This window comes from Leptidea sinapis, chromosome 43 (assembly GCF_905404315.1).
Source record: "Leptidea sinapis chromosome 43, ilLepSina1.1, whole genome shotgun sequence".
Taxonomy (NCBI): Eukaryota; Metazoa; Arthropoda; class Insecta; order Lepidoptera; family Pieridae; genus Leptidea; species Leptidea sinapis.
Window position 1 is genome coordinate 6173120 of NC_066307.1, and position 121896 is coordinate 6295015.

At 34.3% G+C, this 121896-nt stretch overlaps 2 protein-coding genes and 1 long non-coding RNA gene across 15 annotated transcripts in view; 1 reads left to right on the plus strand and 2 right to left on the minus strand.

The window, feature by feature from the left end:
* Positions 1–6937, minus strand: part of LOC126976995 (mucin-5AC-like) — a 21757-nt gene extending 14820 nt beyond the window's left edge. For 6 of the 9 annotated variants that reach the window (XM_050825617.1, XM_050825616.1, XM_050825618.1 and 3 more), the window contains exons 1-4: positions 5868–6937; positions 3100–3222; positions 1572–2555; positions 1029–1139 (exon numbers count right to left, since the gene is read on the minus strand). In XM_050825617.1, the coding sequence (XP_050681574.1) occupies positions 1029–1139; positions 1572–2555; positions 3100–3222; positions 5868–6659 (2010 nt within the window). In that variant the 5' untranslated portion in view covers positions 6660–6937. Of the gene's footprint in view, positions 709–1028; positions 1140–1571; positions 2556–2696; positions 3223–5867 lie in introns of those variants that run through there. The other 3 variants (XM_050825622.1, XM_050825624.1, XM_050825623.1) reach the window with 3 other exon arrangements.
* Positions 6938–55938: 49001 nt separating this feature from the next.
* Positions 55939–86241, minus strand: LOC126977033 (uncharacterized). 3 transcript variants are annotated; one of them, XR_007732076.1, is made up of 3 exons: positions 86161–86241; positions 85850–85939; positions 55939–56020 (listed from the first exon to the last, which is right to left on the minus strand). It is a non-coding gene; the product is annotated as an uncharacterized LOC126977033 (long non-coding RNA). The 3 variants fall into 3 exon arrangements; XR_007732077.1 differs by having other exon boundaries at positions 85850–85945; positions 86161–86223; XR_007732078.1 differs by having other exon boundaries at positions 85850–85927; positions 86161–86206.
* A 2575-nt stretch (positions 86242–88816) lies between these two features.
* On the plus strand, positions 88817–120450 carry LOC126976997 (phospholipase D2). 3 transcript variants are annotated; one of them, XM_050825627.1, is made up of 21 exons: positions 88817–88973; positions 89585–89782; positions 92502–92658; positions 93187–93471; positions 93906–94026; positions 96151–96302; positions 100256–100387; positions 101575–101723; positions 105062–105297; positions 106102–106206; positions 107854–107993; positions 109107–109268; positions 109816–110194; positions 110626–110725; positions 111114–111246; positions 113087–113195; positions 113682–113852; positions 114998–115164; positions 117304–117544; positions 118005–118208; positions 119124–120450. In XM_050825627.1, the coding sequence occupies exons 1-21, from the start codon at positions 88817–88819 to the stop codon at positions 119352–119354; spliced, it is 3729 nt and encodes a 1242-aa protein (XP_050681584.1). In that variant the 3' UTR covers positions 119355–120450. The 3 variants fall into 3 exon arrangements, with proteins under 3 accessions (XP_050681584.1, XP_050681586.1, XP_050681585.1); XM_050825629.1 differs by lacking the exons at positions 105062–105297; positions 106102–106206; positions 107854–107993; ... (8 more) ...; positions 118005–118208; positions 119124–120450 and having other exon boundaries at positions 88847–88973; positions 96151–96259; positions 101575–101592; XM_050825628.1 differs by lacking the exons at positions 105062–105297; positions 106102–106206; positions 107854–107993; ... (8 more) ...; positions 118005–118208; positions 119124–120450 and having other exon boundaries at positions 88848–88973; positions 96151–96291; positions 101575–101715.
* Positions 120451–121896: the final 1446 nt, after the last annotated feature.

Below are 121896 nucleotides of genomic sequence, written 5' to 3' on the forward strand. Positions count from 1 at the left end.
TATGTTGCCACGCACTATTGCACCCGTGCACATCGTTGCCGCTCTTCCATAGGTCAAGATACGTTGTCGAATCAGCTTTTTATCTTTTACAATATTAATTAGTTTGAAAATATTAATTTTTTGCTTCTCATTTTTCAATACAAAGTAAATTTATTATACTTCTGTGGACTAACATTACTTATTGCATTTAAGCGAATTCCATAAAGTATACAGTATTTCAATAATATTTTCTTTGTCTTTTTATTTAACTTAGCCCATCTTGGCGTGCAACCCTGGCTCTAACGGTATTGCGTACATATTTATATAATTAGCATTATAAAATGATTAATTATTGCGTTTTAATATATATCAGACACTCAGGTACTTAAAATAATTTTAATGTGATCGGATAATTTTACACCTAATCGAAAATAAAGCACAATTTTTATAAATGCAATTATATATATTTTACTTTATACTAGCTTATTTCTTAGAATAATGGTGTTAATGTGAATGAAATGAAAATATGATCGTGAAGCGATTATTTTATATCTAAATGATTCCATTAACCAGTTCTAGCGATGACTCGTAATACGTGGATGATGATGTGGTGTTCGTTCTTGGTGTAAATTCCGTAGTTACATCAAAAAATTCATCTCCAAACCATAGCGACTGCTCATCAGTCTTTGTCAACTGCTGGTGATCAGTGACGAAGAACTTCAGCCAAGCCTTAAGCAAGAAGAAACTACTTGTTATCATCTTTTATAATTATAGGTATGCTCATAAAGTCTCAATTATCATCATATTTTTACAACTACATTATACTAAAGAACACTTAAAAATTAAAGATACAATTACTTGTATGAATTGTGAGAAGAGTTAGTCGATGGTGAATGAATTTTGTTAGTTAGTGCCAATTTCATAAAGGGGATTTGGTCGAATCTTAGCGATGTAATTCTTGTTTTGTTTTTGGATAATTAAATTGTTGTTTTTGTATCTAGATTGTTGGTAAATATTCAAAATATGTTGTACGTGATTGCATTACTTACAGTTGAAGGTGTTACAGTGGGTACAGTTGGTTTGTAAAATGGTCTGTCAATATTTGATGCTCTGTATTTAGAACTAAACTTGTTTTTAGGTTTTTCGGGTTCCGGTGCTATCTGTAACATGTTGAGTTTGTAATGTTGATGAAAATGAGATAATTTGAATTACAGTTATGTATATAATGTAACAGTATTAATACGATTATACATATATATATACATATATATATATATATAGATAGAATAAATAAACAAGATCTTAATATATGGGCTGAATACCCTCAACGGTTTATGTACAAAACTTTAAAGTGTTTTATTTTAGAAATATAATTAAAGTCAAATTATTAGTTTAAAAATCAATTATTGATTAGGTAATCAAATTTTGATTCTTACCACAGGTAAATTTTATACCACTAAACAGTTACGTTATAAGCTTAATAATTGCAAACATACCCTTGCGTTTACCTTTGAATATAACATATTGCTCAAATGTCTCATTTGTAATATAGAATATTTTAAAATTGTTGAAACTTAATCTACGATACTTACGCTATTTTCTGGTACTTCAGTAGTTTTTGAGATTTTTCCGCCAATTTTTCTCTGATTCCTTTCTTTCAAATTATTGATAGTCTGTTGCTTTTCTTGAAAATTAGCAGATTTCCGTCCATAGTTCTTTGTCCGAAAATTTGTGATTGTTGGTGTGGTTACACTGGTGTTTTTATCGATGTACGATGAATCTAATTTTGCCTTATAATTTGCATGATACTTTTGAGTAGTCACGTCAGTGGCTAAATTTTTTTCACTTTCTTCTATACTGTTAACATTTGATCGCTCAGTATTATTATCATAAGTTTCTTTGTTATTCATAGAATAACCATTATCTACCTTTTTAGTATTCACGATAAAATTTTCATCGGAGTTGTTCGAACTTGTAAAAATTAAGGGAAACCCTGGAGAGTCATCACTTTTTTTGTCTGCAATTTTGGAATTAGAATCGTTTAGAACATCATTCAATGATGTCGATTCTGGACTCAGACTGATATTTCTTTGAAGATATTGTTTGGAGTAATATGAAGTTCTGGGTAATGTTGCACCCCGAGGTTTAAAAAAGCTTTCACTTTGAACTCTGTCGTTTTTTCTATTTACCGGTTCTTTGGTACTTTCTTTAAATGGATTATTTTTTCGTGTATAAAGTGAAGAACGAACAACTGGCTTTTTTGGTTCGGAATTTGATTCAACACGTTTCGTTTTTAGAATAGCATCAGTATTGGGAGTTGGAGTTGTACTTGCTTTAAATTTTCTACTAAATTTGTAGGGTCCTTCACTTGCAGGACGAAAAGTGCTTGAAGATTCTAAGCGTAAATTATTTACTCTTTGACTTTTGTTTCTCGGCAGGTAGGTTCCTCTAGGCTTATAATCAAAAGATTTGGTTTTTGGTGACTCCGATGACGAATAATTGGTGCTAACAGGTAAATCTATTTGTTTATCTAATACACTTTCATTATTTTGGTCTTTTTTTAGTTTCTTACGAAGCTGAAATTAGAATATCTATTAAATATTAATGCTAGTTTCCATACGAGAATATATCACCATATTTCACGTTCAAATAATATTTTTAACAATATAAATGTCTCAGAAATATTTTAACTATTTTTTAAAATGAAACAATATATATTTAAACTTTCATATGAATTTATTCTAAAGGATTCCAAACATTTCAGTGTTTATATCTCAAGTTGGTACATATATAATATCTGCAAGATAAGTACTGAGTAACAAAAATTGTGTTATGTTTCTGTTAGCGATAGTATAATAATATTATTAATTGTAGGTACATTGTATTTATAACCGCTACAATAAGAAATTGTAATTCGCTTGCAGTAGTTAATAATTCACATGTCAAATGTTTTGTGTTACAACAAAAACACCATTAAAATGTATTTCTAATATGTAAACATTTTTGATTATATTTTAATATTTTTTTTAAATATAAGAGTGTTCAGCATGGAAATTTTTTTTAAAAATCATATTAGTAAAGTAAATTACAGTTAAAATGATAGACCTGTTATAATATTACCCGAGAAACGTTATCTTTATCTGGGCCGGTTTGAAATTGTTGGATAGGTGTTGGATGAGTTTTAGATACTTTTTGTGATGCCTTCACTGACAAACTCTCGCCAGAAGGAGAGCTTATGTGTGTCTGAAAAATTGTAAGTATGTAAATTATGATCTGTGAATACTATTTTTTTTTTAATATACGACATTGCACAGGTGTTGGGCGTTCAATAAAAAATGAGAATACGTATGTTGCCGGTCACTTTAATTAAATCTTATTTATTTTTTTCATATAGGTAGTCGCATTATCACAGGAATATGATTTTTCTAAACCTAAACTCCTTACTACTCTATCCTTTCATATAATACTAATAAACTTCGGTGGAAATTCCTCCAGATTTGAATTTGGTGCACCAAAGTGCATCTTAAGAGTATGGTAGATCAACGTTGCACCTAAAGTATCCTGAAAATATTGATTATCTCTATCCGTACCGAAAACTTTCAGGAACAATTCAATTTCATCAATTTTTAACACGGTTGGACAAATTGAAAATAAAAAACTTCCATTTCTAAAAACAAGAGATCAATATTCCTACTTTACAGCCAGTATTTTCTTTTTTTTGGTTTCATAAGCGCATGGCGTCAATCTCATTCTCACTATTTGTTGAACGCCCCTCGTGAGCTTTTACCTCATGATAAGGCGACTGTGCCTGCTACTTCGTAAGTGGGGACTAAGTCTAGTAAGTCTAAGTCTTCTAAGTCTCAATAGACTTAGATATATCTATTTATATAAGATAAACGAGATGTGGCTTTGTTTATCCGTTAGTATGACAATTTTACCACTGTTTTAGTGTTATTCAATTAGGCACTCTGTACGACTAGTTTTAATGTACTTTTATATTCTCCAAAAATACTCTTTTCTATAAAATGTCAAAATACATTTTGAATTTCCAGGAACGTTCGCTAATAGTTATTTGCGCAATGTATAATATCACTATCATTATAGATTTAATAGAGTAATACAGAGAACAGAATTTAGCCTAGGCTACTATAAGATTGACATATATTAAGCGTACAGAGTATAACACTCCAAAAGAGTACTTAAAATATTGAATACTAAATTAATTTAGTTAAAATAACTACTAAATTAACTAAACAGCCAATCATGAAATTTTACACACACCTTGGGTAGTATATATTACGAATTTCATACGGACGTAGTCGCGGGCGAAATATAGTAATCGTATACTTAGTCTGGCCATAAATACTGTGACAATTAAAAATAAACAAAATATTACATTTGAATTTGGAATCTGCCATTTTTACATGATTGTTCATTGAGTTTTCTCACTTTGGCACCAATACATTGAAATTGCAATAAAAATAGAGTGGGGTGATAAAGAGAACCGAATCGCTGTGATTGCATAACACAAGGTAGGTATAGAGCCAAATAAAATTTTTAGAATTCTCCAAACGTGTGGTATCAGTAAAATGTTTGTGTACCGGGTTATTAATAGGTACAATGAGATCTCCTCTGTTTGTGACAGAAAAAGATCTGGCCGTCCACGTAGTGTTCGTAAAAAAAAGGTGGTCAAAGCAGTAAAAATTCCTGTCCGAAACCAAAAGATTTTATCTCGGAAGAGGAAGATAGCACCTAGAACCATGTCACGTTATTTAAAAGATGACTTAGGACTTGCAGCCTATAAGAGACGTACTGGTCATATGTTAACTGATAATTTAAAAAAGGACGGGTGGTAAAAATCGAAACAACTACTGAAGTGGTACGCAAAGGGAAGTCACAGAAAAATTTTGTTTACGGATGAGAACATTTTTACAATTGAGCAACATTTTAACAAACAAAATGACCGTGCTCAAAGGAAGCTTTCCAATTACTTTCGACAGTGTGCAACGTGCGCACTATCCGACTTCAGTGATGGTTTGGTGGGGTATTAGCTATGAAGGAGTGACTGAGCCATACTTTTGTGAAAAAGGTATCAAAACATCGGCACAAGTGTATCAAGATACCATTCTTGAGAAGGTAGTGAAACCCCTTAACAACACCATGTTCAATAACGAAGAATGGTCCTTCCAGCAAGACTCGGTGCCGTATAGTCATATGTAGTATATGTAGTCATACAGCTTGTTCTACGCAGTCTTGGTTGGAAAGGAACGTTTCAGACTTCATTGGAGCTGAAGACTGGCCGTCGTCTAGTCCCGATTTTAATCCGCTGAATTATGATTTATGGTCAGTTGTAGAGAGTACGGCTTGCTCTACACGCCACGATAATTTGGTGTCCCTAAAGCAATCCGTACGATTGGCAGTGAAGATTTTTCCCATAGAAAGAGTGCGTACTTCTATTGATAACTGGCCTCAAAGTTTGAAGGACTGTATTGCATGTAGTGGAGACCACTTCGAATAGGCTTTAATATTTTAAATTGTTTTATATTCATGTATTTAACTAACACACTGTAAAAGTTATAAATGTTATTTACAATAGATTTTTTTTCTTTGTTTCAGTATTTTTGGCAAGACTAGGTATAGCCTATCCATTAGCTAATAAACCAATCTTACTTTAATCAATTTTAATCAAGATCCTTCACGCTGTTCTTGAATTGAATAAGGGCATCAAAACAGACAGACCGAAAATAAACTCAGGAATCGCAGAATTGTGAGTGAAATTCGATATAACAATGTTACTATTCTTCATAAAATTAATATTCTGTTACAGAAAATAAAACTAAACATGGATCCTAATAAAAAATCTAAGATTTGCTACAATTAGTACTTACTGCATTTTTAGCTTGCAAAAGTGCCTTAAAACTTTCTGGATAGTTATCATCTTCACTTATCTCTTCTGAAATTTTAGTTTTAGTGACTACTGCAGTATGATGCTCACCGTTGCTTTTGTGTGGCCGTTTAACAACGATATGGCGTTTTGGTGAATTTGATAATACACTTTTATCAGTAGCATCTTTAACATCATTATTAGGTATAGTGAAATTTGTAGGTTTTTTCTCATTTTGGTTAGTGGAACTATCAATTTTTTGCATGATCTTAGAAGTTACTAGCCCTTCGCCGGTTAAATTTGTATCTGTTTGAGATGGTCGAGATTTATACCTTAACCTTCTTGAATTTCTTACGTCAACTGTTTTAATTGTAGTTTCTTCTCTAATTGAAGTAGTCATAGTATTTATTGTTCCTGAAGCAGCAAGATCAATAGGTTTTGTTCTTGTCTTTATATTTCCACGTGTCCGGATCGTAGGGATTTTTTCCATTGTACTCTGTGTTGAGCTTCGCCTGAATTGATTTGCTATTACTACATCATCAACAACAGTATCCTTAGATGTATCGGTTACATTTCCTAGCGAATTTTCTTCTCCTCTTGTGGTTTGTGTAACTAGTGTTTGTTCAGTAGGACCTCGTCGCCGTATTTGATTTGTAGATTCTATTTTATTACCATTGTATGACAGTGTTGATGATCTTCCTTCATCCATGTATACACTTGTTGCTGCTGTTGTACTTGATTGAATTAGATTTCTTCTTGAATTTTGTCTTGAGCGGATGATATTTTGGCGATTCATAGGTTTTTCCAATGAAGCTTCAGTATCCGCGAAACGGCTTTTGATTCTAGATTGCAGTCTTCTTGATTGTGATTGTTGGTTACGGTAAGGCTGAACAGTTGTTTCAGTACTTATCGCTGCTGAATCATTTTCTGAGAACCTACTTCGACCTCTTGTTCGGACTTGTGTTTTTGATTCTGGAACTCTCGTACTAGAGTCTGTTTCTTCACGTCTTCGAGCTCCTCTCGGTCGTAAAGTTGGTTGAACATCATCGGCCTTTGTCGTAGTTGGTCTTCTATTGTATCCGTCTCCCTGAAACAGTAAACTACACTGATTATTCCCAATAAATACTACAGGATCTGTCACATTTTTATATACATTAAAAGGACTATCTATATATCTATATTTAAGAGCCGAAAATGTTTTATTGTGTAGATCTTATGTTTAAATTTTAACTACCCATACACTCAACTTATAATAAATAATGTATAATTGTTTTGTTCAACTTAAATCTGTTGCAAAATGTTTTAAAATAATAAAACAGTATTAAGTAAGAAGAAGTAGCTAAATATATTTTAATACAAATTCAATTCGAAATCATTTGTGATTTTGTATGGGTTGTTTTGTCAGCCGATAAGGTAGTCGGAGTAGGATGGACCAAAGTAGTACTTGCAATTAAGTAACTTTATAGCATCTTCTGCCGCGTATATCACGGGGAGTGCTCAGTGAAGTTGGTCGGGTTGCTACCAACCAGCAGTTGAATTTCACCACCAGACATTTCGTTAAATGCGAAATTCTACCGGCATCATGATGACGTCTGGCATTCTACAACCGCTCGTTTTGCTTTGCAGGTACTTTTTAGAATCAATAATTGGCTTTAGTTTTCTTGAATCGATTCAAACTCCCAACTTAAAAGCTGGTAACGCATCTTTTGACCCTTGGTGTTGCAGATATTTTATTTTACTTTCATAGGGTGGCTAACAGCCGTTAATAGAAATACATATATCTACATTTCTACAGGTATTAAATAGTTTTTTAACGTTTTTACAAATGCTTAAACTAATTAAAGGCATTACTATGTACTAGGTTACTTTAGCATTTTTGCAATTTAAATTGACTTAAAGTAAAGTATACACATATTATATTGTCATTATATTAGTTTTCTGTGACTTGCAAATAATCTTGTATAATATGTTTCTTAACACTACCTAAACTGGAACAAAAAAGACCTATTTCGGATGATTTTAGTTTGTTAAAATTATTCGAAGTTCGTGGTAAATAGGAGTGTTATCTATAGTTTGTGCGCATGAGTGGAATATGGAGGAGATTCTTTTTTCTAGAATGTTGGTACGGAATATTCAGGTTTAGTTTAGATAACAAGGTTGGACTGTCAATCTTACCCTGATTATCGAGTACACTGAGTTTTGTAATCTGTTTTGGGAATTCTAAGCCTAAATTAAACTTATATCCATAGGCGGTTGCCATTTCCCATCATGTGAGCCGCTTCCCCGATTGCCCCCTTTTGTATTAAAAGTAATTTAAGTTTGTGGTGTCTGGTGGCGGTTTGTGGCTTTTCAGAACATAACACATTCAGAACAGAAGGCCTGTGATAGAGATAGAGATGCAAGAACATTAAACGATTTCGCTTAAGAATACTTTAAAATCGATAGTTGATACAAGTTCAAAGTCTAAAGAAGCATCAGTTAGTTTACTATATTATAAACCTTCAGGAAGTATTGTCTCACACCAACCTTTGTGTCCCCGACCCTGACTCGGAGAATCCTGTTAGAGGTTAAGTGTAGTGTATCAGTGCTTAGTAATCCAATATCCTTTGTAAGGATATGTCTGACGACATTAAAAATGTATATTGCAGCAAATTAAATCTTTTATTAACCATATGCAATAGGTAACATGTGAATTTAAGGAGACACACTTTAGAATCAAATTAACTAGAGACTTTTATAGCCTTTTTAGTTTTTAGCATGGAATGAAAACTATCATAATGTTACTTTTTATTTTTAAAATTTGTTTCTTTACAAATATTTTTGCAGTAAATTAAATCGCTACCACCGCTTCGAAATTAAGTGGTGCTCTTAGAGAGATGATACTGCACAAGAAAATCTTCCAATATTAGTTTTTTCGCCTTTTGAAAATAAGATTTACAGCAGAGCAGTTATTTTCATAGTATTATGTCCTATGGTATATTGCTATGGGGCAATACTAGCGATATCATTACCATCTTTGTACTGCAGAAGAGGGCTATTCGCGTTATTTATAACCTAGGTCCTAAAGAATCCTTGAGAGCAACATTTAAAGAAATAAACATATTGACTGTTGCCTCTCAATATATTCTTAATAATAAAATGTATGTCCATAGGCACATACCTAAGTGAATTTGCTAGAAACTGTATATATAAATATATATATAAACGTATAATGTAAATATTTTGTGAGGCGTTGTAAATGCTTTTACAACTCGATCCCAGATAATGTTCAAAATAAATGTACTACGAAATTCAAAAAAAATTGTTAAAAAACGTTTCTGTGGTAAAGGTTCCTATAACATAATTAACTTTCTTAATGATTGTTCGGAATAAAGTGACCGCCCACAGGCTATTAAATTATAGATTTTACATTGTATATTGTTATAAAAAAAATAATAATAGATATAAATATAAATGAAAAAAACTGCTGATATATGGGGCATATCTGTAAAAATAATAAGTTCTGTTATTGACGTCATAGCACCATCTAGCACTAGTTTTTAATAGCTGTATTGAACATGGCGTGTTTCCTGGCCTTCTGAAGTATAGTAAAATTACACCAATATTTAAATCGGGACTCACTTCTGACCCGAACAACTATCGCCCTGTTTCGGTGTTGCCGACCCTTAGTAAAATGTTTGAAAAAATTATTTTAAGCCACATGCTTACTCTCTTTAACACTTATAAGTTACTTTATATAAAACAATTTGGCTTTACTAGGGGACGCTCGACTACGGATGCAGGTGTTGAACCATCAGGAATATTTTTGAGGCCTGGGAGGAATCACAGAATGCACTTGGTATCTTCTGTGATTTATCTAAGGCTTTTGATTGTGTTCAACATTCAACGCTGGTCAGGAAGCTATGCCACTATGGTATAAGAGGATCTGCACTCGATCTTCTGATCTCATATTTAAATAATAGGATTCAGAGGGTCGAGGTGAATGGCAGGAGATCTCCTGGGACTCCTCTCGGTATGGGGGTACCACAAGGGTCTATATTGGACCCTTCCTCTTCCTAATTTATAGAAATGATCCACCTAACCTTGTAGAAAAAAAAACACAAGGTGGTATTGTTTGCGGATGACACTTCACTTATATTCAAAGTGAAACGAAGCCAAGTTTTGTATGACGAAGTAAACAATGCTCTATCTGACATCGAGTACTGGTTTAGCGCCAATAACTTATTGTTAAATAATCATAAAACCAAATATATTAAATTCACCGCGCCAAATGTCAAAAATGTAGATGAGAATATTTTATTAAATAGAGAGGTGTTCAAACCAGTGGAATCTGCTATATTTCTTGGCATTACTCTTGATTCCAAATTGCAGTGGGGCCCCCATATTGAAGGATTGGCGAATAGGCTTAGTTCTGCAGCATATGCGGTTAAGAAAATCAGACGGTTAACTGACATAGATACGGCGAGATTAGTATACTTTAGTTATTTTCATAGTATTATGTCCTATGGTATATTGTTGTAGGGCAGTGCGGCCGATATTAATACTATCTTTGTGCTGCAGAAGAGGGCTATTCGCGCGATTTATAACCTAGGTCCTAAAGAATCATTAAGAGAAAAATTTAAAGAAATAAACATTTTGACTGTTGCTTCTCAATACATTTTTGATAATGTTTTGTATGTTCATAAGCACATTGAGGAATTTTCTAGAAACTGTGACATTCATAATGATAACACGATGAACAAACATAAACTTGTTATGCCTACTACTCGGTTGGGTCGAGTTAGTAAGTCTTTTGTTGGGCGATGTATATGCTTCTACAATATGATCCCAGAAAATGTACAAAACAAATGTGTTACGAAATTTAAAAGAATGGTTAAAAAACGTTTGTGTGGGAAAAGTTATTATAACATAAACGATTTTCTTAATGACACCACGGACTGGGAATAAAGCGAACACCCTCAGGCTCTTTAATTATAAATGTTTATTGTACGATATTACATCGTAATCCATATTTAAGTATATTATTTAATCAAAACAAATCTTATCCATATTTTATATTAAAAAAAATGCCCGCTGAGTTTCTTGCGCCCATTCTTCTCAGGCAGTCTCTTTTGAATGGGTGGTAGATTTTGACGTTCAATAAGTGATTTTAAATCCTATTTTGATTAAAAATATTTGAATTTGAATATGGTTTGGTACGTATTACTAGGTCGCAACGATAATAAAGTCATAATATGATTACAAATAATTTTGAAAAACAAAATTTTATGTGCCGGTGCTCTAACCAACTGAGCTAACCGTTCGAGTGACGTATCGTTATAAATTCTCGTTTGCTTTGTTCAATTCTCAGGTTGTGGCTTCATCTACAGGATCTAGTTTGCAGTTGATAACCTGCTAACCCCAATATTTGCATATTAGGAAATTGACTTGAGATGTCGCTCTTTAAAATTCAAATTTTATTTGTGTATTAATCCTAGAAGTGAGGGTTATCACTTTAAAAACGTAACAAATTGTTTAGATAATGTGATTACATAAAGTACATGATCCGTTACAGAACAACCATATTGATTTCTACATCGAGTACATACTTAAGTGATACATTTGGTCACGAATCAGACCATAGATACAATCGCCACATGTCATTGTGTATTATTGACAACTATATATTAAGCTCGGAGATGTTAAAGCCTACATTAGGCTTGATTAGGCGGATTACGAGCACAATGTTACATAAATGCAACTACATATTACATCGAAACTTTGACCTCGAAAATTTATTTTACAGCGTTTATTTTTTTTTTGGACTAACAACGGCGTTTTTTTCTGCCATGAAGCAGTAATGTGTAAGCATTATTGTGTTTTGGTCTGAAGGGTGCCGTAGCTAGTGAAATTACTGGGCAAATGAGACTCAACATCTTATATCTCGAGGTAACGATCGCAATTGTATTGCCGCTCAGGATTTTTGTGTTTTTCAAGAATCCTGAGCGGCACTGCATTGTAATGGGCAGGGCATATCAATTACCATCAGATGAACGTCTTGATCGTCTCGTCCCTTATTTTCATAAAAAAAAGACGTATGGCACTCGGGGACTGCGCGGTAAAGCTATTGCATCGCATTTTTTGTCAACTTACGCAATTATAATTATTTATTTATTTTATTTATGCAGTATTTTTTTTTGTGCAATAAATTATTCTTATTCTTATTTTTCAAAATATTTTTAATATCTTACAATACCTACATGTAGGTTATTCAGGAATATTTATCATTTAAACTATAGGTTTATGGTAACTGAAATAAGATTTGATAATAGACAGACAACGGGACAGGTGAAACTAAATAAAAAGGCCCGTCATAATATTAAAAAAAAAGTGATAAAAAAAATAAAGAAATTAATAAAAATCAAGACGTACACCAGGCTCGAACCTGGGACCTTCAGCACAAAAATCATACGTGATAACCGCTGTTCCACGGCAACTGTAACGACCGTGGCGAAAGCTCAAGGCCCGCGATAGAAGCTATGCAATAGCTTAAAAAGTTCTAAGAGTCCTGAACATTTGGATGATGTTCGCTTTTTATATTTATTCCTTACTTCGACGTTCTCAATATCGCATGCAAAAATTATTATCACACTAATCGAATCAGTTCTCTATTGCTTTTTGGCAAGGTCGGAATCACACAATAGGAAGGAACCACAATAAGGTTTATTGTGGCTGTGGCCAGTGTGATTTCAGAAAAAAAGTTAAGTATAACTTAGTGGAATAAAACAGTTATTGAGTTCACAAAACTTTAAGGAATCTCATTGGCAGCGAAAGTGGTCTGGGTTGGTATCACTTTCATACAAAACCAGTCGACTTTCATCGTAAATGTGTAATAACATAGCACTACAGCTGATGTATGGTGTGTCTGTGGAATTATTTAACTGTGACTATACCACATTCATTCATTAATATATTTAACTTTTCCTACATTATATTATAAAAATTGTAAGACCTATATTATTTATAAAAAGCAGCTTGGTTGTGTAATTTTGAATTAAGAAATGTAATTAATAATAACACATTTTTTTTATCTTTTATTTATAAAAGGCCATAATATCTATAAATATATGCGTGTACGGTGTATGCGTGTAAAGTATTGTATACTTTACACGCATACACGCCTATTTTTACATAAAGTTACTATAATATTTAGTGAATAAATAAGTATTATTTTGTTGTGAATTAAGTATCTTTATATCAAACGATCCACAAGTCTACCAATAGACCAACGACTATACCATACGCACTGCGCAGAAATTGAGCTATTTATCAAATTTATAGGCTTGTTCGTGATAATGAGCCGAGAGGTTGACACTCAAGTGTCTTCTAATTCATGTTCTTTCAGTACATCACATACATAATTTATTTAAGCACAGTTTCATACGAACTAAATTATGTTGTGGGAGGATCTAAACGCCTCATTTAGAACAACTATTCTCACAGCAATACGCGTCTGAAGTCCCCGGCATATTGCATGAATACTCTCAACATGTGCTATGTAATTGATAAGATTTATTTGGCAGACAGATTTCAAGTCAATTACAAGTGATGGTCGAGGTAAGTTAAGGGTTCACCGCTGTGGCACAATTAAAATCTATTCGTATAATAAAAACGTGAAATTTGCGAACCTATCTAAGATTGCAAGAAAAAAACTACTGAAAGAAGCGAGAAATTGGTAAAAAAACACGCTTTGAAATTTTTGTCTGTTTATCGATTTGTTTGTAAGTTTGAACGCACTTCACGTAGAATTCGCTCTCTGGAGCCAAAATAAAAGAAATTAATGAAATTTTCCTTTGAGTAACATTCCTTACATTCTATTTTCATTTTAAGAATAAACATAGATATATTATATAATATAAAGCATACTATATATGAATTGTTTTTTCTTTCGATTATTAACTGATATTAATATTTTGTTATTTTGTAAAAAAAAGTTTCATTTGCATCGTGGTTCATAAACCACACAATATTTTTATTCAATTTCTTTTAGACGCTAGTAATTGATTTAAGTAATTTGTGTAAGAGTGTGGCAATATTATTATTATTATTATATTATATAATAAGGTGATGTAAAGAGTTTCCTTTAATTCTAGTAGTTTGAGACTATGTAACAGATGGTTCGGGATAACATCCTGTAAAGGACTATTGGAATTATATATACTTTATTTTGGATCCAGATTCTAGCCACTTCATCCTTCAGTTCAGTGTATTTGTTGATTTTTTCACTATTTAAAATATACTTTTTCAAATATAATTACGCGTTACCACAATGCTTCAAGTATTCAAATAATAAATGTCCATCCATGTTAGCTGGAAGACGTCCACTTCTAGACAAAGGCTTCCCCCACAGATCGCCATCTGGTCAAGATCGCCGGAGTAGGAGATTGTCGGTCCTTCTTGTGTGCCTACTAACACTACGTCTTAGATAGTCAATCATAACTCCACAGACTTTTATTTTTAACAAAAGTTACGAAAAATTTCATTTACTGTTTTGTAGAATTGCAAAATTTCAACAACGTCAATTATACTAATTGCGACCTATTTTAAGACAAAACCAGATTCAGTCTAGACTTAAGAAACAAAAGGTAGTATTCGAAAAACGAAATATTGTTAAGTAGGTTTATGCAAATTTTTATAGAAATTGCTGTATAGAAATCTATTTTCTTATTTTGAAGCTATATTTAACCGGTATTAGAAAATGTAGAGCTAACATAACTAAGTTATGTAACACTGACACTGACTAAGACAAAGGGCTGCCAATAATTATTATAATTCATGTGAATGTACTTTGAACTAATACGAGTAAGTAAGGCTTTAAATAAGCCCTTTTGAATCACCATTAGATAGTTCAATCAAGTTATTGAAATAACTGAATTAAAATAAGAGCTCGCGAGAAGAACATACAAGAAACTCAAGAGCCACTCTTAAACAATGAGTATTGTGGTGCTGTCAGGTCGTCTATACGATAGTATATTATACGGTGCTTTTACAGTAAATTAAGCTCGTACCTCTATAAGATTATATAAGTGGCTGGTATACGCAAAGGTTTTAGAAATTCATACCGGCTAGGATTCTAGTCCAAAATAAAATACCTGGCACAATATATTTGAAATTTCACTTTAATAATGTATGGTACGGTGCTACTAATGCACTATCTAATATATAAAATACTCATGTCGCGGTAGTTAAACTCCTTCGAAACGGCTTGACCGATTCTCATGAAATTTTGAGTGCTATTTTTCATCCCCTAAATGTTCAGGGTGGTCCACGGCGGTTTTTTTTTAAATCTTTTTGACATTTTTTTTAAATTTGTTTGATTATGAGTCAACATCAAAAAATACATACAACTTCAAATTTTCACCCATCTACGATCAACAGTTACTTCTGTATCGCGATTTTAATAACGGCAATACAACGTTTGCTGGGTCAGCTAGTATTATTATAACTTTCAGCCTATTGTCATATCGTCCAAGAATAAGTTACATTTACAGCGATATAGGCATGAGAGTCTAGTATATGCTGGAAGTGTTTCTAGCGCCGCTTCTTCTCTCTCAGAGCGCCAAGTTGTTTCCGAAGCGGTAGAATTAGAAATTACAACAAAAAGAATAGATTTAAAAAAAGTAAATGCCTTTTATATAAAAAAAAGTAAATATTTAATTAATAATTTAAAAAAATTTACAAATAACTGTGTTACCTACATTACTGGTGATCTACCCTTATCGTCCGCGGCAAATGGCAATACTACCACCACAACTATGAATGTCAGCCGCTAAAAATCAGTCCACTCATACCTACTGTTCTGATACGGTTTGCCGCTACAACGCTACGCCTTACGTCATTTTGTAATGCGTTACTGGTCAGATCGCATTGTCACTGGTAAAGGCAGGTAATGCAGCTTAACATCAAGTGGACAATAGGCTCGTACCGTTACTTACTCTTAAAATATATTTGAGTAGTAAATGCTGGCTATGTGAAGTCTGTAGCGCTAATATATCCGGTATTTAATATCATCACAAAAGATATCAAACATTATGAAAAATATTTTATTTTACAAAATATGAAACATTTAGAAACCTTAAATCGTTCTATTAATAACGATTTCATATACCACGGAGCATATTATGATGCTGTAAGTAAATTTTAACGCATGAATGCCCCAAAAATGGGAACATTGAGAATTAATGGGCCGACACTTTACATAGCCAGCTTAAATATCTGTTTTGTAACACATTGTTTCATACATTCTGTGTTTCGTATTAGTTTCTAAGTTTTGACCGACTTCCAAAAGAAGTAGAGGCTTTACTATTTTTTTTTATAGACAAATGAACGAACGGGATCACTCGGTGTTAAATGTTCACCGTCGCCCACATTCTCTTGCAACACCATAGGAATCACAGGAGCGTTGCCTTAACGAAGGTGTATGCGCTTTTTTAGAAGGTACCTATGTCGTATCGTCCCGAAAACACCGCACAAGGAAGCTGATTCCACAGCTTTGTAGTACGTGGAAGAAAGCTCCTTGAAAACCGCACTGTGGAGGACCCAGACACATCAGACCACACACAGAAGGTGAAATTCGGCGGCACGAATCAGGTGAAACAGCTCTTCAGAACACTCCCCGTGATAAATGTGATAGAAGACACACAATGAAGCGAATGGTTTAATGTCATGAAGACAAATTTTGAGTCGATTGTTTTTGGACATACATTAAAAAAAAATGATAATCTTATTTAATATCGATAGATATACTCCAATTAATTATAGAAATCTGAAGTTTTAATTTTAAAATAATTTTATGTCTTTTAAAAATATCTTAAAGTCGTTTGCGCCTCTCTCTCCCCAAGGGAAGGTCCTCTTCGATGAAGACATAGAAGGCAATTGCCCAAAGCCAACCTTAGGTGGTGTTTAGTAGGTAACCACGTAGGTCTTTATACGTGAGTCCCACATAACCAACGCAGGCATAGGCTGCGTTGGAATGCATGAGCATTCATCACGCTATTCCTACGCCTTCCCGTCGCTATCCCAGAGGGTAGCCCTTTTCATTTGTCTGGGATCAAAAAAAAAGCGTCAACACACTTCCGCCCCAACCGTTGACGAGTTAGGGCGTTACTCTGCCCGATTTCTGTTCGAATATTAGTCATTCGTAATTTATTCTTAGAAGCTTAATAAATTGATCTATTTGATTTAAGAGTTAATTATTTAAATGCTAGCTTGTTTGTGAATTTTTAGCAGGTGGTATTAAAATTTGTTATAATAGAATATATAATTACATTAGAATTTAACCTTAGCTCAAAAACTGAGAGCCGAGTAAAGAATACTTTAATACTAACTTGACATTTTACTGGGGTTTAAGATCTCCATTAAATTTTACCCCAACCTTTCTACTATATGTCAGGTCAACTATATGTTAAGTATCCTCAACTCGTATTCCCAATTAAATCGGCGATGATATTAATATTAATTACTCTATAGTCTGTTAGCGTCGTGTCGCCCACTTAATGCACCTTGACATTTGCTCCATATTAAGTATGGAAGCTCAAATTATGTAGTGCCTTGCAGATGTTATTATGTAATTCGTGTGATTGTATGACACGCTCAATATACATATATGGAAGTTGCATCTAAGGACCTTCCAAAAATACAGTTTATTTTTCTCTTTTTTTCATTATACGATCCACTGACAGGTCTGTTGTTTTTAATATTACATTCGAAGTAATAATAACATTATAAGCTGAAACACTGTGTATTAAAACAAATTTTCTCAATAAAAATCACCGAAGTACACCTTTCCGTGACGGATTCAACGTTAATAAATATTTGTTATTGATAACCCGAGCCTTTCGGGTTCCGTCCGAGAGTCCTGCATCACCCATAAATTTTGGTATAAATTAAATTTGTGCATTTAATCCCAGAAGTAAGGGATATCACTTAAAAATAACATTTCCCAGATAAACGAAGTATTATAAAACGCAACAAGAAGATCGTATTAAAGAGTCTTTTTGTTGGTCACTTAGATAAAAAGGTCAAATTTTGGTCAAATGGATGTAGTGATGAGAAAAGATTCGATAGATGAGAACCGAAATTAAATTATTATAAATAAATAAAATAAAATAAAAATAATCCAAAAAAATATGAAAAATTAACAGTGCCATCTGTTGAACAACAAACTCAGCTAATTTATAATTTAGTTTTTTTTTGTGTGTTAAAATATTTAAAATTAATAAATATTAATATTCATATCACCTAGTTATATAAGTTGTATTTACTAGGGAGCCTCTTATTTACAACACATATATAACATTAAAATTCAATACACTCAGTTAATAATGTTTCCGAAATACAATTAATTCCTAAACGATTGAATAGTTGTTTTTATTACTGTATTATTTTGGAAATTCAAGATATTTTTGATAATATATAAACATGCCATAAATGAATATCCATAATTAGGTATTGGTCAACTCAACATCCCACAAGCTGCCATATTAGAAGTTATGCAAAAGAGTGAGAATTGAGTCACGTAGGTTATTGAAATAAATTATATGAGAATTGGTAAACAAGCAGCACAAAAATCTAATAATCACGGTGAATAATAGGCACTACAATTTTATTAAAAATAAAAATCATAAGAATAAAAAACAGACAAGAGCAAGTCGGACCCCCGCACCGAGGGTCCGTACATATTATTAGGTACCTTTCTACTTACAAAAAGGGAAATGTTTTTTTTTCATTCTGCGTCATAAATCGTTAACTATCATATAATACCATAAAAATAATTAAAAATCTATTTAAGATTGTGCCAATGAAGCACTTCTTACGATACCCGACATGACACGGTTTAATTAATTCAAAATTTGGACTGCCATTCCTTGCATAAAGACCCTGTTTATAATTATGATTAAATTACAGGTATATAGTTTTCAGGCTTTTGCCTGTTGTATAAGATGGTATTATTTGCTAAATTTCATAGTTCTAGGTCAACGAAAAATAGCACATAAAACATGTTTCTCTTGAGAGTGTCGAAATACCTATATCTATCGTATAATAAAAGTGTGCATACTTTTGAAATTTGAGTAGTTGACACATAGGATAAAAAATAGTATCTGTTTTTTTTACTATCGTTACGAAGTTGACGTCAAACGTCGAACTTCAGCCATAATCATAGAATTTGATAGGTACCTACCGGCGTAAACTAATCCCGACTTTATGACTCACATGCTATGGTCGAGTATAGCATACTAATTAGGTTTTTATAAACAACTTGTTTATTATTTTGTGTGTTGATTATTACTACACTGTTCGAGAATAATCTTTAGAAGCCGCGATGTGTAAGATTATTTGCCGGCTTTTACAGAGTCGAGCTACAACGGCGACATTAAATGAACGCATGGGAAGAGCTACTTAACTGTAATCATAAAAAAATAAATTCATAATAAACAAAATGATTCAAATATATAAATAAATTTTTCCATTATTTCATTTCGGAACAACCTGTAAGTAATCTGGTAGCCGCGCGCTAGCGTAAGTACTAACGCCTACTTGTCCCATGCCCCGCCGTAGCAGAACTGGTAGGTGAGTAGCGCCCACCTAATTTATTTATGTATTAAATTATTAAACATTCGCACCATAACAACCCTGCAAAACTGGTCTGACAGTTTGACTGCGTTAAAACTAAGTTAGGATGATTTTTTTTTAAATAGATAATTTGTTTGTTTGAAAAATTCTATTATATACCTAAATTTTATTTATTTTTTATTACGGTTATAAAGTTTTTCCATTTTAGCGCCACTCTGTTCAATATTATGGTCTTTTCCGAATCCTGTAACCCTGATAGGTAGCAGTCTTAACAACAGACCTAAAATACAGTACTCAGAAACAAACCTGTTTTTAAACGTATTATTTTTGCTAGTAGGTATGTATCTGTACATATAATAAACTTAATAACCATAATATATATATAAAGGACCGATGACATAATATAATCCTTATATCTTAACCAGGGACAGCAGGATAATTAAAAAAAACTGACACACGATATAAAAATAATATAATATATAAAATATCAAAAAAGAGTGTGCCTTAACACAAAGGACTGTATTAAAATAAAATATAAATTTATAAACTTGTTCAAGAACGAAATGAAATTATAGAATAATCAATACATCACTCTCGTCACGCATTTATCAGCTTACTCTCCAAGTTTGTCAAAAAGTTTTACTTCAAAATAAGATGATGAGAAGAAATAAAGCCTTTTAATAATAATATGTATAGGTAAATTTTGATTTTTTTAATACGTATTGACATAAATTAATAATACGTCATAAAATAATTTAGTATTAAATATAGTATTATACCGGAAACAAAAACAAACTGCTGATCACCGTAATTGTAAATCAGTGGGAGGCACCTTTCCACAGGATGCCGGCTAGATTAGGGGTATCACAACGGCGCCTATTTCTGCCGGGAAGCAGTAATGTGTAAGCAATACTGTGTTTCGGTCTGAAGGACGCCGTAGTTTGTGAAATTACTGGGCAAATGAGACTTAACATCTTATGTCTCAAGTTGATGAGCGCAGTTGTAGTGCCGCTCAGTATTTTCGGGTTTTTCTAGAATCCTGAGCGGCACTGCATTGTAATGGGTAGGGTATATAAATTTGCATCAGCTGAACGACCTGCTCGACTCGTCCCTTATTGTCATAAAAAATATATATTAAAAGTCTTATGAAAATATAAATTATTATTAAGACGATGAGAAAGCTTGGATATGAATTGCCTTTGGATGGCTTGGAACGCTCTGTTTGTTTCGGTGAAACTGCTGAATCTATGCAAATAAAATGATAGAAGTTTTCAGTTGTCGTCACGGAAAAACTACAGGATGGATTTACAAATAAGCCATCTAAGTTTTATTCCTCAAAGCTGTAACTTTATATGATTTAAAAGAGTGGCCATGAGTTACTTGCTTGTTTGATTTCGATTTGAAATTGTTACTAATTATTTGCTACTTTTCTCTTATTTCTTTCCACCTGATTCCTGCCGCTAAATTCCACCTTCGCACGACACGCTACAAGTTAGGAAATCATCCCCACCATCTGCATGTGTGGCAGTCCTCCACGGTACGGTTTTCAACGAACTTTCTTCCACGTACGACATAGCTGTGGAATGAGCTTCCTTATACGGTGTTTCCGGGATGATACGACATGGGTATCTTCAAAAAATTTACGTACACCTTCCTTAAAGGCCGGCAACGCTCCTGTGTATCCTCTGGTGTTGCAAGAGAATGTGGGTGGCGGTGATCATTTAATACAAGGTGACCCGTACGCTCGTTTGTCCTTCTTTTCCATAAAAATACTTAAATTTATAACAGTAATCACTAACGATTGAGTAACCCGTTCACGTTCGTTTGGACTCCTAGTCCAAATAAAATACATAAGGTACCTAGATAGTTATATGTTTCTTTAGCTAATCATAAACGTAGATAAACTTTATCAAATCGAGAGGCGTTTCGTTTTGAAAGAGTTACATTTAAACGTATTGTTACATATAGTCACGACATTTGGAACGGAAACATTCGGACGTGTTATCAAGACGGAATCATCTGAAGACCTAGTTTCTATGTTCGAAAGTAAGTCTAGGTACGTATATTATTAATTATTGCATAATAACAATTAGCTGTATAATAGTGTCCATTAGCGATGATGAGATATGTCAAGAGCGAAGCGCGAAATTAAGAAGCAATTAGCGAAGGTACAAAGCAGCTGCTTCAATTAAATTTACAAATACAAATAATTATTAATAATTAGCAACAAGATTCACGAACAAGATCAACAGAATCACTAGATATTTACTTGATATTTTTTAAATATACGACTACAGTTCTATTTTTAACTTACATACATTCTTTTTAATAATATAGTGCTTATTTATTTTAAGGTTAAGGTTTCAATATTTGCATAGGTATTTTAAATAAGACATGTTCACAAAGACAAGTATTGCTTAGTTGCTAATTAAATCATAGTAATCTAGATTAAATGTGTGTTAATATGAAAAGATCATAAACAACGATTAGAATATTTGATTGAATTTTCTTTTTGTAATACGAATAGAAAATATTAATTTTCAAAACGTATATAACGATTTAATTTATTTGTATAAGTAGTATATTTATTAATTTTATTTTAATTATTAATTTTTAACTGTATAATAAATAGTAATTAAAATATTTTTTTCTGGAGATACACGCTATCATTAATTTTAACTAATTAATTAAAACACGGTGACGACAATTTTTCGACTAAGTCACTAATATAAATTGCAAAGAAAAGGGGACCCAAGTGAGAGCCTTGAGGTACAGCGGAACTGATTATATCCCTCTGAAGTATATCCCTTGAGTCCTCACTAATTGACTCCTGTTAAGCAGATATGATTCTACCTATCTTAAAAGATTTCCATGTACTCAATAACTACGTAACTTCGTCAATAACATATTACGGTTAACTTTATCAAAACCTTTGCTTAAATCTATATAAATTGATTCTAGTTACCTCTTTTAGCAAGTATACATGAATAATATACGTAATAATATATATATAATATACATAAATAATTTAAATGTGCGTGACAAGCTACGTCTTACACTCGCGATATGTATGTCACTTTGTTTTAGTGTGGCGTGTGTTGCTGAAAATGTGGTTAACAGTTCACTGCTATTTTTCTCGACGTATTCACAGCTGTCACTGTCTATCTAGACGTATAATTTATCTAGGCTATTTCATTCCCTTTGGATTTAGGATTTTATCACAAAGATTTGAGTGTAACTGAGTATCATTGATATTACATTAAACCATCAAGACGACAACTATATGTGTAAAATACAACACGTCCGTGAACATGCCATTAATTCTTATATAGACATAAAATTATATTAACATGACTTGAATAATTGAAACATTTAGATCTTAGATGTTATTTGAAAGTTTTAATGTAACTTGACCTTACTTAAAGTGATCATCAAATTGATTCAGGACAAGGGCAAATAGTGCATGAAGTTGAAAAACAAAGATGCATAACAGCTTTTACAATATTTTTCTATGACTTAAGCTCTGTTCTCAGTCAATGGACGACCGTAAAATATGGAATACGATGTAATATCGTACAATAAACAATTATAATTAAAGAGCCTGAGGGAGTCTGTGGTGTCAGAAAATCATTTATATTATAATAACCTTTCCCACACAAACGTTTTTTAACAATTATTTTAAATATCGTAACACATTTGTGTTATACATTTTCTGGGGTCATGTTGTTAAAGCATGTGCATCAGCCAATAAAAGACTTACTAACTAACTTAACTTACGAGTAGTAGGAGTAACTGATTATGAACTGCCATCATTTGTTACTGTAACAACATCTCGAGAACAATTCCATAATTTACTGAAAATGACGAGTAGCCGACTAAACGAAATAGTGTTTAAATAATGTTTCAGTCTCTTGCCAGATTTTGGCGAGACCACACGTCCTGAGTACGCCTCGTGTAGAGGTGAAACACCTGTCGAATTGTTTAAAGACAAATATTGGCGGAATTAACACTAAAGAAAACTCAAATCATTTGTATAATTATTGATTTCCGCAAAGTAACGCCAACGCCTACTTCAATAAATTTTCTTAAATCGGCAGGTATAGCCGAACAGGCGAAATTATACATCAAGTTGACCAAACTTCAACGTCTGGCAACCCAAAAGGTTTCGTTCGAAGTATTATTGTTTAAATATGTAGTGGTGAAAGCTTTAATAGACTTTTGCCTTTATGCTTCTTCCTCAAAAGTAATTCTCTACCTACTAATCTAGGACACATACTAGTTAGCGGAAATGATCGTATGTTAAACTGCGGCCATTAAAATAAATCTCACACTTTAAATTGCGTTCTGCATAATTAGAATATCAATTAAAATTTAAAGGTTGCGTACAATTTAAATGACGTCCAGTATTAGTACATCAGGCCTACTTAATTCATCAATGTATGAGGAAGGTAAGTATTGGGTAAACGGAGAAGGTTACCCAAATGTTTATTTCAGCAATTTCCTCTGAATATTTATTGGCAGATTAATGGAAAGGGTTTTTTACGTGCGTTAACTAACATGGGGGACAACTAAAAGTTTTGCACTTCAAGCTAATCGGAACTATTTGAATTTCGAATGTTATATTTTTTGAAACGTTGCAACCTTCTTAGTAATAAAAAAACAATTGGCGGGAAATCATTCGTCAATTTTTTTTTATTACACATTCTACGTACGCAACGAAAATGGAATTTAGTCGAAAAGATTTTAGTATAATTTTTTTATGATTTTAAAAGTTCTCTCTCTCCGCAAGACTATGCCTGCTTTTGGGAGAGAAGCACCTTGCTTGAGCACCGTGAGGCGATGGTTTGCTGAATTTGAGAGAGGTCAGGTTTCTTTACATGACGAATAACTTGAAGGGAGGCCTTCAAATGCCGTCAACGAAAACAGTGTGGCTACTGTTAAGCGGCTAATTGAAGAAAACCCGCGGATTACCTATGAGACAATTCGATGACTATTGGGGATTGGTATGAACCAAAAGCAGAAAATTTTACACGAAGAATTGAAAGTTCGGAAGCTTTGTTGTCGTTGTATACCTCATGATTGACAGCGGAGCAGAAGCGGGCTCGCGTGGAATGGTGCTCACAGATGCTAATGAAGTACGACCACGGACATTCTAATGCTTTAGAATCATCATCTGTGAGCACCATTCCACGCGAGCCCGCTTGTGACAATGTCACAAGCTGCTGCTTGTGGATTTATTGTTTTGAACCCGAAAAAAAACAGCAATCTTGTAAATGGGTGTTTGAAAATCAGAACAGGCCAACAAAAGTAAGGCAAGCGAGAAACCTCGGTAAAAAAATGATCGCGGGTCCCATCTGCACAATTCTTCTTGAAGATCAAAAGCGTGTTAATGCCGAGTGATAATCTACAATTTGTTTACCCAGGGTGTTAAAAAAAAGGTCGCGAAAGATGACCAAAAGGCCAACAAAACTAAGTCATTATAAGCTTCCGAAAAAGTACAACTCGTCACCCATCCTGAACATATCCCCGACCTAGCACCCTGTGATTTCTGTGTTTTCCCTAAAATCAAAGATTTGATGAGAGATACCTCTCACGTACTTTTACTTTTACCAATTCTGAAGAGGCAGTGATAGCGTTCAATCAGCTCATAGAAAACACGCCATCAGATTTGTGGTACTCCTGTTTTAAAAAATGGTTCGATTGCATGAAAAAATGTTTAAAATGTAAAGGAGAGTATTTTGAAAAGCTATAAAAAATAATAGTTTGGTTATAACATGTTGTTTTTTTAAGTAACACAAAACTTTTAGTGTGACCTACGTATACTAAGATTAAAGCTTGTTAAAGACTGTATAACTTGCTCTTCCTTTTATTAACTTTCTTTTTAGTTTGTTAAGTTAAGAATTTTGTTTTTATAATGTAAGTACTTAGATTATAATGGAGCTGACATGTACATACATATAAAAGCCCCTAAATAAATAAAGAAAAAAAAAGATTAAAGCTAATTTTGTATTTTACTAACCACTGACCTAAGAATAATAATAAGTATAACTATACACGAGTAAATAATTACACGGACAATTTAGGTGGCTTAGAATAATAACGCTCAGAACGATAGTTTCATTCATAGTTCCTGTCAATATAGAAGTAACATTAGAATTAATGTATGCGTCACGTACTTACATTCGCCAACACGTACACAGACATCCAAATAATGTGTTGCAAGTGAATAGACATTCCGCTAAATCTGTGAGAAATAATAGATTACATGTAATAAGAAAGAAGCGATAAAATAAAAATTCAGAACAATTTTTGAAGTGAAACTTCTTTAGAATCCTTATGATTTGAAACTCGATGAAACGAAAAACCGAGACGAGAGGGGTGCCGTTGCAAGCTTATTTATAAAACTTTTATTTTTAACTATTTCAACAATATGGATATCCTACCCGAGGTTCTCGACTGTGCGTAGAACAAAGGGATCATTTTTTAAATCCAAGTTGGCCACCACGGAAAATTATAATTTCAACAATATGGATATCGTATCCGAGGTTCTCGAGGGTGCAGATAACGAATTTGGGATCATATTTGAAATCCAAGATGGCCACCGTGCAAAATTGTTTTTGGGGCTATACGAATGCGTGGTGGTTATAATGCCAAACAACTAAAAGGCATCTTTCGGAAATTGTTGTACCACATGGAACTAAAATCGTTGAAATCGGGAAACTTTGTGCTAATGTACACGAAATACTAGAAAACGTCAGTTTTTTGATGTGTTCTTCATTTCTTCACTGCATAATATTAATACAAATGCTCCATCTTCACGGACTGATCATGCAAATGAGAATGAAAGAGACGGTTATATTATAGATAACTTAGAAGAAAATGGAGGCATGTCTTGTTTACTAGATCATAACTAGTTGTTAAATAAATAGTTGGATATATAGCTAGTTTTGTGATGAGGTCTCTGTGTCACCATTTAAAATGCTTAATTAACTTTGACTTTGAATAATTACAACATCATGTGTACTATAGCCTCCTATCAATATCTACCAATACACAACAAAAATATCCCAACGGAAGAACTCGGGGTAAACTTTCATAGCTGGCAATATTTTTTTATTGGCACCTGTTTTGTTTCCAAAATATTTTGCTGTTTTGACGAATGTATTCGCTTAAATTATAAGTAGTGAAATAGTACTTAGGTGTGAAATGTGATTTTTTTATCGTTATTTTTATTATGAGATGCGTTGTGAAACCATTTCACTGCACAGTAAATCATTTTTCAATTAAATTTCGCGCGCTGATTGTCATGGAACTTGACAGCGTGACACTGAGGCGGCGGAAAACGTATGTAGCCTTAAAAGGCCACATTGAAATTGCTTAATTTCGCTTGGGCCTACTCACGTTTTGAGCGTTATATTATTCTAAGTTCGGCGGTATAAAAGCTTAAACTGAGAATAACAGTTGTCAGAGCAGAGCTGATGTCACTTGTCACCTAAAAGACGAATAAAAATAAAAAAGCTGTCAATATTTGACATTTTACTCTATTATCCTACAAAATTAGCCGGCAACGCTCTTGTGATTCCTCTGGTGTTGCAGGAGAGTGTGGGCGGCGGTGATCACTTAACACCAGGTGACCCGTACGCTCGTTTGTCCTCCTATTCCATAAAAAAAAAAAAATGATATTTACATGACATTTCATGTCACGTTAGAAGAAACATCAGAACGTGGATTATTGTCTGCTTATACATTCGTTTGTGTGTAAAAGAATAATCTAAATGTTGCATTTCAAGGATCAAGATTATCATTTACTGATCTTAATTATAATAGCTACTTACGATTTAATATTACAAATATGTTACCGTTACTGACAATGACAAATGACATCAAAAATAATTCTAAAGGAATAAATTTTGAGAAAATAAATGCCTTTTATGCCTTTATGCCTTTTACCATAGAAGAATATAACTTATCAGTAACTTAAAAATTGCTGGCCTTAAAATAAGTATTTATAGATAACACTTCGAACCAAATATTATATTTCAATCAAAACATTAATTACACCTCAAGACCTAGAAATAAAACTTGAATAGATCCAATTTGCATTAAAAATGTAATTTAATGTTAGTAGTTTAATAATAATGATCGTTAGCCTAGTTTAGAATGAGGAAGTCTATTTAAATAGCACCGTCTCGATGTAACCTTAGTGGACGTTTACTTATAAAACTACTTAAGTCTAACACAGTTTTACTTATCAACGTAATTCATATCTATACTTATAGTAAAACATGTCTGTTTGTACGGGTTAATCTCTGAAACTGTTGGACCGATTTAATTGGAACTAAGCATTCTTCTTCTTCGTCGGATTACTCTACACAGAGCAGTCGTGGTCACGTCAAACGACGAACGATTCTACACCAGTTATCCCTGGCTGTTGCTTGTCTGGCACATGTGTTGTGGGGAGAATTGATTAGGGCTTGAGACTTAACATCTTATGTCTCAAGGTGACGAGCGCAATTGTAGTGCTGCTCAGAATATATGGGTTTTTCAAGAATCCTGACCATCACTGCATTATATAGGGTAGGGCGTATCAATTACCATCAGCTGAACGTCCTGCTCGTCTCGTGCCTTATTTTCATAAAAAAATAGTGCGTAAGTGTCCAATAATTTTATAAGATCGTAACAGAATCGTATATAATATAGTCTCTTCATGTAATCTTTAAAATACTTTTACTGCGCCTTGACATTTGAGCAAGCAATAAAATCTGCTGGTCCCGATCTGAATTTTAATTGGACGACATACAGATGTCACTTACAGCAGTGGCTTACTGTCAATGTCAACAACATTAATAAAAACTCAAATGTCATCAGATAGGAGGAGACGAAATTCTGTGAGGAAGCGAGTGCAATCCAAGGTAAACAGTAGCCATTTGATTTGTCACATAAAGACCAACAATATTAGATAAATCAAATAATCCTTACTTAGTAAGACGTTCAAAATGTTAATAAACAAATATTGTCCTAAAATGACATTATCAAAGTGTCGTTTGCTTTTCTAACCTTTTTTTGAGATTTCCAGTTAAGTGGGTTTACCTGACACCAAATTGGAATGAAATTCGTTATGAATTGCAAAAAATTGTTCTTCCTATTTTCATCTATTTTTAACCGACTTCAAAAAAGGAGGAGGTTCTCAATTCGTCGGTATGTTTTTTTTATGTTTGTTACCTCAAAACTTTCGACTGAGTGAACCGATTTTGATAATTCTTTTTTTATTTAAAAGCTGGTGCTTCCTGTGTGATCCCATTGTAATTCCATCCAGATCTAACAGTGGCATCCATGAGAAAAAAATTTAATAGTGTTTTTGAAGTCAGTTGTTTTTTTTGTAATATTTTTTTTTGCATTAAATAATTCTGGCTTGTTGATTAGATTAATAATAGGGCTTTGAGCTATGTAATTGCTGTTTTAGCGTACTGGATACTTTTGATTCAAATAAAACGTCTTAAGTGTAAACTTTGGTATCATAATAGCTAGAATAATATAAAATTAAAAAGTGTATATTATCATTATTTATTTTTTGGTTTTTCATTCGGCTTTAAAAATAAGGTGGATTCATTGAAAATACATAAAAAAAAATTAAAAAACTAACGCAACATAAACAGCTAGCAATACAAATGCTATGTATAAAGAGTATGCAAGAACAACTAATGCTGATGTTTTTGGTTTTATTCGCTTCTGTAAAGACAAAATTAACTTCAATTAAAAAAAATAAACCCCGAAGAAAATCGATAACTAATTATGAATTGAATATAATATTTGATGCTGATTCAATAAACTGACAAGAAATTAGTGCCATGTTTTGGTATTGAGCCGAGTGGTTAGCGATCCTACCTACTAAGCTAGAGGTCCTGGGTTCGAATCCCGGTAGGTGCAAGCATTTATATGATGAATATGGATGTTTGTTTCCGAGTCATGGATGTTTAAATGTATTTATGTATGTTTATATGTATGTTATATGAAATTATGTATGTTTATGTAAGTATATTGTATTAAATATATCATTGTCTTTTAACCCATAACACAGGCTATATATGCTTAACTTGGGGCAAGATAATTTGTGTAAAAAGTGTGTCAATATTATATTATTATTATGTTTTGGTATAAGAACTCCCACGATACTAACCCATTTGCATCACATAGGTATAAAAAGCTCGGTAACTGACCTAGAGACAGAAGCAGAAATGAAGGTAGTTTTGGGGTGAATAAAGTTACAAGTATTTTATTGGGCGATGTATATGCTTTTACAACATGATCCCAGAAAATGTACAAAACAAATGTGCTACCAAATTTAAAAGAATTGTTATAAAACGTTTGTGTGGTAGAGGTTATTATAACATGAATGATTTTCTTGATGATACCACAGATTGGTAATGGAACACCAATGGCTATTTAATTATAATTGTTTCTTGTACGATATTACATACATTGTAATGAAATTAAAAAAAAACGTTGAGTTTCTTGCGCCCGTTCTTCTCAGGTCTGACGCATGCTATTTCGAATGTGTGGTATTTTTGACGTTCAATAAGTGATTTGAAATCCTATTTTGAACAAAAATATTTGAAATTGAATAGTGACGGGTGATGATAAATGGATACGATGCAATCGCAAGCAAACATCGCAAAGATAGGCCCAGTGTGAAATGCTGTAATATGACCTAAAGCGAAGCTTACTGATAGAAAAATGATTGTTTGGTGGTAACTTCGGGATGTAATTCACTTCATCTTGCTCAGATCTGATGAAGCAACAGATTTATACTGTACTGAACATCAAACAATGATTGTGAATTTATCTTACCTCCCGTACTAGCCATTTTTAATGTTAACAGTAATGTAATGCAATGTAGTTAAGATGAAGTGTGCCAAAGAATTTAAGCTTGATATTTGTAATTGATATATTGTTGTAAGTTATGTTCCGCTAAGGACACTCGTGAGCGGATCATTTCAGGTTTTTCCAGCGGTCTTATTGACGATAGTTCGATCTGGTTAATCTTGACATTCGAGCTAATATTGTAATTAATATTTCTTATTCAAATGTCGTTCCGTAATTGATGGTTGTATCACAAGGCTGTCTAATAACGACACTACTGAGATGAAATATCTTTTATAAAGTACAAATAAACAAACATTTTATAATAGTTTTATTCATATTATTAGAATTTTTAGTTGCATTGGACAAACATGTAAATGTTTTTTGTATACCTGATGGAACGGGATCATTGTCCCAAACGTTCTTTAGCATTCGTATCTATCTGGGAACACCATTGAGTGAAATGTAATCCACAGTTTGATTGCATGTGGAATAACTCAACACATTCAGATGTGTAAATAATATTAACTACGAAGTAATCCTATCTATAAATACAAATGCATTTAGAATATACTTACAATTTATGAGATAATAATAATTATAAGTAGTTTCAAAGAAAAAATTAAAAAAGTAAAAGACTTAAGGCCGTACTTGGAAACGATTCTGTGTGTACAGTAACCAGGTAGCATGCAAAAGAAACCGAAAAGTTTTAGAGCGAGTCAAGTGCCAGCAGTTGAACCTTGAATTTGTGTCGTTCAGCTGCATTAACTCGGTAATTTCGGTAACTGCGAGTGCAGTACTTTTCATAGCAATTTATGTTTTAATACTCTGTGATGCAAACACTGCCAATATATAAAAAAATGTTTCAATATTATTAAATTCCAATACACGTTTTTTAGGTTACAAACTATATTTAATGAAAAGAACTGTTTGAACCACGGAAGGTTGAACGATATATCAAATACAAATATTGACTTACGGTTTAGTCTAGTTTTATATGCAACCGGTTGATGTACCTGAAAAAAAATAAGAATAAGTCTTTGTTTAAGCAAAAGAAAGAATAGTGCAGCTAGTGCTTGTCACTTTGCGGTTGAGTATCCAATGTTATTCGTCGACTTATTTAGAATGCTTTTGGGTAATCCATACGAGATATTTTAGTGGTGAATTACTTATTAACTGCTCTTTCCAGTTCTCTTTGAAGAAATTATATTTAATTTTTTTTATGATAATAACGGACGAGACGAGCAGAACTTGAAGCTGATGGTAATTGATACGCCCTGCCCATTAAAATGCATTGCCGCTTAGGATTCTTGAAAACCCAAAAATTCTGAGCGGTACTACAATTGCGCTCGTCACTTTGAGACGTAAGATGTTAAGTCTCATTTGCCCAGTAATTTCACTAGCTACGGCGCCCTTAACACCGAAACACAGTAATACTTATACATTACTTCTTCACGGGACAAATAGGCGCCGTTGTGGTACCCAGTATCTAGTCGGCATCCTGTGCAGAGGAGCCTCCCACTGGTAATGATACTAACATATTATAATAAGTAGTAAAACGTATAGCTTATTATTTTTCAGTTACCCACAAAATTATGGAACTGAATGGAAAACCGAACACCCTCATTCATAATATTAGACATAAAACGCCATAAACTTTTCACAACGAAGCGAAGAATTAAGTAATCTTTTAATGTCACAATATAAATTACACTCCTCGCGAGATAAATGATGTTTACAAATAAGGTCAAAAGGTACCAGGAGAGCATCAACGTAAAGGTGATAATATAAAAACCGAGCGGTGGGTAATTCCTTATGAAAGGAAAGGGCAAGGCGAACTGCACTGTAAGATCAAGTACTTGTTTGTGTAATTATGCTGTTTTTATATAACTAGAACTCCATTTTAATAATATAAATGCAGCTCTTCTGAATCGTATGACATTTCGCATAAAGCTAAATTGATTAATTTTCTTCATTTAGCATAAGATTAAAGCTATACTATGTTAGAAATGAGTTTATAATAAAAGGCATTTATTTTCTCAAAATTGATTCCTTTAGAATTCTTTTTGACGTTTGTTTAGTATGTTTGTTGCATCATTTTACATATTATATTGTAATTTGTAAATCGATGGAAATGTAAATCTTGATATAAAAGAGTGGCAATGAGTTTCTTGCTACTTCTTCTCACTAGCTCAACCCTTTACGAAGTAGCGGTAGATTCAATAAGAAAATATGTTTTTGACATTCATAAGTGTCATTTCCGTGACCTACATGAATAAAGTTATTTTTATTTGATTTGATTTGATTTTTGATGTCATTTCTAATATACTAGATACTACTACCGCTTTGGAAACAAATGGCGGTCTGAGAGAGAAGAAGCGGCGCAAGAAACTCTCACAGCATTTTTTTGCGCTCTTTTTAATAAAATTATACAATATTGTACTGTCATTGCTATTGCAATAAAAAAATCATAATGCAGTCCCAGGCTGTCCGATCACTTAGATATTAGTTTATTGTTTAAATAGTTGAACGTAAGCCTATTTACCTACTTATTATATTATTAATTGCTTTTATCCTATCTATATACCTCGGATGTTTATAAATTAAGGTTGTTAAATGATGCACGAAAGGTGAATCAAGCATAAAAACTAGGTTTTGTTTAATTGTTAATTTTTAAAAAGTCCCCGACAGTTTAATATCTTAATCTTGTAATGAGCACGCAGTTAGAATTTTTATTCATTTAATTCAAACTAAAAATTTATCATTAATATGTGATTCCCTGGAAACTGTTTCTTTTTTGTTTACGTAAGAGTGCAACTAATAGACTATCAACTATTAACCCACAAACACTTGGAACATTTTGGATCTAAGTTTTGATTCGCCATCCTCATGCTTCAGCATTTCCCCGGATAACTTTCAACTTTCCTTAAGATAATTATGTCCTTGGAGAGAAAACCACCCTAGACATAGTTTCCTTTATAAAAATTAGTAGAGGCTGTGTCATCGATGTGGCCATGTGTTTTCCATGAATACGTGTAAATCAATATTTTCATACATCACCACTTCATGCTATACTATATGCATTATACATAGTATAACATTTCATACTATATTACAGACCTACACTCTGTCATGTGATCTGTTTTGAGAATTACTAGATTTCTTTTCTAATAATAAATAATAAAATGTTATATTATCAATATAAAAGTTAAATTCGCCGTAGGTAAGTAACCTATATAACATTATACTTTTTCATTCGTTTTCTATTTCACGTGTATAATATTTTATTTATAAAATTATGATGTTTTTTCCCCAAGAGGAAAAACTAAGTAATTCTGAATGCCGTACTAAAGTACTGAAAAATCGCTTTACCTTTTTGCAATGTTTTTTAATGGTTAATTAAAAATTGAATTTTATACAAGTTTACCCGTATCACCCCAGTAATTTCCAAATGATATGAGTGATACAAAACACTTGTCTTAATTGTTGCAATTAGGAACATTTAGAGCAGACGTATTGTTCAGACGTTGGCCAACTTGAATTTAATAGTAAGATAAGATTTCGCAAAGTATTATTCAATTATCTTGCGTCTAGATCTGTAGCACTAACCTTTCACTGTTCTGTGGAGGGATCATCGCTACAGATACAAATACGGTTTAATTCGTTAATTGTTTCAAAGAAGATTTCAATAGTTTAATGCTCAAAATCAGCTACAAAGTCAGCCAAAGACCTCACTGAGGAAAGTAAATACGAATAGAAGATAAATTGCAAATTCTATGTCATCCAAGTGTTTTATAAAGGTTTAAATCATAGTAAATTAATGAATATTTGATTAAAATTATAATAGTCAGACAGACTACACATTCTTGAACTATGGAATAACAGACCGATACACGGGGAGAACTAATATCCTAGACACAGGGAAACTTAGTTAGAGCTCAGCCATGTACTAGTACATTGTTGTCATAATGTAGACTACATATCTACACTCCAGCAAAATATCAATTTTCTGGAAAGGCACCAGCTTTTATATCTGTTTAACATAAACCTACTGTCTGTATGTGCCTAGTTTATTTAAGAAGTCCTAGCAACAAAAACCTCGTACCTACTTGTCTAGATGCACTTACCAAACTTAAGTATGTAGGCTTCTTAATGTTTGTATCTAAAGGTTGTGATGTATAATGTTGTGTAGTAGGTATTATGAGTATGTAGTAACTTGTATATGGTTCCTTGTATAATACGTTTTCTTTTGAGACAAAATAAAATCTTTGTATTTTTGAAAAAAAAAAAACATTATAAACATGAACATGATGTGGTTTGTAGAGAAGATGAATGGAAGTATTAGATAAATTGGATGTGGATGGAAAACAAACATTAATTAAACAAACATTCCGTGGTGTGAAAATACAATTCCCAACGCATTGTTGAAACTGCTAAGGATCCACAAAATCGTCATTGCGAAACTCGTGGTAAGTGGTGGTCTTATGAAAACGCTTGGAAAGCTTTATGGCAATCACAGAACGAACATAATTATATATCAATTCGTGTCGTCAGTGTCATGCTAAACACATATGCCACAAAACATTTTGAGCTGTTTTTGGCTCAACTCAGAAGTTGCGTTTTGTTGAGCGTAACATATTTATAAATGTGACCATTTCGAAGCAAATTTTTGCCCTCATATCTTAGTTATACATTAAAAATACTAAATAGAACCTGATAAACATTTAAATCTCAACACCGGCAACTACAAATCTTACTACTACAATAGGACATTAAACTATCAAGGATCTCCTTAACGCTACAAAGACTCCAATTTAAAAAGATTGCAAATCCGGTTTATTATTAAACATTGCTGGCTGACTATTGGTTTTGAAGTGCTTATTTTGTAATTCATAATTATTGGTACTTTAGCAACTGCTCTATTTTTTGACACAAATTGCAATTATTTCATAACAACTACGGAGAAAAATATCTGGATCCGGTTTGTGGAGAAGGTGTCCTATGTAAGAAAGCCTCTCGCACCGTCTCCTTGGTTTTTATCAAAATTAACTGCTTTAGTCTTGTTTCCCTTCGCTCGGCTTCTTAATCATAATAATGGGAAAATAATCATAATAATCCAAAAATTTGGGACTACTTCGATATCCTCCAGTCTGTCTTGAGCAGCAGTGATATGAATGAAACACAGCACTCGTCTCCCCAATTTTTGTGCCTTCTGTCCATTCCATATTCTTTGATTTTCTACTTTGGTAATATGCAAACCACAATATATTAGGGTGCAATATTTTCTTGCTCAGCTATAGTTTTAATTTTGGAGCTCATCTTGAAGATGAGCTTGAGCCTTACCTATCTCTTTTAGAACCTAATATTCTAAAGGAGATTAAGAAGTTTATTTCATCTCTTATCTTCAGATATAATACAAAAGAGTTATAACGCTAATGCTAAAAAAGAAGTCACCAGTGACTGCGTGATAGCCGTCTGTTTCTCTGACTTTATAACTCACGAACATAATGTCCTAAAGCTTCAAGCAATGTTGCATACATTTTTTGGTTTACAAGCAAAATATTACGAGTATATTCGTTGCTCAGTAACCTTTTGATTTAAAGCTGAACTCTGCACAAAATATGATCAAACATATTATTCTGCGATACGTAGTTACTTCATTATTAGAGTATTAGTATAAAGACTACCTTAACTCTGAGGAAAAAATATAACAGTGACTGAATTTAAAATTTAGAGAATTTCAGAGAGGGGAATTAGTCGAAAAAATCCCTGAAAAACACCCGCTTGAATTATCGCTGATTCCCAAATTCATTGTATATAGTGGAATAAGATAAGTAAATAAGGTAGGTATTTATGAATGTCGTTGAGAAAGTTTTTTTTTTTTTGAAGATCTAAGGCTTGGAAAACTAAGAAGATTATCACCGTATGTTGAAAAGCAACCAAGCGGTTTAAATAAAGAATGAATTGCGTATTTTTTCAAAAATCGTAAACTGACACAACGGCTTACTAATGACAATCTGATGAGGTGAAATAGAGGTTAGTGTTCCCTATGTAAGCTTGCACGCTTAAAACCACAAAAGTTGTACCAAGAGAACTATTACATAATGCAACATAATTCTTTAAAATGATTGATCAATCATTGTACCATTAAGTACATTTAAATCTGCTAGACTAGACTTATTCTTTTAACTAGGTATCGAGAGGAAAAAATATAATGTTACTTGAAATATCAAGGTTGAAGGCTAGCCATTAAACTTTAAGTCGTGAAGGTTGGGAAATGGATTATACTTTATGTCTTAAAGAGAATAGCTGGTGCAATTAAAATCATTAGTGTATACAAAAACTTTAAAATGTCTATAGTGTTTTTCAAATGTTTACTTGCCGATCTATCTATGCCTTATTTAGTTCAGTTCAATTAAATCTACATGCAGAGGATAATCAGTAACGGTATTTATACACTGTTAAACCATATCGTTAAGTTTCATATCTGAAATGAAAAAGAATCATAAAATTTTACGAGTATCGAAGTGACATGACTACAAAGGGAGAAATCCAAAAATAACATCTTGATTTTAGTTTTGAATTTTTTGGTCGACATAGTGAATTTTAATCTTCTTTAGTAGCACTGCCTCTTGCACAATTTAAACATTTTCCCCGACAGAGTCACTAACTGGCATGCTGACACGAGAGTCTTTCGCAATGCTTTATATTTGTAATGTCTTAATAAAGAGCTTTTATTCAAACAAAATAAATCTTATAACTATATTTACAATACTAAGACTACATAAAATTTAAACTATTATTACGTGGAAGCGTACCAAGAATACTGGCAGCATTTCCACGTTGGATAGCTAGGCTGATCCGTTACCGAAATAGCTGCCAGCCCTTGGGTTTTCGGTAGCCTTATTGAGGCGCAAAGATAGTACTTTGAACAATCTCCGCGCCTCTGGGGCCCACGGGCAAAGTGTCTGTCATGTATGACTCATTGAGACCAACATATTTGCGACGCTTGCTGTCTTCGGCACTCGAAGCAGCAGCCCCAGCACCAACTGACGTAACTTGGACATGAGAAGGAGCCAGACTGTCGACGCAAGTCGCGTCCCACACCAGCAGCCGTCCCCGTGCCCAAGCCACCAGCGTCATTCCATCAGGACGCTTGCCATTGCGGCGGGTAACACCATTTGGCTCTAAGACAGCTGGTATAAATAAATAAGTAGATTGTTAAACAGTTAGCAATTCTTCAGGGAGATCTTTAGAAATTTTCTTTGTTCTGAGTATAATCGCGTCAGTCATGATCCTTCATTTGCTCTTAATTTTATTACCTATATTGTAAGTGTTGACCAATGGTCTGTAACGAGATAATATCGAACGCGCATGCGTCATGCGGTGAACGGGACTGTCTAACATTCACAATCACAAGGACTTCAGTTAAATAACATTTATCTCTTTATCAACTGTTTAACACACGACTAACTTGTAGACGGATCAAAGGATATTTCATACTCACTGACTCTCATTTACTGATATTAATATGTGTTATATTTCATTTTCATATCGTGACTGTTCTTGATATCATTTCAGTTATTAATACATTTGGAGTGAGTCATATGATAAATCTGCATTTTAAATTATATTTTTAATTAAAACTTAATCCTTACTCCTTCTTTGGCTTTACTTCCCTTGTGCGTCTTGCCTCCAACTCCAATGATATCTGTTCATAAAGCCTAATTGTCACTGGTTTCCCTCTTTCAATATTCTAAGCCTTCTCAGGTTTTTCCACAACACAATCTTTCCAACACATCTGCTTCGGGGTCTTTTCCATCGGGATACCCTTTGTAATCGTCTTGACAGCTCTATTGTCCACATTCGTTCGCTCAACCTAGCCTTTGATTTACTTGACCGAGATACTGTACGAGTCAACTTACATCTTGAAAAAGACACTAATAGACCCATCTACGGTCCAGTCCCAGTACTGTCCATCACCAGCAGTAGTGTCGTTTCTGCCGAGTCCTAATGTCGCAGCGTTGCTGGATATAAGTAAAGGAATGTAATAAACTTTTCACTTGGTCGGGCTGTCTTGAAAACTGCCAATTATCTTCTTCTTCTTAACTTCTTTAGGCGACTGGAGCTCTTTATAATGTTGGTATTATACGGACTGAGACATAAGCCATTACTTTCGGTTATGTAACACCCATTCGGGTAAAGTCGGCTCAAGTCGACTAGGATATCGAGATCAGTCAGAGCAATATGTACCAAATTAATTTATAATTACAAATATTATCTTAAATATTACATCTTTGTAAAAATAGGACAATACTACAAAAAATATTAAACACGGTATGTTTTCGAAATCATGTCTGGTAACAAAACTACCAGGGGATCATAGTCAATGAGCAGTGCCTACGTGAAAGTAGATCGTTCAAGTTGAGTTGTCGATTTATATTCACACTGGCTCCTCAACTTACTGTCGGGTTATGACTCGCAAATGTATACCATGTAATGCAATACGTACTACATAACTGTACATGGTCAAAAGATGTTTGCTGTTTACAAAACTGTTGTGCTTCACACTGTCCGTAAAAAATTAGCCAATACAAGCTGGATTTTAATAATGAAGTTTACATAAATTTAGGTGTTTGAAAGAAAATAGAGCGCATTCTGTTTCTTTGAGCATTCAAGATTAAATAAATTAGAGTGTTTGATATTAGCACTGAGCTGAGAAGTACTAAGCACGTTTATAAAAACTAAATATAAATACTAAGAATTGAAAGTCAAAAATTTTCAACATCTTGCACCTTCAGATTTCTACCTGTTTCGACCTTTTCCGTATACTTTCAACAGATTAACATCAAGTCAGGAGTGCGAAAAGTATCTGTCGCGTTTTATTGATCAGACGTCCCAAATTTTCTATAGAAACAAAATTATATCACTAAGTATTAGGTAAATGGCAAAAGTCTTCGAAGAAAATGGCATATAATAACTACTGTAATTAATAGATTTTCCGTATATTTATATATTTTATTATTATTGCTTTGATGATTTTTTTTTTAAATATATTTTTAACGAACCTAAGCAGTTGCTTATATTTTTCACGCACTTAATTTATTAGAAGGTGACAATTGAACATTAAGGTCCCTGTCCAAAAGCCTGCAGGGCGATTTCAGAATGTAATGAGGGTGTTAGCAAAATATTATCGCAACTGATTGGAAGAGAAACAACCTATACGCCAAACATCACACAAGGGAGTTATGTCACTCGAGGTATGTTCCAAAATCAGAATCGACTTTTGTATTAAATTACTTTTATCCAAATGTTTGCAAATTTTATTTCAGTACAATACTAGCGATAATAATAAATTACATTCCGAAGGGGCAATGAACCGCCAATTTAATGCATTTAAAGGCCGTGAGGTGTGGAATGTAAGGTTTCAGATTACTCCATTATTGTATATTTTATTGAATAGGAGGGTGAACCAGTCGAGTGACTTTCGTCGGCCTCTAAGGAAGATATCCAGCCAATTCTGCATAGTGAACCTGATGGTGAAACTTAATTTTTTATATGGCAGAGATAAATGCGGTAGAAGACACACTTTGAAGCGAAGTGTAACACTAAGTGATCTAGTCCGTCACAGAGCACTGGATCCCCACAAATCAAGCACCTCTGCATTGCAAGCGGTCAAATGGTTTGAGCTGTTACTGGGGTGTACCAGAATGAGCTGGTGATTGGGTTTTTCTTGTGTTTTACGTGCATTTGAATCTTCTGGAGCTTAAACTGAAAAAGGTTAATTTTAACCCATTTCGCGAGATTCATATAAGAGAGAGGACTCCATAGAAGATACAGTTTCTTCAGCCACTGGTCGGCGATTTTTCAGAGAGACCTGCATACCACGTGTATATGGCATCTCCAGTACAGTCATCCGCATAGCAATGCATGTTGGTGGCGTCCAACATATCATTGAGATGCAGAAGAAGCAGTGTAGGAGAAGGCACACAGTATTGGGAAACTCTAGCGTTCACGGGCTTCGGGTTCGAGTAAAGATCTATGAAACAACCTATATGCTGCGTCCAGTAGGAAGCAAGTGGTGCACTTATTTTAAATCTCGAGAAACACTAACGACGGTAGTTTCGAAAAAATCACCTTGTACCATACACGATCGTATACCTTTCGCTATATCTGATTTAACTCTTACTATAAATCAGACCATTGTTTACATAATAATACGATTTCAATTGACATTTAAATTAGCGATGGTTTTATGGGCTAATGGAAAATTTTATTCAAGTCCGTAACGATGACCTATAACGCTTACATCATGTTATAAAATAGTTTTATAACATTAAAATGATATTTCAAGCCGTAAACTGGGGTTAATTAATTATAATTCAGTTCATAATCGCTCACTTTCACCGGAGACCATTCCGTCGTGACGTCACATTATTTCTGCTTCGTTATGCGTCAGCGCACCGGAGACTTTATAACTGAATGTTGTTGATAATCACTTCAAACAGGTAGATATGGTAAAAACGGTAAGGCTCATTATGTCTGCCCATGGTACTGTGACAAGGGCGAACTAAGAAAAATAAGTTAATTATTGTGTGAGAGATGCGCACTTAAAATTATGAATAGTTGTCTTTTAAATAATGACATTGTAATAATTTGTTATATTTATAAAGTGATAACCCTCACTTCTGCGATGAATTACATTAATAAAACAGCAAATATTTACAAGAGCGACATCTCAAGTCAATTTCCTAACATGCAAATATTGGGGTTGAGCAGGTTATCAACTGTAAAGTAGATCCTGTAGATGAAGCCACAACCTGAGAGTTGAACAAAGCATACAAGATTTTATAAACGATACGTCACTCCAACGTTTGGCTCAGTTGGAAAGAGCGCTCTCACGGAACCCGAGAGGTCTCGGGTTCGAGTCCCGCATTGTTCATAATATTTTGTTTTCAGTTTTATTTGTGAAATTGTCATAAAAAAAAATATATTATTTAACAATAGTAGTTACTCCATGGGTCACTAGGGGGCTGCTAAAAATCAGCGCTGTGTTGGTATTATACCAAGGCAGCAGGACGAGTCAGCTCCTTTTGATAACAATGACTGCTACACAGTACTTTTAAAATATAAATATGACTATAATATTTTTTATGCATATAATGTTTTGTTATTTTTCTCTAACCACTATAAAATTTCCATAATTCATTCATTCTTTTTATGAGAACTTGACAAGCAAAATGTTCACCTGGTGGTAAGATACACCCCGATCAGGATACATTATGGTATTATAATCTGGAACAAGATGCATTCGTTCCATACATTTATTTATTTTGGAGTCTGATTGTAGTTCTCGTACAAAGATTATTTGGCTGAGGTCTATTTCAATTATCTATTATATTAATTGTGATGTGCAACTCTTAATTAACTGATTTATAGTTTGATCTGTATTTATTTAACAGAAACTTTTAACGGAATTGTCGGCACACTCAAGAAGTTCAATTAACTTGTCAGGTACCAATATTTTCTTAACTTAAATTTCAAATTCAAAAACACTTTATTCATGTAGGTCACGGAAATGACACTTATGAATGTCAAAAACAAATAAAAATATGGTTTCTTATTGAATTTACCGCTACTTCGTAAAGGGTTGAGCTAATGAGAAGAAGTAGCAAAAAACTCATTGCCACTCTTTTAAGTCAAGATGTACATTTTAATTGTTTTACAAAGCATTTCAATTACAATATATGCAAAGTGACGCAACAAAAATACTCAAATGTCAAAAACTGAAAGGCTTACACGAGTAAGTCAAAAAAAGAAAATTAATACTTATAAACACAAGAGTTATTGAGTATAGTAGATGCATACTGCATTATGTGAGCATTTCATAAAATAAAATATATAATGACTTTAACTTTAAAGGAAATAATAATTATAAAAAACACATCAAGCAGACCTCCCGGTAACAAGATCATCCAGCCACCACGAGTAGCACCCGTTCACGATCATGACGCATGGACCAGCCATCGCCTCCCTCGACCATATTTTAGGGAAGGGAACGACCCGCCCCACGTCACCGCCATGACTTAAGCATTGTATTCTAAACAGAGTCACGAGGATAATAAAAAAAGGTCAAGTATAAGTCGGACTCGACCATAAAGGGTTCCGTAGCAGCAAGTAACATAATATAAGTGTTCTTGTAGTTCTTTGTAACTTTTATCGATGTTTTAATAATAGTGTATTAGTACATTAGTACAGTAGTACATCATATATTTTTATTAGTTTTACAATTCTCTAATTTTAGAAATTACAAGGGGGCACACACATTTTACGACTTTGGAAGTGTCTCTTGCGCAAATAATTCAGTTTAGAGAAATGATATTAGAAACCTCAATATCATTCTTGAAGGCCTATCCATAGATATATATAGGCCTATCCCCACACGTATGGGTTTGGTTCACAGTTCCAACAGTATAGTTCTTATAATTTCGGAAAAAAGTGGCTATGACATACGGAAGGACAAACAGACAGACATGACGAATCTATAAGGGTTCCGTTTTTTGCCATTTGGCTACGGAACCCTAAAAAGTATGGACTCATGCACGATATAAGAAGAAATTCAGAATTTTGATTATAATATCCTCAATAATTGAGCTGGATAGTAATAATTGTTATGATATACCATAGATTGTACCACAGCGGTGCCATTTTTGCCATCCAGAAAGTATCGTATAAAAGTAGTATATCATTATAAAGTCGAGTACTTTATAATGCAAACACTATTTATGTTTCGATTTCAAGGGCGCCATAGCTTGTGGAATTATTGGGCACACTTTATATTAAGTTCTGATTTAGGGTTTTCAAGAATCATGAGTGCCAAGTGTCACTCTGCGTTGTGATATCCAAGGCGTATCGCTTACCATCAAGTAAGCTTACCAATGGGCTCCTTAGCACATAATGCCGGCTAGATTATGGGTACGACAACGGTGCCTATTTCAGCCGTGAAGCAGTAATGTGTAAGCATTATTGTGTTTCGGTCTGAAGGGTGCCGCTATTGTATTGCCGCTCAGAACTTTTGTGTTTTTCAAGAATCCTGAGTAGCACTGCATTTTAATGGGCTAACTGAACGTCCTGCTCGTCTCGTCCCTTAATTTCATAAAAAATAGTAATCACCATGCGTGTCTTGTCTCTTTTTTCTTAAACTTTTTAGTTCATCTACACATACAATCAAAGTGTGTTTTTTTGTATTTTTAGCACAAGTAAATTTATAAAATATTGTTTTTGCATCGTTTCACTTTGTTCATGTTTAACTTATTACAATAGTCATCATAACTTCATGTTTTGTATACATTTTCGGTATTATAGAGATTATACTTAGTGACTTAGATATCTCTTTTAAATTTAATTACATTTATGTAACACAAAGGAAGTGCAATACATGCATATTCTTAGATCATCGGTCGACTTATAACTCACATTAACCTACTTCCACGACTATTAATCACTTCAGGATCTTGAACTTTTATAACCCTAATACAAATTTTGTGCAAAAAGTTATCCACTAGAATGGCATTAACATGTCGCAACATAGTTATTATATAAGATCAGAATCTTACTATTCATAAATTATAAATTATTAGTTGCTTTTCGTAATATTAATTAAATAATTGAAAATGTTTATTAAATAATTATATTATAATTTTGTTGTTTCTGACAAATGATATTCTCATTAGACAACACAACAAACTAGCGTTTGCCCACGACGATATCCGCGTTAATTTCGTAGTGTGCTACCTCGGAAACTTGGGATAATATTTACTATGTACGAAGATTGTTAATAGAATTTTGGGTGTAAAAGCGTGCAAACTCACAGCACCAACTAACACTTGTCACGGTGTAGTTGCAACACCCGTCAAGTCTTAATGACCAGCAAAAACAATAAACTTATCAATAATTATGACATTGACCAGTTTCAGCCTAAATAGCAAAGAACAAAAACTTCTTTGGCCTCTAGAACAAAATCGGTTCCGATTCGGTGTAACATAGTAATTAAAGTACTTTGTATAACCAGATAATTTGTGGTTGCATTAGATACAATTATTGGTCGCGTTAAAGTAGGCAGGACTGCAATTACTCTCTGTATATCTGATGATAAGTCTATTAAATATTTCATTCTACTGAAGAGTTGGAGATACTTCAGCGTAAGGGAAACTAATGCACAGATGTTTAGTAGCGTAAAGAGACAATACAGAAACTGTCTACTCCAAGTGTCACGAGGGGCTGTTGAAAACCCGTATGGTATTGATGTATTCTGCGCTGATACCATAATTGATGTTCGCGGAAGCAAGGGTAGACTGCTTTTATGCGACTTTACGCAAAATATGTGGATCCCTGGTGAGCAGAGTGCAGGGCAGTACCAACAGCATTCTGAAGATGATTGCGAGCAGGTTGGATTGCAGATATGTGGGCCATTGCTGCATTATTTCTAACGGAATGGCGCAGCGGTGATACGCGTCTGTAACTTAATTAGTAATAGGTTTAGGATAAGTACTAACATAGAAAATAAGCTAGCTGTATTACTAACAAATATGAGTCATGATACTTGTTAATAAAGTTAATAAAGTTTTATTATTATAACTTTAAATTCAATCTTAATAAGTTTATTCGTAGCTCATAAGGGCATCTATCTATTTCCATTATCTCATCTTTAAGGCACATAGCTCGACGGACAGCTGACCGTTGGGGCAGTAAAGTCCTTTAATGGTGACTACGTACCGGAAGACGTAGTGTTGGTGGCCCACCCCCAAGATGGAACGACAATTTGGTCAAAATCGGGTAATAATCGGTCAATAAGTTGGATGAGGGCAGCGCAGGACCGATCTTCGGGGCCGTCTTTTGGGGATGCCTTTGTCCAGCAGTGGACGTCTTCCGGCTGAACTGATAATGATGAAGTGTATTCGTTGTTTTCTTATCTCTTCATTTATTATTCGATATGATGTATCACATAACAATTTTTTTATACCTTACCGTCTAAAACCCTCATTATAGAATGTTATTGTAAAGCGAATTGTTCCATATTAAATTAAAACAATATCAGCTAATATTGATATAATCGCATAACGCAAATGTCGCAAGCCGTTATCAAATCAGATATCGAAGGTCGCGCAGCCTACTGGAAGGCTTTCTGTAGTGAAACGGAAGTAAGTACACAATAGCTATATCTAAGATACAACAGTTCAGTTAAATGTTTAACGGCCGTTCCCAATATACTATCTACAGATAGAGTTAAATTACTACCTTCTACTGTCAGTAATTAGCATTCAATAATCTGAAGCTGTCCCAATATACCCGATTGTCATTCATATCGCCTTATATTGGGACGCGTGAATTGAAATTTCCATACAAACTTCTATCGCTGGTAAGCTATACGTCGTCCCATTGACAGACAGCGTGTACGGATAAGGTGAGTTACCGTCGATAAGTTTATTGGGATAGAAAAGTCAACGATAGTTACGATTTTTATCTCAAGTAAGAGATAGACTGAATATTGGGAACGGCCGTAAATTATTTTGAAGCCTTTACTGACAGATCTCTCTTTATTGTCGCAAATAATTAATTTTGACTTTGCTTTTAGAATATTATTAGGTACATTATACATTTCAATCAATAATAACCAGTCCACCTAATCGTTTTGTCCTACGCGTATCGTGATATACTAGTTTAGCTCAAGACAATCTAGTTCTAGTTTTTACCAGTGAGAGGTTCCTTTGCACAGGATGCCGGCTAGATTATGGGTACCACAACGGTACCTATTCCTGCCGTGAAACAGAATGTGTAAGAATTATTGTGTCTCGGTCAGATGGGCGCCGTTGCTAGTGAAATTACTTATAAACGACACTTAACATCTTATGTCTCAAGGAGACGAGAGCAATTGTAGTGCTGCTCAGAATTTTTGGGATTTTTAAGAATCCTGAGCGGCACTGCATTGTAATGGACAGGACGTATCAATTACCATCAGCTGAACGTTCTGCTCTTCTTGTCCCTTATTGTCATAAAAAAATATTTTTTTCTAAAATTGCCCCTAGATAGGTTTAACCTAGGCTAAACTGATATAATCATTGCAAGATTACGAAATAAACTCATTTTAAGCTGTTAGTGCGGGAATTTCCCTTCCTCGTCCTTTTCATTATGCTGGGATTGGTTGAGGTCCGGTTCTACCTAAACCAAATTACATTGACCTGGTCTAAACTAGTAACAAGCGTCGGATAAACCGATTTGGACTGGGACAAAATGGTTAGCCTGAAATCTGCAATAGCCGGTACATTTATACTACCTATTCATAATTCCCAAATAGCATACAAAAAAAAAGTAATGACTAGTTCAAATTCAAATTCAAATATTTTTATTCAAAATAGGATGTGACATCACTTATTGAAAGTCAATTAATTAATGGGGATACATAAACGTGCATATCGTAGCATAATACATTGAAATAACCGTTGACTCTCATCTTCATTAATCAAATCAAATTACAATTTGATGAATAAAATCATATTTCAGTGAATATGAAACCAATCAATAAACTATATTATAAATGAATTAAAGGCCATTTCTATCACTTTTGTACTGGTCGTATTCAAATCGCCGACATTAACTATAATGACGCACAGAAAATCATAAAGATTCAGCTTTATTAACAGGCAATTCATCGACAGTCATCTGTAATGTTAATAACATAAATCAAATCGTGAAATTTAAAGGAATTATGACAGATAATAATGACAAATAACTATCATCAGATTTTCATTAAAATATGTGATAATAATTACCAGAAGATTCGCTTATTGCTTGGCTTTAATTATGTGGTAAAAAGCGGTGGCTGGTTGATACTTCAATTCGTCTACGGGCTGATTATGTTTCAGGTTTTTTTTTTATATAAGAGGGGCAAGAGGTTCACGTAATTGGAAGTAGTAAGGCAACTGTCCATGGACATTCGCAAAACGGGGGGGAAAGAGATGCGTTGCCGACCTTTAAGGTGGGATTATATTCTATGATACCCTTAGTCTTCTTAGTATCAGTTCAGAAAACGTCAGCCAGTAATTGATTCTAAAAAGAAACTACGTTTAAGAAAACCGACTTCAAAAACTAAAAAGTATCAAATCACTAAAAAATTTTTTTAATACACCTCTTATGCAAACCTTTACCTTTAACATCAATAAAATACTATTATTTATATGTGCTACCTATTAATAGGGTTTAAGTCGGTTAATAATTACGTAAATCGGATCATAAATCTCAGAGTAATCGGTGTACATACATAAAAAAAATACCGATCGAATTGAGAACCTCCTCCTTTTTGAAGTCGGTTAACAAAGTGGCTGAGAGGGAAGATGTTAATCGCAAAACGCGCGGTTGTGTTATGCCAGACGTCGACATGACGCGGGTGGAATTTGACGTTTTGATGTAAGGTGATGGAATTTTACTGCTGGTTAAACCATAACAATTTCTCTGAGCGCTCTTCGTGAAACAAGACTCTCAGTATAAGATGCATAGAGAACCCAGATCTAGAAGTAATGCCAAAGAATCAAGCCGATCGAAGATGACTTGATCAGCGGTAATGCGTCGTTGTATGCCGTCAAACAGAAGAAGCTGGTACTGGGGAGCGCCCACTCACAGCTGAGAACAGTACTCCATGTAAGGCTGAATTTGCGCCTTATATAGTTACACGCGATGGCTTGAAGTGAAGTACTGTTTCGCCTTACAAGTGAATAAATTATTGTGTTTCTTATATGCTGTACAAATTTTGACAGTTATTACGACAACCATGTTCAATGCAAGGTAGATGCTGCCATTATGCAATTCTTTTTATTTTTACAGATTTTATTGTTTTCATAACATACTTATAATATACATACTTTAATACTCATAAATTGAATCCTGATGCTTATTAATTTGTTTAATAAATATAGCCACATTGCACTTAATATTATCTGAACATACTAGTTTTATGTATTAAAGAGCAACGTGTCTGATATTTATATTTAACAATTACCGCGTAAATAATTCAAATAAAATATGTAACACATCTGTGCTTAAATTATACTTTGACGAGTTTTTTGTTTGTTTATTTGAACGCAATAATCTCTGGGTTAACCAGTCTGATTTAAATAATTCTTTTTGTATATGACAGCCAGACTTACGCCAACACTATATTGTCCATCTAGCATTTGGCGGCTACAACTTCTCAGCTAGCCTCAAATATTGGTTTTTGTGAAGTATGTCGAATGAATAAATAGTAGTTTAAAAAATCTACAAAACACGCTTTTATAGAAAACCGAACTAAAAACAAGAAAAATTATTTTTAAATTAATATCAATTACTGCCTTATAGACGATATATGAAAATTATATAAATTAACAATTATCTTATTATGAAAATTGAAAAATGGAATAATTTTATCAAATTAATGTATTGTCATCGGTCCTCGATAAATTTACGAAGTTTGAACGAAATCTGGCGCTTTAAAATGGGTCTAAAATCACGCCCAAATGAGTCGGTTACAAACAAAAATATATACAGGTAAAGTTAAAAAAAGCATGTAAAAAACCCCTTTGAACTGCTTCTTTAGGGCGTTATATTAAGTGATTTTAAAATAAAATATAAAAAGAAAATTCTATCCTTATATTATAAGCCTATTTCTTATACAAAAGCCAATCAATCAATAAGTATAATGAGAAAAGATTATACGCCAGTAAATCCGCAGTGCAAAGCGAGTATAATAATAGTTAATGTTTTAATTTCGCCACTTTTTGTTACAATATTAGGGGTCAATGGTAAAACGCAAAAATATATATTTCTATCTTTGAAGAATATATGCTAAGCGAAGTAATGTGTTCACTAAGTGCAGTCACTTTCGATAACAACACAGCGTTGATTCACGGCTTTCTTGACATTAAGCACAGTTTAATAGCTGCTTATTATATGAAAGCTACACATTTACCATGTTAGTCGCACAATGTTAAAGGCTTTCAATCATACAGCACAAAGTTTTGATGTCAAAATGTTAATTATAATTGATGAGTTAACACTTGGTAGAAAATTTAATATATATTAAAATATTTGAAGAGTTCAAATATTGTAAATTATTCAAACAAAACAAATCTTACAATTTTACGAGTGGGCAAGTTTCCTTTGCACAGGATGCCGTCTAGATTATGAGTACCACAGCGGCGCCTATTTCTGCCGTGAAGCATTTATTTAGCATTTTAGTAAATAGTATTTGAAGAACTTCCCTTTTAAGTTCGCAGAACCTGTCTTAGGGAAGACCGCTCTTTCCAACGGATAAGAATGCTTACACATTTAACAAAAACATAAAGTATACTTAAATAAACCAATCTTAGGTAATGTGTAAACATTACTGTGTTTCGGTCTGAAGTGCCGTAGCTAGTTGAATTACTGGGCAAATTAGACTTAACATCTAAACAAAATTTTATGAACGATGCGGCACGGCTCGCACCCATGACTTGTAAATGATTAAGCTACTTTTTGTAATTTCGGCCCCCAGCTCATGTTAGACCCACCTGAGATATAAATCTCTACATTCTGGGCTTCGTATGGGTGCAACATCCTGCGTAACGCAAGTAATGTGTTTTTGGGTCGTTCTTAAGCTGCCAAGGCAAATTTCGTAAGGACTCAAACTCCTCTACGGCTGCTTTGTACCAATATGGATATAACGAATGAATGAACTCATATTTTTTGATATCTATACTTAATTTTAAAAAGAACTATTCGCTATTTATATATGTTACATTAAAACAACGGACGTTTGCTCCGGCACAGCCACACTTGATTTGTGCAGGTGTTCCAACACGTAGTTTAGCTTTGTATAGTATCAAGAAATAAATCAAAGTTATATTTGATTTATAAACAAGATACACTACCTATAAGGTTGCAATAAGTTATCTGAAATAATATTGTTGTTCAACATCTGTAGTAAAGCACTGCACGTATCGTTATTACATGCAATTTGCCATTAACTACAGACGATAGACGATAGACGATACTGCGATCTTCGCAATCCTTTCGGAAATTTATGGTTTTGCCCGTAACTTGTTATTAAATAATGTTTATATTGCTTGTGTTTGAAATCGAAATAACACTAATTTAGTTACGGGCTAAGTTTAGAGTTATACACTGACATTAGCTAATAGCCTTTATCGCAATCATCTGGAGAGTAAAATATTAAACATTTTTAACTAAGATTAAGGATTGGTCTCCACTGCGCTCCAACTAGATTCGGCAGGCGTTGTCGCAAAGTGCGGCAACTAATACTACGCCCAAGTGGGCGTATTCGAGCCAGTCTCGATCAGTGTGACAAGACTATGTCATTAAGAAGATTTATTTGTTCTGCAAATATAATAAAATAATAATAATAATAATAAAGGACATGTTCCACTGAGTTTCTTGTGCCCATTTTTCTCAAATCTGATGCATTTATCGTCTGAACGGATAGATTCTACTTTCTACGACTACTTCTAATTATGAATAAAAAACTGTGTGCATAAGACCAAACGACTAAAACAAAAATATTAAGGTGAGGTTAATAATATGTTAAGTTATATTGATTAAGTAATAATAATTTGTGTATTAGGAACACTGGTGTATCATCTCAAAGTACGCTCCCTTAGTCAACTTGTACTGACTTACCCGCACGAGTGTTACAAGCCAAGCGTGATAGCTCAGTCCCATTCAATATCAATACACTTAAGGGTAAAATGCGCCTAAATATGTTTACACATCAAAATATTAGTTATCTAAAGAGCATGTCGGGTATTCCCAATATCGTCAAGATCTTTAGTACAATATTGGCCTTGAATTACAAAATAACTTTCAATATGAAACAATTGAATACTTTCCTTATTGACGTAAAAAAGGGCCCCGTTGGTTCAGTTGTAAACAGATATGAGCAAGCGACCTTTTTATAAATTAGCAGAAACTGTATTTGCTCACTAAAGTTATATAGCTACGGTAAAACCCCGGCAAGACCGCGTCTGACTCTACAAGCTATGGTTTTCTACAAACTTGTAAATTATAAATTTTGTTGAAGATATTAAAAGTAAGTTAACTTAATCTTTCCATACATATGTCTTTGTAATGTCTTTCTAATGACAGCTAATTTCTATGATTCTATTTATGCTCTGGACTTCTGCTTCTGATTTAGCTTATGTTCATCCCCGTACTGCAAGCTATATCTAGACTAAATTTTATTTAAATCGTTTGAGTACTTTAGCCCTGAAAAAGTAACAGATACGCCGAGTTGCTTTCAAATAATTAATTTAAATTAACTTATATTTAACCCTTATGGATTCGTTATGTCTGTCTGTCTGTCCGTCCGTATGTCACAGCCACTTTTTTTCCGAAACTATAAGAACTATACTGTTGAAACTTGTTAAGTAGATGTATTCTGTGAACCGCATTAAGATTTTAACACAAAAATAGGAAAAAACAATAAATTTTGGCGGTTCCCCATACTTAGAACTGAAACTCAAAAAAAAAATCTATGGATAGGTCTTCAATAATTATATTGAGGTTTCTAATTTTTTTTTTCGTAACTGAATAGCTTGGGCGAGAGATACTTCCAAAGTGGTAAAATGGCTGCCCCCCCCCCCCGCCCCCGTAACTTCTAAAATAAGAGAATGATAAAACTAAATTGAAGGATTGGCGAACAGACTTAGTTCTGCAGCATACGCGGTTAAAAAGATTAGACAATTAACTGACATAGATACGGCGCGACTGGTACTTATTAGTACTTTAGTTATTTCCATAGTATTATGTCCTATGGTATATGCATTTACAACAAGATCCCGGAAAATGTTCAAAACAAAAGTATTACGTTATTCAAAAGAATTGTTAAAAAACGTTTGTGTGGTAAAGGTTACTATAACATAAATGACTTTCTTAATGATACCACAGATTGGGAATGGAGCGATCGCCCTCACGCTATTAAATAATAAGTTTAATTGTACAAAATTACTTTGTAAATGTTACTTTAATTGTAAAACATATCTTTGATGGAACAAAAAAAGCCCGCTGAGTTTGTTGCGCCCATTCTTCTCAGGCCTGAGGCATTCATTTTGGAATGGGTGGTAAGATTTTTTGACTTTCAATAAGTGATTTCACATCCTATTTTGAATAAAAATATTTGAATGTTAATTTGAATTTGAAAAAAAAAATATATGATGTACATACGAAAACTGGTTTGAACGAGATCTAGTAAGCAGTTTTTTTAATACGTCGAAAATCGTAAACCGCAAATTACCTTTTATATAATCAACTAAAATATTATTATTATTATTAAAGAACTTTTATATTATGTTACTTGCTGCTACGGAACCCTTCATGAGCGAGTCTGACTCGCACTTGGCCGCTTTTATCGTGCAAGCCATTCTCAAGTTAAAAAAAGATTATACAGACAGACAAAAATTTCAAAAGTCATAGAATTAGTGTAAGTCAGTGGTGGTTTATCTATCACAAAGTTTCACAAGAAACCCTCATTACAGATAGAGGGTACATTTATATATAAATTCATTGTCAGGCAAGAGATTATAGGTTTTGTAATAGGGTTCTGTTGTATTAAGAATTAATTTTTATATATTTTTATGTAATATTATTCGTTATTTTTTTTACTTCGGGAATAAAGTTAATAACTAATTAAAACGTTCTCAAATTGTGGCACTTGAGTGGCACATAAATAAGGAAATACTTATATCATGTAACTATATTATAAAAGCTTAATATAGTTCAGTTCTATTCGCATAAAAGAGCACCTTTACAATAATCGTGACATAATTTTTACACGCTTTTATATTTTTTTTTTTTCGCTTTTTCGTATGTTTGTTTGTAACCGACTCATTTCGACGCGATTTTGACCCACTTTAAACGGCCAGATTTAGTTCAAACTTTGTAGATTTATCGAGGACTAATGACAATACATTAATTTGATAAAGATATTCCATTTTTCAATTTTCAAAATAAGATTTTTCTTAATTTATATAATTTCGATCAATCGTCTACAAGGCAGGATATGATGTTGATTTTTAATTTCAAAATAAATTTAAATTGTTTAGTTTGTTTTTCTATATACAGCGTGTTTTTAGTTTTTTTAACTACTATTTATTAGGTTAACATTATATTATAGTAACCTTTAAAATTTTGTCATTGTCAAAATGTGTGTATTATACTTTCTTATATATTTTTTTAAATCAATTGCTATTCGATTAATAGTAGCTAGAAACAATACCGATAAACATTTCTGGGTCGCGTCAAGGCTTCGTGACAATCGGATTTAATATTCGTTCACACAGTGTGTCGCTTGTCTTACGTAATTGTTGATAGAAATTATTGAATAGCTACTGGAAGGTATTGCCCGTGAGTTTTTGCGTGTTTCTGAACGAGGTGATTAGTTACTATTGGTTAGCTAGAACCGCTGAGTTCTCGGCTGATAATAAATACGAGTATATACGTTTCACGTGATGAAGTTTGCAAGGTTTTGCATCAACCTTAGTCAAGGTATATCTTATATATTTATTTTGTGCGTCTGTGTAACTGAACTCCTCCTAAACGGCTTGACCGATTTTAAAGAATCTTTCTATGTGTCTTCAGGTGGATTCGAGAATGGTTTAAATTCACAATTGAACTACCTCCTAAGCGGCTGGACCGATTTTGATGATTTTTTGTGTGTTCCAGTGAATTTGAGATTGGTTTACATTCTCAATTCCGTCCATATAATATAATTTTCCTGCTCATGTGTATGTTAGTGAACTCTTCGTAACGGCTGGACCGATTTTTCAAAATAAGGACGTGTGTACAGGACAACGTCTGTCGGGTCCACTAGTATATTATAAAACCATAGATCTTCTAGAAAGGATTATGGATTTCACTTTACCGCTATCCTAACATGTCTCGCTCCTCGCATCAAACTCTATTATTTTCGTACTCATGACCACGCCCATTTTTAGTATCTTCGATTTAATGGTGATTTTTCTAGGCTAACTTCACTTACATCAATAAGCAGGTTTACATTCTGTTTACTAATGTTAGGAGTATCGCGGGGTATCGTATATGAATAAAACTAGCAACAAACAGTACATGAAATTAGACGTAATATTAAAGGTATACTGACAACACAATAAATGAAAATGGATTCTTTTCAAATAGGAGGTGAGACAATTATTAATACAGCTTATGATCTATCTCTGTTGCAACACCAGAGTATAACTACGTCACTGAGGGGCAGGGCCGGATTTAAACTTAATGCCGCCCCTGGGCAACGGAGAAAAATTCGCCCCAATACTGGAATTTTACTTAAACTTATAGTTCAAATATTTTAATTTTTAAAACTTAAATAACCAATTTATTGCAGAAACTTTATTATATCTTATATTATATTCGAAAAACATGAATAAATATTTGTTTTTTTTTCTAACAATTCAAAATTTGGCACTAAGGGTGACCCACAATTATATTAAGCTACACAATATATTAAACTACACCAATTTTTTCACAGGCAAACACGTCAGACTTTTTGAATTGAGAATAGGTCGATTCATTCTTCGCAATGTAAACGTTGAAGTACGTTGGATTCGATGCAATAGCTAAGCTATTGAGTATATTAGCAGTCAATGTAGAACGTAAAAAGTTATTAACTCTCTTCAAACAGGAAAACGATCGTTCTGCGCTACAGTTTGTTACAGCTAATGTCATAAATATTCGAAATGCAATTTCCACGGTTAATATACATGTTTAAAATACTAATTAATTTTCTTTCACTTTCAAAATTTTCCGCCCTTAAAAATTTGCCGCCCTGGGCACTTGCCCCAACTGCCCCTAGTGTAAATCCACCGCTGCTGAGCGGGATGTTTGGGTCATCTATGTGCTCTGCATAGCGTATCATCTCTCATAGCAATTCTGGAATGTGACAGCCTGGAAATATACCGTGCGTGAGTTTTTACTCTTGGCAACGACAAATATGTTGCTTGTAAAGGTCCAGGAGGCTTTGCGATTTAGACATATAACATTTCATACGTACTATTTAAAGTATCTGATTGTGGAGCATTATAATACACTAGATAACAAACTCATGTTTATTAGTTAGCCTATTTTCGATTATATCTTTCCTATTTCTGAGTGGCTCATCTAGGATGACGTCTGATAATATATGTATGTAAATTAATAAGCCTTGATTAAATATTGTCACAAAATATTTGTATAATATTGGTAGCATATGTGATTAGCAATGGTATTTTATTATATGGTACATAAAATGGAGGAACTTATGAGAAATAATTGTATGAATTATAAGAATATATTGAACCCCGTCTATTAAGGAGATTGTTTTACCAAAATCTCAAATATTGCAGAGTTTAGAAGAAGGGGAAATACAAATTTTTGATAAGAATATCGTTATAAATAATAATATAATCTTATAAAATTTGATAAATTTATTATATTATTATTTTGCATAATTTGAGATTTTGGTAAATAAATCTCCTTAACAGATGGGTCGCTACAGTGATTGTTAACATAGAGTGGTAGTTATCTATTCACCTGTGCTGGAATGGCGTCGGCTACGAGCAGTAGAGTCAGCGCAACAGCGCCGCACAACAATCCAGCCCGCATCCTCGATCACTGAAAAATATTACATTTATTAAGTTTATGTTTATAATGGGATCACTACGTATGTGTATGTATATGTGTGGGGTGAGACTGATTGATAGAATTCCGAATGCGAAAATACGAGCGCGCTGTTGTCTGAAAGAAGATGTTGTGACTGAGAAAGGAATGCTGAAATGGTTTGGACACGTGGAGCGAATGAGTGAAGAAAGAATGACTTATCATATATGTAAGGCAAGTGAGTGTGGGCAAGTCGGTCGCGGGAGACCTCGTAGAATATTCGTCGACCAAATTGAGGACGTTTTGAGAAAAGGAAAGGTCCGAAGCAGTGGAAACCAGCTAGCATGTATGAAAAAAGTAATGAATGTAGAGGTGTGGTTTGTAAAGATTGAAGCAATTGGCATTCTTTTGTCTCTGCCTACCCCGATGGGAACAAGGCATGAGTGTGTGTGTTTATAATAGGCTATATCCAATTTATATCCAAATATATGTATATACAATTTACATCTAAATACATCGACTAATCAATTTAACAATCTGATGCGACGCAGCGGTATACGATATTACTTTAACACAAAAAGTACCTCAAATTAATCGTAATCTATGCATATTAAATGATTTGCCAATAATATTAATATATAAACTTTTGAACATTTCAAAACAATTACGCACTTCTTTCTCAATGGTATTTTAATTGTGAGGATCCCTTATTAATTTTAAATGCATTTTTTAGTTCTGGTTTGTCATTATGTTAACAAACTTGTGTTAAATCTATTTTATCTCAAAAGGTAAGGTAATTTGTTGGTAATTTTAAGATTAAAACAACATGAGCAACCCATGTAATTTAACATTCAATCCATTCCCTGTTGATAGTAGAATTAAAGTAATATATAATATTTATGTCTATAATTGTGTCCATATTACTCTTTTTAAAATATGCTGTCAATAAAGCCAACTTTACCAGAACGTGTGTTCTCAGTCTCATTCAATACCGACAGAATAAAGTGTACGACGAGGCTAAAATATAAATTTCTCGTAATTAAAAATTGAATATAACTCGTCGTTATATTATGACATTATTAATTATCTAAGAAGGTAGCTCTTCGTGACAAAACACAATATGAGTGTTCGTAATGAGAGTGTAAGTTATCAGAATCTTATAAACAAAGGAATGTAAATTAGTGTAATTATAACGACAGCGTCCGGTCAATGGCCGGCGAAAGTAGAATGCTCACGCACTACGCGACGTAATTACGTGATATTATTAAGTGACAGCTAGTTATTGTGATAATTGTTCGTTAATATTCATATCGCGAGGGATGCTTATGACTCTCTATGATCACCAAACTATGAGTACCTTGCTGTGGAACTACATTATTTCAGAGAAACTGTTTTTGTATGTGCATAAAAATCTATAATCACATCCCAAAGATCTATCTAGGTATCTACCGGGATGTACGCCACGGGCCTTAGCAATGGACAGCAGATACTCAACCAGAGCCGGCAACTGGTCATCAAGTGCTCGACAAAGCGGAAGAGCAAAGAGTGGATGCACTACTTAAAAACCATTACCAACCAGTCAGGTAGGTAGTATTATTTTAGATAACTTTTTTTAATGAAAATAAGGGACGAGACGAGCAGGACGTTCAGCTGATGGGAATTGATACGTCCTACCCATTACAATGCAGTGCCGCTCAGGATTCTTGAAAAACCCAAAAAATCTGAGCGGCACTACAATTACGCTGGTCACCTTGAGACATAATATGAGAGATATCGTCGAATAGGAATTTCTCATCTAAATTGAAAACATACCTTATTAAAAACTGCTTATATTCATTTGAGGAATATTTTCAATTAAAAACTTGACATTTTTTTTAAATATTTTAATATTAATAAATAAAACTGCTACTAATTTATATAAACTTTTGTTAGATTGATATTATTGTAACTAATGATTTAGAAAAGTATTATGTAAAATATGCACGTCATAAATGTGGCAAACATGTGCTTTATAATATTTATGTAACATCAATCTAACATGTTTATGCAAATAAAAACTTTGACATTATGACGCATCGATATAATTTCAACTAAGGTTACAATGAAAGCCATTTTTAGTATATTACTAGCTGACCCAGCAAACGTCGTATTGTCATATAACATATTTAAAAAAAATTATTATTAAAATTTTGATGCAACCGATTCTCAGTCCTACCAAATATATCTTACTACAATTATTGTATTCGATTGCCATTTTGCAACCCTATATCGGTTTGGTGGATGGAACAGAATAATATAAAAATCGTGATACAAAAATAGTTGTAGATCGTAGAAGGGCGAAAATTTAAATTTTGTATGTATTTTTCAATGCTGAATCATAATCAAATAAAAATAAAAAAAATATTGTCCCAAAGTTAAAAAAAAAAATTGGTTGGACTACCCTTAACATTTAGGGGATGAAAAATAGTATAGTAGCCGATTCCTGGTTGGTTAGTTTCCTGTTGACTTCTATTTCATGAAACTCATAATATTAACTTTGACAAAATCATTTATCTTGGTTGGATCATATTTTTTTTTTGAAAACATTCTAATATTATTTATTTTATTTAATAATAACCTACAAAATAACGAATGAAATAGTAAATTAAATAAATTATAAGTACTACATACAATCATTTCACTAGTTTCATTGAGATCGGTTCACCCAGTCGAAAGTTTTGAGGTAACAAACATAAAAAAACCTCCTCCTTTTTTGAAGTTGGTTAAAAAAACCTATTCTGTAACCTTTTCTGGAATACGTGCCTTGGATTTCTACACAGATTAGTCTTTTATATGGTAGTTTATGGGTACACATGGGTATGGGTCGCTTTAATTTTTTATTTACGCTAACGATGGATCACCACAAGAACAGAAGTTTGAAAAAGATTTGTAGCTTCTCCAAGTCAAATAAATGGAAGTTATGTAACGCAGCGAAAATAGTTCAAAATAAGAGTGCTACAACCAGTCGCAATTTATCATAATTCTTACCTAACCTATTTCCTTAACCTTCCTTACCTATTTCTTTGGCTCTTCAACTATCGAGTCGTATTAATTTTAGGGTGTGAATGAAAGATATATAACTACAAAAACTGTTTCCCCCGACTTCACTATCACTTATTAGTTAGTGTCGCAGTATTGAAGCTATTTTAAGACGAAGGTATTAACGTTAAAATATAAAATCTTCAGTTAATTAATACCAACATTTATTAATATGAAGACAAACAAATATTAACTTACTTTTTGCAATCGTACCACATACCAAGTAATTATGTTAGAAATGAATCAGTGATCTATGAAAACATTACGAAAATGTTCAAATGTCTATCAATGTAGAACGAAAAATCTGATTTCGACATCGCATCGGCGGCAGTTATTAAAATAATTGCGCTCGGCTTCAGAACAATCACTGAAACGACTTTAATAAAGAAGCGATCGATTCGCCGCATTATATTGTACAGTAGACCTTCCTCACAGAAAAAGCAATGCATTTGTTAGGTTTAGAATTAAATATTTATTGGTGTACCATATTAGTTACATAGTTGTTACAAAATATCTGTTACAAAGTATACATTGGTACAAAGTAAGTAACTTTAATTTTACAAGTATTCTGGCCTCACACTAGGATTCCCTGTGTCGTGAGGTTCAGTCTCTTCCCCTATATTAATACAAAATAAAAATAAAAGAAATTCGCGTGTGTGTGTGTGTGTGTGTGTGTGTATGGAAGTACGTGTATGTATGCATGCATTTGCAATGCATTCTTCGTTAATGTTATAATACTATATTATATCATTATTTTTTTATGAATTAAGGGACGAGACGTGCAAGACGTTCAGCTGATGGTAATTGATACTCACTTCCCATTACAATGCAGTGGCGCTCAGGATTCTTGAAAAACTCAAAAATTCTAAGCGGCACTACAATTGTGCTCGTCACCTTGAGACATTAGATGTTGTCTCATTTGACCCAGTAATTTACTGAAATTACTGGGCCTAGCTAGTAGCTTGTGAGCTACGGCGCCCTTCAGACCGAACCACAGTAATGTTTACACTTACTACTTCACGGCAGAAATGCAGGCAGCTTATGCCTAGCCTGGGACTAGTGCGATTAGTTTGAAAGTGTTTAAAAAAAAGAATGAACTCATAAACTAAGTATTAAATAACATTCCGATACTTTACTAATGTCTCTATGATCTATCTAGAAAGAAAGTATCAAACGATTTACGGCCGTTCCCAATATTCAGTCTATCTCTTACTTGAGATAAAAATCGTAACTATCGTTGACTTTTCTGTCCCAATAAACTTATCGACGGTAACTCATCTTATCCGTACACGCTGTCTGTCAATGGGACGACGTATAGCTTACCAGCGACAGAAGTTTGTATGGAATTTGCAATTCACGCGTACCAATATAAGGCGATAAGAATGACTTATCGGGTATATTGGGACAGCTTCAGATTATTGACAGGTAATTACTGACAGTAGAAGGTAGTAATTTATCTCTATCTGTAGATAGTATATTGGGAACAGCCGTAAGTCAATCATTAACATCTACTTACACATATTCATAATTATATTGAACGTTATTCGTGAACTTGAAGAATTCAATAAATAGTTCTACGTTAAGTTAATTAAGAGAGCATGTGAAAGGAGACGCGACACGTTCGTCGCAGCTGATGAATTATGCTGCAGATACCACGTAATATTTATGAGGAAAAATTACACTTTATTATATTGTCATGAATGGACAAGTGTTATATAAGCTTACTACTTTAAGGAAAATGTTAGTATTTTTTCCACCTACACCAAACTCAATAGATAATTATGAAATTTACAAACCAGGGCCGAAACGCGCAATCTTTACTTCATCACATTTCACATCGGTGCAGTTAGAAATCAAAACTTAAAAATTCCTACCATAGTTTAATACAGTAACGCGCAAACGTGGAAAAATATACTATTTCCTTAGCGGGAATCGAACCCTAGGTAGGTGTTAAGCACATTATCGTATCAAATCATAGTCCTAATATATATACAATGGCACGCGAGCACAGGGAGAAGAAATGATTACAAACTCATTGCTACTAAATCACTAAACATCTTATACGAACGAATTTGTAGCTGAACCAATCAGAAAACATTGTATACAACAAATTTCTACATAAGATTTAAAGGCAATTTAAGCCCAAATAAATAAAGAAAAGACTATCACATACAAGCACCTATAGCAGAAAAAACTCCTTGAACTTAGTGGAATTCAGAATGATGCGTTAATACTTCCGATTTGCCAAAAACGAAAGTATTTCACGGTGAAAGTTATTTATAAAAGATAAAATCTATAAAGACTGTGAGAAAATGTAAACAGCTTCATTATGGTCAACGTTTTCGAAAATATTGGCGCTGAGTTTTATATTCACTCGTTACTTTGTGTGGATCTGCTGTTGTGTAAAGCCGTGATGGTAATCAACTGTAGATCAATCGTAGTAGAACGATCTACATCTATATATGGCCGTTTTCAATAACGTATCTCTAGTTGCGGATACATTTCTACCACCGTTTAATGACAAGATCTTATCTATACATAGTTATGTCCAATATAATTATAGTCCAATGCTTTATAGCGATAGGTTATTGAAATGTAAGTAAGCGTAAAACGATAGGTTATTGAAAACGGCCGATAATTGAATAATTTCATTATCAGTTCACTTTGGTAATAGATGAATTTTAAACTGACAATTAAACTATTGATAATGTATTATACATATAATGCTTTCTCATTTTTATTTGTTTGTGAAAAAATAGTCGTAAATTTTATTTAATATTAAATATTTATTTGGAAATATTGTTTAATGAGCATCCTGTTTTAGAAATTGTCTTCAGAATCTTTGTTATATTTTACATTTACAATTATTATTATTATTTACCATAACTTGTTATTAAGTACATAAAATAACCATGATTTTTACATTTCTTGCTACTTTTTACGTTAGTAATAATTCTATTATTGTATGAATAAAGTTAAATTGCTATTATATTATAACATAAGAAAATAGCGTTATTACTCATTTTCTCATTAGTAATATTCACAAACATGTACTAAATAAATATAATGTGATGTTAAAAATATTTTAATAAACCTTCCACATATCAATATGGTAAAGCTTCGCCCGTATGTCAATTTCATCTGACAGTCAAAGCCAATTTAAATAATATAATTTGCTCTGATTTTGATTAAATCCCACATATTATTTCTACATTACCTACAGACACTTTTTGTCACGTTTCTTCTTGTTCTATAACAGAGTTTATTCCTTTAATCTAATCAAAATCACTTTATTCATGTAGATTACGGATATGCCAATTATTATGAACGTCATAAAAAAAAATCTTATTGAATCTACTGCTACTTCGAAAAGGGTTGAGCTAATGAGAAGAAGTAGCAAGAAACTCATTGCCACTCTTTTAAATCAATATTTACATTTTGATCGTGAAAGTGATGCAACAAACATACTCAATCGGCGAATAGTCAATGCCTTACTCGAATAAGCCAAAAAGTAAATGTAAAACAAACAAAAGTTATTGAGACATCATCCACACACTCCGTAAATATGTAAAGGTATTCTGTGAGTATTTTATAAGCGATTTATCGATCGCCCATATTTGAAATCCCATTTAGTCATTTAGTTACTTACCGTTACAACACAGTATTTTTACTGAAATATTAAAACACGGTTCTGACAATGCTATTTGGAAGTCCTGCATGATGCATACGATTGGTAACATGCTCTAGCCTGGTTACCATGTAGGTGACGTTAACGATCTGATTGTTGAGTGTGCAACAACCAGTTCCAATATTGGTAAACAATCTGATACAAGTATAGCTTCGTGTGTTAAAATATTATTTTATTTGAAATCACATATTTCATGTTTACTGAGACATAACAAATTACCAGCCATTAAACTTATGATAATTAGAATTCAGTTTCCTCCTCGCTGTTTCTTAATTTCCTTTTTTCCAATGGGAGGCGCCTTTGCACAGGATACCGGCTGGATTATGGGTACCATAACGGCGCCTATTACTGCCGTGAAGCAATAAAGTATTATTGTATTTCGGTCTAAAGGGCGCCCCAGCTAGTGAAATTACTGGGCCGATGAGACTTAACATTTTTTGTCTCAAGGTGACGAGCGCAGTTGTAGTGCCGCTCAGAATTTTTGGGTTTTTCAAGAATCCTGAGCGGCACTGCATTGTAATGGGCGGGGCGTATCAATTACCATCAGCTGAACGTCCTGCTCGTCTCGTCCCTTATTTTCATAAAAAAGAAACTAATTGCACTGGAACAAAGTTTGGGCTGTGTTGAAGATATATGTGAAGAGATTTTTCAGGTTGTCAGACACTATTATACTTCACTATTTGATTATTGCAAAGGGAATTTAAGTAAATACCTCGAAGACTTGAAGAAGTCCTTAGTTGTTGGCTACGGTCGATAACTGGTCAGCAATGACGGCGTTTGTGAATGTAGTCATGATGGTAAAGAAAAATGAAGAAGAACAAGATATAGAGGCAAGGAAGGAGAGATCCTAATACCGCGAAGTAATGCTAACACGGTTCCGGGGTACTGGAAATAAGAGAGAGGAGGTTTGTAGTGGTTGGGCAAACAGTAGTTAGTCGGTGTCTTCTTGAAGATTTTCCTACTCTCGTCGAAAAACGTCATGTTATATAACTGTCACCTAACATTTAAGTTTTATTTATTTTCGCGAATCTCTTATTTACATGTAGGTACTAAAATCGCGTTATTGTGATATTTTTCTATATTTTTTTTATTGTTAATGATGTAGTGTTATTCGTTTTTTGTTTACTATTAATTTACTTTTATAAGTATAACGATATTTGTCAGAACTATCGCGGCATTTTTTCAAAACTTATTTCTATATAGTGTTTCCGAGTCTAACAATATCTCATATACGTAAGATTTCAACTTGTATCATGCACTTGAATTGTGATGAATGTGTTCCCACAGTCGCTCAATCCTAACGTACATCATTGTTTAATTACATAAGTGATAAATAGATAACAATATGTATTTAGTTTTATTTTGACTCTCACTATTTGGTCACTGGTGAAAGAGGTATTGTGAAATAGTGTCGGTGAGAGAAAAGTGGATATATTATTATTTTATGTCTTAAATGGTACCGATTCTACGCTATATTATGTAAGCACCTTTTTAATGCTGATCTTAACTTAAATGATCATAAAAGTTGAACGTTCTGTATGTGACATAAGAAAAGAAGGATGAACATATAACATGTTGCGTGTCATATTATTAAAATCATAAGTCAATAAATAGTAAATAACGATAGTAAAAGTTTTGATTAATGTGTTATGTTTCTTCAAAAAAAAACTAATTCTTATAATAATATTTCAATTTGATAAAGAAGTTGCTAGCAATGTTAAAATTAACTTTTTGTACTGTAATATGTACAGTGTAGGTAACAATTATATTTGTTATAGTGAGTCAACTCAGCGACCAGACGGATTAACAATGGGGTGCGGTATGAAGAAGAGTGACGTCTCCGTCCTGCCCGCGATGTTGCGGTAGTACCGGTTCGCTCTCTTGCATACCAGTACTCCTATTTAGGCGGTTCACTTATACAAAAGTTGAACATATTTTTGTATTCTCTTGCAACAACATGATTTTGGTTCTTAGATATTTTTTTTTTATGAAATTAGTCCTTTTTAATTTAAATATGCATGCCAATATATGCTGTAAGTGACTGTGTGTCATTCATTATTGGATGTTTTTGTAACACCCAAAGACAATGTTTTAATAAACCACGTCACCCCCTAGTATTTATCACACATATGCTATACGTACTCTAGTGTCGTTGTGAAATATATTTCAAAAAGGAAATAATAAAATAGCCAATTCTAAAAAGCGCGATTACTACAAATCAACTACCATAATGAGACGGTTTCACATATTGACTTCCGTTTGTATATTTTACGATGAACGAAAGAGAAATTCGATTGGCAGTGCAGTTCATGTTAAGTAATCATTGTGACTTCTGAGCCAAGTATATCATCTTACATCAGATATCTCGACATTAAATAGCATAATTGACATAAGAACCACTCAATTTTGTTCTATTGGCTTAAAGTATAGAATATATGTGTATAGTATAGGATATCCTCACCTCATTCGCGTTAATTTAGTAAAGTGTAGATCAAAATAAACAAATTGGCTTATAAGCCCGTTAATCACGTTTTTAAGCATTTGCATATTTCATATTCATCAAAATTAAATTCAATAATCTTATTCGGAATTGTATTTTTAATCACTTATTCGACAATATATGCCTCAAACCTGAGAAGAACTGGCACAAGAAGCTCAGCGAGCTTCTTTTTTAATTAATTTTAATTTCTTTATTATAAAAAAAATAAAAAATGGTCGCTCCATCCCCGAGGTGCGCATGGGAAGCTTACTATATAGTAAGCATATAGGGATATTTCTCATCACAACATTGGCAGAAATAAGATTATCATCAAAAAACTTATATATCGGTATTTTAGTTATATTTATTAACAGTAGAAATAACTGTATGTGCAGCAGCAGCGTGCATTGGTTTTCTAGTAAGGTAGGCACTGTGGATCCAATTATTCGTAGTTGAACTTTGGAATATGAAACATTAATTACCGTAGGCGTTTAGTATCTAGAGTAAGAAAAAAATTTAGGAGTGAGTGTTAAATAGAAGTTTGGTTATAAAATAATGGAACCAAATTAAATTAAATTGACTTGAACACTAGTGCTATATTTATTTAGGTTCATAGCGAGGTAGGCACTGTCTAATTGCCTATATGATAAGCACGCCCCTGATGTGCAGTAGGTCAGACTGTCATCACACCTATTTATTTCCTAATTTCTAAGGAGATGGACGCCGGTGTGGATGACACATTAGCTTTTGGGGCGAATGTTATATTATATTATAATTATATAATATATCAATTTCAATGACTTCAATACTTGATACCAGAGTTAATCACAGAAAGACAACATCAAGTTTGTTTTCCATCATTTTCCCGGAGAGCGCACTATTATTTAATATTAAGGGGAATTACTGATGTTTTATTTAGCAATAATAACGTGATAATTTTGTCATAATAGCAGTAACTAAACTTCACAATTAACAATTATTAAGACGCGTCACGCACCGAGCTGCCAAGTTTCGTGCTGATGTTTAATTACTTAATTGTGTCTGTGACAGTGCTTAATATACATCTATTCTATTGTTTTATTTGACATCAAACAAATCCGTGTTTAAATTATACATATCTTATATTATTTTACCGATCATTTTGTGGAATGCAATTAATATACCTACATAATGTTAAATAACTTAAAAGTATTTTTATGGGAGTTTTCTTCTTAGAATAGAATCCATTACATTTTCAAATTATCTTCCATGTGTAAGGAATGTTTTAAGAATAAATTCCAACGGCGCAACGAACACCTTCACAAAATATATTAAAAAGCCAAATTGCACGTTTATCATAGTCCTTCAAAAGACAACTATTATGATGAAGATAATGTATTTTTATTTGCTTGTAATGAATAAACTGAAAAATGACGTAACTGGTTGTATGTTTGTTCTCCTTTTCCATAAAATAAAAAAAAGCTGGTATAAAAAGCGGTGTGTAACTACATCAAGGCGATATAAATAATACCAAAGTCACCAGTTTTTTTTTCTATATAATTAAATATATCAAATCATAAAATAATATGATTTGTACAAATAATATTTAAATAATTATAATTGTGTATTAATAACACTAGTAAACTTATGTCAGATTGCGCTCCTAAAGGAGGTAGTGGACTAAGTTCCACTCGAGTTGACTTAGCTATAAATAAAGTAATCACCTTTTACTGCAAAAATTGCTTCATCTATGGAATTCTACTATATCAGCGACTAATCTGGGCTGATAAAATTGCAATAATCTACCCCAAAGTTTCAAAAAATGATCCTATTCAACTCATTGGGTATGCGTTGCGTAACCCTTTCCTACCTTACCATCAAGTAAGCCTCTACTGTAGTCAATTGACGTCTAACAGAAAATACGGAATATAATATCAGTATCGTACCCAGATTTATTTGCAGAGGAGTGCGACAAGGTGATCCCCTATCACCCAAGTTATTCATAATGGTAATGCAACACATCTTTGATAATCTCAACTGGCAGTGGGAAGGGATCAAAATCAATCGAAATCGACTTACTCACCTCAGATTCGCGGATGACATTGTTTTATTTGCAGAAACAAGTAAGGGATTAGAAAAAATGTTAAGTACCTTGAACACAAAAAGCGAAGAAGTAGGTCTTAAAATGAATGAAACTAAAACCAAGGTATTGACAAACAGCCACACAAACATAATCAACTTAACGGAAAGCCGCTTGAATATGTCAAAAACTACATATACTTAGGTAAACAATTATCATTCGAAGACAAAAACGAAGAACAAGAGGTCGAGCGCCGTATTAACATGAGCTGCAAAAAGTTCTGGTCCCTGAAAGAAATCCTAAAAGGAGAATTTCCCCTCCACCTAAAGAAAACCGTCTTAGATACCTGTGTTTTACCTACTCTCACATACGGATGCCAAACGTGGACGTATAATACAAAAATTAAAACTAAACTTGTCTCATGTCAGAAAGCAATGGAAAGGAGCGTACTAAAAATAAAAAGAATACATAAAGTAAAATGTGAAGGGATACGACGAAAAACAAAGATGCCTTACATTACGCTCTGAAACAGAAGTGGAAGTGGGCTGGACATATAGCAAGATGTAGAGACAATAGATGGACCTCAGAGGCAACTATGTGGGAAGGGCCAATAGGAAAAAGGAAAATAGGACGTCCTAGGAAAAGGTGGATAGAAGACATTCAAGCGACAGCAGGACTCTTATGGAAAAAGACAGCAATGGACAGAGAGGCATGGAACAAGCTGGAGGAGGCCTATACCCAAGAAGGGGTTCCAATCAATAATGATGATGACAGTACATAACAACAGTCATGAATACAAATAAAAATTATATATATATATTTTTTTCTTATCTATGTAAATAATGCTAACAATAAGTAATATTTATTATAATAGATGTAATCATAGATATAACTGTAATATAACTGTAAGGATGTAATTTAATAGTAGATTGGAAATAAATAGGTTTTATTATTTATTATTATTATATCGTACCCAGTGACAGAAGACGTACCATTATTGTGTCAGCCCTGAGGTCACACACCTTGGCCGAAATACGCGCGCGCAAAACAACATATACACGAGAAGATATCATTAATAATTGTTGTCGTAACACTAACATATCATTATCTAAAACACTTACAATTTTTGTCAATTACTGTTAAGTATTACAATTAACATTATTATACGAAACGCCTACAGCTAAGTTCTATGTTCATACTTTTCATCGTATGTCTGTTGTTGAAACTTACAAATAGGTTCTATGATACAGTTAGTAGTCATAGTGGAACGTATTTTATCACATACACTTATTTTGTTAGCCATTAAGTAGGCTTCCATTACGCTGATACTAGATTATCTTACTATATAATTACTTCTAGTTACTTAAAGCTTTCCTTAAAGTGTCACCAATTAAGTGCGAACTGTAATCTCTCCTTCACAGACACTATGTATATTTTTATGGAAAACGAGAATGCTTTCTTACAACACCAGAGAATTCTCACAAGCGTTTCCAGCCTTTAAGATGTGTGTTTAGAAGGTTTTTTAATAATTTTGTGAAATATCGGTGCGTATTCCGCGTGAAATCATATATTTCTACCACCAAGCTTACAAATACGTGAAATCGATGAATAAGACCACAGCGGGCCGGAGATCTGTTTCTCGATATAAAGAGAAATATATAAAGTGACTAACCTCACAGTACGGGATTCAACGAAGATAAAAAAGATGGATTATGTTTGCATCTATTTCATTCAAAAATGTCTCGTTTTAAATGTTTTACATTAAAAAGAATGTTAACGCACCATCCTACTTTATCGTGAAGATAAATAACTTTAGTGGAATGGAGTAAAAGCATCTAATTGTGTCCGCTGCCATTATTGTGTGTTACAGACATACAAATTGAAAACTAAGAATAAAATTATAATAAGCTTTATGCACGACGATGGATTTATAAATTAAATAAATATTGCACGTACTAAAAAAATATTCAAAGAAATTTAAAAAAAATCGAAAGCCAGTCTAACCCGCCGGGTTGATATCAAAGACGTCGGAAACGCTCCTATGATTCCTCTGATGTCCTCTTTTAAGCATTGTGTCTAACATATCAACATCTGAACCAATTAAACACTTTTCAATCTGGTGGTTCTAACTGCCCATAATAGCTAACTGTCGGTAAACAATGCAACCACTAACGACCGACCTATATAATATAGGATACAATAAAATTGATTTTTCACACATACATCCGCCACCTTGGATCTTATCGAGTATTAAACAATCTAGACGCCCGACCTCATCTCAATAACGGATTTAAGATCTTGAGATACCTAGATAGGATAGAAGGTTGTAGGAACGAGTGAAATTAGACTGAGGTCAAAACTTTATCGTTTGTAAAGCAAACATTCACTTTGACTCAGTAGACTACCTTTTAAAACAAAATCAATTAAATACTTTCATATTTTGCGCAATTGGCTAAATGTAATGCTGCTTGCTGAAAATTGCATAATAATTAAGAAAATTAAGCTCATTAATCGGATTTAAATGTAATGAAGTCATTTATTGCATTTTCATTTAAGTTCCCCCCATGGAGATGCACTGTGGATGCCCTCTGCTCCAGCTAGGGGATCTCCATCGAGATCGGTCCTGAGTATCTCTCTTAATTTCACTCTAGGTCTTTCTGTTGTCTTTCGCTTTGTCAATGACAGTCCGCCGCCAAGTTTGCTTTGGACGGCCCCGTTTGCGTTTTCTTGAGGATGCCAGTCTAGGGCTTGCCTCGAAATACGATTGGAATCCCTCCGGAGTTTGTGACCTATCCAGCTCCATTTGCGGGGTTTTATCTGCTGGTCGATTGGGACTTCATGACAGCGTTGCCAAAGATGATCGTTGGAAATTTTAATGGGCCAGTGAATACCAACGACATTGCGAAGGCATCGGTTAACGTATACCTGAAGTTGACGAGACATGGACTTGGTCTCACACCAATTATCTTGCCGTATTTGAGGTGTTTGACGTAAGCTAGTCGTGAAAAAATTGGACGAAAGGGTCAAAACTGTGGTAATTCTGCCGCGAAGTATCTGTAATTTATGTACCGCTATGGACAGGCATTAGTATATATTACCCCTGATATTGTATCTTATATACTTGTACCGTGTTTGCAACTCTGAATAATAATAGTTTTTTATAGTTTACACAACGTTTAAAGTAGTTCCGCTATAGAATATGTGTTACATTATATAAAGTTTTGTACTGAGGAAACTATATTAACAAATGTTTATTTATGCTGCAACATTTCCTTAACACTGCGTACAGAAATAGATTAAAGAACAAAGAGCTATGCAGATGTTTCGAGAGCTTATAAAAATAAGTAGTATTACAATATTTTGCAACATAACAAAAATAAACTTGCAGACAATATTTTACTTCCTTTTACCATTCACTTGTCGAGAACGAATCAGCGCGCGATCTAGAATTGTCTGTGAATGTGTGTGTTAAAGCTCTCATCGTTTACATGCCACTTATCAATGTGGTGTGATTGTTAGAACCTCATTATGAACTAACGATGAGGTGCTACATCGTAATATGCCATCTATTTTGAAGCTTTTCGACTTGTATGTATTTATAATTAACGAATTATTTGTTATCCAATAGCTAATTAATTGTGAGATTTAATATGGTAATTAAAGAAATACGTACTGAATACTTATAAATATTGTTCATAGTTATTAATGTGGATAGTACACATTTAAATAAAATAGTTTTTAATGGATTAGAACGCGTGTATTTTAATAAAGTGTTAGCGTTAATTGTTAAATTTACAATCAATTTGGCGACAAGCCGACATTTACATGCATTTTAATGCTTTAAAAAGTATTTAGTATCAACTATTTATGTCAAACAGAGATCTGAAGCAAACAATCAAACAAATAACTATTTGTTTGAAATAGAGGAACTTTTGAGTTCGTAATTTTTTTTGTGGAAGAGAGGGACAGACGAGCATGCATACGAGTGACCTGACGATATACTTATTATACTTTTATGGAATACCAGGGGAAACACAAGAGCGTTGCAGATCTTATAAAGCGCCGAATACACTTGCATATGAATTAAAAGTAAACGCACATTGGTACGTGGCGGGTGAGGATCGAACCGGGGGCGCGCTTGGAGAGAGTCAACGGTTTTAACTATTGCGCCAACAAAGCTCTTAACCACAATTAATTACCAGAAACATCCTGCTTAGTTGTAGTCATTTCTTCTTTACCAGTGGGAGGCTCCTTTGCACAGGATGGCAGCTAGATTACAATTTGGGTACAACAAAGGCGCCAATTTCTGCCGTGAAGCAGTAATGTGTAAGCATTACTGTATTTCTGTCTGAAGGGCACCGTAGATAGTGAAATTACTGGGCAAACTAGACTTAACAACTTATGTATCAACGTGACGACTGACGAACGCAGTTGTATTGCTGCTCAGAATTTTTGGGTACATCAAGGATCATGAGCGGCACTGCATTGTATTGGGCAGGGCGCATCAATTGCCTTCAGCTGAACGTCCTGCTCGTCTCGTCCCTTATTGTCTAAAAAAAGTCTCATTATATTAAAAGGATATCTTTGTGCGTGTTTACACTTACATAAACGTAAATATTTATTTATAGGTATCTAAGTGGAGCTCGTTGCTTCAATGTACTTATGTGCAATAACTTAATCTATATTTCTCTTATCTTTTATATTAAGTAAGACGAGGAAATAACATTACCGGTTGATCGTCTATTAAATGAAAGTAAAATTTATTATATTCTGCAACCGCTTACTAAACAATTGAACGCACGAATAAAATATTGTAACGACTTAAAACTTATTATTTTGTTCATATACATTTTTGACAGCTACTACAATTACTATTTTGACAATCTGTTAGCATTCCTTTATTTATTTTATCAGTAATATTTTGATAACAATTTTTTTTCTTTAGATAAAACACAAAAAAATAATTCATTTAATATTAACTGAAAGAAAAGCATATAACGTATTATTTTGTTAAAGGGAACTTGGAAAAGGTTGTTCAATAACATATTTATGTATGGTATTTAATTTGAATAAAGCGAGTATCACTGATTTAGGTAAAAATATTTTTTAAAATGACGTTGCCACTGATAAGTTAGGCTGTAAGGCATACGAAACATTTGGATATTTAATATTTTTTATGCAATAACCAGTTCAATAGTTAATTCAATCAAAATCGTACGCGATTTAATATTTTTCTTTAAAGTTTGTGTGTTTATTTATTTAGTTATTGAAGTAACGCTTATAAAAGTATTGAACGTATATAAAACCTGATCAAACACCGTTCTCGATAATATTTGCAAAACCAGAAGAATCCGAAAAGCTTTGCTGATCTTCTCTTGTATTTGGCTTCGACAAATTCATAGACATAATTAATATTTTTTTAATTGAACAGTATAAAGTATGTCGGGTTGACTTGTATACAATAGAAGCAACACTGTTTTTGTCATAGTTTAAATTTCGAAGATGTGTAAGTTTTTGCTCTCAGCTTGCATCACTTAGTTATGTATGTGTGCCCGTTAGATAGCCACGCCGGTGGACATGGTACTCTACTTTCGGATCGCGTGTTTACAAATGGTGTAAATGTTACTAGATCAATTGAATAATAGTTCGTTGCATTGTCGTATCGAGAATTTAAGATAAATCGGTGTACTCATATCAAAAAATGCTTTGAACTTCGAATATGCATAAACTATATTTATGATTACATAAAAATATATATGTGAGTGAACAAGCAAGCAAAAAAATACAGTTAAATTCAGAACATTATGTAGTTCGAAAGTAAACTTATACTAATAAGATAATTTTTTGCAAGAAATAAACTAATACTTAACAATACTAATAAATAAAGTAGATTCAACTTGGTTAATCAAATTTATTATACAATTTTCAGTTGAAATCATCTTTAAAAAATTGATAATTATTAATATTAGATATAGCACCTTCATTTATATATATTTTTGCAACAATATCAGGCACTACAGCGTGGTAAATTTTATATTATTATAAACATGTAATTAGTTGAATTAAATAACAGAGAACTGTGCACCGAAAGAACTTTCTAAAAATACTCCACTTATATCAATAACACTTTCGCCGCGACTCTCGCAATATTATGCTACATTTGGGCAATAAATTATCACCGAATTAATTCCGGCTTCCAATTATGTACTCCAGATTATGTAATCTAATAATTGTTAATCTAGGAAATGGGTAGATGAAATTATTTTATTTGGATCGCTAGACGCTGACCTAATAGCTTCTATTGTTTTTATGTTCAGAATATTCACCTCTCCATTTCATAGCGAAACAATAAATTGAAATAACCAATGGATCATTGGCAAAATCTGTAGTTGTTAATAATCGTTGGTAATCACTCACCATCAAGAAACCCTAAAGTTACTGTGTAGGTATAACCATAGTCGCATTGGAACGTGAGCATAAGGAGTAGTAGTAAACAAGATTAAGTTATACATAAATCTTTGGTAATAATAATTCATACGTGCGAAACTTAAATCTTGAGCCCTATTTCAGTATTCAAGTTGTCAATTAGAACAGGTTTAACAGATGTACTTTCTAAATGTTATTGCAAATGCAGTCAACTTGACCTACTAACGGATCTAAATTAAAATCTTTGTAGTACAAATGACAATTCTTTCTGTATGAACTATTGTTAAGGTGATGTTTAAGTTAAACTGCTTGCATTAAAATACAAATTTTTATTTATTTTTTTATAGTTTAAATGAAAATATTGGTCTCATTATCAATATGGAAATAATAGTAGCTCTTTTTTATTCAAAATAATTTACTACAAATAAGAACTGTATTTGATATTGAATTTTATATTTATTTGCTTGTAAAATTGTAATATTATTATACCATATGTGTTATAAATTACACAGATATTTAACTTATTCAAATAAATAAATAAATACTGTTTTATACAATTATTATTAATTTAGTGCTTCAAAATTTTCTTCCGTACAAAAGACATCAACGAGCTTTTTCACAGAAGAAATTGCTTTATGACGGATCTTTTATTAAATGCGAATTTCTTTGACTTAACAAAAAATAGTAGAAACAGAATTCAGAATCTCGTTTTAATTATATATGATTTTCTGGATTTAACGCCAAAGTGTGAATAAACTGAATAAGCACAATTAATGTGAGGGAACGAAACTAAAGTTTCAAAAGATTTTTATTAATTTGTGAATTCAACAAAAATAAATTATTTATTAATTTATTTGTTTGGTTTATTTACAATCACTTATAACAATACAAATAAGTATAAAAAGTATAACTAAGAACTAGGAACTAAATGTAGTGATTACTTACAAATCAACACATCATGCACAGAAATAATTAAATCGCACATTGACCGGTTTTTAAATATTTTGTCACTAAGAATTGACTTTTTTGTTAAAGAACAATTACAAAATATAAAATTAGTATTGTGCATGGTAAACTCAGATTTATCGCGCTGTTTCAATTGACTTAAGCGTTACGCAGCGTGACAGCTCAGTCTCATTCAATACCTTCAACGTAATGTTCTCAGTGCCAAAAGACGTTTCCACTTCAAAAATTTTATATGTACACAGTTTTTTCAACACACAATTTAAAATAAGAGAAAATGGTTCAACGACCTGCTAAAACGAGGTTACCATTTTATACCAAGCGACAAAGGACGATACTTTCACTCTCATTTCGTCTTTTGATTAAGAGAACACACAAGCCCATCTTTATCTGATTTTTTATTTTTCACAAATATATACATGATATATTTTTGTGTCTTTAATAAAAATTAATAATATTTTATGACATAAGTAATAACAAATTTAGCTCTTCCAAATTTTTAGAATTTATTGATCGATTTTTACAGCTGGCATATGATCTCCAGATTTATAAATTTAAATCTTTACTACCAAATCCAAATATAAAAAGTATAAAACTTATAACATACATTTAGATAACCACCAAGCTAATAATCCGTCATTCCATGTAGGGTGGTTTGAAATAAATAATACCTATTTAAAAATTAAAAACACCCGCTTCAATCGAAAATCAGTAGAAAATAAATTTAAAATAAGGAATTACGTAATAAATAAAAATGTATTTTATTGTTACATAAGCATGGAATTCTTGATGTGTAGTGTTACTTATTTATTGATATTATTGACAGATATTGGTTGAAGTTGAGCCATTTTGAAAATATGTTATAGTGCACCCCAGAAATCTAATGTATAATTTTTTTTAAACAAAATAATGACACATTTGCGTTTATTTCCTTTATTTATAATCCATAACCTACCTTATTAATAAAATTACTGAAATACATAGATTAACTCATCTTTTTATGACAACTGTGGCGAGCAGGGGCGTGTAATTGGTTTTCTGTCAAGGTAGGTACTGTGGATTTAACTAGTACTAGTTGAGCTTTGGAAAATGCAAAGATGTCTATCCGATCAAAAACAAAAGGAGACAGTTCGGATCCGGCAAACTATGTAGTTTGCCGGACATGCCTATAGCTATTACCTCCCTGCTCTCCAAAATCATGGAGGTCATAATTAACCGCCAGCTCTTGGTATACCTAGAGGGTCACCAGTTGATCAACGACCGACAGTACGGCTTTCGCCATGGTCGATCGGCAGGTGATCTTCTGGTATACCTAACACATAGATGGGCGGCGGCTATCGAAAGCAAGGGGGAAGGCCTGTCAGTTAGCCTTGATATAGCGAAGGCCTTTGATCGTGTATGGCACAAGGCGCTCCTCTCAAAACTTCCATCATTTGTGCTTCCCGAGAGCTTAAGCAAGTGGACCTCCAGCTTCCTCACTGGGCGCAGCATACAGGTCGTTGTTGACGGATATTGCTCGAACCCGAAGCCCGTGAACGCAGGAGTGCCCCAAGGCTGTGTGCTATACACCCAGTACACCTTCCTTAAAGGCCGGCAACTCTCCTGTGATTCCTCTGGTGTTACAGGAGATTGGGTTATGACTTAACACAAGGTAACCCGTACGCTCGTTTGTCCTTCTATTCTATAAAAAAAAGATTGTTTACCGTAGCTATTTAGTATCTCGTGTAAGGAAAATTTTTATGATATGCACGCCTGTGGTGGCGAGAGTAGTGCATTGACTCACCACGGAGCCTCTGGTTCGATCCTCACGCACCACATACCAATTTTTCAGTTTTCAAATTAATATGTACGTTAATTCGATGCTTTAAGGTTAGTAACGCTCTTGTGAATGCTCTAGTGTTGTAAAAGAGTATGGTGAGCGGTTATCACATACAATATCAGGAGACCCATATATATGTTCGTTGGTCTTCCACCTCCATAAAATAAGATAATAATTGACAGGAGCGGTTGACTCATCTAAAGTTCAGTAGGATAGCATACTGTAATACTGCAATAAGCTGGCTCCCATTTTCCTACACCCAGGCATCTAAATAAAGAATATCTCATGTGCCTGTAACTTCCCTGGAGCTGGAATCAGTGAAATTCACAACGCACAATCATTAAAATGAATGCTATGTTTAACAAGAAGTTTATATACTACTTTGATAAGCATTTCTTCAGAACGCAGTGACTACTGAGTTTTTTGTAGATTTTTCTTAACAATAAGTCTGTCCCAATCATTGTGTATGGTAAAAATTTATAGACAATTTGCACTTTGTGATAAGGACTTTAATTCAAAATGTCAACGTGTTATATAGTAATAATATGTCGTTCACTATGGTATAAATCTAGATATCACCTGTGTAGACGATTGAGTCACACAAGTGAACTGTTCTGCTTTTAGCCGAAAACATTCGCTTTCGTTTCAACCGAGAAATCACCGGCTTGCTTCAGTGAGTAAGAACAAGTGACACTTTTAGTTACGCTTGCTTGAGTTATACAACTCCACGTGAATTACATGATACACGTAACAAATAATTATTCAAATTATACGTTGCAGGCTTTAGGAATGTGAATATTGTCTACTTCAACAATTTCACTAAACTCACCAATACTTATAAAAGTGGTCAAGTGTAGACTCAATAGATTCGCGGAGCCAACAAGTACAAGACTGTATTGTGGCACTTCGCCTACAAGTTACACCTTCGTAGGGATAGCTCTTTCTCCCAGGTGAGACATAAGTAATGTTTCATACTACACTTGAGATAAAAATCAAACATTATTTATTATTTAAATCAAATTTTAGCAAATAAATTTCATCAATGATTAAAGCGAGTGTTATACATTTATTTAAAGCTCTACTGTTTCAAAAGATTTTAACGTAAAATTTGGCAGTGCAAGGCAATAATTAATGGCGATTTTTGAAACACTTCAACCGCTTGGTCGAATGTTTGTACCGGGATGGTGATATGCACAATAAAACATTCTCTGTTTGTGCCGAAAAAGAGCTAGTATTCTTACTCTATAACATTAAACTCCGCATCAACCAATTCAACACTAATAAATGTTGAGTGCAATATAAAAATCTGTTTTCTATGTATCAATATTTTTGGCAAGAGTGGGGGTTTATATAGATAAATATGGAAAGCGCAAGCGCTTTTAACCACTAGGTATAAAAGGCAAAATTAATACACAAGAATGAAATCATATAATGATATAATTCACAACGATAATAATATTATCTGTACGTATATCATTGTAGAGCTCTTGAACCACAGGATGCAATCGAGAGCAATGATATTTTGTGATGTAGTTAGCTGTCAGCAAATTGCAGTGGGGCCCCCATATTGAAGGATTGGCGAGTACGCTTAGTTCTGCAGCATATGCGGTTAAGAAAATTAGACGATTAACTGACATAGATACGGCGAGATTAGTATACTTTAGTTATTTTCATAGTATTATGTCCTATGGTATATTGTTATGGGGCAGTGCGGCCGATATTAATATTATCTTTGTGCTGCAGAAGAGGGCTATTCGCGCGATTAATAACGATAACGATATAATGATAACCTAGGTCCTAAGGAATCATTAAGAGAAGAATTTAAAGAATTAAACATTTTGACAGTTGCTTCTCAATACATTTTTGATCATGTTCTGTATGTTCATAAGCACATTGAGGAATTTTCTAGAAACTGTGACATTCATAATGTTAACACTAGGAACAAACATAAACTTGTTATGCCTACTACTCGGTTGGGTTGAGTTAGTAAGTCTTTTGTTGGGCGAAGTATATGCTTCTACAATATGATCCCAGAAAATGTACAAAACAAATGTGTTACGAAATTTAAAAGAATTTTTAAAAAACGTTTGTGTGGGAAAGGTTATTATAGCGTAAACGATTTTCTTAATGACACCACGGACTGGGAATAAAGCGAACACCCTCAGGCTCATTCATTATACATGTTTATTGTACGATATTGCATTGTAATCCATATTTTATATTTAAAAAAAAAAGCCCGCTGAGTTTCTTGCGCCCATTCTTCTCAGGTCTGAGGCAGTCTCTTTTGAAAGGGTGGTAGTTTTTGACGTTCAATAACTGATTTTAAATCCTATTTTGAATAAAAATGTTTGAATTTGAATTTGAATTAGTCAGTCATAAAGTATTGTGTACAGAGCTGATATTTGAATTATATAGTTTAACTAATTATTCCATTTATTTTTATTATTACGACTTAAAATAATAATAAGAAGGTATGTTATGTTTTGTATCAACAAAGTACGTGCCTAAATATATTCTCAGCTACTGACTGAATACGTAGCCCAATATTTTATAAAAGCAAAATTAAATGATATTTAAATTTATTTATTATGACCCAGTTCTGCCACAACTATTTCATCTTCACTTTCCAATATTTGCATGTTGCATGTTATTATTATGTAAGACTAGCAAATATATATTATGCACATATATGAGATTATGCAGCTTGCATAATCTCATTATATTTATTATATTATTTAATAGGAGTTCTAGATGATCATACTTAGTCTGGCCATAAAATTTATTGCAGTTAAAAATAAACAAAATATTACATTTGAGTTTGGAATCTGTCATTTTTATATTATTGTTCATTGTGTTTTCTCATTTTAGTAAGTGCAGTGATAAAGAGAACCGAATCGCTGTGATTACATTACACAAAGTTGGTATGGAGACAATCACAATTTTTAAAACTCTCCACACGCATGGTATTAGTAAAATGTTCGTGTACCGGGCTATTAATAGATACAATGAGACCTCCTCTGTTTGTGAAAAAAAAGATCTGGCCGCCCACGTAGTGAGTATGAAAAAGGTGGTCAAAGCAGTAAAGGAAAGAATTCGAAGAAATCCAGTCCGAAAAGATTTTATCTCGGGAGACGAAGTAACACCTAGAACGATATCACGTATGTTAAAAGATGACTTAGGACTTGCAGCCTATAAGAGACGTACTGGTCATTTCTTAACTGATAATTAAAAAAAAAATAGGGTGGTAAAATCGAAACAACTACTCGAACGGTACACAAAGGGAGCTCATAAAAACATTTTGTTGAGATGAGATTTTTACAATTGAGCAACATTTTAACACTAAAGAAAACTCAAAACATTTGGATAACATTTTAACAAACAAAATGACCGTATTTATGCTCAAAGTTCTAAGGAAGCTTCCCAATTAGTCGACAGAGTGCAACGTGGGCACTATCCGACTTCAGTGATAGTTTGGTGGGAAGCTTTGAAGGAGTGAGTGAGTCATTCTTATGTGAAAAAGGTATCAAAAAACCGGCATAAGTGTGTTAAGATACCATTCTTGAGAAGGTAGTGAAGCCCCTTAACAACGCCATGTTCAATAACCAAGAATGGTCCCTCCAGCAAGACTCGGCTCCGTGTCATAAAGCTCACTCTACGCAATCTTGGTTGGAAGCGATCATTTCGGACTTAATTAGAGCTGAAGACTGGCCGTCGTCAAGTCCCGATATTAATCCCCTGGCTTATGATTTATGGTCAGTTATAGAGAGTACGGCTTGCTCTAAACACCATGATAATTGGAGTCCCTAAAACAATCCGTACGATTGGCAGTGAAGAATTTTCCCATTCAAAGAACGCGTGCTTCTGTTGATAAATGGCCTTAACCTTTAAAGGACTATATTACAGCCAATGGAGACCACTTCGAATAAGCTTTTTATGTTTTAAATTGTTTTATATTTATATACATATTAAACTAACACACTGTAAAAGTAAAAATGTTATTTGCAATGGAAAATTTTGTTTTCTTTGTTTCAGTATTTATGGCAAGACTAGGTATATTATATTTTACTTTTAATATAAAATAATTTAATGTTACTTCAGGAAAGCTTTTACTTGGCACTACTGAATGTGTGAACAGTTCATAAATAAAACTAGTTAAATCGATACGAGTAAGAGACGTTTACGTGATAGTAAGTGTTACGCCCGAGCCATAACATACAGTGCCGCCAAGGATTCTTGAATAACCCTAAATTTAAAATTCCTCGTCACTTTGAGACATAAGATGTTGGCTCTCGTAACACAATAATGTTTGCAAACTACTGCTTGACGGAAAGAGAAGACGCTGATTTGGTGGTATGCTGAGCAACGAGGCCTCCAACTGGCACAGAATAGTCGCTGGATCAATAATTGTAGTGGATCATCTGTATTTTACACATTAACTTTCACAAAATATTTAATTATTTATTTATTCGTAAATAGACACACACACTACATAATATTATCATTACATCTATAAAAGAAGTAGACGGGATACTACTTAAAACTTATATTTATTTTATTTAAGAAAACATAAAACTTTAAATAAGGAATCATTTTATTAATTCGTTGATTTAAAAAAAAGATATGAAGTGTGTCACAAATTTTGTAAATTTAATAAACAGGTTCAATCATAGTTCTTATATCACCTATTCAAATATTTATGTAAAAGTCCTGAACTATCAGATAAAAATTTATATTACAGTAAAATTAAACAGGTTATTCTATAATGGAAGTAATAATAATGACTTAAGATTATCATAGAGATGTAATGCTGCTAGTTAGAGAACCCAGAGCTACTAACGACACGGTTAAGATAAACATGTTAGTTGGGAGCACATTAAATAGTAAATACTGGTAGTTGGCAGTTTAGTGACCGCTGTGTTGCACTGGACTAGACACGCGCAATCACTTTCTATCTCAATCAAAGCATAATGTCATGTTATTTTTTATATCGAGTAGGTACAGTAGCGTGTTGCAATTAAGTTATACTTAAGTAATTCTAAATTGCCACCCTGAAAACTAAGTAGATTTACACTGATATTATAAACCTGAGAGAGAGATTTTTTGTTTGATTAAATTAAAGTCAGTGTGTGTTGCCAGTGATGCTTACGGTACGCAGACGTGGTCGCTAACTACGGGCCTGATGAGAAAGCTCATAGTCGCTCAGAGGGCAGTAGCTGTAGAGGGCTATGCTCGGAGTTTCCCTGCGAGGTCGAATAAGAAATGAGGAGATCCGTAGGAGAACCAAAGTCACCAACATAGCCCAAAATGATTGCGAGTAAATTCTTCGAATGGCGACAACCTACCGGAAGACGCAGTGTTGGCAGTCCCCCACAAGGATGAATCGCTAGAATACGTTGGATGAGGGCAGCGCAGGACCGATCGTTATTGAGTTCGTTGGCTTTACGTCAAAGGCCTCTCGCCTTTGACGTCTTGTACTTGTAATGGAAATATCGATGAATTCTAAATAATTAGAAAATAATAAATCAGAATCTATACCAATCTGCCTTTTGCGAATGCGCTAACTAAATTCGTCGTCAAACAGAAAAATAAAAAAATATAAATTATATAAAGCTTGTAAAAAGTTACAGTAAATGTTATTTTTAATAATGAACTGAACCACAGAATTGAGCCCCACCATACAGAAGTATTGCACATAATTTCGGATTGCATAAATATTTTAAACTATATTTCCATAATGCATTTCGTATATACGCATATGAAAATATTTTATAAGCACTTAATAGGAGGTAAATGGCAAATAAAGGTAAAGTAGATATTATTAAGTTTTTGTGAGAGGTTTGTAGGTACTGAATTTGGTCATGTTAAACGAGAGTTTAACGGTAGAGATACCATCCCGATGAGATCACTGCGGGGGTGGCATTATTGGCATGCCTTCGTAATCGCTGATAAGTAAGTTGTTTATATAGTAACTAGTGGACCCGGCAAACGTTGTTTTGCCATATAAATTATTTTTAGTGTTCGACCGTTTTTTCTCAACTTACTTTTTAAAGCCGACAACCACGACCACGAAAAAGTCTTTTCATTTTTCGAGTTAATATAATAAACCACTCATACAAAATGTAGCTTTCTATAGGTAAGAAAAAAATTAAAATCGTTTCAGAAGATCCAGAGATTATTAATAGCTTGCAGATTGCAGATTTCTTATCAACTTACTTCACACTTCTTTTATATTGTGGATAATTCACACAATATTTTTATAAATTATAACCAATATATTATTCTGGTGTGTAAGCTATATTATTGTAAAGTTTCATCAGAATCCATTCAGTAGTTTTTGCGTTAAAGAAGTACAAACATACATCCAGACATACAAACTTTCACATTTATAATATTAGTAGGATTGTTCTAGAATTAAAAAAACAGTTACGATAGCGACGATCCATTCGCAAGACTGCATATACTGTAAGAAGTATTCGAGAGAGAGAAAATGATACCACAGATTGGGAATGGAGCGACCGCACTCAGGCTATTAAATAATAACTTTAATATTATATATAATAATAATAATAAAATATGCGTACAATATTACTTTGTAAACATATTTTTTGATGAAAAAAAAAGCCCGCTGAGTTTGTTTCGCCCATTCTTCTCAGGCCTGAGTAGTGGTGGTAGTTTTTTTGACTTTCAATAAATGATGTCACATCCTATTTTGAATAAAAATGTTTGAATTTGTCGATCGTTAAGAGGACTGTGGGAGTAGCGGGAAAAGATGGCCGTAGTTATATCACTTAACGCAGAATTGTGGAAAGGCCTGAAAATAACTTCACTTGGAATTAGGCAGCCTATGATTGAAGAAGAAAATGAGACTTAAGGTACCTTTTAAGTGACGTCTAGTCATAGAACCAAGGGAAACAGAAGAAACTTGTTACCGTCCGTAATATCTTTCCTTTGTACTATGGTAATCGCAGTTGGAAATTTTCAATAACAAACTATAAGAGCTTTTCGATTAATAAAGCAGTTACCATATCATTTTGGTTTGTATATTATATTTATCAGGTTATTTTGTTTTGTTTAAAAGGCATAAAAAGCATTATTTTCTCAAAATTGATTCCTTTAGAATTCTTTTTGATGTCATTTCTAATAACTTCTAGATACTACTACCGCTTCGGAAACAAATGGCGCTCTGAGAGAGAAGAAGCGGCGCAATAAACTCTCCCAGCATTCTTTTTTTGCGCTCTTTTCAATAAAAATATACAATATTGTACAGTCATTTCATTCAGCAGTGGAGTAATAGGATTTACGACAAAGCCATTTTTTAAAAAAACATTTAAATTTATTTATAGATAATGCCTGTGTATACATTTACCCTTTAGTTAGGTACTAAACAAAATAAAATTATAATTTGAAATTTCATTCGTTATTGGAATTTATTTTTTTGTATCTTATGGCATTCGCTGATAGGTACAATTGTTTTTTGTAACAGCATATAATATAAAAAAATTAATTCAATGGTACTAAAACTTGTCTCATTTTAGCTCTAAAATATTCGGCAGTATAGATGTAGGTATTCCGACGAAAGTCCTAAAAGCTCGCAAGCATATTTACAAAAACATTGTCAGAATTATTATTAATTTATGTATGTTAAATTAAGTTTATTGTATTAAATATATCGTTGTTTTGTACCCATAGTACAAGACAGATAGTACAGGCTATGCCTAGTTTGGGGCAAGATAATTTGTGTAAGTGTGTCAATATTATTATTATTAATTACATCGCATTATGAAACTTTATCACTTTACTATAAAAAAAACCACAGAAAAAGCACTATAAGGTATTGATTATTAAGAAGAATGGAATGGACGAAGGATGAAGGAATGTATTGAAGACCTACCAATGCGAGTAAGGTTTGGGTAATAATTTGAACTTTGAAACGTGAGAGCCATACATAATGTATACGATAAAAATATATACACATAGTATTATCTAAATAGTAATCACTTCGTGACAACTTAACTTTCCATTTCATCAAAACATCTCCAGTCAACACTATTATAGGTACTTTCTAGAATAATTCATTTTTTTTTGTTCAAGACTGATTGATCTTGATTGAACCTGAGATATCTTTGTTTTTGCGTTCTATGAATATCATAACACGAAAACTCACTAAAGTAAGTAACGATTATTCTTAAAATTTATATATTTAATAAGAGCCTATTACTCGTATAGCTATGCAAAGATTTCAGATGCCCATACAAGATGCCCGTTGTTTGACCTAAGTAACACTTAATAAGTATACTTATTTTACAATACGTAAAATATATTTATTTTCTTTATATAACATGACGACAATAACATAATAATGTATTATAGTGAGTAAGATACTTCCCTACCTATCTAAAATGATAATGATAATTTTTAATCTATGTAAGATGGTAATATTTAATTGACTCTTTTTTCTTTGGCTTGTAACAATGGTATTATTAATAAATGATTTGATTTGATTTCTATTAGAGTCTCACATATTTTATTTACCAGTGCGAGGGTCCTTTGCACAGGATGCCGGCTAGATTATGAGTACCACAACGGCGCCTATTTCTGCCGTGAAGCAGTAATGTGTAAGCATTACTGTGTTTCAGTCTGAAGGGCGCCGGCCGTAGCTAGTGTAATTACTGGGCAAATGAGACTTAACATCTTATGTCTCAAGGTGACGAGCGCAATTGTACTGCTGGTCAGAGTTTTTGGGTTTTTCAAGAATCCTGAAAGGCACTGCACTATAATGGGCAGGGCATATCAATTACCTAGTCTAGTCTCGTCCCGCATTGACAAAAAAAAATATTATTATCCCTAGAAAACAATTAAGAGGCATTTACAGCTTTTCTTTATAATATGTTATTTGTTTAAAATTTGCTCGTTCTGACATAGTTCAATAACAGAGTTCATAGTGCTTCTAAAGAAAGTTGGTTTACAAAGTTATTAAATTATCTTCATAACAAACCGTAAAATAAATATTTATAAGCTTTTATTTATTTTCAAACAGTGTACTTCATATCCGGGTTGAAGGGACAGAAACTTTAATTATTTGTGCATGAATTAATTTTAGAATAGTATCTAAGTATTGTATTGGCCGGTACAATAACTACGTGGCTTATTACACATTTATCTCGCTATGAAATTAATTCAGTTTAGTCGTGACTGTGGACACACTCATGGTCGACTATTTAGAAAGCGAAAACTGCGAAATTAACTCTTATTTAGACAGAAATAAAGGCTAATAAAAACTAATTATCTTGCCTATTTATAGAATGGAATAGATACATTTTTTTATTACTTACCTTATTGACAATTTTCGATGACAGATTATGAAAAAAACACTAAAAAATTAGGTGGAATCCAACATTATTCCTGGCACTCTATAAAACAAACTGTCACTTGAATTAAAAAAAAAACACGTCACACACGCCCGCAAATACGAAACATTTTCGAAATTACGTCCGAAAACCGCTAAACGACGTCGACGTCGGTAACGTAATCCGGACAAAGTGTCACAAATTTTTCAATAGTTTCCGCGCGAGTGCACTTGCATTGCAAGTGAAATAATTGGTTTTCGGACGCAAATTCGAATGTTGGCGGGAAGCGTGCGTACGTTGTGCGTTGTGCGGTAGACGCGGTCGAAGCGCGAGGTACTGTTAGCGACTGTGGAGTGTGGTCACTCTGTGGGGCTATCGACACACTGTGCCCACCTGGCCGTATGTCGTGGTGGCCGTTGCACCACTTTACCGCGACCCAAACCACCTTGTCGACGCGGACACATAACAGATCAACTTACAGCAGCTACTCCAATTGCATACATCAAACCTGTTCTGTACATTAAACAGACCAAACTTAGTGATTTTTCAGGAAATAGCTTTTAAATTAAATACCATTTAGATAAGTCATGTTGGAAATTTACTTTTCGACCTTCCTCATACCATGAGGGTTGGAATTTACAATTCCTTTCATCTATTGCCAAGTCCGTCATAACAAAATAATACCCCTACCGTAAGTAATAAAGCAACAACAGGAAATAGTTTCACATACATAAATTTAGCTGGGTCACATCCGCCCACGCTTTATTCAGCATAAGTAGAATTACAGAAGCCTTGCCGTTCCTTTAGTACACCGTGCGCTGTTCTTTTAAGAATTCCATGTCATAGTGGCGTTTGCCGTCAGGTTCAAATTTCAATCAGTTGAGAGATCTCTGGAACACTCCTCGTGATAAAATGTGGTAGGTACACATTGAAACCGTAGTTTTAGTTGAAATTGTGCTTTGGCTATAAATATTGCTACAATTTATTATTATTATTTTTTTTTAATTTAATACGTTATGTTAGAAATTTCGATCATTTCCTGCCATTTCACATATTTTTGAGGTTAATATTAAATCGCAATAATGAAATGTAATCTTAAGGACATCAGAAGTAGAGTTTTGCACTTTGCCCAAGGCAATCATTACAGCGTAGGTATTCATTCATTCTACATCATGGTTTGATGGGGAGTTTTATAAGGAAGCAGGGAACCACAAAGCTTAATTTTTGTAAAAAAGGAGTGAATACTTCGGCCATAATATCTTAAAGATGGTGTTATGTCGTGGTGTGAAACCTCTGAGCTATGCGCTTTTTAAAAATTTGGAAGTCAACGTTCCGGACTTTATAAGAGCTAACTGGCCTTCCTCTCGACCAGATCTGAACTCTGCTAACTGGACTGGACTGGACTTGGACTACAAATAATGATTGGGAGACATTACCTGCTCTAAGCGACATGCCCGCGACGTCGAGTCGCAAAAAATTTATGAAACAAACATTGACTAAATTTCTCATAGAAAGTCTCAGTGTATAAATCTATACATTTGGTAACCAAATATAATTATTTTTTATTTATTGCACAGACTTCAATAAACAAATGGGTATACGTTTTATTCAGATTGCATTACCTCATAAAGTAGGTAATAAATGTATTTTGATTTGTAAGAGATCTTTTGCCAAGGCAAGGTATATGCAGTAGGTACAACCAATCTTTAAATATATCCATCGTATTCTAAACAAATGCCCCATATTAATTAATATTTAACTTTTAATGTTGATAAAAGAGGCATTTTAATATGTAGGTATATATGTAACTGTAGGTAAACATGTTGGACTACTTTGTTTTATATACTGATTTTTGCTGTTAGAAAAGCACAAGGTGTTTATTATTATGAGGTATTTTATCTCTTTACGCAGTCCCTGGATCTATAATTTTATTATTGACCTCCAAGTCCTAACCCACTAATATCAAAAGAATGTAAAAAGACCAGATAAAAGACATAGAATAATATCGTGGAGGAGAGGAATTCGTCAAGCGAAAACAGGCATATTACCTGATGCTAGATAAAATAGTTCTTTATTCAATCAGTTACTTGTACTATTTGCATGTAATAACTTTTTTATAATTAAAAATTAGGTTAGTAAATAGTAAGACAGGCAATGTTTTTATTTTATCAAACGTCAATCATACTCTCGAGGTCCTCACAGTTCCGAGTTCATCACACTCGTTCTAGAATTTGACAGGTCGAGAACGTTCATAGTTCAGTGTTTCAGTCTTCACTCTTCAGACATCAGTTAGTCATCAGTGTGTTTAGAATTTAGTGTTTACACTTTTGACTTTACACTTTACCCGCTAGTGTCCTCAAGTTACAAGTTTAAAGTTTGCAATATAAACATTTAACAACGAGTAATAATATAAATACACGATGTAACAATAACCATATAAACTTGATGGTGACGATTAGCCTCCATTCTTAATTACTTAAGTGGAAAAAAATTACTATTTGTAAATTGAATCTAAGTTGAGTAAACCTTGAACGTTGCTGGAAACTGATCGAGTGAATCATTATTTAGAAGGCATTTAAAATTTATAGAGCACACGATCTGTCAATGTGAATAGTGAGAACAGAATACTGTGATTTACTTTCGTGTTACCACACGTACGTACTAATTACTCTTCAAAATTTCAACTATATTGCACAATAAACATTAGCAAACTTTTAGGTAAACAAACCAAGAAGAAGATCAATGCCCTAATTTTGTGAGTATATTTTCTATTGATAAACCAAAGCCTTGAGAGCAGCCTTGCTCATTGTACCGTGGTAAAACTTACTTGCTCTGCAATTTAACTTTTCGCTAAAACAGCAATATATTTTAATGCGACAATACTGTCAGGCGTCGTATCTGCGGTCGTTTTATGTGTGAAATTTGTATGAACGTTATCTTATCATTGAGATTATGTACTCAAATGGAAAATCTAGGCTGTGTAATGGACATAACATAATGAATCAACACCTGTATAGAGTCAGTAATATTAGTGAATCTATTGACAGTGCTACCAAACGTATGGAACGAAAGGAGTTAACACTAAGTTTTCATAATCTTATTAAGCGAGGTAATGTTTGTTTAGATGGTTTTTGCTTGTGATCCGCTTAGTTGAGTACACTCTTCACAAATTTGGGAATAATAACTATGACATGAGAGATTCTAATTAATACAGAGATTTAATTGATATAATGTTGTTTATTTATTTTCTATAACTCTTAATAAGTACATATTTTTATATTTTAGTTATGATATGATTCATTATATAAGATCCCTACAATAAAACACAAACTGTTATTGATATGTTACTGATAAGGAGTAATTAATATATTGATTAACCTATTATAAACATCAAAGAGATATTCTTATTAGTATTATTACAATATTAAGACTTAAATTAACAACTTGAGTTGATCCCAGATTAAACATAAATTATTTTCCTTATATTATCTTTTCAAAAAGTTCATCCATATATATTTTTTGTCTAAGGTGAGAGTTTAACTTGCCAAACCAGCACCCCTATAAAGTCAAGTTATCTTTTTTGTTACACACAACTTCACAGAGACATCAGACAGGATATTTATGAATTTTGTGGGTGTTCACTGACTCTGTGTGTAATATTATGCTACAATACTTTTGTTTCATTTTTATATTTAATGTCAGTTTATTTATGATTTGCAGATGAACAATTATACAGCTATACAAACTACGGCATGGAAACCCCAACACCTACATCTGGTGGTGATTGTTTGCATGGAGTATTTCAAAATCTGGAGTCATTGACACCATGCATGGACTCAGATTTTGATGAAAGCCTGGCAGTACCTGAATCATTATCTATTATTGAAGTAGATAAAAAGGATGAAAGAGATAGTTCCGGTAAGATATAATTTGATATAACTCATGCTTGTAAAGTTGCCTGATTCAACCTAATCATCAATAAATAAAATAAATACAAGCATAAACATACATATAATACATAATTTTCACCAGTTACTTATGATGTCCTAATTTCTTAAAAATCTGTACATATTTCAACACTTCATATCATTGATAACTTAATTCTTATTGCACTCCTTGTGGTCACAGTCTACATTCTGGCATTTTTAACATTAAACCATTGTTACACTCAAAGCTAAAACTAGAATCCAGTTAAACAGGAATATTCCTGTGTATCTATTATATTGAAATTAAATTTGTGTGTATTTTATTCTGATAAATATATAAGAAAAAAGTATGCTTGAACAAATTTATAACCACTATCAGTTGATTTCTATGTTGCAAATTTATAAAAAAAAGCTTTTGAGTAAATTTCTATCTACCCTTAGGATGTTCCTTATTGTTAATCATTATCATATTCATCACTGCAAAAAGGTTGTAAATACTATGTAGTATGTACTTTATAATCCGGCTAAGTTTGAAAGCAAACAGTTGATTAAAATGTGGTGGATTTCGGAAATACCCATTTTTTTACATGACTATAGCCAATATCTATAAATCACTGCATGTTTCATACAATCAAGTGGATCGCTTTTTTCTTAGAGAGTTTCGCTAGGATGCATCACTGTTTAAAAGATATATAATATAAGCTAATGGATTTTCTAGATACCTGTTAGAGACTGGGCGGTGCATTGCTTTTCTAGCAAGGTAGGCACTGTGGATCTAACTAGTCATAGTTGAGCTTTAGGGTAAGCAAAGATTGCTTACCATAGGTATTTAGTATCTAGAATAAGGAAAATTTGTATGAGTGGGTGTTCAATAGAAGTTTGGTAACTTTAAAAGGTGAGGTTTGGTAACGTAAAATAACGGAACCAAATTAATCTAAATTAACTTTAACACTAGTTAATTGCCTATATGATTTGCACGCCTCTGGTTAGAGATCATGTGAGCTAGTGATCATTAGGTCTGTCTTATGTAACCCCTATTGTACTTTCTTATTTTTTTTTTGTTTATTAGTAGACCAACATAATGCTTTAATTACACTTTAATTATATGTGTGTATTTGCATATTATGTCTTAAGTCATTATCAACTGCTTGATTACAATATATTTAAAAATTTTTCCTTGCATCGAACAAATATTAATTTATTAACTATAACAGGTCAACATCCATTCATGAGTTGAATAACTCTTATATAAATAAAAAAAGGTCCGAACCTATTTGACAAATGTGTCTTTTAATTTTAGATAAAGTAGTTTAATTGGATCTTTCACAGTGCAATATTTACTCTTATTTTGAAAACTTATGATTAAGTAAATGAAAATTATGTATTATGTAAATCACAATGTCATCTTTATACTTTTTATTTTTTTATAGTGTACATATATACATTCATAGCCATATGAAATATGCATCTAATAATAATAATATTGATACACTTTTGCACTAATTATTTAGCCCAAACAAAGCCTAGTCTTAAAACACCTTCACTTAAAGCAGAGGACATGCCCTGTCTGGATCCTCTGAGGATCCTACGCCTTTTAAAATTAATAGGTCTCGCGGATATAATTTAAATATCGGCACAGTTACACATATCCTAGTTAGTGCCTTGATTCTCCTCCTTAACTTTTCAGTTGAGGGTAGGCACACTAGCGCAAGAAGGGGGCACAAAAGATCCTTGGATTAAAGTGCATTGAAATCCCCAAATCATAATAATAATAAGTATAGCCTATACTTATGGGTGTATATATGGACACTTGTATCCTGCCAAGTCTCACATATGGATGCCAAACATGGATATTTACCAAAAAAACAAAAAGCAAGATAACAACATGCCAACGCGCCATGGAAAGGAGTATCCTAAAACTAAGAAAAATTCAGAAGGTTAGAAATACAGACATCAGAAAAAAGACGAAACTGACTGATGCCCTGGAACATGCCTTAAAACTAAAGTGGCAATGGGCAGGGCATATATCTAGGTGCAGAGATTGAAGGTGGAAGGAAACAGTGACGAAATGGACAGGACCACACGGCAAGCGGAAAGTGGGCAGGCCCAAGAAACGGTGGTCTCAAGACATTGTAGAAGTGGCTGGAAGAGATTGGATGTATGCTGCCCAAAATAGGAAAAAGTGGAAGGAAATGGAGAAGGCTTTCACCCAGACTTTGGGATCCATCAAAGACTAATACACAAACAAACTACCACTAACTTTTTTTTAAAAAATCTATTTACTAAAACGACTAACAAAAAATAACCACATGAAGTTTGTTTTATACTCCAAAAAGCTTAATTATTATTATTATTATACTTATGGGTGATACAATATATATGAAAGCATTTATGACTCGGAAATAAACATCAATTCATCATATTGCAATTCTTTGCCAAAAGCTTAATTATTATGTTTCTATCTCAGTCTTGTTTTCTACCTCTTAAGAGAGAAGAGGTACTTATTGCAAACAATACTTATGTGTTAACTAAAGCTTATAGTTAAGTAACTGCCCTTATCATACATTGATTATAAAACAAATTCTTAAACGGCTTCATGGTCTTACATATTATGATGTTGAAGAATGGATTTAGTTCATATGCTGCAAGTATATCGACACACACACATAGTGCTCAGTTTAAAAATGTATATTCAATGTTTTGTATTTTAGCACCTGTGGCTACATCAGCTCCCTACAGCAAGGTACATGCCCCACCTATAGAATTCAAGTCTGTGCACAGAAAAGTATTCATTCCCGGTGTGGAAATAAAAGTGAGATTTGTGGAGAATGAGCGGAGTGTTACAACAAATTTACTGAATCCTAATCTGTAAGTAGGTTTCCTATATGTTAGAAGTGTGTCTTATTGATAAGTAGAATTAAGCAGTTGAACAAATTAAATGTGTATTGTTGGTCAATAGATACAAATAAATAAACGTTAATAAATGAAATAAATTAATAAAATTTATTAACAAGCTCTGACATTATTTTTAATATTTTCAAAGCTTGCAGCAAATTCAAATATTTCTATTCAAAATAATATATGAAATCACTTATTGAAATCAAAACCTACGAACCATTTGGATGTTAATGCCTCAGTCAGACCTGAGAAGCGCGCGCTCAAGAAACTTACTGGGCTTCTGCTTTTTTCTTGATAAAATTTAGGTACAATAAAATTTATAATTTAAATTCACTGTCGGCGGTCGCTCCATTCCCAATCTGTGGTATAATAAAGAGTGTCCCACATAAATGTTATATTTTACAATTCTATTCAATTTCGTAATACATTTTTTTTGAAAATGTTTTGGTATTTTTACTTGAGTGCTTAATACCTATAATAAGATTTTGATCTTTTCAGATACACTATAAATCTAGAGCACGGTGACTTCAAGTGGACAATAAAGAAGCGATATAAGCATATTCTGTACCTTCACCAACAACTAACATTATACAGAGCATCACTCAAGATTCCATTCCCAACAAAAGCTCACAAGACGAGGCGCGCCAGTTTCAAAAACACCGTAGAGTTAGAGGAAGAAAGGGAAAAAGTGGCCTTAGAAGCTGCTACAAGGAATAACTCTAAGAAAAGAGATGGAAGACCTAGAGATGGTCGACCGCGGAAAAGAAAAGGTGCTTTGCCGAGGTTGGTCTGATATTCCATTATTGCCATTAAGATATCTTATTTTTATAAAATAAAAATCTATTTTTTTTTCTTCTCTGATATTTTCTGCCATCCTGGCAATCTGTGCCTAGCACATTAAGCCAATTTATTGTCTCTTTGGTGGTTTATAATATCTGCTATGTCACAATTGTTCACTGGTCATGCAAATATTATGTCAGATCATTAACGGCCGTTCCCAATACTTTGTCTATCTCTTACCTGAGATAAAAATCCTAACTATCGTTGACTTTTCTGTCCCAATAAACTTATCGAGGGTAACTCGCCTTATCCGTACACGCTGTCTGTCAATGGGACGTAGACTTAATCATTCACATGGCCAGATGTTTGCCACTTGTATCAATTGCTTATTATTGTATGTATTAAGTAAGTATTATTATTATTACGCTATTGGCCAGGTTCCCGCGTAAACCAGAGGTGATGATCACGTACGAGGGCATACAGCTGAGGATGAAACAACTGGAGGAGTACTTATACAACTTGCTCAATATATCCATATACAGAAACCACCACGAAACTGTAAGTGCATATATATGTATATGTATAGTGCCTAAGAATATTTGAATCTGCAAATCTTTCAATTTAGGATTTATAAGTACATAGTTGTATGTTTTTTAAAGTACATTTCTTCACTATTCACACAGTTTTGCAGGCTATGAAATCATATTTTTTTCTTTTATGGAAAAGGAGGACAAACGAGCGTATTGGTCACCTGGTGTTAAGTGATCACCGCCGCCCACATTCTCTTGCAACACCAGAGATTCCTCACAGGAACGTTGCCGGTCTTTAAGTTGTACGCGCTTTTATTGAAGATACCCATGTCGTATCGTCCCGGAAACACCACCCAAGGAAGCTCATTCCATAGCTTTCTAGTACGTGGCAGAAAGCTCCTTGAAAACCGCACTGTGGAAGTCTATAATTGTATAAAAGCAGTGGTTCTAGTCTTCCGGAAGAACATCTTGAATGGCCTCTTGGAACACATTCAACGCAGGGCTTCAGGCCTCTTAATAATAAAAATTGTGTATGTAATTGTGTTCGTGTTTATAATAAGTTACCGAGTAACATAAAAAAAAAATCTAGATTATTTAAGAATAAGCTATATAGTTGGCTAAATGGTTATAATTTTTATAGTGTTAAGGAATTTATGGAAATGAAATTCTGATATTCATTGTGGTTAAATATTTGCATGCTAGGAATAGTGCTGGCAAAACATGTAAGCTCTTATTATTTATTTAAATTTAAACACCATTGTATGCTATGTTTTTTGAAAATAAATATATTATTATTATTATCACATACCTCTTGGTTTATCTTTAACTTTCGAAAATAATAAAACTAGGTTAAAAGTTCGGACTGTATGGTTGATGCGTCATCAGTTCTATTTTTAAGGCTTGCCAGAACTCGTCATGATGTTATGTTTGATAAAGCGGCTATAGAACTGTTCAGGGCAGCCCAGTTTCACTGTGACAAATGTGATCTATTGTGATAGCCACTATTAATTATATAGCTCACGGCTAATATTGACTTTCTTGAATCCTATTAAGTACCTATACCTTTTGAAGTGAGCTGTTATATTTACCTGTGGGAGGTTCCTTTGCACAGGATGCCGGCTAGATTATGGGTACCACAGCGGCGCCTATTTCTGCCGTGAAGCAGTAATGTGTAAACATGTGTTTCGGTCTGAAGGGCGCCGTAGCTAGTGAAATTACTGGGTAAATGAGACTTAACATCTTATGTCTCAAGGTGACGAGCGCAATTGTAGTGCCGCTCAGAATTTTTGGGCTTTTCAAGAGTCCTGAGCGGCACTGCATTGTAATGGGCAGGGCGTATTAATTACCATCATCTGAACGTCCTACTCGTCTCGTCCCGTATTTTAAAGCGTTACTGATCCGAAAAAAGAGGCAACTATTTTCTTACCAATGCTTCATGGTGTTCAACATTTCTTTGAATATTCAAATGAAAGACTATTGGGTAAAGGGCATCAGCGTCTTAAACTGGGAAGAACTGGGATGTGTTTTTATCATAAAATCATCGAAAATATGAAATCTAATAAAAAATCAGACAAATACTAGGTAAGGTACATTAGTCATTAGTGTTTCTTTTTAACATCAACTGTATATTAGAGCTCTTATAACTTCCAGACGTACGTAGTCCCAGGCTGTAGTTATTAAATTCAAATTCAAATATTTTTATTCAAAATAGGATTCAAAATCACTTATTGAACGTCAAAAACTACCAGCCATTCAACAGAGACTGTCTCAGACCTGAGAAGAATGGGCACTAGAAACTCAGCGGGCTTTTTTTATATAAAATATGGAGTTCAATGTGATGTCGTACAATAAACATTTATAATTAAAGAGCCTGAGGGTGTTTGCTTTATTCCCAGTCCGTGGTATCATTAAGAAAATCGTTTATGATATAGTAACCTTTCCAACACAATTTTTTTTTAACATTTGTTTTGTACATTTTCTGTGATCATACTGTAGAAGCCCAACAAAAGACTAACTCGACCCAACCGAGTAGTAGGCATAACAAGTTTATATTTGTTCCTCGTGTTAAAATTATGAATGTCACAGTTTCTAGAAAATTCCTCAATGTTCTTATGAACATACATATAACCTAAGTCTAAAAATTATTTTACAGGTGGAATTTCTAGAAGTGTCACACCTGTCATTCATAGCTGAGCTGGGCGTCAAAGGCAAGGAGGGCATGATTGTGAAACGTACCGGGTCCACGAGGCCAGGACAAGCAGGTTGCAACTGCTTTGGATTGCTCGGAACCATGGTGTGTGTTCGGTGAGATATTACGTTACGTCATCAAGCACTTTTTTCTCGCAGGCTTTATTTGTGCACCCAAGTGGACAATTGGCTCACTTGGCGTAAATTGGAAAACACGTCTCTAAGACATCTGCAACACCACAGATCGTAGAGATGCGTTGCCGACCTTTATAACAGCTAGTTTGATCACCCCAGCTCCTGTCCGGCACCGCCTCGCCGCGGTCGATAACTATTCTTTATAACGAGTTCAAATGGGTATGCCTACGTCAGCACAGCGTCTCCGTAGTGTCTCCCTTGACAGTTATATACTCCCTGAGTTGCATCAGGAATTCAGATAAGTATGTTTAACATTTGTCGTAATCTCTACTACTATATATACCTTCATACGATTATATTCTTTTAAACCAGTACTCTCCTAATACCTTTTACATATTCGCAATGCAAACAAATGTATCAACCAAGTAAGGTGAGCAGGCACGTAATACTGAATGTTCATTGGTCAGGCTGTTATGGTTTTTATTATTTGTCTCCTAAATTGATAAAGCGTTGAACCTTTATTATATATGGGTCTATGGGTTATAAGGTTGATGGTCAGACCTGAGGAGAACATATTCAAGAAACTCAGCCTATTTTTATTGTATAAATTGATAAAAAACACAAAAATTACAATAATTAATATTTAAATCATAAGATATCTATCTGGACACCGGCGGATATCGCTCCATTTCTGACCTGTGAATCCTATATGAAGTCATTTGGTACACAAATTAAATTTGTGTAATTAATCCCAGAAGTGAGGGTTATTACTTTAGAAAAAATAACAAATCAATAAGTCATTTAATGCTAACATGCTGAATTACCCTTGGCCCACAGACACATTAATATTTTTGTAAATTTAGAGAGACATATATTTTGTACATTTCCTGGCATCCTGTTATATAACATGTATCCAGTCCAAAGCAGTGCTGCGCTCGCCGTTTGATTACAAAAAGCAAAAATTTTCTACGAAACTCTCTTACGAAATACTGAAAAGGAGAGAACCCTTGTCATAACACTATAAACGTTAATGATTGTTAGAAGGTCAACATAGAATAAAAACACTCAATGTCTGTCATGGTTCATCGTATTAGAAGAATAAAGATGTCATTGAAATAAGTCAACTGTGTGCTCAACTTGCTGTGCACCGAAATTATAATCGATTAATTCTATTTATGAAGCATGAGCTATCGCGATCTAACTGCCAAAACGTCAGATATCGTTAAACTAATTAAAAATATATCTATAGATGTATTACGGCATACAGGTTGTCTCATCTTTGGTATAACACCGTCCTTAACAAAATGGAAAAGTGTTCCTGCAAATGCAATGAGCTTTAGCTTTGCTTTATTTATGTTCCTCCATTTTGAAAAAAAATAGGTCGGATCGGTGATGTAGGTGACATCAAACCTCGCGCGTGCGCCACTGCCTGTAAAATTTATATTATTTAACTGAAATTATGGCAAAGGCATCTCTAGTATCTACAGTTGTCACTTGGAAAACACAGAACAGTACTCTATAATGTCTTCATTTGGATTATAATAATTGCTCTCATCTCTGAACTTGTGCACCTTGGGGATGTTATATAATCACAATTAGATACATTTTATTTTTACGTTCTTATGGAGCCATTTATTACACGCGGAAATTGTTTTAATTTTGTCGTGTAAATTTGACCTTTGAGTTTTTTGTTGCATTATCATTTGCCATAGATTGTACCAAATTAAAATAATTTGCAAATGTAAATGTTGTAAAATTCATAAGTGTAATTTCTATGATCTAAATGAATAAAGCGGTGTTGATTTGATTTGTTTTGTCTTTTACACAATATTCAAAGGTCACTTGACTGAGGATTAAGGTTTTACTATAAAGTCAACGCAACTTCGGTATACATAAATATTTACAGTTAATTTTTACCAAATTCTTAATGTATCGTTATTAGGGGCGGATCTAGAATTTGTGGGGCCCTGGGCTAATACTGCTTAGGGGCCCTACCTAATTACTCAACCAATTGCCATTTTGTCGTAGGTATATAATAAAATACGTTAAGTACAGGAAGAAAATAGGAAATCCAAATATTTTATTTATTTATTAAAACATAATTTATTGCAAAATAAATTGACTGGTTATGAATGGTATTGTTATATAAATTATAAAGCAACTTTTCTGCATTTTTGTGCTGTAAATTCTTTTATTTGGTCATTGCACTGTATACTTATATAATAAAACCTCTAAATACTAAGCCTCTTATACTCAAAAATTTTAGTACTGCAATAACCCGTTTTAGAACATTGTGATAATACTCTGTTTCTTTATTTAAATGCTCCTGAAGCTGCTTGTCTAAAACAAACTTATTTTCTTTTCGTGTCAACCACACTAACATTGAATTCTTATGTTCATTAGAATTTTCGTGATTTTCTAAACAAAATCCTATATGTTTCCAATCAGAAAATCTGGTTGTGTTTTGAGAAGGAGTTTTAGAAAAAAGTTTTCAAGTCAAACAAAAACGGTACCAACCCTTTTCGATTAACATAACCGAGATCTTTCTAGTAATTGGGCATTTTTCATTTTTCTAGTGAAATACCTATTTGGAAAAGATCTGTTTTGTTCTTTGTATTTCTTGAAGTTGAATATATAGTTTTCGGATCCTTATTTTGTAAGTTAGTCAATTCATGTGAGAGGACGTCATTAATAAAATCATTATCTAGCAAATCTGGCCACAAGCCTACGTCAACATATTTCTCAAACTCTCAACTAAAAACTTAATATTTTCTAAATTTCTTTCCACCTCGGTATTAGTATTACCTTCCTTTTGCTGAACACCAATGTCGTTTTCAGAGGAATCAGAGGGTTGCTGGAAGTCAAGATCTTGCACATTTTCATAATTGTTTTTTTTTCTGGTTTTCAAAATCTTGCATATTTTCATCACTTGTATTTTATCCTGCATTTGCGATTTTTTGCTCCCTTCGGTTAGATTCTCTTCGCATAAAATACCTTCCTTTACGTCTTTTAATGGATTTATAGCTAATTCATTCGCTTTTATATGTTCTGATTTTAAAAAAGTTTCGTTTTTCCGTAATTCTTTCTTTCTTTTTCTCGATCAAGCTGTAATTGTTTTAACACCTATTGTAAAAAAGGATATTTTTCTGGATATAAACAAAGAACTTTAAATTTTAATACCTACTTTTTAATTAGTGTAGCAATTCACAAATTATAATTAAATATTGAACGAGTTCGAATCATTTCGTTTTGAAAAAAGGTCATGTTTTATAGTTCTTTTTACCTACCTACTGCCTACTAAAAGCAGGAAGCTTTTTCTAATTTTAGTAAATTAAAAGAAAGGCCCGGGCCTTATTACTTTTAAGGTATCTATCATTTAGTAAACTAAACACGCACTAAACACATTTGTAACAATAACAAAGTCAATTCGGTAATATTGTCGACGACAGCAGAAGTGCGGAAAAATAACAAAATTGCGTCAGGAGATAAGCGGAGGGAAGTCTCCAGTAATAAACAATACACGGAATACATCGACAAGTTTTACCGTTTGATAGATGGGCACAAGGGTTGATTGATCGAAGTGCTGCCAACCTTATGATCAGATTTTTTTTGATTCTAGATAATTTTTATTATTGACAATAATGTCTATTGCTTTCAGTTCGGTTGGGGGCCCTCTGTATCCACGGGGCCCTGGGCTGCAGCCCAAAAAGCCTTTAAGTAGATCCGCCCCTGATCGTTATAATTATATGTTGTTTTTATCTATTAAAAATACTTTATTGTAATGTTATAAAATTTATAATTCACCTACACAAAATATTTGTAACGAGGCAAGAGTTATATAATTATAAAAACGTGTTAGGAGTAGAATTCTATATGTATTTAATATTTGGAAAATAATACTATAATAATGTTTTATTAGATTGTTTGTATTGTAGATGCAACTACTTCTGCACTGGCCTAGTGTGTGCCAAATGGCAGGAGCGTTGGTTGTTTGTGAAGGACACATTCTTCGGCTACATCCGACCCAGCGATGGCCGCATCAAGGGAATCATGCTCTTTGATCAAGGGTAACTCATTCTATTTGTAGTTATAATCACCATGTAGAGAAAGAGTAGGTACATGGTGTTGATACGTAAAAAATTCTATCATTTTTAATTAGCTTCGTAGGAAGTGTTTTTCGTGAGCTTTTCAAAGGAGTTTTAAGTGAATCAATGATATATTACTAATAATGATATACTTATATACTGAATTGTCGAGTCTTCAAATACTATGTTATGTATCATATACAATTTCAAAAAAAGACAAATTTATATTGTGGTGTTAACAAAAAGATTAAGAGGATAATCAAAGGATTTTATATAATAGTTTAAAAGTTTAAAATTAGTATATTCAATATAATATAACATAATAATGAGATTGTCTTTAAAAAATAAATTAAGTGTCTCTATTCTGTATTTTTTTTTTTCAAGCAGCTTAAATAAAATGGTAAGTTATCATAAATAGAATATAAATTGCGACCAAGCCATTTTACAGTGATTATTTGTGATTGTAAAAACTAATCTGAAGCATGTGTATTAGAAAAAAGAGCATTATTTTAGTATAGTGCTAGATTTAAAAAGAAAATTTACAATTATTGCAAAAAACTTTCTTTAAAATAATAACTGCAAAACTCGCTAGTAATTAAAAGACAAATTGTTGTAATACTACTATACTTGTACTAATAACACATTTAACACAATAAATAATGTAAAATGAACCTAACGTGACGCAAAAATAATAGGCTTAATTCGTATGATTTAAATAACAGTCCATTATTTAATAAAAATTCCTGCATCAATATCTATGATTTTTAAGCAAGACATTAATTATAAACATGAATATTTCTGGAATATATAAATACTTGAAAAGCGACACGATTAGTCAGGGCGAGTTTAAAGTAAAATGGCGGCACATGTTAATTTCCAACCAATCCTCTCAAAGGTTTTTTTGATGCCTCTATTGTTTGCGGTAGATAAGCGCGCCAAAATGACAATAATTTAAAGTGACCGTTGGGCATTTGTAACAATTTTTTTTAATAATATCACTTACTTTTTACTTTAGATTTTTCATCCTATTAGAACGTAAAATATCGAATAAAAAACAGCATATTCGCATCTTGAAGGTTATAGTAAAAAATTTTTGCCTTTACGTTTGCGAATGGAGATTCGACGATATCTTTAATATTCCTAATACTCAAAATAACTTGACGCAATAGATTTGAGGTATCAACCGGGATGTACTCGACGGGCCTTAGCAATGGACTGCAGATACTCAACCAGAGCCGGCAACTGGTCATCAAGTGCTGGACCAAGCGGAAGAGCAAAGAGTGGATGCACTACTTAAAAACCATTGCCAACCAGTCAGGTAGGTAGTATTATTTTAGATAACTTTTTTTATGAAAATAAGGGACCAGACGAGCAGGACGTTCAGTTGATGGTAATTGATGCGCCCTGCCCATTACAATGCAGTGCCGCTCAGGATTATTGAAAACCCAACAATTTGAGCGGCACTACAACTGCGCTCGTCAACTTGAGACATCAGATGTTAAGTCTTATTTGCCCAGGAATTTCACTAGCTACGGCGCCCTTCAGACCGAAACACAGTAATGCTTACACATTACTGCTTCACGGCAGAAATAGGCGCCGTTGTGGTACCCATAATCTAGCCGGCATCCTGTGCAAAGGAGCCTCCCACTGGTGCATTATGTGCAAAGGAGCCTCCCTCCCGGAACTTAAGCATAGCTTGTTTTTTTTTTTATGGAAAGATACATGCATCATAAGGTGCTATTTTTAACAAAATTTTAAATAAAGAGATTTAATATCGATCGCCGTTTTAGGCTTTTGATTTGCTTGCCACTCTTTAAATTTCTCTACGCCTGTCAACCTCAAGACTCATTGAAACTTTGCTCTAGCAAGACTACAAAACATAGGATACAATAAATAATTTCAAGTTTTATATAATAATCGATAAAAAATCAGTTATGCTTTGTATTCCTTTAAATGTATTTTGTTTAAATTAATTTATACGTAGATATGTAAAACAATATACATGTGAACTTTATTTGTCTAAAACAGTTTGTCGGAGTTTGTACCGACTAGTTTCGGACCTTTTGGAAGCTTTTTTTTATAGAATAGGAGGACAAACGAGCGTACGGGTCACCTGGTGTTAAGTGATCACCGCCGCCCACATCCTCTTGCAACACCAGAGGAATCACAAGAGACAAGGTTCAATTTACCCCATTCCGCGACCTTCTCGAGATAGGACTCGATAGAAGACACAAGTTTCTCCCGGCACTGGTTTCGCACGATTTCCCGAGAGAGACCTGCATGGCCCGTGTATACGGCATCACCAGTGCTGTCGTCTGGTACTGGTACTGGTCGGCCGGTACGTTAAATATGACGTATCGCTAGGTCGAGATATCTGCGTCTCCGTAAGGAAACACAAGGCCGGCTGCGCCGTCTCAAGGTGGTGGTGGACGGCGTTTAAATTGGAGTGAATTCCCCTGATTGAGTGAGCGGGATGCCGTGGTGTTGCTGCCCTGTTTGTCCTGTAAAATGCGCGGTACTGTGCCCTCCCCAGAATACGAGGGGCTACCCGAGCGCGAATGCTCGGGGAGGGATTCTCCGGCTCTGGCAGAGCCGGTACCCTCCTGGGGTAATACCTTTTTTAGGACCGCTCTCATATTTTTGTTGGGGGGTGATAGGGAGGGGGGGGGAAGGGATGGCCTCCTGTCCTCGACACTAACCTATGCGAAACATAGCGGCGTGCGAGTGTGGTAAGTAACCCGGTCGAGTCTGGCCCGATTGTGACGGCAGCGTGACTCTCCCACTTTCAATAAGCCCGTAGTCGCCACTTACGACACCCTTGGGCCTGGGACTACCCTATTCTATTTACGCCCCGGGGAAGCACAGGGCTAACTAGTCTGTACCAATTCCGACAAACCATGAGTACAGCCGTTTTAGACAAATACGGTGTTAAGACAAAATAAAAATTAAACATTGATTTGACACGTATTTTTTTAGACTTTGACCTAACGATAACGACGTATAAAATGGAGCTTATCGTTTTCTATTACAAAATAGTGTTCAGCTTTTATTTAACTAAAACGTCGTTAAGCACAACATAAACTGAAGTGTTCAGGAACAAAAGGAACGGAACGCAATTTTTGTCAGCTGTCATCATATAATCTAAATATTCCTTGAATATAATCTATCCGTTACCACGGACAAGTAAAAAAAATAACTCCGTGTCACCTTACATATAATTGTAGCACCAAAACAAGCCGATTAACGTGTAAATACATACGCACACACACTACTACAGGCACAAGGCGGCCATTATGAGAATTGTCATCGTGTGTGACAGATCAGTTTGCGTCTCAAAAAAATATTTTAAAAATTCCACCATGCGTTGTGAAAAAGTGTAAAAACGATACTATATAAGTATTTGTGGCCATATATGAATATTCAAGGGAGAAAAAATTGTGTAACTAGTATCTCCCGTAACCGCACACAACATCGACTCGTATTTAAATATAAGCTATGTAAAATAATTGTTGAACGCTTAACAACAGAAAGACACAGATTTGTAATAGGTTTTTAAAAAAAATAGTTCATCACGTGTTTAACTTCTTTGTAATAACACCGTTATAGTTATTTATGCAACTGTTGTGTAATAAGGGGTATAAAAACACGAATGTGATTCGCCTCGTGTGATAATAGGCACACATGAGTGTTCTAATACCTAATTATCAACAGTTGCATACAAGACTTTATCTACACCCAGAATATGAATCCTCTAAAAGATTCTGAAACAGCTTACTGCTTACATTAAAAGAGCCAGTCCTAGTAGTAACCTTATATCATCCATTTCTGATTATATACAAATGATATAATAAAAGAATAATTTATTTTAGTAGTAATTTACATTTTGTGTAGTGCAATTATTAACACTCACTTGAATATTATGATCTTTTGCAGCGTTTAAAATATCCGGCGGTGTGCTGTCAAAACTTGTTTTGCTAATTTTTTCAAGAAAAATGTCGGGGATTCGAATAAACTATTATTTTTACGGCGCGCGACGTTCTGGTAGTGTTGAACGCTCGTAAACGAAAATGTTCGTGTTTTGAAATTCATATAGATATCACGCATCGAACAATAAGAATGTGGCTGTCTGTTGAAACTCTTTGCGCATGAAGGGATCGAAAAAAAATAAAGGAGTGTTGTTATGTAATTCAGTACAACATTACAACACTCGTTTGGATGATGAAATGGTTATTAGGACATTGGGTGTTTTAATGTTGGCAATAAGCTAACTGTTTCAGAATCTTTAATAGAGGATTGAAAGCATGGGTGTACATCAGGGGCGTGCATACTATATATGCAATTAGGCAGTGCCTACCTCGCGAAGAACCTAAATAAATATTATAGCACTAGTATTTAATATGATATTGTTAAATTTAGTTCCGTTATTCTAAAACCAAACTTTTATGGAACACCCACTAATTACATTTTTCCTTACGATGATACCATAGATACTAAATACAACATCAATAATTATATCACAAAACCTAGTATTGTCGGACTAAAGCTCAACCACGACTAGTAAGATCTACCTTGTGCCTACCTTGCTAGAAAACCTTGTAGATAAATCTTTATAGTGTCTTACGAAAGTTTTAATAATTTAATATACACGTGTTGCAGCGCGTGACTTCACGTACCCCAACGTGCACCATTCGTTCGCGCCCGTGCGGCCGGCCACGCCCTCCGCGAGCTTCGTGGATGGCTCGGCGTACATGGCCGCCGTCGCCGACGCCATGGAGCTGGCGCGGGAAGAGATCTTCATCGCCGACTGGTGGCTGAGTCCCGAGATCTACTTGAAGCGGCCCGCGCTCAACGGCGACTACTGGCGGCTCGATACTCTGCTCAAAAGGAAGGCTGTAAGCATTGACTTTTTTTATTTGGTCCACCAATTGGGACGAACACAATACATACATTTTTTTTATATATGAGAGGGCAAACGGGCAAGAGGCTCACGGGATGGGGAGAGGTGAGGCAACCGCCCATGGACATCCGCAACAACAGGTGTGTCAAGAAATGCGTTGCCGGCTTTTAAGGTGGGAGTATGCTTTTTTCTTACAATAAGTAAAGACAATACAATAGACAGTAAATACAGTGTCTTCCCTATAAATTTGAGCGGGAATTTGTGATCACTTGATATTTTTACGCGAACAGAATTAGGTGGCATTTTTTTCTTCTATCTGCAGTACAAATTTTAATAAATGCTATGTAAGGACGTTTTTTTTATATAAATTGAGAAATTCCCCGTAAAAATGCCTTTGTGGATAATTTTGTTTTTCACTTTTCTGCCGTACGTACCTCTTGTGTGCGTGTGTTATTAAAGAAATGAATTTTCCAACAATATTAGCTGCTATCCGTACATTTTGCTAGTGGCTTCATCTACACGGCTACATCCCCAGTATTTGCATATTAGGAAATTGACTTGAGATGTTGAAGCCACAACCTGAGAGTTGAACAAAGCATACAAGATTTTATGACGATACGTCACTCGAACGGTTAGCTCAGTTGGAAGAGCAACGGCTCGGAACGCGAGAGGTCGTGGGTTCGAGTCCCGCATGGTTCATAAAATTTGTTTTCAAATTTTATTTGTGTATTAATCCTAGAAGTGAGGGTTATCACTTAAATAAAATTCAAATAGTTTAGATTATTTATTTAAATTACAGGCTCAAGGTGTAAAAGTGTTCATCTTGTTGTACAAAGAGGTAGAGCTAGCGCTGGGTATCAACAGTTTCTATAGCAAGAGTAGGCTGGTCGGTGAGAATATCAAGGTGAGTCTGTGTGTCTGTCTACCTTAAAGCTGTAACCTTATCATCATATCAGCCGGAAGACGTCCACTGTTGGATCCACTGGACAAAGGACTCCCCCAAAGATCTCCACTATGATCGGTCTTGCGTTGCCCTCATCTAACGTATTCCGGCGATCTTGACCAGATCATTGAGTCAAATTGTGGAGGGTTTACCAACAATGCGTCTTCCGGTACGTGATCGCCATTTGTTTACTGTACTGACTCAACGGCCATCTGTCCATCGAGCTATGTGCCCTGCCCACTGCCACTTCAGTTTCGCAATCATATTGAGAGGCTCCTTTGCACAGGATGCCGACTAGATTATGGGTACCACAACGGCGCCTATTTCTGCTGTGAACCAGTAATGTGTAAACATTACTGTGTTTCGGTCTGAAGGGCGCCGAGGCTAGTGAAATTACTGGGCAAATGAGACTTAATATCTTATGTCTCAAGGTGGCGAGCGCAATTGTAGTGCCGCTCAGAATTTTTGGGTTTTTCAAGAATCCTGAGCGGCACTGCATTGTACTGGGTGGGGCGTATCAATTACCATCAGCTAAGCGTCCTGCTCGTCTCGTCCCTAATTTTCATAAAATAAAATAAAAAATCATTTGGACCTAACCAAATAATAGCCTATCTGAAAACTAATTAATATCATATCAATATTGTGTACTGGCATAAGCGGCGTAATAGGGCGGGTCGTGTTCTTCTTCCCTATACGATATGTCGAGGGCAGTGATAACCTGTCCATTTCCTTATATTTGTAAACGAGATCTGTGGGAACGGTTACTGCTCGACCATGTCAGCGTTTACCCTTTTAAATGCTGTTTAACTTTCATCCTCCTAAATTTTGAATCAGTGCTATTATGAAATCTTTTCATAACACATTCTAGAATGAACTGTCTATATTTTATTCGAATGAAGTCCATTCTCATACTTATGTATGCTTGTTACTTACGGGGAATAAATTATTGGAACTCGTTATATTCTTATACAAGCACTATATAAGCCCTTTGCAATAATATAAATATAACATGAAAATTGTATTTTATAACTGTTTGACAATGAGGTTCTATCCACATTTTATAAATCAAATCAAAATCACTTTATTCATTTAGATCACGGAAATGACACTTATGAATGTCAAAAAAAAATCTTTTTGAATCTACCGCTACTTCGTAAAGGGTTGAGCTAATAAGAAGAAGTAGCAAGAAACTCATTGCACTCTTTTATATCAATATTTACATTTTCATCGATTTACAAATCATTTCAATTACAATATAATATGTAAAGTGATGCAACAAATATATTATATATAAGGATATAATATATTCGCAGTCTGATCACACTTTTCTCCTTAGTTGTCTGTCAACTGTCATTAACCGAATCAAATTGAAACTGAATAAACGTTTTACATTGCTGCTTATTCACCAAGAATATTTTAAACAAGTGGAGTAAATACGGCAATGTATAGATACAGCAGTCGAAGCTTACTATGGTGTAATTCGTGGCTTTGTTTTTATATGGCGTTTGATTTCAAAATTCGCGTTAGTGCACAGAAAAAGGAATTGCTCGCTGTTCTCAGTTTCATAATTACTACTTCCTCTATATGCTGTATTTGATTTGACACCAGGTATTCCGTCACCCGGACCACGCAAGAATCGGCGTCTTTTTCTGGGCGCACCACGAGAAGATAGTCTGTGTCGACCAGACCGTCGCGTTCCTGGGCGGCATCGATCTGTGCTACGGACGTTGGGATGATCATAAACATAGGTACACGGATATTATATTACCTACGTGAAATGTATTTAATTCAAAAAGCGTATAAATTTGAATTGTTTGGCGATCAAAGAAGGCAGCATTTTAGGGTTTGTTTAACTGGGTCCTGAACATTGTGCACGTAAGAACATGTTTCTCAAAAATTTCAACCCCATCATTGTAACTAATTTTTTCAGTTATATTAACAAACTGTACATATGACTATAATTATTAGTTTATATACAATTTTATGTGCCACACTGGGCAGAACAAAGTCTCTTGAATGAAACTATAAAAACAATAAATTCATTTTTTTTTTAACTAGTTAACTTCATGTTATGGTAATTTCAAGAAGCAAGCAATAAGTCTGTCTGTCTGTGGCTGGAGGAAACTGATATGTGAAAACTATGCCCGCAGTCATGGTCTGATCTATAACATAAAAAAAGCGAGTGCATGGTTATCAGGCGAAGGGGAAACCACTCCCATCCCTTATTCCGGCAGTCAAATTGTATGGGATACCCCTGGCGAGAGTGGATCAATTTAAATACCTAGGGCATGTGGTTACCTTTGACCTAAAGGAGAGGGAGGCAACACAGGGCGTTGTCTGTTATGTAAATGGCGAATGTGATCATCCGCAGATTTGCTCGCTGTACCGGGCCAGTAAAAATTAAACTCTTCAAAGCTTATTTTACACGAGCAGTCTGTGGGTCGACTATGCGCAGAAGCAGTACAATGGCCTGCGTGTTCAGTATAAAAATGCGTTCAGAATGTTATTGGGGCTGCCACGATACTGCAGCGCGTCGGGGATGTTTGCTGAGGCACGCGTAGATTGTTTTTACTCAACTATTCGTAAGCGGTGTACGTCCCTGTTGCTAGGTCCGGGCTAGCCCCAATGGTATTCTGAGGGCATTTTCTCACAGGTTCGATTGTCAGTACCTGAACCACTGCTGTTTGATACATGTGCTGACAAGTCGGTCCTGTCCTAGATTAGGAAGGTTTAGATTTTAAGATATCTTGTACTAACACTAGGTTTTAAGTTACATTTTGTTACTAACACATTATGATCCTTTGTTGGTCGAAATAAAGAATTTATTATTATTATTGTTATTACTAAGTCATTACTTTCAGGCTAACAGACCTGGGTAATATATCGCAGCCGGTGACCACGTGGAAGAGCAAAAAGAAGACATCCAGTTCCCCGGGAGGCCGCTACGGTGTCGCAGACAATGGACTCGAAGCCGCCATTGAGCTCGCCAAAGCTTCCAAAGATATTGTCATTGGAAATGATGAGTAAGTGGGTGTTTGGTTCCTCTGGACTGTTAAATAGTTGTTTTTATTTAATTAATAATATGTATATAAGCACAAAAGTTAATTTGCTAGGAACGGTCATAACCATAATGGTAACACCAGGAACAGACATACACTTTTAATGCCTACTACTCGGCTAAGTAGAGTTAGTAAATCTTTTGCGGGGTGATGTATATGCTTTTACAACTAGATCCCAGAAAATGTTCGAAACAAATGTATTACGGAATTCAAAAGAATTGTTATGAAACGTTTGCATGGTAAGATTTTCGTACCTAAAGTGACACATGTCTGCCAGGATGACATGTTTTAAGAAGGATAGCCAAGTACATAAAGCAATAGATAAATGATAAACAGGAAATAAGCATTAAATTTCAATTGATGTTACGTCATTACGGCCGGCGCAAATTCCCGAAAACACGAAATTTATCTAATTGATACAGTGAAGTGGAACAACATTGAAATATTGACAGAAGCTTTTGTAATTGTATTTGAAATCTCAAACAAATCTCAATTAAAATTATAATTCTAGGGTGCAAGAAGTTGAAGGAGAAACCTCTTCAGAGACAAATACAGAAGAAACTGAGAACATTCCCAAACCTGACCTTCCGCAGCTAGAACCCGGCGACCGCTTACTCATCGCTCACGATAAACACGATGAGAGACGCAACGTGCTGGACAAACTGACGGACAGAGGGAAGGAGATCATTGGTATTATCTACCCGCCGTACGAGGAAGAGAGGATAGAGCAGAAGTTCGATGACTCGGAGCGGAAGAAAGCGGAGAAGTACGCCAGGTCTAATGAGGAGCTGCTGTTGACGGATGCTCTGGGGATCTCCGTGAAGAGAACTGAACCCACTCCATTGGCTACTGTTGTTGAGGGAAGAGTTATAACGGAAACTACTCAGAAGGTATGATGATGAATGTAAATTTAATATTTGTCACAATTAGTAAAATATATACTTTTTTATGGAAATGAGGGATGAGACGAGCAGGACGTTCAGCTGATGGTAATTAATACGCCCTGCCCATTAGAATGTAGTGCCACTCAGGATTCTTGAAAAACCCAAAAGTTCTGAGTGGCACTACAATTGCGCACGTCACCTAGTGAGACATAAGATGTTAAATCACATTTGCCCAGTAATTTCACTAGCAACGGCGCCCTTCAGAACGAAACACAGTAATTCTTACACATTACAGCTTCACAGTAGAATAGGCGCCGAAGTAGTGAAATAGAGTGGAGTAATATTAAATTTTTAACATATCCGCGTAAAATTATTTTATCTAAGGGTTTTCCTGCACTATATCAATTTTATTTTAACATAATTTTTATTTGTTTAAGGTTTTGGAGGGGTTGGAAGGAAACTCTAAGCTGTGGATCGGAAAAGATTACGTAAATTTTATCGTGAAAGATTTCCATAACTTAGATCTGCCTTTTGTTGGTGAGTGTGCAATTTGTTTTGAATTTATTTGAATTACACGTTGCATTAAATACCGTACGATATAAGTAATAAAAAACCATAAGACTTACTGCACTTTCGGAGACTTGCAGAAAGAAATCGAGACTATGCTTTGCAAAGTCTCTGAATGGGGCTGACAAAAATTTAGTCCCTAAGAATGCATAAGTTTGTTGCTTACCGCTAAAAAATCTGCCTTTGTCGTATCACCTCGATTCTAACCAATGATTGAGAGGCGAAACAGTAGAAGTACTAGCGTTGGCTTTTAGTGAAGACTACAATACGATCACCTATCAAAATGGTCACTACTAATAATTATGGGCTATACTATGTAGAAAAAAGCATATTGATCGTGAGTTTGGTGTCATTTCAGACCTAGTGGACAGAAACACAACACCCAGAATGCCGTGGCACGACATCGGTGTGATGGTACACTGCTCGGCCGCCAGAGACGTAGCCCGCCATTTCATACAGCGATGGAACGCTATCAAATTGGCAAAGGCTCGGTATGTGCAACAGGCATGTGAATTATTGTTGTTATTTACGAAAAATGATCAAGTGTGAAGGCAAAATCTAAATATACGACAAATATATTTTGTATATCGTTAGACAGAGTTAAAATATTGCTTTCATCTATGGTCTGGTGCACCCCAGTATCAGCTCTAACCATTTGACCACATACAATGCAGAACTGCTCGAATTTTCGAAGAATCAGTGCTCTGTGTACGGCTAGATAGATCACTTGTCGTTGCGTATAAACGCCGCTTCGTTTTGTGTTTTCAATCGCATTAAAAGCTTGGTGTACTCAGTAAGGCGAGACAGTACTTCTCTAAAAGCCACCGCCTGCAACTTTATAAGGCGCAAATTCGGCCTCACATGGAGTACTGTTCTCACCTCTGGGCGGGTGCTCCCCAGTACCAGCTTCTTCCATTTGACCGCATACAACGAAGAGCGGCTCGAATCATCGACGATCAAGTCATCTCCGATCGGCTTGATTCTCTAGCATTGCGTAGAGATGTGGGTTCTCTCTGCATCTTCTACCGCATTTATCACGGGGAGTGCTCAGAGGAGCTGTTCGGGTTGATTCCAGCGGCCGAATTCCACCATCGGACATTACGTGCAAAGTACCATCCGCATCACGTAGACGTCTGGCATTCCACAACCGCGCGTTTTCTTCGAAATTTCTTGCCTCGCACAGCCACTTTGTGGAATCAACTACCGGCAGCGGTCTTCCCGAACAGATACGACTTAGGGACCTTCAAGAAGCATACTCGCACCTTAAAGGCCGGCATCGCATTTCATGACACACCTGTTGTTGCGGATGTCCATGGGCGGTTGCCTCACCTCTCCCCATCCCGTGAGCCTCTTGCCCGTTTGCCCCCTCTCATATAAAAAAAAAATAATCACGGGGTGATCAGTGATCTGAAGATCTGTTTGACCTGATTCCTGCCACCGATTCCCTACTTCGAACCGTGTTCCTAGGACGATAGGACATGGATACATTATTAAAAAGTGCATACACTTTTCTAGAGGTCTGGCAACGCTCTTGTGTTGCCAGACGATTCCCCTGGTGTTACAAGAAAATATAAGCGGCGATGATCACAAAATATCTGGTGACCCGTACGTTTGTCCTCCTCTTCCATAAAAAGAAGACACTAAAACTGTCTCGCCACTTTTCCTAAAAGTCTATGGAAAGTAGCCTATAGAATTTGATTTACCCACCTGTTCAACTGTTCACTTAAACGGCCGTTCATTTACATTATTTTTTTAATTGTGGAGCTTTTGTTACAGCGGTACGATACCGTTACGTTAGTATTCGGTGTTTATTTCAACTTAGTTCCTTTATTTGTTCCTGAAAAACGTAACAGACGGACAACAGAGTGATTAAGATTATCGTCGATATTGGTCCTATTGTAAATTGCCGATATAGAAAAAAAATAGTTTTCCGATGCAACAATCATTCGTTAAGTTTATAGCTTCGACATTATGAACAGATACTTAAATTTTATTTACATGAATAGCTAGTTTTTTTTATGGAATAGGAGGACAAACGAGCGTACGGGTCACTTGGTGTTAAGTGATCACCGCTGCCCACATTCTCTTGCAACACCAGAGGAATCACAAGAGCGTTGCCGGCCTTTAAGGAAGGTGTACGCGCTTTTTTTGAAGGTACCCATGTCGTATCGTCCCGGAAACACCGCGCAAGGAAGCTCATTCCACAGCGTTGTAGTACGAGGATGAAATCTACTTGAAAACCGCACTGTGGAAGACCGCCACACATCCAGATGGTGGGGATGATGTGTGTTGTTGTTGATATAGTTGAAGTGTAGATGACTATATGTGTAGGCAGAACGTGAACTACCCGTACTTGGTGCCCAAGTCATACACGGACATCAAACCAATGCAAGATCTACTGGACCTGCTCAAAGTGGAGCTGCACACTGTCTCCTGTCAGGTGAATATATAGTCAATTTAATAATTTCATATTTTCCAACCTTAATTTACTTAAATTTATTATTTACTTTTAAGGGCGCGGTACCTAATGAAATTACTGGGCAAGTGTGACTTAACATCTTATGTCTCAAGGTGACGAGCTCAATTGTTTTGCCGCTCAGAATTTTTCTATTTTCAAGAATCCTGAACAGCATTGTAATAGGTACGGCGTATTAATTACCATCAGCTGAACTTCGTATCGTCCTTTATTGTTATTAAAAACTTGTTTTTTATTTATGTATGAGCCGAAGTTTCAAGTTTGCGGTAGAAGACGTCCCAACAATAATGACTCGAGCCGTTCACATAGTAGTGAATCCCCGACTATTCAATTTGCCTTGTACCCGGTTCTATGGTTTGTGCTGATACTGGGGTGGAGTAGACCTTGAAATCAATACTTACTCCATTTGTTGCTGGACGTGTGCTAGTCTGTGATGGTCCTCGTCCACAGGTATTGCGCAGCGTCTCGAGCTGGTCGTGCGGCTTCCTGGATCCGGAGACAGTGGAACAAAGCATCCACGAGGCGTACGTGGACACCATCACGCGGGCACAGCACTATATCTACATCGAGAACCAGTTCTTCATCACGCTCTCCAGGACTAATCCCACTGTGAGGAATCAGGTTAGAAAAGAGTACATAAACTGTAAATAAAAAAAATATTTAAAATTCCCTTCTATATTACAAATAACCATTAGATAATATTAGTCTTAAACAAAAACTTACACAAATTAAGAATTATATAAGAATCATCATTCATCATCATTTAGGCCGGAAGACGTCCACAGCTGGATAAAGGCCTAAATATATAATAGAGTATAATAATATAATTATTAAGAATGAATTTGTCTCGCTTGGTATCTATGATAATCTTCTTTGGACATTTCTTAAGGTACTCGTATCGGAGAGATTCGCGATTGTTTTAGAGCGGGCAGTCTCTCAAACTGATCATAATTCGTAATTCAAGGGTCAGTCACATCTGACTTAGATGACGGCCTGTCTTCTAGAGTCAAAGCTATTATTAAATCCGAAATGTTGATTTCGAATCAGGTTACGGTAAATTTATGCCACACCACACCACATGTGACCAGGTTTGGAAAGCCTGCGATAAATTTACATAAGTGTATTGTTGAGACGTTTCACAACACGACCTACGGATAATCTTTTGATCACACAACAGAATTCCTCACTATTTTTTTATAAATATGAACGCTTTGTCAGAACAAATCTTGAATAACGCAGGATTATGACCTTCCCAACCATTTGCGAAGATTCCTTAGATACGAGACTTAACATCTTATGTCTCAAGGTGACTAGCGCAAGTGTGGTGTTGCTCAGAATAAGCGGGTTTTCCAAGAATCCTGAGCGACCGCGACACTGCATTGTAATGGGTAGGGCGTATCAACTACCATCAGCTGAACGTCCTGCTCGTCTCGTCCCTTATTTTCATAAAGAAAAAAAAGGACGTTCCTTTCATACGTGCTTTTCATATTCAGTTCGCATTAAATGCATCAACTTCACTTTCCTTACAAGCGTGTCCCTTCAATGAACACATCTATATGTGAGTTTATTGGTGCACACTTTGCAAAACAGAATAATAAATAGAGATATGATAAGCACAGTTATTACACTATATAAAGCGCCTTCACAAAAACACAGTGCATGATAATGCTTGGCGGCATGAAAAACTCACCGCGGTCGTCATCCATTTATACGGCATTCTGAGCAACAACAGAGTCTCTGTTGAATCACATATAATGTCATTTCAGATAGGCGAGGTGTTGTTCAACCGCATCATGCGCGCTTTCAACGCCAAGGAAACGTTCCGCGTGTATGTGGTGATGCCCCTGCTACCAGGCTTCGAGGGGGAGGTGGGGGGCGCTACGGGCACGGCACTACACGCCGTCACGCACTGGAACTATCAGAGTATATGCAGGTGCGTTCCTCGTCCAACCAAAAGATTTACGAAGTAATGTTGTGTGCTCCTTTGCAAGAGTGTATCACGTAATTCTGGCGTTTTGTGTCACTACGCAATTCTGTTAGCATTTTCTATAAAAGCTTAACGAACTTTTGTTACATCATTATTTACTCTAAAAAGTACAGTGTCACAAGTAATTGTGATGAACATTCATATTTATTGTGTCTATTCGAAATGAGCCAGTAGTAGTAAGTAAACCGAGCGAAATCCGAATTAAGAAAAGATTATGAAAATGTATTGTATACATGTATGTAATAATAATACAATTGAATAGGCTTTATGGTCCTTGCCTAACTCAAACAAACTGTATAATAAAAAGAAGTTTGTGATAAATAAAAAAAAAAACGGCAATGCATATCTCCTTCGTTTTTGTATTGTTTATTAAAATTTTGTGAGAATGACTATAATATTAACTCCAGAGTAATAAATCTGCCATCCACGTAGGAGGAACATTATTTTAAGTTCGAGTGATTGTGGAACCCTCCATCTGCTCTTGTTTCAAAAAAACACTCTTATTAATTTTTTTTTCAGCTACAGACTACTAGAAACAAAAATTATAACTCGGATGTTGCTTCCAATTGTTGTTATCGCTCGACCAACTGATTACGTAATAATAACATTTTAGTGAGGTCGAGTGTTTGATGTATAATAACGTGTAATCGGACATTTTGCTTGCGGTCCTTATTACGCATATTATATAGGACGGTATGTATTACTACCGTTGTGTAAGATATCAATCTGGGGTATATTAGTACAAGCCTTCTATTCTGTAGATAATTGCTTCAGATTAATTAGATTATATTGGTTTTAAAGGGGGCGAAAGCGCAAGGGCCTCACCTGGTGCGTTGCCAGACGGCAAGAGTATGCTCTAACATATTTTTAAAAAAAAGATGTGGTGTCGTGGGACACCAGGTAGGAATGAAGTTCCTTGGGCTAATGTAGATTCGACACAATTTGTAAAAAAAATCGTGTTCAATTTTATGTAGGTTTTCTTGATTTTTTTCTTAAATTTTGCAGATTAGTTTTTATTTAAGTACAGGAAAGTATTTAGGAAATTCAGTATTTTAGGAAATAATAAATTACGTAAAATAAAAAAATCTTAATCCAAATTATGAATTAAAATAACAAAATATATCTCTTTATTTTTGTTTGACAACATAAAATTACATAGAAATAGAAATAATTACAAAAACAGAGAACGTGGCGTCATCTTACATGCCGTAGTAAAGTTACGTGGTCATTGAATGCATATTACCGCCATCTCTAGAAGGGTTTTTAAATTACCATATAGTTTAATGCAACCAAAATGTAATGTTATATAAATGTATGGAACATTGGAGAGTTGCTATCCATCTTAATTTTTTTAAGTTATATTACATCTATTACTTGATTGGCAATGACAAGATTGTCAACCCTGCTAAGATTTCTTGCACTCACATAATAAAGTCCATTAGAAAGAGAAAGGTATTATACACTACTCGCTTGTGTATACGACTGTCGCGCCTGCGCACGTCTCATTTAACGGTTTTATTCCACGGACTTTTTCTTACGGTTTTTCTATCACATTTTTTTCAGTTCGGTCCCGCATCAAAATCCCTATTTCCTCCAAGCCTGCCGTAAGGAACTTCGTTTCAAAAAGGAAGTCCACGTTTTATCAATCACTCCAATCCTTTTAGATAGAGTAATCGGTGTAATAGTATTTCAAAGTAACTTATTATCATCAGCCGGAAGACGTCCACTGCTGGACAAAGGCCTCCCTCAAAGATTACCACGACGATTGGTCATGCGCTGCCCTCATCCAACGTATTCCGGCGATCTTGACCAGATCGTCGGTCCATGTAGTGGGGGCCTACCAACACTGCTTCTTATAGTACGTGGTCGCCATTCGAGGACTTCACTGCCCCAATGGCCATCTGACCGTCGAACTATGTGCTCTGCCCACTGCCACTTCAGTTACGCAATCATTTTCACTATGTCGGTAACATAGGTTCTCCTACGGATCTCCTCATTTCTGATTCGATCTCGCAAAGTAATTGGCCCCAATAAAATTAACTTAATTCAATTAATTAAGTAAGATTGTATTCGTTGCCAACTCAGGAGTCGCGAGTCAATACTCGCGCGCCTGTACGAGGCGGGTCTGCCCGAGCCCGGCCAGTACATCTCGTTCCACGGCCTGCGCACGCACGCCGTGCTGGACGGCGAGCCGCTCACCGAGCTGGTGTACGTGCACTCCAAGCTGCTGCTGGCTGACGACCGCTACCTGGTGTGCGGCAGTGCCAACATCAACGACCGCTCCATGCTGGGCATCCGCGACTCCGAGATAGCCGTGCTGCTCCAGGTACGATACAGGCCGCACTAACTGCTTCCCACTTAGCATCTGCCACTCACGAGGAGTATTTCGAATAGTTATTTGACCTAAAACCACGGAGAGAGATATATATATATATATAACATGATACCGCGTCTTTTTGTTTTATGTTAGACTCGCAAGTGTGTCTAATAAACGCAGTTTTAAGTTACTCCAAGTTTAAAACTACTTCTCCCTCTCATGTAATTCTGTAGTGACACAGGAATTAAAAACAAAAAATTTTAAAGTAATTTTATTTCTCGGTTATTAATAACACAATCAATGTGTAGTTGGTATCATTATTTTAATTTTAGCCCGGGAAGACGTAAACTGTGAAAATATTCACTGACAAGGAGGCTATGCATTTGTGTACCAAATCTGAAACATACAAATCCATCGCTGGCGGTATTGTATAGCTGCTATTGGTAAGCTTGTATTCCTTTACTTATAGGACGAGTCGTTCGACGACGGCGTCATGAACGGGCAGCCGTTCCCGTGCGGACGAGCCACCCGCGCGCTGCGCCGCACTCTGTTCCGTGAGCACCTCGGACTGAGCGAGGCGCAGCTGGCGGAGTGCGACGACCCCTGCGCCGAGAGCTTCTACATCCACCGGTGGAAGGCCACGTCAAAACGTAACACAGAAATCTATGAAGAGGTACCGCATATTTTTCTGTAAACAAACAGTCTGATCGCCCGACCACCCGCCATATTGGTGCGGCTTGCTTGTATGCGGCTCGAAGGACCAAAGTGTAGTTATCGTAACGATGACGGTTCAACATTTATTTCTATTCATTCAGTTACCGGAGCTCCATACAAAATATTCATCAGACAAGAATATAATATTTACAGTGATACAGCGCTGACTTAGTAATAATTATTATCTTCGTTAGTCTACAAATCGCTAGCTATATAAATTTGCTATATTGGTATGTGTATACGCTGCAAATAATTTTATAAGTAGTATTAATACTAGTAACAGAATGTCCGCAAGGAAGTGCAGTACAGTTATCATGGACATTTTATGGAGGATAATTTATTTGTTTTTAAATTACAATAAAACATTGATTTAACACAATTTAAATCTCAATCAACCCGCACGTAATTTTCAAATCAACTATAAGGTCAGCGCCCAAAATTGTCTCTACCTCGTGACCGAATAGTATCATTAAAGAATAAGTTACGATATCAGTTGACCACATTAAACAATACAATTATTCAGTTACAAGGGTAGTAATTGAATATTCTGCATGAGGAATTTAATACCATAGACTTTTTAATACTGCATCATCATCAGCCGAAAGACGTCCACTGCTGGACAAAGGCCTCCCCCCAAACATTTCCATGACGATCGGTGCGCCAATTTCTCCTGCGCTGCCCTCATCCAACGTATTCCGGCGATCTTGACCATATCGTCGGTCCATCTTGTGGGGGGCCTACCAACACTGCGTCTTCCGGTACGTGGTCGCTATTCGAGGACTGTGTAATGTAATTATAATAAACATAAAAATGTACGGATATTGTCTATGTGATACATTTTTTTATATTAAAATTATTTTAATTATATCTTCAGGTATTCCACACAATACCCACGGACTCCGTACATACGTTTGCCGAGCTAAAGAAATATCAGGAGGAGAACTCAGACTCGTTATGGCGTAAGGATCCAGCACTCGCGAACAGGAAAATAGACCTCATACAAGGCTATCTCGTAGATTTCCCATTGGAATTCCTTTGTAACGAAACACTTACACCAAAAAATACATCCATGGAAGGTATGATGCCCACTTCACTGTGGACTTGACATAAGATTTTATATATTGTTAGTTAAGTTTAAATTTGTTGACGGATCTTACGTGTAGTTTTAACCATATTTTAATAATTAATAATAGAATCAATTTTTTATGTTAAGTTAGGAACCAATTCCCACGAACAGTTCTACGTTAATATTTTGCGATATTTGACGCTAAGAATGTTGTAACTCAAAAAATCTTAAGATTCTGTGGATTGATTTATTTAAATTAATACAAAACGTTACCTGAAACAAACCTTCATATTAAAAGCAATTTGATTCTTGACATCCTGTTCTGTCCCTACTAGTCTCTCATACATTTTTCCGTTTCTTTGGCATGCAGAGAATGCATGAAAGTAGACGACGTAATTATAAATAGGGAATGGTAATGGAACTGTTTGGAAAAGTCAAGGTCAGATATAACATGATGAGCTTTTTACCAGAGGTTCCTTTGCACCTATTCAATGCAAATAAAGTTTATCTTATCTTACCTTATCTAAGATACCACCTAGATTATGGGTACCACAACGGCGCGTTTTCTGCCGTGAAGCTGTAATGTGTAAACATTATTGTGTTTCGGTCTGAAAGGCGCCGCAGCTAGTGAAATTACTGCGCAAATGAGACTTAACATCTTATGTCTCAAGGTGATGAGCGCAATTATAGTGCCGCTCACACTTTTTGGGTTTTTCAAGAATCCTGAATTGCACTGTATTGTAATTGTATTATTGGGCATGGCGTATCAATTACCATCAGCTGAACGTCCTACTCGTCCCTTATTGTCATAAAAAGCTCAGAGACTGATAAGGGGCTAGGCCACAAGTACCAATCGAATCTTTATTCATTTTAACTTTTTTCAACCATAATGGTCACACTATTGAACTTCCTTTAGTGGGGTATCTTAGAAAAACGTGTATACCTTTCTAAAAGGCCCGCAATGCTCCTGGGATTCCTCTGGTGTTGCAAGAGAATGTGGACGGCGGTGATCAATTATCAGCTCGTTTGGCCTCATCTTCCATAAAAAAAAAGTTGCCGGTGTATATTTACTTGGGCTTTATGCATCCAGTTCGCCCCTGCAGCTTGTTTTTTGTTTCCCATGCATTTCCGATCTTCCTCCAGGGCGCTACTCCCTCTAAAGTTACCACTTTAGATCCTTCTTGCACCTGAAATCTTTTTTTCCTGATGTGCCTAGCTCATTCCCACTTTAGGCTTAAAGGCATAAAGGCATTTATTTTCTCTAAATTGGTTCCTTTAGAATTCATTTTGATGTCATTTCTTATACTACTACCGCTTCGGAAACAAATGGCGCTCTGAGAGAGAAGAAGCGGCGCAAGAAACTCTCCCAGCATTCTTCAAAAATATACAATATTGTACAGTCATTTCTATGGCTATAGAATGCCGCTTGCCATGCGGTTAACGGCATCTGTCATTTTTTCTCTCTTCTGTCCCTGTGACATCTATATTGTGTTATGGTTTTTAGTACCAAGAATAATATAGCTACAACATTAAAAAATAATGTATAAACAGAAATGTACATCGAATGGGAAATGTTCGCAGTAATTTGTTCAGGTTACCTTAAGCACCATTTGAACATTGGACAACATTAAATGTGCACATTTTTATAATATAATATGTCAACCTAATCAACTGTATATACTTCTTTTTTCTCTGTTATCCTAGTATTTCACGGCCGTTCCCAATATTCAGTCTATCTCTTACTTGAGATAAAAATCGTAACTATCGTTGACTTTTCTGTCCCAATAAACTGATCGACATTAACTCATCTTATCCGTACACGCTGTCTGTCAATGGGAAGACGTATAGAATACCAGCGATAGAAGTTTGTATGAAAATTGCAATTCACGCGTCAATATAAGGCGATAAGAATTACTTATCGGGTATACTGGGACAGCTTCAGATTATTGACAGCTGATTACTGACAGTAGAAGGTAGTAATTTATCTCTATCTGTAGATAGTATATTGGGAACGGCCGTCAGACATCTGTCTACTTATTTGTTTTAATGTTGTTACATTTACTTTTAGGATGAAATGGTTAAGTTGGTGTGCCTTATTTATACATAGATAAATTGTTAATACGAGGTTTAAGAGAAATTGTCTGAGATAATTCAATTTTTTTAGAATGAGTTAGAAATAATATATTTAATCGGATAGAAGATTAGTTGAAAATACAATTATTATTTTAATTTTATTTAATTAAGTTAATTTAGAAATATACTATATAATAGATATTGGTACCTAATACAAAATCGCTAAATAATTTTCATACATACAATTAATTTGCCAGTAAATACGAGATTAATTTTGATTAGTGCTACGTAAGACTATAATATGACCTTTATCAAATCCTGTATAAACTCTACTGCGGTAGAGGTATTCAGGGTTTTCCATATTATTTGGTTGTATTAACCTGTTGTTCATATTTTCATAATAATTTTGTTGCTATAAAATGTTTTATTTATTTTTATGACTATAATGTGTTTGTGATATTTTTCTATTTCAATGACCTAACAAACCTTTTTTACATTTATTTTAAAA

Bases quoted from the DNA above. Each gene is read 5' to 3' on its own strand.
- LOC126976997 (XM_050825627.1), top strand. From the start codon at position 88,817: ATGTACTCAAATGGAAAATCTAGGCTGTGTAATGGACATAACATAATG. The intron at 89,783-92,501 runs GTAAGATATAAT...TTTGTATTTTAG, and splicing joins GGATGAAAGAGATAGTTCCG to CACCTGTGGCTACATCAGCT. The intron at 110,195-110,625 runs GTATGATGATGA...TATTTGTTTAAG, and splicing joins TAACGGAAACTACTCAGAAG to GTTTTGGAGGGGTTGGAAGG.